The 131,815-nt window shown below is 31.3% G+C and overlaps 1 protein-coding gene across 2 annotated transcripts; it reads right to left on the bottom strand.

The window, feature by feature from the left end:
• Positions 1-18,563: 18,563 nt before the first annotated feature.
• Positions 18,564-130,216, bottom strand: LOC136976600 (syntaxin-1A-like). 2 transcript variants are annotated; one of them, XM_067271931.1, is made up of 10 exons: positions 130,025-130,216; positions 94,208-94,282; positions 55,019-55,118; positions 52,447-52,521; positions 47,953-48,026; positions 31,861-31,969; positions 25,416-25,489; positions 24,749-24,886; positions 22,049-22,159; positions 18,564-18,799 (listed from the first exon to the last, which is right to left on the bottom strand). In XM_067271931.1, exons 1-10 carry the CDS (start codon positions 130,055-130,057, stop codon positions 18,737-18,739), a joined length of 852 nt encoding a protein of 283 aa, XP_067128032.1. In that variant the 5' UTR covers positions 130,058-130,216; the 3' UTR covers positions 18,564-18,736. The 2 variants fall into 2 exon arrangements, with proteins under 2 accessions (XP_067128032.1, XP_067128031.1); XM_067271930.1 differs by lacking the exon at positions 18,564-18,799 and adding an exon at positions 21,497-21,970.
• Between the last annotated feature and the right edge of the window lie 1,599 nt (positions 130,217-131,815).

Below are 131,815 nucleotides of genomic sequence, written 5' to 3'. Positions count from 1 at the left end.
GTCGGAGTTCTCGCGTTGTTTATTCGTCGCGAATATCACTATGGTGGATTGTTGTGTAATCGGGTGTAACGCTAGTTCACTCGAGAACGAAAGAACGTCATTTTTTTCTTTCTTAAATTCTCGGCATTGGCACCGAGAACCCCAAACTAAGGAGCTTGGCCACCGAGGCAATTTGCGCGGCTCTCGAGAATCAACCAGAAAAATTTCAATACGGATAAAGCGAATATCGATGCGAGAGTTTGTCGGAAACATTTCATTTCGGGTAACGAGTAATCGAATGTCATCGCTTATCGAGGTAGAAGTTTACTTAGGTAGTCCTTATGGCGGCACTTTCGAAATTTCCGCAACGCGCGTGCTTTGAAATGTAATCTAGGATCTAGTATTTACCAGATTTCTAACGTCATTTCAGTTCTAGAATAATTTGTACTTTTTAATTAAACATAAAATTGGGAACTATTTTCTCGTTTATTTGGCATCTAATTTACATAGAATGTACTGTACGTCGAGCGTCACCCGTTTGGCTGTGGGCGTGAGTAGTCGAACGGCTGTTGACGGCGCGAATTTCTTACGGCACATTATGGTCGTTTCGTGGTGTCATTTCACCGGAATGAAAACTGGATGGAACTGGGAAGGTTGTCGAAATCGACGAGATTGTTGCGAGCAAACTGGAAAAAACTAGGAGAAAGGTTCCACTTGTTTGTTGGGAATACGAGTAAGTTTTATCCAGGAAGTGACGTGATTTAGTTTGGAAATAGCCAGATATTGCGCAATACCTTCGGTCCCGAAAGTGAATACCAATAAATCCAAAAATCGTAAGAGGAAGAATGTGGACATTTGTGTATTTATATTCACTACTAGGTGTATTAAGAGAGACGAGGCTTTTTTACATCTTTATTTCTGGTTCTTCCATATGCCGATACGCGTTTCGAGCTTAGGCCCCTCTTCTGTCGGCATGACACGCGAGATTTCTTCCAGGTAGTATTGATACACGGACACTTCGTTTAAAACTGCGTAAAACCTTGTGTCTCTTAATACACCTAGTAGTGAATATAAATACAAATAAAAAGAAGACACGGTCTCGGAATACGTATTTATAGTGGACATTTGTGTTAAGAATGCGAAAAAAGTTTCTGCCGTGGGAAAGATGAAGTTACGAAAGAATCGTCGGAACCACGTTTTTTTTACCGAATCGGAAGAAAGGAATTGGAAATATGTCACGGTAAGTGAAAGTTTTTTCTTTAAATGCCGGTCGCCATCTTGTTTGTGGACGTCGCGTTCGGTGACGTAGCTACGGTTCTCCGGGCCCGGTGCGGAACCAGATTTGTGGGCCTCCGAAAAAATTTTTCGGGTCTTCGTTCTTGCTATTTTGGGGCCCCCGTGGGCCTATCGCTTTCCCGGGGCCCGGTGCGGACCGCACCGACCGCGCCTCCTAGCTACGCCACTGGTCGCGTTCACAAACAAGACGGCGACCGGAAGTGCCGCCATAGGGACTATCTAGGTCAGGAATATCCAACCCGCGGACCGCATGCGGCCCAATAAACGTGTAAACAAAACCGACAAATTATTTATTTATTTATTTCAACGGCGTAAACTCAAAAAAGAAGTTTCACAAAGCGGTAAACCTTTATACATTCTTTATTTTTGAGTGGAAAGGGAATATTTTCAAATACTTGGAAATGCGTGCTTGAGGAAGGAATAGTAAAAAAAGCTGGAGTTGGGACTAAAAGGATTATAGACCCAAATTCGAGGAAAGGAGAGAGGGGCCAAAAGACGAAAAGTAGTGAGAAAGGTTAAATAGACCTTCTGTTATACAGATATTGAGCCTTAATTTTCCAACTTTCCTGGCTTCTTTTATCTTTTGTCCCGTCTCTCCTTTCCCCGCATTTGGGTCCCAACTCCATCTTTATTTACTATTCCTTCCAGCATTGCAAGATTTGGCTACCCTTTTTTTTAGTTTGGCGTAAAAAATATCATTTGGTGCATTGACTACTTTTTGGGCTACCTATTATTTATAAATATATTAGTCCAATAAAAATGCACTTTAAAAAATGGTATTTCGTCGTTTTTTATTAATTAGAGACCAAAATAGATCAAACATTCGCGTTTGTCAAATAAATTTTTGTCTGTCTCCTTCATAATAAATGAATCAATTTTTACTTAGAAATGGGTAAAAAGTGTCCGTAGAAGTAATTTATCACGAAAAAGGATATTTGAAAAAGTTTTACTACTTATTACTATAATCTAGACACGTTAATCCTTAAATATACAAGTATATTTAATATGTAATTTGTTTTGGGCCACAAGTATATTGTGAAATTCTAAAGTTTGGGATTTTTAATCAGAAAATTAATTAAAGCCGTGGAAATTTATAAAATTTGCCTATAAAAATTACAGATTACGACGTAACCTCATAAAAATGTACTGTACACTCGGCATCCGAACTCGTCATTTTCTTCCGTCCTAGCACCGATCTCGCGACTCGGTTCCCACGGCGAATCTATAAAAACCGTGTCTTTTTCGATCGGACAGTCGAAATAATTTACCGAGTGCCTAGGACCTAGAGAGGAGTAACGAGTGCCTTAACCTACACCTCGAAAATCGGATATTGTAAAGGGGTACGAGACCGATTATGTAAACTCTCTCTCGAGCTCCCTCTCGCGAAAATTGAACATAGGAAAGAATTGTATCTTTTTCGTCGATTTGATTAAATTTTGTTTCGTTGTTAAATGGAGTCTTTACTCGACTGTCGGCCACACCTTATCGTCGACCCCATCACCTCCTCTCCACTCGCGTAACGCCATCCTCGACAAGCGAGAAGGTCGACGACCCGTTGCCGGAAGGGACAGTCGGACTTCCTCCGACGCTCCCCCGGGCTCACAATATTATATATATACTTGTGGCCCAAAACTCCACGACTTCTTCCAGTGTGGCCCAGGGAAACGAAAAGGTCGGACACTCCCGATCTAGATAAACTTTTACCGTTACGAATAGCGAGGTCGAGGCCGAAGTTTTCGACGCGAAAACGTGTACGTCGGACGTTGGGCGCCGCTTTCCCGCAAGCCCAGAAGTTTGACAATGGCGTTTGGAACGTCCGGCGTGATTCCACTGGCGTTCCAAACGCCATTGTCAAACTTCTGGACTTGCGGGAAAGCGGCGCCCAACGTCCGACGTACACGTTTTCGCGTCGAAAACTTCGGCCTCGACCTCGCTATTAAATGATTAAATAAACTTTTGCACGAATTTAATAAAGTGTAAACAAGCCGGTTGCATAAATCGCCGACAAAAAGAAAGTTAAACTAAAATCTGCTATTAAAATTATTTGAATAGATAACGATTGTGTTCTAACTTTATTTTCCACCTTTCAGTTTGTTTTCTTAGCGCTCGCTTATAATATATATACAGTAGAGTTAACATTAAGGTGTTAAGCAAAGATGATCGTTTAGCGGACGACGAATTAGAATTGCATTTCGAACCAGTCCTTCCGGTCTAATTTACACGAGTGTGTGTGTTTTTTTAAGATATAAACCAATAATTTCCATTGTTCATTTACAGATAGCTAAATTAGATTATTTTAGTAAACGGCATTAATAACATTTCTTTAGGATGTTACTTTTTACAATATTTGATTTCTTTAAAAATTAGTAACAATCATGGCGTAGTTCCCGAGAAATTCTTATTTATCATCATTACGGTACGTTATATATAAATAAACATTTTCGACGATATATCGTCGAAAAAGTTTATTTACCTCGAAGGAAAACCACCTTCGTTTTACGACGTCGTCGCCGGACCGGGTGCCAAAATTATACGCGGGGTACGAGAGTGGCTACGACTCGACCGCTATCGGGAGCATTAGGAAAGAGCGCGTAGTCGGGACAAACGCGGCCACTCGTAAGATAGTCACGCGCCTCTAAAGATTCGTAAGCTTTAATCCGCGGTCAAAACCAAATTCTACTTTAGGCCACGACGACGTTTCCGTTTTGGAAAAAAAATTTTAAACGGTTACGTGTAGTAAAGAAGAAAATCATTATTTATCGTCACACGATTCCTTTTTATGCGCATTTTTTTCGCGGTCGGGCGACATTCTCGGTCCATCCCACGGGCGTCACTCGGCGCCGGATTTCGTAGCGCGCGGTTTGGTGTTTCTCGTTTTTTTTCCAAGTTCGCCGCGATGAATTTTTATTACGCGTGTCGATACGTTTTGCGTCGTTTTTAACGGATAAAAGGTGGAAATTTTACTGCGAATTTCGAACGTGTTTCGGAATACGCTACTTTAAATTCTTTTTCGACAATTAGCGAGAACCGATCTTTGGATATAAGCGAATGTACAGTACTACAGGCCTACTAATTTATTCGCGCGCATAATTATCTAGTTCTAGTTTCGAAACATTTGTTTTTTAGTGTTTATAAGCCGTTATTTAGACGCGTCTACCGATTTAGCGCTATTACGTAAAACGAGTTCGATTAGCGAGTAGTCCCTTTATTAGCAAATTAATTCGTCGGTAGATTTTTTTTACACTTCGAGTGTAATTAGACGAAACCAAACGAATGCGAATATAGAAAGTAGAATACGACGAGACTAATATAAAAAAGTATTATTACGTATTGCTCGATCGGAAAACGTTAGAAAAATCTTTTCGGTTATATTTGCCATGGCAGTTACGAATTGTGCAAAATTCGGGCTCGATATAATATCGTTAGTAATGGCTCTTACGATGTTTACGGGATTTTGTCGGAGGAAACCGACCAAGGCCGGCCTGCGGGCGGTTGTATAATGAGAATTTAAGCAAATTAGTTGACTTTGCACGTTTCGATCTAGTTTTTTCGTAATAATACGATATACGAACTTTTGATTTTGTAAATTGTATTATACTAAAAAACAAAGTTTTACGTTATTCTCCTACTTAATGACGTATTTTCCATGTTTCCGAACTTAATAATACTTATTAAATTGAAATTGGAGCTTTACAAACTACTGGGAATATTAGAGAAGACCGTTTTACTATAAATTACCACCGATTTCGCAAAAAGTAGCTCGGACCGGGACTGTCGGGGCTCCGGCCGTAGCACCTACTTTTTTCCGACGCCGGCCAATTAGAATATTAATTTTTTTAATCAGATGGCTCTCTGAAATTTCGTATTTATTTCAATTTCTCGAGAATTAAAGGATATTCCGAAACAAACCGGTGAAAATGATCCAGCTATTTTATATGAATTTTTTGCGGATGTATCCGTCTCTCACCGCCGAGTGGTTAACTTTGTCTGCGATATAAAAATAGTGCGGTTCCATTAAGCTCGGCAGCGTTTTTTCTCACTTTAATCTGTCAAATAGACCGCAAACCCAGGTTTTATCGCGTGACACGCGACCTCGAAACTCGTCGGGCTACCCTTTTTATTATATTCGTCGCAATAAGCTAGACGAGATCGACGACGAGAGGCGCGGGACGGAATCCCGTATCCGGGTCGAACCGTTAAGAGATTCCGATACGGACTCGAAACCCAAAGCGGTAGGCCGACGACTAAAAAGTAATTAAATTATTCGAAATTCGTTCGTCAATTATAGTCTGAGATTTTCTACGGATAATTTCGTCTCTTCGCCGAAAATGAAATTGCAAACAATTTTTTTCCAGTCGTGCATTATAAAATCGATCGAATAAAGTATGGAATTAAGATACGGGCAGTTAACGGAAAATGGCAAACGTATGGAATTTTTTTAACCAATGATTTCCACCAACCGTATTAATATACGCAATTGTATCGATTTAATACTTCGAGTAATCGTATGACGTAGCTACTAAATTGAGAAAAACCTAAGTGACCGAACTTTCCTTACTATCCGGCGATTCGTTACGGGGTCCGATCGAACCTATAACGGGTACGACAAAATGTAATTAGTGCAATTTCACTGTTTAGTCCGTAATACGTACACCGAGTGAGTACCGTGTAGGAAGAAAGGCCGAGTAAAACTTTGGGCAATGCCTTTAGAGACCGACCTTCGGAATATCGATATTCGATGGGAAGACGAATACTCTGTTGCAAAAAGTCGCGCAACTTCCGCTGCCCAGTTGCGTGGATGGATCTAATTCCAAAAGTAATATCTTCGGACGCCATTTTCTTCGCCGAGTGAACTACTGTAATTCTTTCCTTGGCGAATTTCGTTCGAAACCTTAGCGACGGTACTCCGACGGTGTCGTTAGTAATTCGATTAACTCGCTCGACTTTACCGATGTACCCGAAGACGAGTGTTTACGATAGTCGGTTACATTTGTCAAAGTCGAAACAAAGTCGGTGGACTGTCGTCGGCACGCATCGACCTTTGCCTTTAATTCAAATTCCGCAATTGTTAATTAGCTAAATATTCAGATTTAAAATAAACGGGTCGTAACGTTTAGATAACAACTGATGTTAGTGCGACGTAACTACGATACACGATACACGACAAACCACAGTTCACACAATTAACTTTTTATTAACTCCGTATTATGTAAGATTGCATCTTAAGTTATCGAGTTTCTTAAATTGTGAGATATAAGCGTGTCGACATTTTCGAATATGGATTAAACGTGTAATATGGGCAGTGGCGATTTCGTCCACAGGCAAAACTGCTACTGCCCGTGTTATTGTCGATATTCTGTTGACCCAGAACTCTGTCCATAAATTACGTCCTCATTTTTCTTGAAATTTTTACTTCCCCCCTCCTTCCGACGTCCGGCAAAACTCGACCACTTTATGCGTAATAAAATGAATAAATTGTGTAAAATTCGACGAAATCAATGGATGTCTTAAGTTCGGTCCTTGCCCTCCCAGTGGGGACTTTATTTACCAACGGTCCTAACTAGGATTCTGCAGCTCGTACCGTGGTATAGGCCTTATACGTAATTTCGTGTAAGAGGCCTGGAATGCCCTGTCGACGTATTTTATTAATTTTGTTTTTAATCGGACAGAAAGAACTAGATGAAACGGATGAGACGTCAGATGACAAAACCATTTATTGAAAACTTTATTTACAATGAAATGAGCGGAGAATGCATAGCAATTTCAAACATAATCAAAATTGGAAAAAGTAGATGAAATGTGCTTAAATATTAATATTTATCACTCGTTCTTGAAACTCTCGCTAGTGAATGTCACTACCGTTTCAAGACAACTATCTGTACAGGGGCAAAATTCTTTTCTGGCCTAACGCCTATTAACGGAAAAAACCACTTATAATAAATAAACCGATGAGGGGATTAAAATGGTACAACTCATTTGAAATTTTTTACAAAATCATTTACATCGCTTATAAATATATACGTATGTATATATATTTTGTATTTACGTCGGTATAGATATATACATATATATTTATTTAATGTGTTTATCACAATATAAGAAATAAGGAAAGAAACCGATGGCACAACCAACCTAATAATCTATGCGTTATTGTGTTATGGGCAAACATTAATAACGGCCGGAAGAGACGTCCGGCATCTATCACAATCGATAATAGAGCAGCATTTGAATTTTTTTGTTGTTTTTCTAATCTTAATAATCTAAATAAACGACAACAATATGGTTAAAGCCGATCGAATAACCTCACCTGGTGTCACCGCGGGCGAAACACGTCGTCGTCCGTGACTAGCCAAAACCACAGCGATCGTAAAGTGGCTAAAATCGACCACGTAATTCCTGCTTTACTAATATTTACAGGATATTTACACACAGACTGTGGAATGATATGGTGGAACACTCGGCTACTCCAGAGACAGTTCCTTATGTAACCACCAGGCAACTATGAGAGGAACTTTAAAGCCTCCGATATAACAACGATAGACTTAAAAAAGGAAGAACATTCACAGAGAAATAGTTCGTTTGATTAGAGTAAGCTTGGGCCTCTCGTGCTACGCTAACCGAGTGGTCGTTCTCTAAATCTAACTGTGCACTCTGCAAAGTGATAAAAGCTTACGTCTTTCGTAATATTGTTTAAAAGAACAATCACAAAGACACGTTTCCGAAAGATCTCCAAATAGCCGACAAGGACTACCGACTTCGGTAGAATAACAGTAGATTATTGCGTTCTATTTATCTTTTTTATTTATTTAATTTATTTTTTCTTTCTTCCTACGAATTTCTTACCTTCCGCCACGTGTCTAGTAGGACGCGGCTTCGGATAAATACGAGACAGGCATCGATTACGTCGATCACGCACACGTAAGGTACGGCAGAGTTAAGGTAGTTACGAAGAGATCCGACGGACATTTACACGGATTATGTAGAATAATTTACAAAGTAAATTTGAGACAATTCTGAAAGAAGTTTGCTACAAAAATACATTCATATCGATGCAATGGGACAGATAACAAACTAAGTTACTGAAGAGCAGCTGTAATTTGAAGAGAAAAAATTGGAAGAAAGGCTCTCCGAGTTGTTACTGAATCAGCAGGCCAATGGCAAAAGTAGGGAGGCCATTTTGATGTGCACCACCTTTGACCTGAAGGAAGGTGGAGATGAGAACTGGGGCTTTCTACGATATCCCCAGGTATCCGCTTATCGATGAAATGAGGATCACCACCAGGATGATGACGCATATCATGATCAATTATTTTCTTCTGCAACGAGCACAAATAAACACAGTTAAATAGAAATGTTCGATAAATATTAATATATATATATATATTTTTATCTTTCTTCTGCATACTAAATCAAAATTTGCATTGAAAATAACTTTTTCGTACCATTACTTTTCCTATATTTTTTCTCTTAAATTATCGAGTTGTATCTAAAATCAATATTCCAGTAATGCAGTTGTCTGCAGACAATTATATCTTTAGATTTTTATTTATTTTCACAAGTAGATTATAGAACACACATTGCATTAAAGTGTTTCCTGGTTGAGAATCTACTTTTACAATTCTAATTTGTGGAATACTTTACTCGATTTTAGGGGAGGGCGAGTGCCCCGTTTATCTGGCTCTGAGGATACCCTATCCAGTACTGTATTCTAATCTTATGTATTTCTATGTAATGCAAAAATTAATTTTAATATTGAAAAATAACTAAACACTGGCTTTATTGGAATAGACCAAAGTTCCGTTACTAGACTTTATAGCTGCTTTTATTATTAATATTCAATTCTCAAAGATATTCCCCCATTAAGTGATTATATTGATAGTAATTTTTCTATAATTCTAGCACAATTAAAAAGTAGAACTAAAAAAGAAACCTCAATAATTTGTCACTGTCAATATTATTTAATTTTTGAGTTTTCAAGAAAATTATTTTGTGTAAAGGAATATGTTCAGACAGTTCAAACAAAGATTTTGGTGCTTTTTCCCTACGTTTTTCTGCTTACGAGCACCGATAGTTTATCATTTGAGAATTGAAGGATAAGTGGCAAGGGATGGAGTGCAGAAAATCAGGATCGACTCGTGAAAATTTCTGAACTGAACTTGGGTCCCATTGAATAGTGACCTAGTGCCTTAACTGCAGCTACTAAAATTGTTCAATGTACCTGAGGCAATTTTGTGTCTCAAAATAAGTGTAAACGAAGTTATTCCTTTTTGTCAGTGAATGCTGGAAAATGAGAAGAAAGTGTAAATTTTAATATTTAGAAGATAGTTCCAGCTTTAGAATTAACCAGTTGTACACTCACTGGCCAATGAATTAGAAATGCCCGTGCGTATTAAGTAAATGTAATTTTGCAGCTTATATGCAAAGCACCGGAGTCGTGCGAGTTACCACATGTTTATAAGCTTCTATTTAAGAATTCTGTTGGTCGGTATGGTCATTAAGTTTATGAAAATGGGGAAAGCGAAGGACTAGACAGAGTTTCAAAAAGAGCCGATTGTGGGTGCCCGACTCGTTAGAGCCACGATATCGAGAACTGTAGAGCCGACTGGTTTTTCCAAAGGTGAGACTCCCGAGTGTTCGATTGGTGGAAAAATAACCTGTGGCCGACGACTAAAAGAAGTAACTGTGGCTTCAAAACAGTTAATTGGGAACACAACTAATGTCATCCGAAAAAGCTAGTGTGGAAAAAAGGACTTCCTCTGTGCAGCGATTGATGGAAGAATTTAATGAATCCTGTCCCCAACCCATATCTACACAAACTGTGTTCAGGGAACTGAAAAGAATCGGTATGAATAGTCGCAGACCTATACAAAAACTACTGATTTCTGCAAAGAACTGGAAAGTTCATCTACAGTAGTGCCAAGAATGCCATGATTGGACATCTGAGGACTGGAAAAAAGTCATTTGGTCAGATGAACCCTCATTAAATGACTCAAGGTTCTGTTGAGGGTGTTATGATACGGGGCATGTTCTGTTGGGATGGAACTGATCCGCCGATATTCCTGGAAGGTTGGGTGACTTCCAACGAGTACCTGAACATTGTTGTCAATCAAGTTCATCCTGCAATGTTGCATTTTTTCCTGCATGTAGTGGCTCTTTCTTTGATGACAATGCTACTGTCCATTGTGCAAGAATTGTTCAGCAGTGGTTCAATGAGCATAAAGACAACTTTTGCCACCCACCTTGGTCACCACAGATCCCAGATCTTAACCCTAACGAAAACATATGGGACATGTTAGAATGACAGATCTGCCAGCAAAGCCCACTTCTGTCAAATCTAAGTGAATGCCTGGTGTGCATTGGACTTAGAAGCACTTCAGAACCTTGTAGAATCCATGCCAATTGAGTAAATGATGTAATTCAAGTTAAAGGTGATCCAATAAAATATTAGACTGTCATTTCTAATTCATTGGCCAGTGAGTGTATATCAATAATGAAATTAGGTTTCACCACATCCTCTTCTATACTCCCTTTCCCAAAGCTCTTATTAGTAGCACTGAATAGACATGTGGAAAGCAAATGAGTCTCTCTAAATTGTGCTACTTCCCTATAATCTTTAAAGTAGAAAAATTTGGTTGTATTGATGTTTTGTTGTCTCATTTTGATGATTTTTTTTGGTCAGATAACTAGTAACATTGTCATTGTCTTATGATTAAAATGTAGCAGCATGGTATGATTTTCAGCTTAAAAGCTTACATCATATAGTTTTTGCAAGAGAGTGAGAGAGATCAAACTACAGGAGGACAGCTTTTGCATAAAAGCATTGAACCTCCAAACTAAATATCTTGCTGAAAGTATTAAGGCAAATATTTTTTTCTTTTATAACTGTTTATCTGTGTAACTCAAAATTTAAAAAATGAAAATTAGAATAAAAACACATCCTTTTTTTTTATTATTCTTATTTTGTAATTTTAATAGATACTGTCTTATGTATGTGTAAGAACAAGAAAAATTATCGAACCTCATCTAATAGCTTAATTGGTGTCAAAATATTCTCTCTCTGTTAAGTAATGCTTAAGTGGTGCGGTATTTTTGGATCCTGCAGATGTATGTATTCATACATTTAGTGGAACAACTATTTAATTTCATTTCTGAAGAAAAATGCCAAGAGAAAACTAATGTTGATTTTAATTTTTGATAGAAAACAAGTTTAGATCTATTATTTATATATACGGGGCGCTAAAAGCCAAAATTTTAATTTCTCCCGAACAAATCAAGCTAAACAAGATCAAGTTTTTCATAAATTGAAGCTCTGTTTATTATGATTTAATTCTTACACTTACTTCATTTGGCAAGATCTGAAATAAATATATGGAAAAACACAAATTCTCTTAACCACATGCAGAAATTTCTGGTGAAATAATCTGCAAATTTAAATTATATGAACTCTGAAATTTTCAAGGTTTGTAATGTTGCATCTGAATACTTCATCTTTTAAGAAGGCCATTTGTTTTTCATTTATATTCATAAAACATTTCACGAATGTTATTCAATACTAATTCTTATAGGTGACGTCTTTTACGAGAACCTTTTAACTTTTCTAAGCAAATGACGAAACCAAAGAAACGGCACTTCGGCATAAGTGCAAAGATTTAAAGTTCGGGAGATATCGGGAATTAAAACGCCAACTTTTAGCTGGGACATTCTGTACAATTAAGTATTAAGTCAGTAATATATGACATATTGTAAATTACAATAATGATATATAAATTGAAACAGTATATAAATAAAACCCAATATTGTAAAATTTATATAAATATTATTTTTCACATAATGCAAAATTTCTCTCATCAAATTCAAAACATAAAACAAAACATTTTAAAGATTTTATTATTATGACTTTTTCATTAAATTTTGTTTAATTTTATCAAGATTTTTATGATTCTAGCAGAATGTAATGAAAATTAATTCTAAAAATTTAAACATTAATGTAAAAATAAAGTTTACATATTAATTGCCAACATATTAAAAGGTAGGTAATCCATCTGTATATAAATATTAAACTAAGAATAATAATTTCATTCTTAAGTAAGAGAGTAATAAAATTTCAGATTGTTCAGGAATGTCAAATAACAGCTTCATTAATAATAAAACTAGCTAAAATATTAAAAAAGTCATATTAAGTAAATTTAACTATTACAATTTATATATAATTCAGTGTCAATTAAAATTTGTTCAAAAATAATTATATTTATTTTCAAGTTTAATTTCAATAATTACAAATTCTAAGACTTCAAATAATTAGAATATTTATAAATTTAAATATTGGAACATGTAATATATTGTGTAACTTCAGATTCTTCTTCTTCCTCTTTGGCCTTAGCCCCGCTCGACGGCAGGGTCGGCACTTCAAATTGTTTATTTGAAATTAAACAAGTGATAAAAATTAACGTTCTAATCAATATTCTATAAAATAACAACTTGTGTAACATCTGAAGGATTAGGACATTTTTAAAATTTTACACAAATTGTATAAAGTTTCTAATAATTTGATATGATAATGAGAATGGTTTGTTAAGTAAGCTATTGTAATACAAAGCTGCCATCATGAATTAATTGAAAGATCTTTGGCCCATTCTTATTAATGACATTATTATATAATGCCTTTCTTGAGATAAATGGTTGAAACAATAGAAACAACATTTTCTTTAGACTTAGTTATTTGAGTATGTGGAATGTAATGAAAACAGTACAATGATTCCTAACTGAAGTCATTTTCTTAATTTCCTCCTTACTGTGCACATATTGCTTTCTTATGCTTTTGTAAACTGTTGCCTACATAGCATTATTTATTAATAAAAGTAGTCTACAATATTAAAAATTAATTCATAACACAAATGCTTTTAAATGGATTAAAGTTTAATTTAAAAAGATTTCGTTGTTGTAAACATAAATGTTTAACAATCTTCAAATCCTGTTAAAAATTAAATTAACCCCTACAATATTCTCTTTCTAATTATCAAATAATTCATTACTTTTTATGACCATGTGAATGAAATTAATTTTAAAATATACACAGCCGTGAAAAAAGGTATGAATACAATTATAGGAATTATTACATTTCTAGATTTAATTAAATCTATATTATATTTACAGTTGTTGAAACAATTGAATAGGAATGTTTTAAATTTTAAACCTTGAAAAATGATTAAAAAAAAAGATTCTAAATTTAAATTGTTGGCATTAAAAAATGTTTTTTGGATGTTTTTAATCTTTGTTGGCATCGCCATTCCTTCCAAGTGCTTGTACCCAGACTTTTTAAACATTAAATTTTGTAAAAGAGGGAGTTATGTATTAAAGATTAATTTATTTCTGAACTGTATTCTTATCTAGTGCACTTTTCCTTAATGATTTATATAAAGTATTCTTTGTAGAGAGTAGCTAAAAAGAATACAATATTTCAATTATACAAAATAACAAAAAATTAATATATAATATTTAATGATTGTTGTTAACATTTCTGTGTTTGTTTTTAGAAGTGGAAACAATGTTTAACTATCTTTAACGTCAGAAGTTGTGCAGTTCTAGAAAAACTACAAAAAACAATAGAGAAGTAGGAGAAGTGATAACAGACTAAAATAATTTTGAAAAATGTTGATATAGTGTAGAATGCCTCTCCCCGAGTAGGGAACTGGCCTGAACAAGGCAGGGGGCCTAGCAGCGAGACACTATGGGTGTTGGGTCCCGAAAGACTCGTCTTGATCTCGGCCGTTGATGGAGTCTTTTGACTCAGGCCTAAGGTTCCAGAGGTGTCTGAGTATCATGGGCTTTGGGTCTGTGTACCAGGCCTTAATGAAGCTTGTTGTCTGTGTGCCGTGTCACTATCCGTGGCCCCTGTCAGGGTTTCTAACATCTCCCTAAACTGGAACCTATCTCTGTTCGAGCAGACAGCAAACAGAGCTGCAATTTGACATAGTGGCTTGCAGACTCACATCAAAATAGAAAGGAGAATGGCCCTGTGCCTTGACCTCACCATTCTTAATAGTATTGGCAACCAAAGGGCCAAAATGAGTCCTCGGTAAGTCCAGAGCTGGAGGATGGTTGCTGTAGCCGTAACAAACAGGATTCCCAGGGAGGTCTTGTCTTTGGACAAGATAAGCGGAGTGTAGTTGTTTTGACTTGTCTGATGCAAGTTGGTAGTCCTGCCGATGGAAATGTAGGCACTCGATGGCCTGCAGTGTGGTGGCACCCAACAGGGATGCTGCTGAAACGTAGGGCGTAGGGTGAACTTCCTTCAGATTGCAGTGAGGTGTACAACACCACCTCCTCCAGTGACGAGAGAGACTGGAAAGCTGCTCCAGAAAGATGGAGAAAGAAGTGGCACGAGGTGGCTAAAGCCAAAGCGGGGAAATCTGGCAGCGAGCAGCCAAAGGAGGAACCTGCAAAAGCTTCAGTGGCCATGGCAGAGGGGAAACCCTCAGCTAAAAGCAAGAGTGGGTCTAAATGTAAAAAAAAGGGTCCTGCCACAGTGGCAGCCAAGAAAAAAAAGTTTGGCAGTCACTGAAACATTGTCGTTAGCACCCCTCAACAGAAGGGGGAAGGACTGGAGATGATTCATAGCTGTAGAATTGCTCTGGACGAGATCCACCAAGAGTTGTCAGTCCTCCCCAAGAGCTTGGCCATGTGTTGCCAGAAGTCCACATGCGGAGTAATCTACGAATTATTTAGCAAAATGGCAGGAATCTTGAATGCTCAAAAGGTAGAGATAGCCTCCCTCCGAGCAGAGAACAAGACCCTGCAAGAGTTAGTAGGTGGCCAACAACCACCGAAAGCTCCAATTGAGAAAGGTAAGGTGCCATGCACAGATCTTGTATCCTATGTGACTGGCCCAGCATGTCCAAGAAGGGCCACGGGCGACTGCCAAGCCGAATAGGGTATTAACCATGGAGCAGATGCTCTTGGTCTACTTTACGGATCAGAAGATGAGCAGTGACCACACATGGGAGCTGCTCAAGTTGAACATCAACCCAGTGAAGTTGGGTATTGGGATCAAAAATGTCCGACGTATCTGAAACAACAGCATCTTGGGGGAGGTAATGAAGGGCCAGGACATCACCAAACTGTTGAAAGCTATGATAGAGGGCCCACCAGCATTAAGAGAGGTGGTCACCTGTCAAATGCCCCAAAAGCACTGGCCAAAAATCATATTGTTTGATGTCAGCCCAGACATCACACGTGAATGTCTTACGAAGACCATATTTACTTAAAACAGCATAGAGGCACAGAGTGGTGACCTGTCGCCTTGCTTCCCTATGAAAGGAAAAGGTCTCGTGAATTGGGTAATCAAGACTTCCCCAATGGTCTATTGCACTCTCCTGAGTATGGGGAGAATCCATTGTGGTTGGACACTCAACCAGGTTTGGGAATATGTAGCTTGTACTGTACTTGGTACTACAAGTGCTGATTGTTGTTAACATTTCTGTGTTTGTTTTTAGGAATGTTGTAAATTTAAAAACAATAGAAACAACATTTTCTTTAGACTTAGTTATTTGAGTATGTGGAATGTAATGAAAACAGTACAATGACTCCTAACTGGACATATGAACAGCTCCTTGCTAGATACCTTTGGACATCTAGCAAGGAGCTGTTTGGCAGCAGCTCAAGTATGTAGCAAGGGTGCCAAGGGCCATTCCTACAAGGAGTGTAAGGCCACCTCGCCTAAGCAGAGTTGCCTGTTCTTGAGACTGAGATGCCTGTGCTGGTGACTCTGAGGTAGCCCACACCATCGGCAACCTAAGGAAAGGAAAAGCACCTGGCTTTGATGGGATCATGGCTGAAATGGTACAAGTTCTGCAGCATGAACACCCAGACCTGCTCCGTGTCTTGTATCAGAAGTGTCTACTCCTGGTTCACTTCCCAGTGCAGTGGAAGTGGGAGCGTCTTGTGTTTATTCATAAGAGTAGATGCCTGAAGAACAAACCAGTCCTACAGACCGATCAGCCTGTTGCCAGTCTTGGGGAAGGTTCTGGATAGAATCCTCAGTGACAGAATACTGTACCATTTAAAGCGGAGAGGGCTGTTACACCCACACCAATATGGGTTCCGGCTGGACACGTCAGCCTGCAGAGCATTACATCGGGCAGTTGATCTGGTTTACCAGAACCACCAGCAGGGCCTCCACACGTCACTTGTTTCGATAGATGTTGTGGGGGCTTTCGATAATGTTTGGTGGCCATCCATAGTTGGTGAACTGTGGAAGGCAAACCTGCTGACCACCCTCTCATCACTTACCAGGAGTTTCCTAAGTGACTGCATAGTAGTTTATCAAATGCCAAGCACCAGGTATGAGAGGATACTAGAAAGGGCTGTCCACAGAGGTCCTGTATAGGGCCCCTACTCTGGAATATTCTAGTGGACACAACACTGTGACTAGTCCTTTTGGACAACATCCAGCTGCAGGCCTATGCAGACGATCTGTTGCTAGTAGTTGCAGGCTGCAGTTGACGCGATATGGAGAATTGTGGCAATGAAGCAATAGAATGGCTTGTTCACTGGGGAGAGGTGCATAAGCTGTCCTTCAGCTCTGAGAAATCAGAGGCCCTAATGGCGGCCTGGACTGGAGTGTTGGCTCGCCGACCAATATACCGGATCCGGGGCAACCCCATCCGAAGGGTGAATGAATTAAAGTACCTTGGTGTTATCATCGACCAGACACTATGCTGGACACCCCATCTGAGGAGTGTTTGTGAAGGGACAAACTTCACAACAGCAGCACTATCGAGACTAGTGAGACAGGACTACGGTCTTAGCGGAGAGGTTATTTGAGTCATCTATAAGATGAGCATAGAATGCGTTATCTGCTATGCCTGTGGTGTTTGGTGGAAAAGACTCCGCCAATGTCAAACAGAGCAAGACGCTGCTTATAATCCAGAGACCTGCTGCCTTGTGGATCATAAAAGCATACAGAACTGTGTCTACGGAGGCAGCCCTGGTCTTGACTGGGCTGCTCCCATTGCCTCTGGTAGTCAGCCAAGAGGCAGCCTTCTACAGGACAACAGTGGAAGGTATAGAGGCTAAGCATTGTGATCAAATGTACCCAGTCAGACTTAGACATTGGACAGATGTACTAAAGGTCCATCCAGCCTATGGGATAGGACTTGACTGGGATGTCGATGGACTGACAGGAATTAGTGTTGATATATACACTGATAGCTCAAAAGACGGTAGCTTAGTAGGTGCCGCATACTGCATCTACTCCTGGTTCCAACAATAACATTATGACATAGACCATGGTCGGTACCCAATGGGTACCGACCATGGCCTATGATTAAAGCAGTGTCTCTTTAACCCTGTGATGCCATTAGGTGGGGCAGGGCAGAGTTAGCTTTATGAGGCTAGTGTAGAATGAATAAAAATAATCATCGTCAAATTAAATAAAATTCATTTTCTGCACATAACCTACAAAGTTTATATCTACTTTAATTTAAAATGCAGATAACATGCTGAAAATTATAGTATCAGAAACCTATAAAAGCAATTTACATACTATTATTGTGTTCTAATTTTTCAAATGCAATGTATGACTTTATAAATTACTGCTATATTAACTGTAATTTTGATTTTTATCACTTGTTTGTCTCTCATAAAATATAGATTCAAACAATTACACTTCAATGTCCAATTTCTTAAATTTTCTAATTATCTGAACTCTAAATGACATAAAAGGTCCACATCCACAAGAGCCGAATTATCGGGCTAGAGTTGGCTATATATCGGGCTGGAGGAGGTGATCGGACCGAAGGTCTGGGTAGCGTAACTGGTAACGTGTCTGCACGGATAGCAGAAGTTGCAGGTTAGAGTCCCGCTTCGGGCCGATTTCTTTTCCTCCAGTTCCAAATTATTAAAATTATTTATTTAAATTAATTATAATTATTAAGTTTAGTAAGAGATGGTGCCTAACGCCGAGCTCTAGTGCCAAATTGTCTTATTAATTATTTATTTATTATAGCCAACTCTAGCCCGATAATTCGGCTCTTGTGGATGTGTAGCTTTGTAACGGGTTAGTCGTTATTTATTTATATAAAAGGTCCAGTCAAAACAAACCCTAAAGTGAATTTAAAAAAATTTTGTCTGAGGAAAACATTCATCTTTACAGAACAGTTTCAAACACTGGTAAGTTTTATTTTCATTGCTTTTTTTTTTTTAAATATTTAACAGACTCAATGCTAACAAATTGCAATAATTTTTTTTAATAATTGTTAAAAATAAAAAAATATTTAAACACAAACTGAAAAGAATAAAATAAAAGAATTAAATTATAACAAAATATTAAAATTAACATATAAATTAAATTGGCAATTGTAGGTAAATTAATTAAATCTACCTGCCAAGAATATTATGTGAATGCATCCTTCATTTTGTCTTTAACATATGAAATAATCTCCAAAAAAAAGAAAGCTTCATATTATTGAAAATGAGGTAATTTTATATTTTCATTATGTATCTGGACAATAATAACGATTTTCTGCTGTAGAAGAAGAAAAATAAACATTTATAACAAAATAAAACTTTGTATAACAATAAAATAAAAATAATTTTAATATTTTATGGTGTTTGGTTATTAATTAATATTTTATTTTATAATAATAATGATGATAATAAATAAAGGATTAGACCTCACACACACTACAAATACCCAAACTACATAATTCAAACAACTAGGAAAAACCTTACATTATCTAAGTAAACACACATTATCAAATACTTTCAACAAGCAGAATCAACACTTTCAGACACATTAAAAGGTATGTAACTACAGTGACTGCACCAGAATAAATTAAAGTACAGTACAATCACAATCATAACACAGGCAAATCATAAACCTTGAGTGGCAAAGATGATAAGAAAAACAAATAATATTAAACATCAATTAGGTAGGCTGAATAATATAGTAAAAACAACGTAACACCAAATTTCATGAAAGAGATTATGACAATATTCAGGAAAATTAAAAACACACAGAATACACACATACAGAAATATAATGGCACTCAAACAAAAACATGCATCCAAGTCACAAAGATTGAAAAAATATAAAACTATGAATAATTTCTTTTTTACGCATACAAACAATGAGACTTTTCTACAGACTAATACATACCAAACCCACCATAAAAAGACATTTGACAACATCCCACATTAATGATTATTGTGTACATTATATTTACATATTTTTAGAAAACAATGCAGCACTGAAAAACAACACTGTACTTCAAATACATATATCATAAAATTTGGTTTGTTTTGATATATACACGATGAGGCACTTTCCAGGGGATTTATTAAATCCACTCTGGTTTTGTCTGAACTTGAACCCATTGTCTAATAGATTAAACATACGCTTCAATTCCAATTTCTAACACTGGTAAGTTTTATTTTCATTGCTTTTTTTTAAATATTTAACAGACTCAATGCTAACAAATTGCAATAATTTTTGATACACATACTGTACATATCGTCTCATGTACAGTATGTGAGACCGTGGATTTTAGTGGGAAAATTTTGTAAATGAAAGGAAACTTTTGTTTTGTTTATGTACGGAAATTATTGTAAACATCCTCCTTCAACTATCAACAGTTAGGTAGGAAAGTTGACATTTAGCTGTAAAGAACTGCAAGTCACCATCAACAACAGACTGCTTTCCCACACTAACACTATAAAAGCCCGTGCGCCTAGAAGCTTAGGGTGCATCAGCACACAGAAGTTATTCCTATACTTGTGCCAGTCAACCTCCATGCTTCAGACTTGAATCCTGTCGGAGAAGACATTCAACAGCAGCTTTTATACCGGTGACTGCCATCTCCTGTTATCCCATCTCACATCCAGAGGTATTTTGTTAGAATTCTGTGAACTCGCTCTCCCTAGCAATGGCATTAGGCTTAGATCATAACCGTCCTGTTTTGAACTTGTAAAGCATTGCATTTTATCCTATGTTAACTGCATCTAATCTAGTCGAATAGACTTGTAACCAATTTTGGTAGTTAATCTAGTTAATCAATAAATGATTTATTTGTTAAGACCTGTCATCTCTCAATTTAAACAACCCGTTCACTTACCGACACACTCCCCACTCATTTTTGCCCTCCTAGAGATCGGGTTTCGCCAACCTGTGCAGTGTAAGTGGTCGGAAAGATTTAGCCCCCGACCCTCTGTTTATCTCACAAGTACATTGGCAACATAAAACTATGCATTTACACAAGCACATTAAATCACCTATTAGAAATTATACACTCTTATTCAACTAATATAAAAATGTAGTTTGGCCTAGATAAATGCAAAACACTTCACTTAAAAAAAGAATCAGTAAGATAATGATTTCCTACAGAAATACATTCCTACAAATACAGAAGATGTCATTAAATAAAGAAAATGTTTATAAATACTTAGGATTCTAGCAGGCCAAATTCACATAACACATACAAATAAAACAGACTAACAGAAGAATACAACAGATTAAACTCAATGTTAAAAACACAGTTGATTGCTTTAAATATGTTTTGCGTTCAACACATCACCTTAGCACTGACATTCATTTGACGTTATTCACTGGAAACGAACAGAACTAGAACAATTCCAAATAACAACAAAAACAGCATTAACAGAACAAACACCACTCTAAGTTCTCTTTAGAAAGGCTGACTCTTTCTTATAAAGAGGGCGGACAAAATATTTTAAATATGCACTACAAGCAAATAGACACAACAAGAGTTCTGTAGAAAACAAGAGACATCACAATTACACATAGCTGTAGCTCTTGCAGACCAAAAAATACACATTACCATTAAACATACCATTAAACACCTCCACAACACTGACCTGGATCTAATGCAGCATACAAAAATGCACAGATATCACTAGGCAGTCTTGGACTCAGAAAGAGCTCCATGGTAGGTACTAGCAATTTCAACCAGGATAATGTTGGCAGAATTGTGTCAAACCGTTGGCTGACTCAATGATCTCTCTTTGGAGAGACAGAAGAGTTCATGATTGCCATACAAGACTAGGTCATAAATACAAAAAACTATAGAAAGCACATTTTAAAAGACAACATTCACAGATGATACTTGTAGTAAATGACATATTATAATGTAACTATACACATTGGTAAGTTATGTTAATGTAAGTAGTCAGTTTTTTAACAAACAAAATTCCAAGTGTAATGCTTCAAAAGCTTACAAACACACAGCAACCATACTATAAATATACACCTCAAATGGCCATAAAAAATAATACACACACAAATTATACTATATTGAGCATAATCACAAACAAAAGAATTAATCACATTCATTGACAAACAAAATCATACATGTTGTAGACATAACTATTCCAAATACCCACAACAATGCAACACACAAAAAAGTTAGCAAATACTCTGAACTCACCTGAAATAAAAAGTGTAGAGAATGGTACTTATGCTCAAAGTCTTTTCTTGCACTGTGATCAAGCTACATATACTAGACAAAACTCTAGAAACATTAGGACTTCACAATAGCACATACATCACATTTGAGGAAGTAGCCAGACTTAACATATGCAACATAATTAGGAATTCTTAGACACAGATATGAATACACAAACAGCACAACCACAACAAGAGGTTTCCTGTAGGTATGCCTTTATTGTGGTCCAGACAGCACTGAACAATGGTATTAACTGAGTAGTCTGTAATCCACACACACCATAATATAATATTTGTTATCAAATTTATACTTACTCTTCGAGCCTTGCTCTGGTATGCTAATGCTTTCTTTGTATCTTGCTTGGCAGTTTCAATATAATCTCTAGCATGTTCACAATGATATTCAATCCTATCAATCATTTCTCCCTATATTAAATGAAACATTAATTGAGATTATTACAGAAAATATATCCTTATATGTAGAATTCATTTCATATATATATATGAAATGAATTCTACATATAAGGATACATTAGAAGCAAAATGAATTTGTCAGAATTAATTTGTATAATTGATTATTTTAATTTTGAATGAATGCAATGCCATAAACCTTTCTCACAAAGTGGTTAAAGTACTTCCCAAAATAACTTAAAATCTGAAACATATACAGTACATATGAAATAGTATTGAAAGTGATTACAGTCTGACCTACAGAGAGCGAGGGGAAAAAACAAACACTTGAGATCATATATCTATAGTATGTTTTTATCTGACATTCTTGACATCAGATATTAGGGGTTGTTAGTTTTTAAAACCCAGTTTTTGAGCCTACACTTTGTTTTAAGATGTTTTTAATCAAATAATTAATTAACATTTTGACACAAAATCGTCTCTGGCATAAAACAGGAATATTGTTAAATACTAAGTTTCATAAAACTAACTACAAAACAAAGAAATCTCTCTACACCTAAAAAGGCATCCAATTCAGCTCAATTCAAGCTCTGAATGAGATGGTTGGGACCTTATCAGAGCTGTAGAGCATATCCATAGGAGCAAAAAAGTCAAAGGAACCATACCTCTACTAGCCACCCTTTGCGAGTTATAGCCCCCCCAAAATCAGGTCGTGTGAGGTCAATTACATAAATATCTTCAAGAACTTGAAAAAGTGACATCGTTCAGCCCTAAGACACTAAAGAAAGAGGTTTTAGTATTAGAGGGTACAAACAGAAGAATGAAAAATTTAGATTTATTATTTAATGCTTTAAAGACTATTAAACCCAGCTCAGTAGCAAGTGTGAGAGTTTTTTTTCTATTTATGACAATTTTATGTGCAAAATAAGGACACTGTTGAGCAACAGATCTATAGACGTTCTTTCCTTTCTAAAATCATATTTTCTTAGGAAAAATAAAAAATAAAATAATATTTTGTAGGAATTCATTGTTGTTCCTTTTTCTTTAAACTATGAGATTTACTCCATCGAAAACCATAATGTGATATTCTAGCATTTTTTAAATTTTATTTTGTTAATATTTATAACATTTCAAATATATAAGTAAATTCAAAAGTTTTAAAATAAACTGTAAATATCCCTTATCTCCATTTTTTGGGTAAAAATTTGAAAACTGGTTAAAATTGGTTTTGCAGAAAAATTGAGATTCAAAAACCGGTTTTTTAAAAAGTCGTTTTTGTATAAACCTTATCAGACATATTTTAGAGTTTGGAATTTTTCAGATTTCAGAATGGATCTCAGGTGCTTAATGAATTTCATAGCTAGTCAATACTAGTTGGGACATATTCATTGCACTGTTATTTTAAGTTAGATAAAGATAAACCACAAAATTACTAGCACACTTTATATTGTAAATAAAATATCAACAGGTTCAAATTAAGCTAAGTATCTGTACTTACAGATATAGCAAAGATATTGACTAATGTTTTTTTTTTTCCTGCTTCTCAATGTTGCCCATAAGGGAATATGCAGGTCTCTCACATCTTCAGTCCTCAAAGTTATATTGTTTATAGTTTTTTTGTGATTTTATATCAGTAAGCAGTAGAGAACTATTGATGCAACATACACATTTGGTTGCAATTTTCAAATTGCAGAGCTATACATTTGTCTTTCTGTCCTTCATTACTCTTATTTGTCTATCTGTCCTTCATTATTCTTATTTTTATTTTTGATAAAAACAAAAAGCTTGAGGGCTGGACACTCCAAATAACTGTATACAAACTTCTGGTCTGAACAAAAACTCATGTGATTTCAGTTCAAGATTTTTTCAATAATGGAGTTAGATGACTAGCATGACTTGATTGTTATCAAGAGAAGTATGATGTACGGGGGCAAAATATCACTAAAATGCAGAACAAATATGGAAAGCTTAGGAGCCAAAGACCCTGATTAATTATATATAAACTTCTAGTCCAAACCAGAAGTCGTGTGATTTTTTTTAAATTAAAAGATTAATAAAAATTGCAGTCAGGCATTGTGACAATGTAATAATTACTTGGATTAGAAATGGAGTGACTAAAACATTGAGGTTTATTTGACATCAAATGTGAGTTTTCTTTTGTGAATGCTTTCTTGAAAAAGTTTCCAGTTTTCAGAATTTCAATAAGAGATTGTGTGCCTGTATTATCAGCTTGATTGTGTGCATTAAGATATATGAATAATTACTGTTTATAAAGGTTTCTTCTTACTAGTGACATCATTGCTAAGAAACTTCCTTAGCAATGATGTCACTAGTAAGAAGAAACCTTTGTAAACAGTGACGTCATTTAAATATCTGCTAACCGACATTCCAATTGGCCTTATTGTACCTAAAGGCGGCCATTCAAAATGGCCGAAAACGTTTGTTTCTAGCAGTTTAATCACTAAGTACAAAGTGTGAAAGGTTTCTGTCTTACTTATTTTAAGTAGTTCTAGCTTTGAGTGCAGAGAAGAAAGAACTAATGGTTTATGTTTGCATTAATTTTACATAAAACATTTCCATGTATAACAAATAATAATAATTTACCTGGCTCTCCACTAACATTGCCATATCCATAAACATGTCGTGCAGTTCACGAATACTACTTTCCAATTTTATGATATCTTCATGACGAGCTTCAATGTCTGCCAGTGTCTGCTTGGCCTGTTGTGTCTCCATGATGATCTGTTTTATAAATAGAGTTATTGTAATTTTTTACAATAGTTATAATTTTTAATCCTGTTATGTGGCATTTACTAAAAATAATTAGTTTTTATCTTGAAAAACAATTGATAATTATTTACTGAAGCACTTGTAATAAATTGATTTTTATATCATTAATAAGAAATTTAGTAAGTTAATCTGTAAATAGCAAACTTATTAAAATATTGAATAAAAATTAATGACAAATATTAATTCAAATCATAAGTTCCAAAATAAATCAAATGATTTTTCAAATACTAATAAAACTTCAAATTTAAGAGAGACACATTTAGAACTTATAGAAAAACAAAATTAAATTCCACAGAAACTACGAATTATTTTTAGGTTTTTCCTTTTTAATCTATAATATAATGTAAAGACCCTTAAAACTTTAGTGTTATTTAAGTTAAAAAATTAATGATATAACAATAAGTATAGAAAGTTTCAAATATAATAAATAACTTTAGATTTCTATCATTTATTAAAAATGTCTTTGAATTAAATAACTTACACCCTGTGTGAAGATAGCTGGATTTCCACTTTCCAACATGTCTTCTAGTTCATCATCAGTAGTTACCTTTCCAGCTAAATAAGTAAAATGTACCTATTAGTTTAAATTATCTCTGAAAGTAAAAACACATTTATTACTATTTAGTTTTTTCAATTAATGTAGTATTAGATATGTGTGACAATTACATTTAATTATATATAATAAAAGAGAGTGAACAGAATTTCTTAGGCTCTATTTCTATTATTTTTAATTAAAAGTAAAAATAATCGAAATGACATCCCAAGAAATCCAACAGAATTTGGTTTGTTAAATTATATTTGGACCATAATAAACAATACATATTTTATCTGCATTTAATACATAAATGAACTTCATCCCTGATATTTTATTCTTTAACTCTCTCATCTTTTTTTTAAATGTTTTAGAAACTAACTTCAATTTATTGTCTTTATATAATTCATATTGTATTTGTCTGTTTAATTTTTTTCCTTCTAATTTTGATAACATTTTTATTTTAAATATATATATGTTGGATTGTATTTTTGTTTTCTCCACTGTGGACAGACACTTCTCTATAATGGAATTTGTTAATATTAGAGTTCTAACAAATGAACTGAACTGAGCCACAGCTCAGAATTTTGACAATCAGCTCAGTCATAATAATGTAATTACACACAATTCTGCTTTAATGTAATAATAGATGTGTTTCCAAAAAAATCATTTAAAAACATACTGCCAAATGAAAGGTATATTGATTCCAGACCTTAAGCAACTTGTTGGATTTTTTACTGGTTTTTAACTTTCCTGGCAACAATTAAAACAGTGTGGAACCATCTGTTATGATATTTTATTTAAAAACTTTTTACAATTTTAAGCTTTTTGCCATTTTATAATAATTAATTTTTAGGGTAGAGATGAGTTTTATAAAAAAATTTAAATGCTAATAATGAGTAAGATCATTATTAACTTTAATACTACTTGAGAAAAAAAACAAGATCCTCTTTATCTCCCCACCCCCTTGACCTTTAACCACCAAAATTTAATAGCATCAATCACTCAATACACAAACCTCCCTGGGAAGAAAGTTAGGAATATACTTATAGGTCAATTCCAACAATATCAAATAATTGATTGTATGTGTGTAATTTTTTTTTTTATAATAAAAATACATAAAATTGAAAAGTGCACTATTTTGAACAATAAAACAAACATTGTAAAAAATTAAATTGTGTGTCAATCGTCTAACTGACACTTCAATCATTGTAAGGAGCAATTCATTTTTGAATAATGCAGGAATTTTGGTCATGTTATTCAAATTCATTTCATCTAATTAAATTTTATTCTTGCAAATATAAAACTTTAGACTAATAGTAAAAAAAGTTTAAACTTGTCTTTAATCACCAAACAAAATTTTCAAATCATCAATACAGACCTGACAAGCAGAAATTCTGAGCCTGGATATAGAAATATTAAATATAGATTTACTATCACTAATCTGCTTTATTTCATGCAAAAGAGAAAGATAAACATATCTTTCTGATGCACTTTCAAGGCTGATTCTCTCATCTGAGAATATATCTAATTTCTTATATATTCTGCAAAATGTTTTCAGAAACTGGAGAAATTTATCCTTTGTACTCTTGACTTTTGCTCTAAGTCCCATTAAACATACAGGCATTTTGGTAAATATACAAATAACTGAACAAAGGGATGATTCACTGAACAAAGGAACAAACAAATGTAGAAATGGACAATTTGATTCTTTTCGTAAATAGATTCCCAAGATTCTTTTCAGCTGAATGAATTGGTTCCTTGGTAATTCAAATAAATAATTTTCTGAATTCCAAATTTTTGGTTCCCTTACAAACTACATTCACAAATCATTACTTATTTATTTTTGCTCATGAGAGAAATAGATGTATTTTTTTTATAAGTTCCTTACCTTAAAGTATTTTTAAAAATAAATTAAGTATATTATTCATATGGTGACCAAGGGAGGATGATTGGTCACCATATGAATAATATACTTAGTCCTTCTTTTGTATTAAAAATAAATTGCCCTTTAGGGAGGACAGTCCTTCTTTTCTAAGTTCTGTCCTCCCTCGAAAAGTATCCTCCTACATGTCCTCCTTTTCGGTATTTGAAGACTAATCTGTAAATCTCCATATTCAATTGATGCTAAGCTGATCCATTGCGTGTGATGAGATGTAGCGTGTTTGTATTGGACCGGTGTGCTTCTCTCTTCTTTCTCTGTAAAACGCAAACGTTTTCGAACCTCATTGGTTCTTCGTCAGGCGTAACGGAATTCTGTTCGACAAAATTTTAGAAAAAATTTGCATTCTGGAACGCTGTCGCGTGTAGCCGATGTCGTCATATTAGACTTGCGCGATGTGAGTATAGCGCTACGAAGAACCGTTACGCCTGACGAAGAACCAACGAGGTTCGAAAACGTTTGCGTTTTACAGAGAAAGAAGAGAGAAGTACACCGGTCAAAGGCACTAAACTTGTTGATTTTCATTTATTTTCACTCCGGTGTTGTTCCTTTATATATTTTGTATTGGACACGACTATTCATCAAGGCTCTGTACAGTGTGGCAAGATGTGATTACGGGAAGCATGCGCTCTCTGCAAGGGAGACCTCGAGAGAGAGCGCCACGCACAAGTGGCTTTGTTTACTTCTTACCAAAACACAACATGGTGCACATGCATGCAACAGAGATTATTGTTGTAATGAATAAAATGTTTTTTCCTTCAATTTATTTCTGTCCTGCTTTTCATTGTAAAAAAGTTTGTCACCTTATTATTCATTAACAATGATTTCTTTTCCAGTAATAAAACTTCTTCTTTAAAGTGTTCTTAAAATATAAGTAATTTGAATATGAATAACACATCCTAATAAAAAATAATTGTATATAATTTCCTTAAAAAACCTAGAATTTCTTTTCTGGCATTTTTGAATAACAAACTTTGTGTAATTGCATAGTTTAACTGGAAAATTGATAAATATGTATATAGGGTCTTGAAAAAAATTTTTTAATAAGATGAACGTAATTTTTGTTTTATAAAAATAAATTTTGCCACTAAATATATTAAAAATTAAAATCAAACAAAACATTCACGATTGAAATATTTCTACACGTAACTCATATCATCAATGAATTGTTTACAATAGGAATGAATTCTGGCCATTTTATTGGATTTATTCAAATGAATGACTAGTAAATCACTCTAGCTCTAAACCACTGAAGTCATGATTATAAGCTATTCTATTATCAGGTTTTTGATTAGTCAGAAGAGAGTGATTTTCATAAAGAAATATTTTTTTCATGATTATTTTTGAGTTGGTAATAGAAAATTAAGCACTTTTAAGGAATTTTTGCCAATTTTTGGGAAGAATAAGTATTTTTATGCATCGCAAAAACATTAAGCACCTTTTAAGGATTTGTAAGGATCATGGGAACCTTGTTCTAGCTTTATCACCAAATGGCATACAAACCATTCTGTATTGAAAGAAATTGGAATAAATGCAATCATAGAAACAAATTATTAAATTTTGAATAAATTTTTTCTGACTGCTTCAATCATGGGATAAAACACTGATTGTCACTACTCGTGTTCAAATAAGTTGTAGAAAACAGCCAAATCTTAAAGTTTACTCGAGTACGTGTAATAGCCTTAAATGAAAATTCTAGGAATTGATTTTAAAAAAAGCGATTTTATAGAAAGGAAGTATGAATACTTTCTCTTAGAATTAAAATCAATTGGAGATTTTTAAGCAGACAAATTTATTGAAACATGCTGGATAAAAATAAATCATGTATAAAGAGAATTAAACTTTTTCTTCAAAGATTGCATTAAATCAAAGCTCACATTTTAAAAAATCCACATTAAAATAGAACTGGGTGTATACTTTTCTGCAGTAAAAAAGAGGAATTTTTATTTACCAAAGACCATCTGATCTTTTAATGAAACTAAAAAAATTTCACGTAGGAAATATGACAACAACTGTAGAACAAAGGATCAGAAAACAAAGAGTAGATTTATTAGGAATTTAAATAGGAAAAAACAAAAATAATATATGAAGAAAACTTATATTCTGGTTTTGTTACATCATTTATATTCTAAGAGGAGGAGGAAGTAGACAGTTAAGAAAGAAAATGAAAAGTATATATATATATTCTATTATATAACATGAGCATAAAATCCTTATTATGGGTAATAAAACAAATATCACTTTGAAGACAATGTATGTAAATAAATTAATTTAATTAACTTTTTTTAAAATTAAATAAATGTTTGTTTTTACTAAGTATAATACTTTTAGAATATATAAACATGTTTATATATTTGTGATAAAAACTTATTTCTTTCACATTCAGAATCTATACTTATGTATTAATTCCATGTGTTATCAAAGAATAAAGAAAATTTAAATAACAAAAACTTGTTTTATTTAAAAAAAAAGAGAACAATTTTGAATAAATATGAAGTTATTTGGAGACATAATAATTTTAATAAAATAATTTGATTTCTAAATTTTGTGCAACTGAAAATTAATACTATAATACTGTACAAAACATTTTGAAATAGTTCATAAATAGAAAAATGATCGTCATTAAAAAGAAATGCAAACAAGTGTATATATTAATATCAAAACATTTATTACTAACGAATGAAATTACCAAATAACACACATTTATTTAAATACATAAATTATATCATTATCTAGTAACAAAAACAATTTCTTTCTACCATAAATGCTAAATAAAAAAAAAGTCCAATATCACTTTTCAATCATAACATTATCAAAGCAATATTAATAGCAATATTATTGTATTCCCCAGAAAGAAGACTAAAAATAATATTGAACTCTTTAACTTTAATCATTTATCCTACACTATTAGAATTAATTTTTGTAATTTTGCTATATAGATCATTAAAGTTGGGAAAAAACAGTTGTAACATTAAAAAGAAATTCATCTTACATTATCATTACTTTATATCTATCTACAAAAAAGAATTTCTTCTAACAAACAATTCCCCAAAAGGAGTTTATTTCTATTATTTAGAATTTATAATATATACTTTTTATCAAGTAGATTCACATATTGAAATTTTTATAAAGAGTTGATTGGATTGGTATCATTATTTCAACTGTTACTTGAATAAATGCAGTAATGGAATTTATATTAAATAAAAGTTTCATTCTGCACTTAAATGGGATTGAGATTTTTCATTTGTGCTAAATCAACTGACTTTTCATCTATCTTTTATTAACAACAAGTTTTCGATTTCACAACTTGCTCTTTATGGCTCCAATTGCGGCTCTTACATAAAATACCTTCTATCCTGCAAGACTAATTATGTAATATTGGAATCTCAAAATGAAATATTGAATTTAACCTCTTAACTTTTTATTAAGCTAGTTTCCATATTTTGTGATTAAATTCGAAATGTAAATTACCATTTCCCTTTGTGATAATTATTTTATTAATTTACTCCACCCTACAATCCAAATAACTGCCAACTTTTAATTTGGTTTTCTTTTTTTGGTGATTTTGATAAAATATAAAAACTGAACTTTGTCAAATTCCTAAATATTTATTCCTTATATTAAAATATGTGGAAAGTAAATAACTGTTTTTGTTTCAGAAATGCATCTAAAATAAAATATTAGATACTGTAGCAAATTGACATTACTTTTAAATGTCCACTTTACATCATAAATCTTAATCACAAAAACTATTAATAAAAAACCAATCTTTTACATTAAAACTTGGTACAAGAGTAACTACTACTATAAAGATGGATTAAATTATTAAAAAATAAAGTTTTACAGTACATAAAGATTAACCTACTTTATTATTGTTACTTTAATCTTTAGATAGTAATTTTAATGTCTAATAATATAGTAAGAATGCCTATTTAAAATTACAAACTTCTGTAAATTTATAATAATAAAGGCTAAAATAAATTCAAGCAAACTCATTAGTAGCAGTACAAGGAATTTGGCAAGGCTGGGGGTGGATACTTTAGAGACTACAGGGGCATAAGTCCTTCTCCTTAATGACAAAAAAATTTATTTGTTCAAACTTCTAAAACATTGTTTTTAGAAACATTTATGATGGTAAATATGATTTATCAGACCATCACACGTTAATAAAAAGGTACTTATAAATTATCAAATATTTAAAATTTTTGAATTATCCCCTTTTAGGTTTGTCTTCTGTAAGGCCGAGAGTCGGACTTTACGACGACGTGAACCGGTTTGCTTTTGCGCCGACGGCTCGTGGCATCACAAAATATGACTATTAGATTCAATAAACTTTCTCATATTTCTCACAAGATTTTTACAAATTAGTATTGTATATTTAAAAGTTATTCACAGTAATTATAACACTATAAATAATCAAAATTTATCATCAGAAACATAAAATGTACATACTGATTTCCAACTGTCTTTGAATACGAGCTTTGCATCTCTCTCTGTAATCTGTTTGTGTTTTATTGTAATCAGTCATTACTTCCACAAATTTTTGAGATAACATTGAGTGCTGTTAAAAATTGTAAACATTGTAAATAAGTCAATCAATGTAAAAAATTTAATATTTTAATCTATAGAATGGTATCTAATATAATAATTCTGTTTTACATGTATATATACTTTATATACATGTAAAACAACTATTTTTAGTAATAAAATTTTAATCTTTGATGAAACTTTTAAAGGAAATATAATAATTGATTGTAAAGTCCAAATTTTTAATGAAATTTTCAAATCATTATTATAAATCAGACTGTTTTTAAAAATTTCAAATAAACAATTTTGTTTTTTATCACAACAGAATTATGTGCAAGTAACAGTTTAGTTATATGTCATATAAGAAAAACAGCTGAATCTGTTATACTACAGAGCAGTGGTCTCCAAAGTGGGGTATACAAAATGATACTCGGGAATATGCCAAATTTCCCTTCAAGATACTGTGTCCCCCCGTGCGCAGTCTGTCTAATCTTAGTCATCCTCCCGAAGAAGTAGGCTCGTGATCGGTTGCGATCAAACACGGAATAAATTCAAATTGTGAATAGCAGGAAATTTAGCAGGAATTATGTATTTATAGTGGAAATTTAGCAAATTTTGTTATATTATAGGGGATACAACTTATAATTATTTTTGTATTAGGTGTACGTGATCAAAAAAGTTTGGAGGTCACTGCTATAGAGTATATTATTATTAAAACAAAGATTATAATATGAAACAAACTTATGTAATATTTTAAATGTATTTAATATTAAAAATAAACAAAATATTAAACTATTAACTATATACAAACCTTTAGTTTAGCATGTGTATGGTATTTTTAGATTTAAAAAAGTAAATAGTTTTTTAAAACTGAAAAATTTTTTCTGTTACCATTAAAATATAACCTGTCATAAATTGTGTTTACTACTAAATTTTGGCTGTCATTATAAATTATCAATTCATAAATCATTACGTTATATAAGTCATTATTTTATGTATACCGTAAGTCATATATCGAATCATAACTTTCAAGTTTTTAGCAAGTAGACAAGTGATCAATGAGGTTAAAATAGATACATCTTGGGCAATTTGGTTTTAGTGATTAGGTTTAAACAAATCTGAATAGGATTAAATTAATTGGAATTAGCATTTTTGAAGTATGACAAATGCTTTTTTGCTATTTCCAAGATGCTCCTATTAATTTATATAGTAGAAAAAATGATTTGATGTAGCTTCTTTATTATAAAGTAATAAGAATAACTCTTTGGTTTATTATTCAGATGAACGTGTGGCTGCAGTGGAAAATAACAGTGCATACTTATTTTATTCTAAATCTCTTTGGGCCAAAGAATATTTTCTTGTGCAATTTTAGAAAACCAACAATAATCTTATTACAAAAGCAAAAAATAAAATTATTAAGTATTGATTTTTTTGTATAACAGCATGTTTTAATTCTCTTGCTAAATACTTTCCTGTTCAGTACTTCGATAGAACTGTCGGCTACATCTGCTGTGTTTTTAACCTTTTTAAATCATGCCAAGGTTATTATTTAAATGGAAGTTTATAAGAAATATTAACTCAATAAAATAAACCTTGAGAAAAGAAACTATATTCATGGCAGAATTCTCAGAATTCTAATTTTCCTTATTTGAAAATCTCTAATTCTAAATTTGGTTGCTTGATTCTGTTAATAGTCTCCAAAATAGAAACCAAATAACATTTGATTTATTTATTGGAGACTATCCAAAATCTGCTTGACATTTATTTTTCAACTTTGAACTTACTCGGTGCAATAACTTGTTTCTTGAAGTATGTTTTGATTTGGTTAATGTGATACTGTCTCTAAATTAAAATGAGATGCATACAATTTTGATTCTTACAAATCAGACAGATTTGATGGATCATAGTTTATTGTCACTTTTAATCACATGTAGCCATAAATAACAAACTAAACTATCTTATTTATGGCTATATATATTTGGTTTGATGATCTATTATTGAAATTTTTTACACATTTCCACTCATGCAAGAAGCTATTGTTGAGGAATTACTATCACAGAAGCAGGACAATAGAAAAATTTACTTTTATGAATAGTATTTGAAAATGTACTCAAGCATTCATTACCTTATTGCTTTTGCAATAGCCTCCACGTTTTGATCAATCAGTAGCATTTACAAATTTCCTTTAACATAAAATATACTTGCAATATAACCAACATGAACTTATTTTGGTAAAATAACTTACTTAGTAATTTTTAGTTTACATGAAATTATTATATTTTCAAAACAAAAACAGAAGAAAAATCAGAAATTGAAAACAACACACAAAACTCCCTTTGCTTGTATTAATCAAAATATTCAAGGAACATTAAAATAGCAGAGTCCTGTATTTGCAGTGTTAAAAAATCCTGTATACAAATATACTTTTTTATAAAATTATATTCTCTGATTTATTTTAAAAACCTATTTCATGTAGAATTATTAAACTGTTTTTACAGTTCTTATTCATTATAGGAATTTAAAAAAAAAAAAAAACCTGCTGACATTGGTTTGTGATAACAATGAAAGTAAATAGAAAGCTCTATGCTTTTTAATTTCTTTTTTTTTATATCTAAATTTGAAATGGGTAATGTAAACAAATTCTATTTTTGTGATATTAAAAATTGAATTTGCAAAATGAAGACAATTGTATTGATAAAGGCCATATTGTTTATTTGAAGTTTTATAATTCAGTTCAGCACACTGAAAAAACTGTGATAACATCAAAAGATACAAGATCATTCTTAACCAGATTCTAGCTCACTTATTAAATTGTTATTTTACTGTTTATTATTTCTCAATATTTATTTAAGGGTCTGTCACACATTGAGACTTTCTTACACCTCATTTATTATTCTATTAATTAGACATTATGTTACAAATGTTACATTTTTTGGCCATCCTAAAATCGGCTTATATTGGCCATACAAAACACCGTTAGCATAAAAATTACAAATTTGGCCAATGGTATTTAATTTACATTAAAATATAAAATATCACAAACATTTAATTACTTGATAAGCTGTCAACAGTATACCTACCAATATTTAACTTTTATTACTTATTTTCACATGTACTCTCACTATACATTACATTACTGATTTGTGTGTATAAACCTAATTACAGTATTTCCACTCTTAAGCTACACCATTACTGTAATGTACTACAAATGTCTACATTTATGTAACTAAATATTAGTGTAATGCCATTACACTGATATTTAGTTAAAAAAGACTATTTATAAAAAAATTTATGTAAGACTATTTATAAAACTAATTGGAAATTTGCAACAATATTAACATTTTTCTTTTATTCTATTTGTGTTAATTTTAAAAACTTCTCTTAATTTTAATTTATCAGCATAAAATAAGCCAAGCATTATTATTTTGGTGACTTCTTATGCATTTATAAAACTGCATTTTCAATTTGCTCCATACAAGCTCTTGATAGCCCTGTTCACAGTTCTTGAACACAATTGAAGCAAAGTAGAGATAACTGCAATAAAAGATCGAATCCACTATGTTTTAATTTTTGTGTTCTTGTAGTTGTGAAGGACTTAAGTACAAAATAAATGTATTCTTCATGTCTTTTTTGTAAAAAATATGTAAATTGATTTATAAAAGTTCTAGTTAATTTTTATGTTTTATTTTTATGTGATAGTATATTGAAAAAAAGGTAATAATTCAAACAGATATGAGCAAAACCTGGAGCAGGGATGGGAAACATGTGACATGCTGGAGAAATTTGCTTGGCATACAAGTCATAAAATTTCATTTATTTAATTGTATAATTATTAAAAAAAAAAAAAAAAATTAAATTGTATAATATTTAGAATAATGATTATTAATTATAAATAATAGAATGGTGCAATTATTATTATAACTCTTCAATTTGAAATCCTTCAAAATCAATTCAAGAAAGTCATTGTCATCTAAATGAATTAAAAAAGATGAAGTGAATATACTTTGATTAGTTTCATTTCTTCAAAAACAGTTTTTTTTGAACTTGAAACTTCAGAATACAAAAATGTTTTTAAAAAGGTAAACATTCTAATTTTGGCACACAGTCAAAAACATCCTGGCCTAGGATATGTGCTTTTGTTCAAATATTCAAAAATAAAAAATTAAAAATAATATGAATTTTTCAAATATTTGTTTATAATTCTTATTCCAGTTTTATTAGTCTGATACAATTAATCTTTAAAGGATTGAGTTATTAATATAATTTTGATTTAAAAAAAATATTTAGATATGTTGCAAATCTTAAAAAAATCTCATTACGGTATTTTTAATGTATTTTGACCGTCATCTTTTACATTGCCTTCATCTTACCAATTATCAGATTTTCACTCTTATATTGAAGATACATGATTTATTTTTATTTCTGTTAAACTTAACATTTTCTTCATATTTTCTGCAGTAAATTTTGCAAGTTTTTGTCATGATTTTTTCTTGCTTCCTTTTATAATGCTCTTTTTCTATAACAAAAATGTGCACTGTAATTATTTTTCCTTAATATGAACTTAATACTCCAAAACTCATTCTTTATGAATACTATCATTAAAGGCTAGATTTGCATGCACTTAAAATCATAATATATGTGCATATTTATGCACATATATGCATTGAGTATGTTAAAATCGGTGGTGTAGCGTGGGTGTCGACCGCCCGAAGTGAAGGAAAATTTTGCCGCCCCCTTAAATAAAATATGGGGAATCCCTACAAGTTGGTACAGACAGTGTTGTTGGTCGCTACAATGAGCAAGACGTCATTATTATACATTCATTTAAAGAAAGGGGATTCCCCGGTTTCGTCACAGACTAAGTAATGAAAAATTCCGTGCTCATTTCAATCGGTCCGAATCGTAGGTGCGACAAAAATATGAAACGAAATGGTTCAAATTTTTACAAGATACTATTATTATTTATTGTGAAAAAATGCCACCCCCTAAAAGTGCCGCCCGGGGCGGGCCGTCCCTGCCGCCCCCACTACGCTACGCCTCTGGTTAAAATGCCAGTAATATACACTAAATTTGTAGATTGAAATGCATATGTACTTTACTTCTATCTGAGAGCAAATCTTACTTATTTATATTATTACACTTTTTAGGTGGTAGGGGACACAAGGGGATACTACAATAGGTGACACAAAGAATATGAAAATTATGATTCCACAAAAAACATGTTGGAATAAATAATAAAGTTTCATGTAGAGGTACACAATCAACTCAATTAACATAAAAAGTTATAAAAATTTATTTGTATCTAATCAAGTGTTACAGAATTTATTTCTACATACACAAAAGCAGAAATGGATTATACATCACTTAAAAAAAAGTAGCACTTGCAATCATATAAAACAAGCTATAAAGTTGCATTAATCAGGTAAAAATAACTGCAGGTATCTCTACTTAACATGGGATTTGATTAACATGCAAAATTAATTGCAGCAACTCCTTTATATATGTGGCAGAAGTTTTAATTTATGTGGTTTTACCAGCTGTCTATACTTCTTTACTTAACATAGAGACTGTATTTTGATTAATGCAATTTTGATATATGTGGTAGGATAGAGGGATTAATTAACTGCATTAATGAAGTGATACCCATATTGAACAAATCTCAACCAAATTTGGTATACATACTGTCCTGAATAGGCAGTTTCAATTTTTAGGAAAAATCTTACTTCAAAATTCAGTTGCTAAGGCGAAATTTAGCAATGTTATGTTCTTAATGTGGATATTATACATATTTTCTAATGAATTTGCTACAGCAATAAGAATATTCTTTATTTGGTGGTTCAGTATTGCAGTAGAAACATCTGTTTTCAGATATCCAATTAGTTTGTGATCCTGTTCTGGTTTCACTGTGAAAGTTCCAATCTTTTCAAAACTCAAAAACCATTTTCATAAGATTTCCAATAGTCAGAAGACCTTTTCATAAGGAATTTTGACACTTAAAAGGCTTAAGTGCCAAGCTGGCATTGCTGTTTTGTTGATTGAAGAGTTAACATGTGGTCAGACAAAGTGAACATCATGACTATTCAACTAACAAAGATTTGTGAAGAACATTTTGCAGCTCCTATATGAAATTCATTAGTACTAAATTTCACTCCAGCAGCTAAATTTTGAAGTAAAATTTTCTCCTGAAAAATCAAAATCAAATATTCAGAATGGTATATATACCAAACTTGGTTGAGATTTGCCCAATAGTTCTTTCTACAGAAAGCTATGAACGCCTATTCTTTAATTATGATCGCCCTGTACAAACAGAAGCCATATCACATGACTACATCATTGTTTCATATTTCATGGCACAAAGATGAAGGAAATGAACTTTTTGCATTTTATTGTGCTGAAGACAAAACATGGTGGAACCATTACAATCCAGAAACAAAATGATATCAATGAAATGGCAGCACTCAATTTTACTGTGATTGATGAAGTTCAGGTTACAAGTGTATATCAAAATTCTCACTATATTCTTCAATTACAAAAGGTTCCTGCTGTTGGTTTTCAAGCTTCCAATGTGAACAAAACTGCTGCTTATTACCATGAAACATTGAAATATTTAATTTGATGACATAAATGCTGTGACACAAGAGGCATCACATTATTCTCCTATAGTCATCTCCTATATATTTTTAGTTATATTTTTATATTATATATTATATATACTTATTATTATTATTATAAGTATATTTTAGTTATAATTTATACTTTGTAGAACTTTCTAGAATGTACTGATTTCTTTGTCTTTCATATTGCTGGTTTATTGTCTAGCAGGGTAATAAAAAACAACAGGAGTGAATATATATAAAGTCTGATCAAAAAGTATCTAATCTTATTTTTTTCTTTGCAAGTGGGAAGGTATCATAGACTCTACTGCATCTGTGTACATTTTGGCCAGTCTAGTCACTATCAAACTGCTATGATAGTTGCAAATTTATGCTGTTATCATTGTATTAGTGATTAAGTGAAAATTATGGAACATATTGAACAAAGAATTTGCATTCAATTTTGTCAGAATCTTGGTGACATGCAATCAGAAACAATTGAAAAAATAAAGGGAGCTAGTGGTAAGGAAGCTACAAGTGCTATGCAGATTAAAGAGTGCTATCATTATTTCAGAGAAGGCCAAACATCGGTTCAAAGCAACAAATGTCCTGGTAGACCTTCATCCAGCAAAAATCCAGAAACAATTGAGAAAGTGTAGCAGTTGGCAATGGAAGATCATAGAACAACAATAAGAGCTTGTGAATGAAGTGAGTATTTCATATGGTTCAGTGAAAGCAATCGTGACTGATGACCTTGGCATGTTTCAGGTTGAAGCAAAATTCATTCCAAAGTTCCTCAGTCATGACCGGAAGAAAAACCGTCTGCACATTACTTATAACATGCTGGAATATACCAATGCTGATCCTGATTTAATGAAGATCAACATAACTGGAAATGAGACCTGGATCTACGGGTATGACCCTTAGACAAACACACAACCATTCTAGTAGGAAATGCCAGGGTCTTCACAAGAAGGCATGACAATCATGCAGCAATATGAAGGTCGTGTTGACTGTTTTTTCCAACCACCAGGGCATAGTTCATCATGAGTTCACCCTTCATGGACAATTGTGACAAAAGAGTACTGCTTGACTGTTATACATCACCTATGAAATGCTGTTAGGCACAAGAGACCAGAGCTCTGGTAGACTAGTAACTGTTTCATTGTTTATAACAATGCTCTGGCCCATAGACTCTATCTCATCTATAAATTCCTTGCAAAACAGTATTGCACAGGTTCATAAGCCCCCTTACTCCCCAGACATGACTCAAGCCACTTTTGGCTCTTTCCTAAATTCACAATGCCTCTCAAAGGAAAGAGATTTTAGAATTCAGAGGTGACCAAGACTAATGCAATGAAGTGCCTGATGGAGATTCAATAAATGACTTTGAAAAGTGCTTTCAACAGCAAAAACACCACTGGGAGAAGCATGAGAACTCAGGAAGGGTCTAGTGTTTAAATCTATTAGATATATAGGTTGTTTTTTCTGACCACAGGTTGGATACTTTTTAATCAGACCTCATATTAGTTATAAGTGAAAGGGCTAGTGTGAGTATGGAAAGAATGCTGGATAAGGTTACCTTTTTCATCATAGGTGTGTATGATCAAATATCAAGAACATAACACAAACGTTTTCAACCCACTTTTAGGGTCTTCTTCAGGTGTTTTATAACTTTTCCTGGTGCGACTCTGATTTTTAACCATTCAGATCTCCAATGCTTCAATCTTCGGAATTTTTTTAAAATTTTAAAATTTGAATCTCCATATGATGTGAGCCTGTGTTAGTTGTTATAGTGTTGCATCATAAATAGCCTGCCATGCTCTTGATAGTTGTTTTTCTTCTTTAAAATTGGTTGACAGGCCTTTGCTGCCAGCTTTAAAAATTTCTAATGCCTCCAGATTTCGTAGTTGGTTTATATGTTGGGTTTGTCGAATCATTGTTGCTTGTTGTAAGTTAGGGATAATGTCGTTTTTGTTGAAATATATCGCTAAGGCGGTATTGCCTTTATTTTTTTTAATGTCTGTTTTGTGTTCAGAGAGGTCTGTTTTAATGTCTGTTTTGTTTCAGTGATATTTTTGTAGATCAGACATATACGAGGACCTTATCAAATCTTTTAGCTTTTAACGGAATTTTATATACTCCTGGCGTTTTTTCGATTTCGGCCCGATCTTTCTTGTTTCTCAACATGGCAAATGTATCTGGCTTATGTCTGTAGGCTACTTTTGCATTAGTATAAGCTCCAATTTCTTGATGTAGGGACTGCATAGGCACTCATATGTTACAGCTACACAGTAGGGAGATGCATCTTGTCATGGATCCTTTCCCGGGATCCCATTCAATTGGTCTTTGAGCTGGTTTCGTTGGTTATCGGCCACTCTATATATTAGGCCTTTATTGTAGCTGTGACTCTCAGCAATTTCTGCTATTTTCCTATTGCCCTCCATTGGTCTTGTTCTTTGCTACAGTGTGTGTAGGCTCTTCCAATAAGCGCTCTAAAAGCTGTCATTTTGTAGTTGTATGGGTCATTCGAGTCAGCTGGGATTTATCGGGATGGCACTTGGTTTTCGGTATATCTTTGTGTCATATCTGCTGCCATTGAATGTTATACTAAAGTCCAAAAAATCGGAGTCGCACCAGAAAAACTTATAAAACACCTGAAGAAGACCCTAGAAGTGGGTCAAAAACATTTGTGTTATGTTGTTAAGTAGTAACTGCAAAGCCATACAAGGTTAGTAAGATGTATCTGTAATTATCGCTTTGTTTGCTAGATGGATTGGATAAATACCAAGAAGATAACAAGGACTTGGTGATATTGAGAATTGAGGAACAACAAGAGAATGAAATTAAGTGTTTAAAAATTTGCCAATAGAAGAAAAAAAAAAAAAAAACTTGACAAAAACATATTGTTTCAACTTTATGCAAACAGAAGTCCTGATAGTATCCAGACCATTTAGGGCCAGAGATACTTCTCTCCTGCTTGACTTTCCTCATCTCTCCCTCCCTCATACTTTTGTTACTTCTAATTAGTTTTTAGATATAATTATTTGCTTTTCATCCTATATTTTAATAAATCATCTTAATAGCTAGTTTTAATTTGCTATAAATTTTAAGGACTTATCAGACCACAGCTTTTAATTGGAAAGTTCATTGAGATTTTATTAAACCAATATGTACATTTCAGGCTGATTATTATCCTTCCTCAGTTGGTTATATTTCAAGTATTATTTGACATTAAATTTTAATTCACAATCAGTATCCTCTTCCTAGTTTCTCTGGAAGAAGAGAGGAAACTAGGAAGAGGATACTGATTGTATTAATTGAACAATGTATTAATTCTGCTTTCACTTCTGAAAATTCTTGTTTATGGCATGTTTCTATACTCAATAGTGGACTATCCCTTGAACTATTAATTGAACTTATGTGAGGTCCTGAAAAAGGATTGAAATTAAATATTTTTATTAGAAATTTATTAAAACAAAACTAGGAAAACAATCTCCATTGTTAAAATCGATCAAAAATCAGATCAGTTGTGCTAGTCATATGAAACCGAGATGAGAAAAAATATATATATATTATTGATGTAAAACACGATGCAATAAATGTAAACGAGCATCCTCCAGTAGAGATGGGCCTTTGGCAAGGAGCTCATATACAAGCAATTAGAACAGAAAAATTTTGGAAAAGGAGAAAGGTCAATTATAAAAGGGAATATATTGTGTCGAGTTGTTAAAATTTTAATTTGTCATAGACTAGATAACAATGAAATAACATGAGTGCAAGTTCAAAGTCCCATCAACACCTTCTGTCCAGAGTTAGTGGATGGTGTCAGGTAAATTCCTCAAAGCAAACCTTCTCAGGACCTGAACGGGTCTTGTCTTTCACTTAGGAAAAATCCTGGAACCAATCAGAATGGACAAAACGGGAAAACAGAGATTGATAATGCCAATCTTAAAGGACACGACAGAGGACTCTCCGAGAAGTTTTGAAAGCAAGAACACGTGTGTATCAATGCACGGAGTCTTCCGTACTTCTGCCCATCCAGAGAGCCATGTCACCGATTCCAACCAATGATTCTCTTCACCTGCCACTGCCTGGGGGGGGCAACCATCGAGCAACTATAGAGAAAACCATCTTTGATGCTCTGAACGCTTGAATATTTATTTGTTGAAAGAAACTTTGTGCATAGTGTAAGTTATTTCATGTTAAAATAAACTGTTTTTTGTAAGTTACTTGTCATCTGTGTCTCCTCCGCCACACCCACACGCAAATGACCCTAGATCATCCTGACGCAGGATTAATGATCCTCCCCAAAAGTTGAAGAACTTACACTGGTGTCCGAGAGGTGGGGTTTTAAGTCCCCAATCTCTACCAGGTCAACAAACTTACACTTATATTATTTATCTTTGTAAATATAACTATGAGGACTAAGTTATTATCTGCATTTGCTGATTAAAAGGTGAATCCTTTACAGGATATCTGCAATTTAAGAAGTTAATGTGAATTTTATAGATCATACTAGATTTCTTTCTATATGACACTTATTGTATTTCTTTCAGTCTTAATCTGTTATAAAAAGGATGATCAATTTGTCATCAGTGGAGACACAATTATGATAGAGATTGAATTGACAACACTAACTTTCAGTGAAGGCGGAATGGAGGAAAGAAGCAGAAGTGGAAAATTGGAAACTTTCTCCATATTATGATCTCCAGTTCTGATCTTTCCATCTGAATCCCTATTTCATGGATATCAAGCCATAAGAAACAGAGGAAACAGTCTCCCAATGCTTTTTGTACCATAAAATTATATAACTTGGGAGGAGAGACATGTATTTTTATTGGGCTGTAATTTTAAAATTGCAGACATTCTCATTGTTGTCCACCTGTCTATCTGTGGCTATCCTTCATTAATCTTGAGGACTGAGCTAGATAGATCAGTCAGGAACTGATATGGATAGCTTAGGGGTTGGAGGTCTCAATTAGTTATATACAAACTTCTGGTCTAGACCAGAACTGCTGTGATTTCAATTCAAAATTTTCTTGAGAATAGAGTTATACAGATGACCTGCATGACTTGATTGTTATCAGGAGAAGTATGATGTACAGGGGCATACACTACTAAAATCAAGATCAGATATGGAAAGCGGTGTTGTGGAGTCAGTAAAATTCTTTCAACCCTGGCAACTTCAACCTCAAGTTTAGTATTAGTAAAATGTGAAGTAAGGAAAATACTTGTTAATTAATTAGTATCTGAAGAAATTCCTTAGAAAATGGACACTGATAAATTTATATATTAAAATGGTTTTAACCTGTAAAGGCCATTTCATAGCAAAATGTTGTATTTCATATGACATGCTCTATACTTTCAGAAAATAGCTTTTATTAATTTAAGCCCACCAGCGACTGAGTGGATAAAACCACTGAATACTTCTAGCTAGTGTTGGATTCACACCTGAAAAGCAAATGCTTATAGTATTGCTTTGAAGCACCAAAGTCAAATTTTTACCTAACACAGTATTTTTTTTACATTTCAGATGTTTTACTTTGGATATCAATTGTTTACTTGACTAATTTGACTAATAATTTTTTCTCACTGTCCTTCTATTGGTTTCAAGTCATTTATGACTTACGTTATTGAAGCTATAATAAATATTTGCTGTTTCTGTTTTCTTAATTCTTATTGTAGTATTTATGAAACCGTGCCGGTACTTATTCTGCAACTTGAACACTAACTATATAGTGTATTTACTCGGACACATGGCAAATTTCATCACTAATTTTTATTCAGTTGATACGTGTATTAAGTGCTTGTACACGTTTCGGGCTGTTGACGCCCCTCTTCAGCCAACTAAAATACAAGTATACGGTTACAAATTGAAATATATAAAAAATAAAAGGTTATGCTGTATAAAACATACCTTCAAATCACAGATCTTTGTAATGTTTTATACAGCTTAACCTTTTATTTTTTATATATTTCAATTTGTAACCGTATACTTGTATTTTAGTTGGCTGAAGAGGGGCGTCAACAGCCCGAAACGTGTACAAGCACTTAATACACGTATCAACTGAATAAAAATTAGTGATGAAATTTGCCATGTGTCTGAGTAAATTACACTATATAGTTAGTGTTCAAGTTGCAGAATAAGTACTGGCACGGTTTCATAAATACTACAATAAGAATTAAGAGAACATAATTTGCTATTAATCAATAGAAAAACAATAAAAAGTAAAATCAAGATCAGAATCTAACTGCAACAAACTAAAAGAAGAAGAGAAAACTGCAAAATGTACTTAATTGTTTCAGCTTATTTTTCACTGGTTTAAATTCTTGGAGCACAATTGCACCTATCAATTCAAGATTTTTTTTCCAAATTTCACATTTTAAAATTCTACTGTATACTTCAGTTTAGTCAACTGTCGGTAGGAAATTAACTATTCCTGTTGTAGCCAGAGTAGAAGAGACTATTTTACAGACCAATTTATTGTGAAATTCATCAAACTGTTATTTTTTGTGTTTTATTGTATTTAATGTTTTTTCTTGAAAATAATTAAATTTAAATCAATTTTTCATAATTAACTAATAAAAGTGGAATTCTTTTGGCTATTAAGGATGTACTTTGTTTCTTTATGTACTTCAAAATTTTTCCCAGGTAAATTCATTACATTCAGTCTTTGATTCTGACCATCAATTTTACTATGACTTTTTATACAGGAATTTTAGATAAAAATATTCGGGGCTACCCAGTGATATCTTTCTTATAAAAGGAATCGTAGTGTGACATTTTAGAAAAAGGTAAAGTCAGAGTCACACATTGCAAATTTGCTTGAGTTGGACTTTTTGTTTACCAATTCCACCACACTGTAGGAAAGCTTAGAGGCTAGAGACCCCGATTAACTATACATGAACTTTTGATCTGAACCAGAAGTTATGTGACTTTTTTTTTATAATTAAAAGATGATTAAGAATTGCAGTCTGGCATTGTGACAACATTACAATAAATAATTCCTCATTCTACATTAAACTATACAAATTAGGAGTACAAATATATACAGTAAATCTGCATACAGCAGATACATCTCATTTTTATATCTATTCAAAGCCTGACAAATATAAAATTAGCAAAAAAATTTCTAAGAAAAAACAGTTTAAATCAACAAATATTAAAGTATAAAAATATATGTTATACATTATATCTGACATTTCAAATAGCAAAAATGTAGTCTGTCCAATTATGATTGCTATAGATTCTTATTAAATTCTGGAGATTAATTTGTTAAGTGTGAATGAACATTTAATTTATTTTATTCAATCATCATCTGTTGGAGAGATTGTAAACTGCTTCAAAACATAATAGCAAAGCTCAGTTCTTTTAATAGTTCAGCAAAATTATTTATTAAATTGAACATTTTCAGCTGTCTAAGTAGCCATATTCAAAATTTTGCTAGTAAAGTTTTAAGAGTGATTTGATGAAATATTGAATAGCTATTTGTGAAGTCTATTAACAAATTAATTGCAATTTTAGAAAAAAAAATAACTCCATAGCTTAACACATTAATGCTCAATTCATAAATCTTCAAGAAGTCATATAACATTTGAAATGCTTTCACAACATCCTAACATCAGCAACATTCTAAAATTATTCTGAATTTCAAATAAGAATAGTTATGTTACCATAACAACTAACATTTAAAACCTAATGAATTCATATTCCATTATAAATAGAACTTATTTAAATTTAATTTATGTTTAACTTGTGTGCAATTTGTTACATTTTAATGTTAGTTATTATGATAACTAGCATTTAGAAGACTTTTCGGACTGACATATTAAAAAGACTGCAAAATTTCAACACTAACAGAAGTGAAGAAGAAATCTGGAATGATTTGAAACAAAAAATTAAAGACACTGTGGTTGACATCCTTGGCAAGAAAGGGAAACAAACGGACAAGCCTTGGGTCACAAAGGAGATAGCAAAAAAAGATGAATGAAAGATGATATAAAAATGCTAACAACATGGTAGAAAGAGAAAAATATAGAATCATTAATAAACAAATAAGAATAATGTGCAAACAGGCAAAGGAAAAGGAATAAGACAGGGATATTATTTGTCCCCACACTTTTTAACATCTACAGTGAATGGATGATGAAAGAAGCATTCAGAAATCTAGACAAAGTGTAAAAATTAATCTTATCAATAACACTAGATATGCTGATGATATTGCTAGTGTTATGTAACACCGAAGAAGGGCCACAGAAAATTCTAAATAGATTGAAAGAAGTGGGAAAAGCAAGATACCAAATGAAAATAAACGTGAACAAAACAAAAGTTATGATAATCTGAAAACAAAGATCTACAGATTACGCTGAATAGAATGAAAATAGAAAACGTAAAAATGTTCGAGTACCTAGGAAGTTGGATAACTGAGGATAATAGATGTAATTATGAAATTAAAAAAAGAATAAAAAAGGCTAAAGCTGCTTTTGCCTTGGTATTAAGAGATAGAAATGTATGCGAAAAATTGAAACTAAAAATACTTAAAACAATGATTTGGAGTGTGGCTACATACGGATGCAAGTCATGGACAATAAACCAAGAGGCAGTTAATAAGATAAATTCCTTTGTGATGTAGTGTCTTAGAAAAAGAATGAAAAGAATTAGTTGGATAGTTAAAATAACCAATGAGGAGGTTATGAGTAGATTTGGAATGGAAAGAAACCTGATGGTCAGCATCCAGAGAAGAAAAAAGCATATGCTGGGCTTATAATAAGAGGATCCTCAGAAAATTGCAGTTCAAGGAATGGTGGGGAGCAGACAGAGAAAGGGAAGACCTAGGCTAATGTGACAGGACAACATCAAAAAATGGACTTGCTCAAGCTTGGGAAAAGCCTACAACCATGAAGAGTGGAGAAGAACTGTCCACCAACTGCAACCCTCCGTAAAGAGGATGCCATATGAATGAATGAATGAACTATGATAACAGCTGGTTATCATAGTTCATTCATTCATTTTGAAATTTAGAATAATTTTAAATGAATGTTCTGATGGTGGAACATTGGTCCCAAAGCACTTCAAATAAATGTTATATGAAAAAAAATTATGAAATGCTTTTAAATTAAATTTTGAATTTTTACATATAATTTTATTAACCTAAATTTATATGAATAATATAAATTTTATTTTTAATTCATGCATAGTAAATAGAGAAAAATAAAAATAAATATTAAGTTCAAATTTACATTTTCATAAATTAATATTAATAACTATATTATAATATTTTTATTCATCTATCTTTTCAAACAAGTAAAATATGTAGCTATATTTAAGATAAAATAAAAAGTTCATTATAATTTTAATGTAACTATTTAAATTTCATGCAATTACATTACTTTTAAACTTTTATACATGAAATTAATTTACCTGAGTTTTGCGTATCCGGAAATCGGCAGACATCATGCTGGTTTGTTCCAGTTGCTCAATATTCTGCTCCATCACTAAAAGTTAGAATAAAATGAATTATTAATGAATTCATTTTTAAGAATTATTTTAAGCAAATTTTTTTGAAAAGCAATTTTAATAATTTAATAAAATGTTTTACACTTTTTGTTAAATATAACATAACAAACAAATACAATTGTTTGTTGCCAAAATATTTTAAGTTGAAAGATGACTTTTTAAACCAATTATAAAAAGTAAACTATAACCTGTGTCAAGTACCATAAAAAAATAGTACATTGTTGTAAATAAATAGTGATTATTGTTTGTATTCTCATATAATTTACGTTTATATTGTTTACTTTTAACATTTTTTTTCCACTTACAAGTATTTATAACTAAAAACCATTTCTTAATTGATTATTGTTAAAATTTCAAATAAATTCCAAAATTCTGACATGTTTTTATTTAATCTATTGAAATAATTCATGGAAAAATTATTTTCACAACCCTTATAAATGATTTTACTGTGATTACCACAAACGTACTTATTTCATTCATTTCACTGGCTATTTGTCTTGCCGTCTTTATTTCTGAGACAAAAGTTGATCTTTTGATCTCATTTTCTGGCTACCTGCTGAACTTGACTATTTTTTAAAATTCTGTAATAAGGTATTATTGAGCAATGCATATCTGACAATGCTTGATAATTTATGAATCCATTCATCAAGTGAAACGATCATACAATAGTAAAAATAAGTCATATGAGAACAAAAACAATTAGTCCACAGTTAGTATTGCAAGAATTAATGAGTCTTACAAGAAATTAACACTCACTTCTAGTTTTATTCTAAAAAACAACAAAAAAATCCACTTTAAATGCTATGTATGTCCCAAGGTTCTATATGACCTCAAACATAAAACTAAAAATAACCCTAAATCAAAAAAGCAATGTAAGTCTTTTCTATTAGTATATACAGTACATCATCAAAGTGGGGAAAAAAATACATAAAGTGATGAACCTGAAAAATTAACCATTAAAAAGTGTCTATGCTCAAAATGATTCCATGATACTTAACACAAGTTAATCTATCTGAAAATATTTAGAGTTATTTATAATTAATAAATTGATATGTATACAAATGAATTCAGTCTTGCCTACAGATTTAATGAATAAAAAAAAACTCAATGAATAGAAAAAACAACCAGGAATGCATTGTGGGTTTATGGAAACAGCTGCAACAAGAAATTTATTTTTTGGCTGCTTATAAAGTATCATGATGAATTCTGGCATTTTAAAAAATGCACAGGTGTGAAATTCGTATCACGACTTAAAAAAAGACTAAAAATGCATCGCGGCATTATCGGCTTACCACAATGCATTGTAGTCATTCATTTACTATTTATTCTGTAGTAGTAAATAAAGAGATAAAGTTCTGGATATATGACTAAATATATATCAATATAATAATCAAGAACAATGACCAAACTCAGTTATATTTGCAGGAACTGTTAGAATGACATTTAAAATTACAGTTGATATCTTTCAAATGTCATTTACACTTTTAATTTATGCAATATACCTCACAATATAGTTTACAAAGTCTTGATTACTACTAGACATTATATTTGAAACTGGCTGAAGAAATAATGAATCTTGAGGGGACATCATGTACATCAATGTTGTTCTTATCAGCAGTTATAAACTCTTTGTGAGCATAGAACAGCTCAAGTATGCCTTCTTTGGTACCTTACAGTTCTTTTATACATATTCAGAACAGAAGGAATGTAAATTCCTTCTGTCCTTCATGTTTACACTTTATAAAAATCTGCTGCTAAGAGACAAGAAGAGTTGTTTTGTCTGTGTAGGCTTAGATCAATAACTGGAGAACATGATTGTTCTAGTTCAATGGCATATGGATTCTTGTGGTTTGTATGCTTGAATTATTAAACAAGATTATCCAATAGCATTAAATACAAATCAAGGGCTCAGAATTGGAGATTACAAAATTAAATTTGTGTAATTACTTGTTCAAACTAATATTTGTGAGTTTTTTGTTATTCCTTATTCTTAAAAATTTGTCAAGTCCCAAATTTAATATCAATATTGTCCTTGTCATTAACTGTATCATCCTTAGATTGTGTTTTATATAATTAGCTATAATTAAGTTGTTTATAGTGTAAATTAATTATGTCGTTTATTCCCTCGACATGATCAAACAAATCAAATTATCATCCTAAATGATGTAATATGGGTTGGCTGATAAATCAAGCATTTTACGCATTAAATACACACAAAGTTGAGGGCATAAAAAAAAAAAAGAATAGTTAAAATTTTATAAATTTCATACTTTTATGCTAACAATTAATTTTTAATAATTTCATATTATTCTTGTATATTTCTTTCATTTTATCCTTAAAGGTCATCTCTGAGATGGTAATGGTTTTGTGGAGAAATCCACTTGACCATTATTCAGGGAACTAGATATGAAATCTGGCCAAGAAGTGTCTACTTTTTTATCATAAACCAAACAGAAAAGACATTTCCTAAGAGCAGTACATATAGTATAAGAGTAGATATAAAAATCCATACTAAAAGCTATAAAAATAAATTAGAAACAAATAAGTGAGAAACTCAATCAAGATTAAAAAAATCTATTTTTAAATAAATATTGATATAATATACTTTTTTTGAATAAAATAATTTAAATATGAAAAAAGTTTTGACTCAAAACACTTTTTATGATTTCTAAGAAGTTTCTTGGTGACTTTAGATCAAATCACTTAACTACTTCATAATAAATCATAAGTTGCAAAATTGGCTGGCAGACAAGCCATGCCATTGTGTAAACCACAAATAATTTAAAATTGTTTTTGTTTTCTTTCTTTTTACAGACAGCCAACAGCCATAGACTACCCTTATCAAAATATGATAATTTTTCTTATATATTATCTACTAGTCCTAGTATTTTTTAATTTAATGTGATGATGATGCTTTAGAACTGCATTATACCAAGAAAATGATATTTAATACACAGTTAATTAATTATAAACAATTTATTTGTGTTAAAATAAAAACTAACTGAAAGCAAGTTAATCAGGGATTATCTATACTTGCTGGAACACATTTTTCAGTGCAGTCATTTAACTTCTCACCACACAAAGAAATCAGCTCCAAATTATTCATTGAATGTAGTGACTGAATACTTCCTAAATGATTTTAGCTAAAACAAACATTGAGGAACGTGTTGAGTCTGTTCATGTTAATAATTTAATAACAATGAAAAAATATTAATGATCTGTAATGAAATTTTCAAACATTAACTATATAGATTTCTATATCCAATCATGTATTATCCAAATATAGAAATAACTTATTAATTTATTAAAAAACTAGATAGGTATGACAATTTTATTCCATGTTTGAAAATTTTGCTAAAGCTATTCATTATCATTTTCTCTCATTTCTATTACAATATCCATTATTTAAATAAATATATATTCTACTTTCCTAATGCACTAGTGCTTAAGCTAAATTGCATCTGTTTAACCTGATTAGAATATCAGGATATAAAAAAAAATCAATTTTCTAAATGTACTAGCACAATATTCCACCTTAAAATAATAAAGTATCTAATTTATAATGTATTACTTCAGCACAGTTACTCATCAAGATGAACTTGCACAAAAATAATTTAATATAAAGTTTATTAAAATAATAAGTTTTTGTAGAAATTTATAGAAATTGTGCTGATGGGTTGATTCTATTTGTAAAATAGGATAGACAAAGCGTATACCACACATTTTAATAAAAAAGAAAAATAATTCAGATTTTTACATAATATATTTAATACAACAAAGCTTTTCAAAATATCATCTCGGGAAAATTAACCATTTCAGTCCATCCGTGGAGTTTTTTGTAGTCTTCTACAAACTATATTCTTTATATATGTGAGATTAAAACATCAGCTTATAATTTCTTTCTTTTCAATTTTATAGTTTTAAAATTTTCTTTTATTTTTGCTATTTCTTATTGTTTATAAGAGTTGATCTTGAATTAAATGTGAGATTAGAAACTCAGTGAGAGACACTCTCTTACATAATCATTAAAGCATCCTATCAAATTTAAATGTTGTCATGAAAAATGTTATTAAAAGCCAAAAATTATTTTAGAACTTTATGAAGCAGAGATAATTATTAGGTAAATTTTAATTACTGTTAATGTTTATGTAATTCTTACAAATGTATTTATGAATAATTTGAGACTACATTATATCAAACAACTGAAGTCATTTCCATATTTAAGAAGCTTTTCTTCAATTTATTGTTAGTTCTCTTAAGAAAATTATTGCTCGGATCTATGCTAGATATATCGGAAGAAGGAAACTTATCTACATAGAAAAATAAGTAATATTTTAAAAAAATTATTCAAATTTAAGAAATTTCAATGCAAAATGAAGTAATTATAACATTAATTACCTTTTAATTTAGTGCGAACCCTATTGGCAGTTTTTTTGATATCGGCCATCAAATCTTCTAATTCTTGTTTCACCTCTAAAATTTTAAATATGAATGGTTAAAATTTTATGATTAAATGAATTTAAGTTTAAATCAATGATTTTCTCAAATATATTTAATAAGAACTGAATATTACCAGTATAAAGATATGAAGCATAAAAAAATTATAAAATTCTTACAGTATAATTATTCTAATTTATATACTATTACATTATTTATAACTGGCAAAAATGTAATTTTACATTTAAAAAATTATAAAAAATATAATTGTAAAATTTAGTAATTATTTTTAAAAAATATTAACGTTTGTTAGAATTCTTCAAAATTGCTATAACAACAAGATGACAATGAAGAGTTCATGAACCTTCATACTACATTTATTGTATACATATTGTTCATATACTACATTCCAACAGGAATATTTACCATTATACACTTCTTTATATGTAAAGATATATTAGGTATGAAGAATACCTTTCAGATGTATATTAACTAAATTAAAGAGAGATCAACTATATGAAATGATCATGAAATGATCAAGAAATGGAAATAGAAAATATAAAAAGAATGTCTAGTTTAAATAATTATCCTAGAATCTTATTGCTAAAATGGTTAGAAACAAGATAAAAAATGTAATATTAAATAAACAACTGGGAGAAGTTAAAATATTGTATCTTAAAATGGAATATGTATTTGGTGTTTTTGAAAAATTAAAAAACAATTAAAAAATTTAGATATTACTTTAGAAATTCATTCATAATAGAAATTCATACAAGAACCATAGCAAAAACATTTAACAGTAAATATAAAAATAATGAACATAATGGTTTAGACAAAGATAATGTAGTTTATTCATTGGATTGCAGTTGTTTACGTGAAAAAAGATATATTGGAGAAACCGGAAGAAAATTAAAGACAAGAATTAAAGAACATGTATATGCCATTAAAAATAATTTAACCTCGTCGTCGGTGGCACGACATTGTAATAATGAAAGGCGTGAAATTATTAAAGATGGTGTTAAATTTATACTGACAGAAAATAATCAAATAAAAAGAAAATTACAAGAACACAGAAATTTTGAAAGTGCATGAAGATGACAGAATGAATAACAATGTGCAACTGAGGCAATGAATAACAATCTGAAACTGAAGGGTGGAGTGACATCATATTACAAAACTTGACGAGGCAAAACAGATGTTGGAGTGAAAGTTGCATCGTAATGTAAAGGAAATTGTAATAAAGCTGTTATAAGAGTTGGCTTTGTATTATTTTTATGAATTTGTTTGAAGGTCTTATATTATTATTTTAATAACAAAGATGTGAAAAGATTGGATTGATACCTTGTCCTAATGTAATGATATTTAAAGAAAAACTATTAATAATGTAAGTTTATAGATTCAATTCATCCTTTTCAGTTCATAATATAATTGACAATAATTTATTATTAATAGTCGAATTATCTCTCGGAATTTGGAAAAAGAAAGAAAAAAAGAGAAATTTACCAGTCCCGGGATAAAATATAACTCATTGTTAAAATTTATATGCTCAGTAGTTTTTGGTTTTAGTATATTGTAAGGTATTAGTTATATTACTGTATGTAAACAGTGCACCTTATATATACGAGAAATGTTTTAGTCTTGATTTACTATTTATGTTATGATGGTCTTGATGGATACTGGTGTTTATAATGTGTGAGTGTATGTAAGCTGATGAGGGGTCTTTGTACCCAAAATGCATTCCTACTAAAATTTGATTGCGGTTAATTAAAGGCTATTTTTAGTAAAATCTAGACTATTTATTCCAGTCAGCCGCTGATGTGATAAGCCCTTCAATTTATTACAACCCCATTTATTAGGCTAACTAATTCTATCTAAAAGAATATTTACATTAAATTGTTTAATAACAAAATTGGTAATGGGTTAAACAATTCTCAATGACTAACACTAATTTAATTAATAACCAATTAAGAAATCAATTAGAATTTACTGTATTTCAATGGCATACATCAGCTCCTACTCAACTAATTTGGAACAAGGCCTGAATATAGAACTGGCAGAAATACTGCTGGTCTAGATCTTGTACTCTGAACTATTAAACAAGTAGAGAGGAGAGAGAGTCGTCGATCATGTTACTGGCTCTACATCGATATGCAAAGAATCAAATGCCATGCTATTTATTAAGTCAAACAATTATTTACAATTAATGAGAGAAATTGCACTTCCATTCTCTAACTATTGTTGTGAAATTGGGCTTATATGATAGCATCGTAATTTCGATACATTGTTCCAAACGAGATCGAGTTAGGCAGCTCCTGTACTTGTTTATGTTATAATTCATGTAAGGAAAATGGGATGGTTTGGAAACCTGCAATTGGCTGGTAGTCCACCAGCTGAGTAGAGTTGGCATACATTATTGAGAATGAAATCTAAGTTTAATAATAAAATGAAATTTTATTCTATATAAATTACAAAAGATTATTATTATTAAATTTTATGTCTAATATTAGACTTATAGTAATTATAAAATGCATACTCTCATCAGTTTGAGGGGCTGAAAGGATGGCACTATGCTTCTTTTTAACTTCTTCCACATTAGTTTGAATTTTATCAATATTTTCACGAACTTCTTCAACCTAATTGTCAAATAAATAAATAATTAACAATCTGATCATTGAAAAATCATATATATACATATAGTATATCTTGCAAAAAATGGTTTCATAATAAATCTCAAAATTAAAAGTCAAGTAATTTATTATTTGGAATAATAGGACACTTTCTGTAATAGAGAAGTTTAAAAATTATTATTATTAAATAAAATAAGCTATTATTTACTGCTTTAAAAGGAATATATTTTGAGTAAATAATATTTATATTAAGCAATACAATACTTAATAATGTATTATATATAAATGTAACAGCTATTTTTAAATAAAAAAATTTTGTAAGTAATAGGTACATTAACAGATTATTTTATATAATTTGCAGTACTTTGGCTAACTTTTATCAAGTATTATATATGAAAGAATTATCAAAGGAGTATTATAGCAAAAATTATAATAAACATCATGTATTTAACGAGTCTTTTAAATTATGATATTTTAATTTCATAAAGTTCGAAATAACTTTTTTTAAATGTCATTATTTGACATTGAAATATTTTAATTCCCAGCAAAATTTCAAATATTGAATAGTAAGTTCTAAAAGTCAGTATAATCGTTATTTTAACATTTTCATTTTCAAGCAAATGTTTGTATACGTGTGTGCATGTTTATTATTAATTAATATGTCTCAAATATAATTTAAAAATCAAACCAAAAGATAATGTTTTAAAAAATTAATTAAAAAAATACCATCTTTAAATTTTGTAATATATTTAAACCAGAATAGAAACTATTTCTTTGTATCTGTTCTTTTTTGAAAATAAAAACTGTTATTCATTCTCAAGAGAATAAATTCAGACAGTACAAGTATTTGGAGGATTTGCTTATAATGGTTTAAAGTATCATTAATTTCAAATGAGATTTATTTAAAAAATAAAAATTCCTTATTTAATTTAGAGAAAATAGAGAAAGTTTAAATACATTTCTAAATAAAACTTCTGAATGTGTAAATTTATTTACTTAGAGATTTTTTTTTATATCTCCTCAAATATACAATTCATAATTTTTTTAACAGAACATTTCTATATTTTTCATTGTGATGCAAAATGCTTGACTTATTATCTAATAAAATTAAGAAATCGTTTTTAAAAGACCAATATTTTTAATTATCTAATATTTTTGTAGCAAAATAAATACTATTTTTCATATACAGGTATACCTCACCTTACGTCGGTAATTGGTTCCAGGAGAGGCGATGTAAGTCGAAACTACTTGTGTAGAAACTATGGTGGAAAACGCCAATAATGAGCACTTAAAGACCGCTAAATAAGACGACAACACAGAAACACGGATGTTTTTGTGTTTCGTTCTCTAGGATTTATGATGATCATATTAACATTTACTGTAAATATACATATTTTAATATGATTTTATGTGCTTTTAACGCTTTTCTAGTGATATTACGACTTCAATATTTGTGGCGGACGGATGTAAAGTCGAATAAAATGACTTAAACTCGATTTTTATTTTTCCGTATACTTTTTTGACAAACGACGTATAATCAAAAACGACATAACTCCGGGTATACCTGTATATCAATTTAAAAACTGTAGAATAAAATTAATGATTTTAATTTATTTTAAAATGTTTGTACTAATTTCAACAGATTAAAATTACTGTAACAAAATTCTTAAATAAAATTTAAAAATATCATCATATAGTAAAACCAAGTCTGAATTACAGAAATAACCAAATCATAGTCAAATTAATTAATTATCACACTGGAATATGGCTAATGAGCTACATAAATAGTTCATTAGCCAAGTTCTAGTCTAATAGTTAATCCAGTCTCATTGTTTATTTATAAAAAATCATGAAATAATTTAAACAGTTTGTGCATATAAACAAGGATTGGATGAGCAAGTGCCCCAGGTCTAGCACAAGGAAAAATAATAAATAAATAAATTTATTTATTTAATTAAAAATATGAGAAGAAAAAAAAGGAACAATTCAGGAAATAAAATACAGCAGGACATACTTGTAAATATGTAAATTTAATGTAAAAAACACTACAGTAGAATATTTTTACAGATTTTTATATTTATATAATTTTATTTTCAATTTATAGCATTAGTTTATATTTGAATGGACATTTGTTGCTACAGGGCCTTTACATAAATAAATATATTCCTGATATGAATACCACAGATATGCTGTTGACATCATAAAAATTTAAGTCTGGCTGTCCATAAATGACATCCACAGTGGATGGGAAAGAAGGGTTAATGACAAGTTAGACAAGGGAGAGGGAAGGGGTTGAGTGTTAGTGGGTATCCATTTATTTCATTAAATTTTATAGTGCTCATGAATTTTATTATATTTATTTCAAAATTTCTTCTGGTGTCTATCATTCATAAAGGGATTAAGTTTTTAAGGGGAGCGAAGTTTTATTGAACATCCAAAGAGGGGAAGGATTATGGAAATTTGGACAAACTGGGACAAGAGGGTGAGAGGGAGTAAAACTTTCAAGAAAAATGAAAACGTAATTTATAGACAACCCCTTATTTTAAAACTTTCAATTTTTAGTATCCAGAAGAACCAAAAAGGGCTAACTTAAAAATTAAAAGTATTGAAATAATTATAAGTATCTTTTATTAACATGTGCATGACTTATACTGTGGATGGTCCAATAAACCATATTTGCCATCATAAATGTTTTTTAAAACAACATTTTGAAGTTTGAACAAATACACTTTAATACTTTCTTTTGTCAATGGCAGGGCTTAAAAACCTGTGGATCTGGCCTTTGATTTTAAGAAATTATAGCAAAAAAAAAAAAAAAAAACAGAATCCTCAACAATTTTGGATAAAATCTAAATCTTTGTGGTCAAAGCATCGTCGTTAATTCTTGTATTAATTGATAAATTTTCCTAAATTTCATCATTATTAAACCTTGTATTTGAGTAAATAAATTTATGTATAGTATATTCTAGATTATTATTATTTTTCTAAATAAATGACTAAATAATTAATTTTGAAAAATTATTATTCTTGAATCTACTTACCTTTTTAAATCATTATGAATTATATATTTTTATTTTAATGAGTGATCTTATAAAAATTGTCAAATCTACATCAAAATTATACTCATTACAATATGTTTAAATTTACGAATTAACCCTATATGGCCACATTAATGGATACATTAAAAAATAAAAATATAATAATGGTTTTTGCACTTGATTAACAGATTTCGAAGAATATAGCCCAGCAAAAATCTTAAACATTGAAACGTTGCATTTCAGTTTTTAAACTGGAAAAATATCAAAAATGCAAATGACTTTATGCAATGTTTATATATGGTTTACGTCAAGTATTATTGCCACTGGATATTACAATTCAATATTAAAATTTTGTAAAATTACATATTGTAAAATATAAGTTTGGTTTTTTTTATTAATTAATTTGAATAAATAGTATTGTCCTAATTTATAACTTGGGACAAATGGTTTATATAAGAATATCTCAAGTTATATTTCAATTCTCTATTGAAAAATTTGGGACAAACTAAAATTCAAGAAAAAGCTAAAGGGGCTGTTGACAATTGTTAGATTTGGCAATTTGTATCAACAAAACAGTCAATTCATATAAATTAGGATTATTATATATGTAACTTGCTGTCCAGACATGTCCTCCTTTTGAATGTAAAATTTTCATCTGGATGAATTTTTGTAAATTTATTAAAAAGATAAAAACAAAAAGCACAATTGGAAATATGTGTATTTTTGAATTTTCTTTTCATTATAAAATAAAAAAACTTATAAAATATTTAGTCTTTATATTACTTTTTTTAAATCAAAAAGTTTCTTAGGTTGTCTTCTTTTTTATGAATAAATTATGGTAACTCTATATAAATGAGAAATAAATGAAATTGGAAACAATAGTAATACTTGTAGACTCAACATTAGATTTATGGAAAAATATATTAATTCGTTTATAAGATTAATACTAAACCGACGATAGAGACTAAATACTATTATGAAGATCAAAGACATTACTTTATCATTTACATTCAACAAATATCAGATTTGTATTAATTCCATTTTCTAGTAATACTCAAGAATGTAAAAATTAGGACAAACAAAAATAAAAACGAAAAAATATATGTATAGAATAATAAGAATGGAGGTTAAAGTCCTTTTGGTTTTGTTATTTTTTTAGAAGTAATAGTGTAAAAAACACTATTACTTTATTTAATAAAAAGATAGAATAAGATGTCAACTTGCCATGTTTTCTGATTATGCTCATTTATAATTTATTTCATATTTTTCACGGATAAAAAACAAAGTTATACATATAAAGTTTTAAGAATTGATATAAAAATTAAGAATTGTTGTCTATTTGTCTGATGTAAAGTCAAAGTAATTATTGACACAGATAAACACAGTTTTCTAAAAGTATTCATGTAAAAGTATATTTTTAGATAAAACTTCTAAATTTATATTTGAAAAGTATCTCATTAATTGCACAAAATTTTGTTAATGAGAAATACCGTAAGTTTTGGATATAAGGGAATGCCGGAAAGACAGTAAACCATCGTAAAGATTAAATTACTGCCTTATTTCAATATTTTACTACTTACAAACTTTACAAAAATTGTTGAAAATAAAATCTCTTTCAGCATAAATTACAATCCTCTGACACAATTTCACAAATTGCTTGTCATAAATCTATCACTATCCAATAATTTAGAAACAGTCCACCGACCTTTGGACCGTCCTTATTTGCTCTCAGATGATTTTTTCTCCCATTAACTAAAAACAATTTAATAAGATCTAACAAATCTGAAAAATCATCACTGAATATTATTTATAATTCATTTAATTTTGTTTTTAGATGCATTTTTCAAAGTTTTAATTTCAGTTTGAAGTTGATTCAATTTTAGAATTTTTCTCTGCTCTGTTTAGTAGTTTTGGATTAACATTTTCTTGTTTCACTAATAATAACTCAGTTTGATCTTTATATCAATAAAAAACAAATAAAATATCTCTCAGTAAGAATATCTTTATTTGCATAATAGGTAATATCAAATCAAAGAAAAATGACCTGCAAACATTTTGATACATTTTAACACAAAGTGTATATAAAATGTTATATGATAAGGCTGATTAATTTAGTATTGTTAGGAAACAATTATTAATTTTGTTAGTTGTCAAAAATGAAGATTAAAAACGTCAAATACAAGCAATTAACTTAAATTATTAATATTACTATAGCCATTTGCTAGCCCGATAATTCGGCAGTTGTTGGTTTTTATTTTGAAGATATAACCTAATAAGAGAATATTACATCAGTGTTTTTCCAAATACTTGTTATGTAAAATACATATGTATTTTGCTTGAAAAAAAATTCAGGATTTGAATCTATAAAATAGAAAATTAAACACAATACTAAATTATCATCAGCAATTTTTTAGTTTGTTTTATTTCAAATGCAGAATTCTTTACAGAAGTATTTTCAAAAAAGTAAAAGAATCCTCGAATTCAATTTATTCTCCACTTTTAAACCTTTTGACATCTTCAAAAGTAGAGAGACTAACATTGAACAGAATATTTCAAATAGAACAAAATGGTTCTATTTGAAAATAAATCTCATACAGAATTTGTTTTCAAATAAAATAAAAAAAATATTAAGGGAAAAAATTAAGTTTTCAATGCCTGTAACAAAATTTTCTCAATATTGCTTTGAATCCTAAAATATATAAGACTGAAAATTTGAAATCTCTCTCTAAAACATATTTATTAAGTAAAATAAGAGAATTTAAATTATAATATTTTATTATGAATAATTCCATATCTATTACATGTTAACTGAGAGTAGCAACAGAAATTGATAGTAGATAGCATCAAAATATCAATGTTTTCCAAGTGACATTATTAATAAAATAGCTAAAATGTGCAAACATTTAATAATATAAATTACTTATTTTATAAATATATACATTAAAAACATCGTTATATCATTATCTGATTTGTGTAACAATAATCAGTCCCCAAACGAGCATGAACTTTCAGTTATATAAATTTATATAATGCAAAGCCCGTATCACACTATACTGTATTTGATATTAAAACGTCAAGGATCCGGCTGAGATTTCGAATACTGGATGAAGATCTAGTATTCATAAGCATATATTTGTGTATGGCTCGGGCCCTCAAAAGCCTAGAAACTGCTACTGTCAATAACTAAAAATACACGTGAAGTTATAACTTAAGTGCCATCATAATTATTACAGATATTATCAATAGAATGCTTGCAGTTTTAAATTCATTCGTGGCTTGTTTTTAACTGTATTGAAAAAGAAATGTATACATCACGTTCTCTAGAAATCGATTCTAAAGTAATAACTGTTTAACAAACCAAAATAATTAAATACCAATGTTTTCAAACTAAAAAAAAAATTCTTATTTTTAACTTTGAAAAAAATGAATTATTATAATGTGAACAAATATCAACAATCATATACTTTTTGTTCTGGGATTCAACAGGAAAACCGGAAGTCATTTTATTTCAATTCAAAAATTTTCTCTGAAAGGTGTTTGATAGATGACCGGCACCACTCTGTCAAAGGGAAAGTATGATGTACAGGGACGAGCCACCACTAATCTGAAGTGGAGAGCATGTATTTTAAGTTAAATAAATTAAAATTATGATTATAAATTGCAGCCCGCATCGTGACGATGTCAGTAAATAATCGCTCGTTTTTATTGTTAACTTCCTAACACAGTGTATGTAGGGAAGTATTAATGCATGGGCATATCCCGGCCATGGCTGGGGCCTCACTTTTTAGGATCACCATCTCGTTGCTCATTAGTATTTGTCTTCTATACCCGTGTCTATTTAATACGTGTAAAGAAATTGGGTCGGAGCCCCAAAAGCGCTCAAAGAGACTCTGAGTGTATTACTTTTTAAATATTAATCTGCAAAGAGCATCCCCTCGTTTCCGAGATCACTTTTATTTAGCCGACTTTCTAAAATTGTACGTTTAAATTACACGTTTATAAATTATACATTTTAATAAATGACACGATATATAAATCTTTAGAAGGGTTCTTAGGAGAATTGATGGACATGGCAATTTAGTTAGTTGGAATCACCAGTTCCTGTCATTGGGCGTTTTTACGCGGGTTAGCGTATTTTCTAACTTAATGCAATTCGACAATTATCATCGATAAGAACAGTATACGAGGGAATTAACACGTAATTTTGACGTATTTTTATATTTAAATTCTTAATGCCGATTGCAAGTAACAGTAAGGTAAAGGAAATTAATTTTCAAAAGAGGACACGTTCAACACAATGGAGTAAATTGCTCTACAATTATTTCCACCGTATAAAAACTCTTAATCTAAATAAAATAAACTTATCAATAAATCGAGGGACAGCTTTGGTGACGTCGGCCGAAACAGTTTTTGGCAGTGTTCCAAGTCATTCAATTCTCTTTTTAGTTATTTCTAACAAAACTCGGAGTCCATTTCATCACAACGGTTTTAGATAATTAAACAATTCTTCTTCGCATTTTTTCCCCAAGATTAAACGAATTTTCGCGTCGAACGAAAACGTATTACGTATTATAAATTGAATTTCGTTTCTGCAAACGATTACCGTAAATGTTTAATAGTCGTTTGCGTCGCTTTACTCTCTCGCTGGATGAAAATTAAAATAATAATTACACGTGATATATTTTAATAGTAGAGAGCGCTAATTGGTCGATTATACGCAGTATCGCATACAATTTTTCTTCATTTCGGAGAGTAAATTGCGAGAGTGTTAAAGTCTCGTACCGTACGAATGCCGGTTTGAAGTGGAAATCAGTACAATTTTATTTTTTAGGAAATTTAATTAGTGATGATAATCTTTTATTTTCGTACAAAAGCTGGCTTTCTATTCGTTTAATTCTTCCGAAAAGGAAGAGGGAGAACGATAATGGGCCATTCCTACGGTCGAGTAACAATCTTAGGAGAATGGAGGCGCGCAACCACTAATCAATGGCCTCACGTAAGAGCCAGTTCCGATCGATCAGAATTTATTGCGGTAAACGTACAGGTGGAAAGGTTTCTGCTTTTCTCTTCGTATAAAATTCCCCGTTTGTACTTAAGCGGAAGGTACAAATAGTAATAGGTACAGTACACCGGGAACGAAACGCGAAACATCGATACTTGGCGGGTTATCTGAACGATACAATCGCAGCTCCGGATTAAATATCGATCCAATGTCATTCCCGTGAAAATCTTCACTCGCCACTGTCAAAGTTCCAAACGACGTACAAAGAAAAATTCCATACTAAATTTATTACGCTGGGCAAATTCCCGATATCGCGTATAAACATACGCACAAACAATATATATTATCGTTTGATATTCGGAAAGTAGCGCGCTAACGACGCGAACAATGGACCGGAATGGAGTTAAAAAGGAAGAAGAAAAACGAAGGAGATAAATGACGGGATCAACGCTCGAAACTGGATCCATTCCAGAATTATTGGGACGACGACTTCCATTCTTATTTCTCGGTCTGGTTCCATCGCCCGGCGACCATTCCGAGCACTTTTGTCCGAAAACCGCAAAATACGCGGTAGAAATGCAATTACATATGGAAAAATAGCGGAGAGAAATCCGCCGTCTCTCTGCCGTAGTTATCGCAATGACGTCAAACGGGGGAGAAACTAAATCGATGACGATTTCGCCCGGCGCGCTCTTCGCCCTTCGACGCACCTCCGCACCTACAAACGCGCTTCGCCCCACGGACTATTAGGTTTTTATCCATTAAATTCACGCCAAATCTTCGTCTTTTTTTCTCGGAAACTGCGATAGATATAAGGAAACATTACAAAAGAAAACACCAGAAGACGTAAGCGGAATATCTAGTCCGGATACGGCCCGCAAAAAGAAGGAAAATACGCATTGTAGCCGTATCGATCGCCGAGTCGACCCGCCTCGTACGTGTCCTCTTTACTAATTACGGGATAACAACGATCCCTTTCCTCACCGTCGGAAACTATACGATTTCGGATAAATCGTGGATCGTGTGCCGACTCCGTTCCGATTTATACTTTCGAAGCGATTTGAAAAAGATCCAAGAAATGATTAATGCCTGATATAAATAATTCCTTTATTCTAACAGAGCGGCGTACATCGCTAGGAAAAATATAAAATTCTTCCTGCATATTTAATACGAATTTGTAGACAGGCCATTGATTTCGTTACAGTACTTATTAAAAAATATAGGTTTCGGATTTCTATATAATTTTGTTCTTTGGGAAAAATGGGAGAGCAGTCTCTCGTTTCGATTTTCCAATTAAACTCTAAAACACACACACGTACCGTATATATAACCAAGGCATTAAAGGCGTCAACCTGTAGCTCTAAGAGTCCGAGTTCGAGTGCCGGCTTACAAGTTTTTACCAGTCATTTGGTCTCTGTTATGTTGGGTGCATTTTTAATTATCCGGAAGCCTCCATTGCGTATTTGGACGAATCCATAATGGACATAAAACCTTTTACCGCTCGCAGGATGGCGAAGATTTTATACGTATTTGTGGATTTAAAAAAAACGCAATTTCGTAAATAAAAATTTAAATTATCGATACGTTTAAATATAATAAATCGTTAAAATTAATATATGCGCAACGTTTTTGATATCCCGTTTTAATATTCTAATAATAGACGAAATCAATTTACATTAACGTACGTATCATTAGGGAAATGAATGATTTTCGAATTTAAAACGTTAAAAAAAGAGAAGTGGACTCGATTTAAAATAGTTATTGGAAGAGAAACGGATCCGAAGATTGTTATTTAAGTTCCAAAAAATGGTTATAAAGATAATTCGCTTCATAAAAATGTTAACGACTTGTTTCCAACAAAACTATTCCTTTACAGAATTTAACATTATTCTGCAATGTATTCATTTCCTCAAAAAATATCTCGGAAAAATTAAAAAAAACTCGTAGAAAATTTTTATCGCTAAATTAGATCTTCCGATCGGAATTGGCGATTAGAAAAGGTTAATCAGAAATCAATAATTCCGATCGGAAAATACGGCACGAAGCCGCTAAACGTACGAGAGATACTGTCGGAATGATTATAGTATTAAGCTACCCGATGCACATATTTTTATATCGAAAATACCTGTTTCTAAGTAGGATATTGATGTATTTGAGAAGTAAAGACCGCAATTGCAGTAGAAATAGTAGACCTATTATTTGTAAAATTAAATTAAGTAATCCAGAAACGAATACGAATGCCAGTATCGTTCCAACAATTATTTTTCTGTAAATTTTTCACAAATTTCAACTAACGTAGAAAAATAAATACTCAATATCACTGTACGATCATAGAAGTAAAAGGTATCAGTTTGTCACTCTAGAGAAGTGGTTCTCGGCCCGTGTTCGGCAAACTTGCCTTTTTTCCCCCTCCGTGAAACATCCGAGCTTACTTCGACCCCAAAATCTATCCCAAAATACTGGCCCAAGTTTCGTTACACGCTGTGTAAATAAATATTAAATTATTATTATTATGTAAACTAAAATGTTTTAAAAATTTGTACGATACTTTTTTAAAAATGAAAGTACCACTAAAATTATATTTGTACAGAATAAAAAATAAATAAACGAATTGCGTAAGAAAATTATATGGTGCATTTACATTTTAAATAAAAATTTCGAAAAACTTTACAAATTGAGACAAAAATCTAACGACCCGGCAAATCGACAGATATTCAAAATACACACTGTTGGGATAAAGAAATATTTACCTAAAAACCCTATTATGAGGAACAATCTCAATAATTACAGATTCGTGTTTGCAAATGAATAGAACAAATATTAACGACTGCACATTAAATGTACAATTTTTAAAAATGTAATCTTTTAATAATATACATAGTATAAAATTCCAGGGGTAAAATAGAACTGCAAAAATTATTCGAGGTAAAGGATACGCCACACGATCAATAAATGCCTGTGTATATATTCTTCTATTATTATTTATCTCAAGCACTAAATAAAAACTGCAAAATGAAATATAGAGAGACGAGTCGACGCTAAGCTCGATATTTATACCGATCATAATATATTAAAGTATTAAAAAGTAATTGCAATTCATACCGTACATGTTAGCCAGACTATCTAGCTTTAAATGCTAGCCAAGTATTTTCGCATATCCTATTCATTACGATCGGATATTATTTATGTAGTTTGGCACTCGTTTGATATCGGCTATTTTTTTTTATTCTAGTTCCTACTTTATTCGTCCGTCTTTTTACAGGATTTAATCTTCTGGAACTATACCGTATAATACACAACAAAGATAGCTGATTAAATAACTGATTGAGGAACTAATTGATAATTATTTTTACGGTCATCACTTGATTACGATCTTTCTGAATAACGCAGTAACTTCAAAATCACCAAATTCTGAAAGGTGACAGTTTAGTTATATAGTCTCTATGATTTTTGTATTTTCCTCTAGACCAGGCTACTCACGGGGTCGAGGAGGAAGTAAGACATTGTACAGTACAGGGATATATAATAATAATTTAATATTGCTTAATCATTAAAAATTCTTGAATATATTTCCATCGTTTTCAAAACGTTTCAAATATAAAAAAGTATTAAAAATAATATACATACATATATAGGGTCGATGAAAAAGGTCGGACATCCCTTTTCTAAAGAAATCTACATTGCAAACAAATGATCTAGTTTATGTAACTAAATAAAATTTCAGCACGAGAAATTGAAACTGCTGAATTCTGGATGGTCCGATGGCCGAGGCGGTAAAGGCATCAGCCTAGGCTCTGGAGAATCCGGGTTCCAGTCACCTCAAATTTTCGTAGTTGGGTTGACAGATCTGTCGGAATCTGTCCCTCGCCACACGGCCCTATTACAGACTAAAGATAATTTAGACGCAAGTACGAACGCAGCCACAGCTGCCATAAGGTCGAGTCTTAATTTTCTTTGAGTGACCAATAGTAATGTAACGTAAGAGCTTGTCCGAACGCAGCCTGGGCCTGTCACGTGTTCGACAAAGTCCTGTTGTGGACCCAGTTGAACTCAAAGTATCCTTAGTGTTAAACAAAATTAAAATTATATAAAATTTCAATTATTATAGTTAATTTTTACACTTGCGATAAAGGTCGAATTATATTCATAACACGCGTATAAATTACGATAATTACGATCGCCACTTTTCGAAACAATTTTTTAATGACAGTTCAACATTTAATCAAATCTGATTCGAGAGGAGTTATCACCATAATGTGTAATGTGAAGTATTTGGAAATATCTCGAAGATTTTCAAATACATTCTGCAACTTTTTTTTGGATTGATTAAAAACAAAAATAAAGTTATTTAATTGAAGATCTGAAAACTTTCCATTCCATCGTGTAAGACAATTAAGTTTAGACTTCGACGAATCAGTTACAGAAACTGCTCAATATTCTTCAATACTTCACTCTGCAATAAAATCAGTATCTTCACGTTTCTCGGTTATAGAGCATAAAAATTCATTCAGAGTAAATTTGAAGTTTTGTTCTCTTAATTTTTTATTCTTTATACGACTACGTTATTGGTTAGATGACAAACTTCGATTTCGTTAGTTATAAATGGGTCTTAACTCCCAAGAATTTGAATCAGATTCGAATCCGGTTCCTTATGGACCGGACTGATGGAATAAGGCAACGCGACACTTGGGTGATTGCCAAGAGGATGTCTCCCAGAAGAATGTTCTATAGGAAACTGCTCTCTATTTAGACTTATACAGGCGAAGAAAACCCGGAAAACTCCGCGTGGCCAGCCCGTTGGCGAGGTACAAACACGAGTTCAACTACCAGTATTTAGTGGTTTTATCCGCTCACCCGTTGAGGGAGCATTGGACCCTCTTAAAAGTATGGAAATTTCAACATGCAGATCGATAACCGGTCTGAAATTTAAATTTATCAAACCTGATGAAACATTATCTTTTTGCAATGACAAATTTCAGATAACAAGCGAAAGAGCAGAAACGAAAAGAATCAGTATATACAATTCTATATTTTACAGATTTAGCGTGAAATTCATCCCATGTATATATATATATATATTAAATTATTTATATTTGAAAATTGAAAATGGTTGATTAATAAATTTTATCTTAAATATTTTTGGAATTTAACAAAAAATACCAACTATCAAATGAAAGTTTTTACTAACAAAATTCAATATACGTTTATTTTAGTTTTACCTTATAAATTCATAAATTAATTATATTCTCGAAGCATAAATAAATAGTATTTTAATGCTTTCAAATGTCAATCGACCCGAATATAAACACTTTAACCAAGGGGGAAGAGAGAAATTGAATATAGTATAATTAGAAAGGACATGTTTTCGTGAAAATTTTTAAATGGTGGAAACATCGTATTAACACTTCTTTTTCAATTTTTATGTAAATTTTTAAAATTCCTTTTCAATGTTTTGATTTTGAAATTTTTCTATTACTTTTCACGTCATCGGCTAGAGAAATGTACAGAGATATAGTAAGAATTGTATTCAGAACTGAATGATGCCAAATGCCAGCATCGACATCAACCTACAGTTCTGAACAATAATTAGGTAATTCGTGTCTTATCTATGCAATTTTCAATCTAGTATTATCGTTAAGCTTATAAGCTAGTCTAATTATGTCCAACTTGTAGTATACATTGCTACGTACATTGTCTACGAGAAATCAATGTTAGAATTATTTGGTATCTTTGGATATGGTCTATTTATATTGAAGATAGAATCGATTTCCTCTTTTTCGGTAACTTGCAATCTATATAGTATGATATAAATATTTTATACGGTTTTCGTTTATTAAGCTAAAACAAATCTATTGCTACTTATACCTACTGCACACTACTATATCAATCCTTTCTCAATTCCTTATTTTTAGTTATTTTATGGTACGTTTTTATCGTTTGATTTTATCTTCAACTCTCTTCGTAAATATAAGGCTTGCACTTTTAAATGAGTTATAAATAATGCTGTCAATTTTCATTATCCCAAGCAGTTATTGAACTAAACTTCCAGATAAGCAAACGTATTTGTTTATAACTTAGAAGAATGGGTTAAATGGGTTTCTATCTATCTAATTTACAAGCGATACAACAAAAAACACTCGGGAAAACCTCCTCAAAGTACCAATTAAATGAGAGAAATGTTGAAGTGTTCGACTCTCGACTCTGACAAAAACTATGCTAAGCTAGGTTTAAGTGGCAAAACCATTTTGAGGCGCACATGGTTATCCAACCAAAACTATGTATCTGCCGATGAAACAAAATGATGTTTGTAGAACAATGAAAAGATGCAAGTTATTGCTTGTATCGATTACGATATCATTAGTTGATGATGATATTTTCTTTATATTCTTCTATAAAATATTCTTTAAACAATATAGTCAGTCAATCCAATAAGAAACATTCATTTTTGTGCCACTTCTCATGTAATTCGCTTATAGCAGTCTTGTAGTAATTTCACTTTTCCATTATTTCTTCAATCGGCGTATCATTGAATTACTAAGGAATAATGGTTAATGTTACCTTAGGTAGCCAAGATGGCGGCTCGTCTCTAATTTCAGCAAGGAAACAGTGGGACGCCCGTTCTAACCTAACCTATTCTAATAATTCGGTTGCTAATAATTATGGTACTTTATTAGAATAGGTTAGGTTAGAACGTGCGTCCCACTGTTTCCTTGCTGAAATTAGAGACGAGCCGCCATCTTGGCTACCTAAGGTAACATTAACCGGAATATTTTTTTTTTGTTTTTTTAGATATAGGCTAAATTTATTTTCATATACTTTTTAAAAATAGAAAACGGTTTATAGTAATTACATTTAAACAGTACATTAGATAGATCAGTTAATGAGGGATACAATTTTTTTCAATATTCTTTATCTTGTATGAAGAATATTGAATAGACATTCACTCCCACTGTATATAAAACTCAATAAATCAACCTGAAGTCGAGTAAATTGTGCATAATTGGTTTAAGTTTTCTTCATATTCTTTCCCCTCTACGAGCATTAAGAGGGTTTTCCCATGTTCATCATAAATTCGACCAGTAAAAATGCCTCCTCAGCAATCGGATGTGTAGGGCCTCGTCCCTCACCAACTAACTAAACGGCCAGTTGGGGAGGGACGAGGTCCTACATACCCGGGTCGAACCATTCGTGAAAATTTGGGTCAGACCGGAACTCAAACCCTGATTTCTCAGAACTGCATCTCAATTGACATTCACAAATAGTTTCTATACTGTAATGCTCGTATTTGTTGTTTTTCTATTAACCTTTATCCGTCTTCAGGCAAATCTTCGTCTCTCCTTTACATGTATACGAAAAGGAATAAAGATGTTTATTTGCTTTATGAAATTGCATTAAATGCAATTTTATAAATTAGTCCATAAATAGTTGTTCGATGCATTTCTTATCGTTGGATAAACTTACTTTACATTGAATCCATCATTTCGGTATTACTCTTGTTATTCACATTATATTTTTCACTCTTTTTTCCAGCCTGTTGCACCCTCCTTTACACTAATTTCACTCTTGTATATTACAAAAATTAAACAAATTTAATTTTTATATATTTTTAACAGAATATTTAAGAGTTTAATTGATTTAACTAATCGATATCTTCTACTCCTACTTTATTAATGTCATTATTTATTTCGTCCTCTCGATTTGTTTCTGCATTAAAGATAATCTTTAAATATATATAAATGGTGTAATTTGTTTCATTTATTTTCCAAGAAGTACTGTATATAACTTTAAATTATATAAATACGCACAGATTAAAAAGGATCTAAACTGTCTCAATGTAAATATTTGGTTTTCACAACTTATCAAAATCCTATCCATTTCCCTGTATTTTCTATCAAAGTTCTTTATCCTTATTTACAATAGTCCAGCATAAATCCTACAGACGCTTAAAAAGGATATTCTATAAAATTATCAAGCCAAATAAACAAAATTTCGTTGGATTCATAACCACTAGACAAAGCAAACGGCAATCTCTAATTGCAAAAATTTAATCACCAACTCATACTTCTAGATTTTAAAGGATTTCGTAATTATTTTATTACGCTTTGATTTTTAAACGAGATTGTTTTTAAAGAACCCACAATTTATATCAATTTTAAATCATAATTTACTTCATAAATTACGTAAAATCTTATAAATAATAGTATAAATATCTATCATACTCAATTATTTATAGATTTTGTGATTAGATATATTGCATGCAGTATTTTTTCTATTAATGTCAGTCGAATGAGATCCGATAGTGCGTAGTCTTTAGTAGTATTGGTGAGAATTGATGAGAGCGATTGTGGCCAAAAAAAAAAAAAATTAAGTAGACAACTATAATTTAGTGGAAAAACTTAGCATCACAACTGCAAAGAATGATATATCTTCAATGAACTGCCGAACGAAGAGTGTCAATCTCAAGTCAACTGCATTCTTATCTTTGGGCAACAACAGATTTTAGAACAGTGTAATATGTTTAGTTAACTCTCCGACACAATAAACCTTATTTTATATACACTGGTTACTCAAGGAATCTTCAAAAGAGTCAGAAGTTAATACATTAAAAATTATAAGACTAAAGTTCAGAATGCTGTAAGATCTTTTCTATGAAAACTGTGTGGAATAATAATAATAATACAATTACTGGTTAACCAAATTTGTTATCAGGAAGGAAGGAAGGAAGAAGAGTCGATAAAAAATTGAAGTCTTGAGGGGTTCGACAGTCAAAAAAGTTTGGGAATTCCTGGATCAGTCAAACATTGTAAGTCTAACGAGTCCAGATTTATTTTTTAAAGCGACCATATTAGATTCTGCGAGATGTTAACAAACACAGTCGCATGTTTAGCTTCAGTTTCGACCATTGTAAACAACTTATCAGTAATGAGCTCGGCCAGAGTGGACGATATTGGATACAAAGCCTCGACCGAATAATCCATAGAAAATTATGAAAGTTTAAATCGAATTAGTAATCGACTCGTAATTATATGACGATAATTTATACACCCGTTCGGTGCATTCAAAGCGATTTTAAGAGTCAATATATTTACAGCGAACAAGTAGCCTCCAGAAGTACTGTACATACACTATTAGTGATAACGCTGTTTAGATAAGCATTTCTTCAAAAGGCAATACAATCTTCTATCCTAAAATCTTCCAGAGAGCTGACTGACGTAAGCTTATCTTCCAACCTTTTTCCCAGAAATTTATATAAGTGTTTTGATGAAAGCTACATAATTGCCAAGAGAGCTTTAGACATCTCGTAAGTAACAAAATATCGTTTCCTAGCTGCCCTAGCATGCATTACTGTCAATATTTTCATACCACGTAGCATTTCTGTTCAGTCAGTGGGAGTTAGACTATTATTAACAGTAAACACACATCAATATTTTCGCGCTATAATTTTAAATGTGAATTATTATATTTGTAAATTCTCATTTTACTATAAAAACAATGGAAATCGTTTGTCTTATTCAGACTTTTCCAATTGTAATTAAGTTAAATAAATAAATAAAAACATTTATTTGTTTAAACGTTCATAGATATTCTTAATAGTATATATCTATGGAGGTACTCTAGCATTTTCAAAGTGATATTCCCCCCCCTCTTCATTCATGAAAATTATTAATATTTACTAGGCCTAATAGGCCTAAATATATCTAGGCCTATTAGGATACGTTCGATATTAAGTACACCAATTTGATTATATAGTAAACCCTCGATTTAACGAACGAATTGGAGTGTGTTCACTACTGTAGAAAGTCAGTTAAATCGAATTTAAAAAAAAACACAGTAATAACAAACTTAAAATATGCAAGATGTATTAAAATGTTATAATGTATAAGGCCTAATGTGTATTGAGTAATTTATACTCATTGACTCATTGTTCCAACCTTTCTTTTTTAAATTTATGAATAAAGAATGCTAAAAGTTAAAAATTTTCCTGTAGGACAGACATTTTTGTCCGTTAAATAGAGGATTTATTGAAATTAAAAAGAAATATTTGAAAAAATAATGTAAAAAAATCAAAATATGATTACAGTTCGAAGAAAGTAAGCCAAATTAAGAATGAAATCAAAATAATAATTATTAAAACACTGTATTTACATCTCGGTCCATCTTACCCTTTTAATATATAATTCTTTATTTGATTACATCGTAAAGCACATTTTGAATAAATTAACCAATGTTCCATATACAAGATTTGGCAATTAAGTTCCAGAATTAAATCTAATTAAGAAAAGCACAAATTAGATTTTATAAATATCTTAATATCGCACAAGATAATTTCCTTAAAGGCACTTATACACTTCTGGCTCGCTCACAGAATCATCGAAAGCATTTAATTTACCACAACTAAGTCGTTGGCTACTCTATTTTTAATTTCTTCTGTACTTTCAAATTACTTCTGATTTCTTACTAGAGTCAGGCATTTTGCTTTAAAATTCCGTATTTTGCATAAATCTTCATCTTTACTACAGAATAAGAAAACACCATCGAGAAAGATTGCTGCATGACATTACGTCGTCTTACTTTGCAGCAGCAATAATTTACAGTATGAACCATCAATACAAATTGAGACCCGAAACTCATTGGACCAATTGTTTTAAAAACTTGTACATCTTAATTCTTCAGCGGATAAAATTCCTTTTAAATGATTTCCTTTACTATCAAAGATCATCATCATCATCATCATCAATAATACAATCATTTCAATTTTTAAAATTGAATTTTTTCATGTTTTTAATCTTAGAGAACACGTCGATCATCATTCTACGCTTTGTTTTCGTAGATTATATTGAAAATAGACATCATCCATTACGGTCGATTCGAACTAGGAAAAATGATCATCGAGGGAATGAATGCACTCTTGATCCATCACTGCAAACAAATGATTTGCACGATACGGATGTAATGCCATTGTGCGCAAATGAACATCATCTTAAATTCCCGTGATGCTTTCATTAAAATAGTTAAATGCGTGAAAGTTTTTGAAAATTTCTCCTTAACAATAATAGTTAAAAGTATATTTGATTTTTAATCATAAATGTTAATTTATGTTCTTAAGAGATTGAAGTCTTCAGAGAGCTATGGGATTAAATGAATGATAGAATATATGAAATAGATCCTAAAACTTAACCGACAAACACTATACATGATATCTTGCACTGTAACCATAAATGATTCCTTTATTGGTCTTGCATTCGAATTTACTCACAGATGGTTGGTTGGTCAAACAAAATTAAGGCAAGCTACAAAATTCATCCCGAGTTTAAATAAGTAACAGTCTTACATTAAGATTTTTGCCTAAGCTGTGTCGAATTATAATAATAATTATTTTCTGAAAAATCAACTTCTTCATCTATTAGACTCTTTGAAGTAGAGTAATGGGATAAGGCAACGCAACGCGTGGGAGATCTCCCTGGAAGTCCTGTATGGAAAAATCAGTTCCTATTTAGGTGTTAGACACGAGAAGAAAACCCGGAAAACTCCACGTGGCCAGCCTATCGGTCAGGCGCAAATCCGCGACCAACTACAATAGTGTTCAGTGTTTTTAGCCACTCGGCCATTGGTTCGACTCTAGACAGAATATAATTTTCACGCCAGAAGTATAGTTTCATAATTTTTAACCACCGGTCCTTAAAAATAATCCGAATTTATTGTCGATTTTTCCAAATCTTAGCTAACTTTTAAGTCGAAACCGGCAAATTAATGATCATGATACAAAAATATAAATTTTATTAAATATGTATTTTTTAAACACCACAATAATATTGTCATTAATTTTGACAGACGTAAGCTTAAAAAGAATTAGTTTTCTAAATTTCAAAACACTCAATTCTCTCAGAATTTGCAACAACTTATTTTTATGAAATGATCACCAAAATTAAAATTTAAACAATAAAAAAATCATATTATTTTAACGCGATAAAATTAATAATAAGCAATTGAATTAAAAACAAGAGGCAATCAAGTACAGATGATAAAATTACTAAACTTGCGAAAAAAAGGCTCAATCCGAAATGCTCTCGTTCTTCTGGAAGAAAAAAAAAATTAAGAAGAAATCCTTGTTTATAATTGTCGATATGAAATACTCATCGCTTCTGCAGTTTTACTTTAATACAAATGTCTCACTTTCGTATTTAAATCAACCCAGAAGCAAATTCGAGTTCTCCCCTTCTAAGACGACGTTAGAACTTTACAAGACAACATTATAAACATCGTGCGGATATTTTCTGGATCCGCCTTTGGCAAGTTCCTTAAAAGTGGAAATCGATTTTCTCAGTTTTTTCGTATAAGAATACGTCGTAACAATGTTAAAATATTCAACTAGTTTTAAAAATTTCAGTTCGAACTCTTCCTTTTATTCCAAAGTAACGCAATTACGCATTTCAAACAAGAGAAAGAACGTGCAATACTACGCAACTTCCGTATACAATCCCAGATTAGGATAATCGATCGAAATTATAGCGTATCTTCCTAAGATCTAAAGGAATTATAATAGTGTTTCGTTTTGAAGTTTATGAAAACTGCGATAAAGGCAAAATGTTTAGAAATACATAGCGATCGAATAACATCCGCTAAAAAGGAATTCGTGGTCGGTATCGATATAAAAATGATTTCTCGAAGACGAAGGCGATAACGAATCTAAAGTAAAAATAGTCTCATTACTGGCAATTTTCGCAGAATTTTACAGTTGTTGTTATTTGTTATAATGACTACTTTTATATTTCTCGCTCGAAGAAAGTTTTCTACACAATTTCATCGATTCTGTTCGCCGAACAAGTAAAAAACAACGTTTTTTTCGATAAGTTTGTTAAAATCGTAACGAAAAATAAATAAAACCGCCAATTTAAAACAGTAGCACGAGTGAAGAACGACTACATACGAGCACATATTTATTGTGACGTCGCCACAATGCCGGGCCGCAATTTTTAATCATATTTTAAATTTATTTGAATTAAAATAACGTAACTTCCGGTGCAAATCGGAAGTTCGTATAAGCTTTCCATATACGGTCTCGACTTTCATCTATCTAATTTTGTTCTCGAGATTAAGGACGGATAGACAGACAGACGATAGTGGGAATTTATAGGCTACAATTTTTTTCAAATTTACGTAAAACTTTGGAAAATTTATCCGACTCCATCGTTTTAAGTAATCGATTTTTTTAAAATTTTTTTTTCAAATTGCAGCTGCCTCAATTATTTTGTACCGATTTTTATTGTTACGCCAATTAATTACAAAGATCCATTCATTTTCCGATCTGACGTTTACTTAACGAGATTAGAGTTCCAGAGAAATACACGGAAGATCGAAGTTATTCATATGCGAATAAGGATTCTAAAATTTGAATATACGAAAATTTCTATCCTAAGAGATTCCCTCATTGAACGACCTACCTACTTGCAAAATGGGACAAGACGGAAGAAAATGAAAACACGACTTTACCAGTAAATCAATAATGAATTTTTGACATTGCTGTCAAATCGAGGTATTCGACAGTATGTTAACAAAGATCGTATACGCCGAAGGATAACTTTTTTCCTTCTTTCTTTCTTCGCACTGCAAAATAAAATGCAATAAATAAATAAAATCTCTGAACGATTTACTAGTAATTACGCCACCGACACCCGTTTGTACGTTGAGAATTCTTATAATTAATGTCGGGGATTTACTCACTTAACGTGAATAGATTCTCCTAAATAACAGATACGAAGAGAACTGAATTGACGGATAAGGCAACGCGACGCACGAGCGATCTGCCAAAGGAAGATGCCTTCCGAGACGACTTCCTACGGGAAATCTCTCTCTATTTAGATGTTACACACGTGAAGAAAATCCAGAAAATTGTACGTGGCAAACCGCTGGTCGGGCTCAAACCCCGGACCTACCAACGTTCAGTGGTTTTATCCACTTGGCCACTAGTGCGCATACGAGGAAGAAATGGAGTGCTACATTCTGATAATCATACGAGAATTCGGATTCCTCACGTTAGTGTATACGTATATATTAATTACAACACGCAGCGTAATCATCCGGTCGATTCTGATCGGATGAAGTATAATATTCAATTCCTACAATCTTATAAGCCTCTAGCAAATCATCATATAACTATACTGTATTTTATAATGAAACAGGAATTAGTTTTAACAAAAATTTAGAAACAGTTTCAAGAATTGAGATCAAAATTTCAAAAATTATATTTTTATTATAAAATTCGTTGCAAAAAGTACATAAACCTATAGATTTTAAAGTTTGGAATATATACATTATATTGTAGTATTACAGCGGCTGGATGGCCGAGTGACTAAGGCAGCAAATTACAGCCCCGAGATCCGGGATCGAACCCCAACGAATGGAAAAACGAATTTTTTCACCAGCGGTCAGTCCTGGATATGTAGGGCCCCATCCCTCACTACGTGGCACCCCACTGCGGGCCTGTCCGAACCCATAACGGTCTTGACAGAAAGGCTCTCGGTGCCCACTGTCGGAAAATGTTTCAAAATAAATAAGGCGTAAATACTTCAAAGTCTCAGAAAAGTTTTGGATGATTTATTTTCGTGCTGAAAAATTGTTTCAAAACTCAATTTAGCGAGTTCTTGTTTCTTCTAAGGTTATCAAAATTGAAATCCTACATATTATTTTCAAATTATGAATATTTTACTTTTGAAAAAACCATTTGAGAACTATAAATGTAGAGTATACGATAAAAATACACCAAATGATTATTATAATCAGCATTTTTTAAATTTCCATGCTTAAAATTATCCTTCGTCATCTCTAGAGTGCAAAAAACAAAACACTTTTATTTAAGAAATCGCAAGGTAACCAAATTAAAAAACCAGAAACATAATTGCCGCTCGGCACTTACCATCCAGACTGTGAAATTACATTACAAGTTAAAGCACTTTCGTTTTGCAGATTTTGCAGTTACCGGTCATTCGCTTCTAGACATCGCCAGAGAAAGTCGTAGTAATCGTTACCAAACGAAACATCACAGTAATATCGTCGTCATAAACAGCGCAAGCAAACGGTAAATTAACGGAAAGATAAGAGAACTTATTAGCCCGAAGGCACCTTCTTAAGTGAACGTTACCAAAGCTCTATTTATCTCGCAGACGTTGAATATGTTACGTTTACGGATATAATTCCGTTACGGCGTAACTTCTAACGATTCTAAAGAATAACTTCCTAATTGAAGACTCGTCTCGATCAACTTTTTCGAGCTAAAAATAAATCCAGGTAAAGGTTACGCCGACAAAAAATTAAACGTATTTTAATATAGACTTCTAGGGTAGTCTAGTATTCTCTTTGAACATTTGTAAATGTAAAACTTTTATTAGAAAAATGGCAAGGGAAATGCCATATTTAAAATTCATATTTTCAAACGGTTATAAACATAATGTAGCATTACGGTTTTTCAAATTTAAATTTAAAAAATCAATTTATCGATCGTAAACCGATTTTCGAATCAAGTTTTATTAAGGCATTATATTAAATATAAACTGTAACCGTTCCAATTATGTATTTAAAGCAACGAAGCATATTTTGTGCCCGATTAGATAGGATTATCTTCTCGTTGTTGCGATCCTTCTCCTAAAACTCGTGTTGTATGCAATCCGTTGCTATGTCAGATAAAAGTTTTGGAGGTTTACAACAAATGCTACGGTGGTATTTTTCAAAAGAAAACACAGTGTATTGTTAGCGCTATTTTTGGATTTTTGCTTACGTCAGAAATCGCGTGCTTTTCGTGTTTGTACGTGATCGAAGAGAGCCCGTTTCTATAGCAACTCAGTTTTCTCGAATAGCAACACCGGTACTAATGCCTAGTCCGTGAAATTACCAATGCCGCTAAATTACTCCGTCATCCGGCTATTTAGAAATAAACTGTCTCGGTAATCCTGTAAAAGTTTATCTAAGTTTATGGGAAGACTAAGTAGGCGCGCGTTATATTCGTCCTTCCTAAAGAAAACGGTAAACGATGTTTGTGTCGTAAGAAATTTTAGTAATTACCCGAACTTTGTCTCATTCGTGTCCATTTACCATCGATTTAAGTTGCCGATATTCAAATATTAAGATAAAAGAGAATTAAAAACCCCCAAAATTACATCTCGAAACACTATCCCTTTAGAAACACAGGAAAGCTCGTAACACATGTCAGAGGATGACTGATTGCTCTCCTGTAAATTCCTATAAATCTTCTGTTTGCTTTTTTAGTAATTTCATTAGTAAAAAATAGAATCGATACGGTTTAATTTTCACTCGAAACGTGGCGAATTTGTTCTTTCCTACGTTCAGACACGAACACTGTTCGACAAATTAAGCGCGGCCTGGCCGAAATTTCACGCGATTATATTACTTGTTCGATTTCATACAGTTTACGCCGTGGATTTTTCACGCAATTCTTGTCGTTCGATATACTAACGCGGCTCACTAATCCAACTTTTTTGTCATTTATTTTACGGAAAATATCGAGAACGTAATAAAAACCATCTGCACTTTCGTGGATGAATCACCGGGATGTGTCCCTTCCCATCCGCCCCTCCGCATTGTGGGCCTGATCGAATCTATAAAAGGCACGAGAGAGAGAACTTTCAGTGCCAGCAAGGCGGAAATAATCAAGAACGAAAATAAAAAAAAAAAGACATCTCTTTCCGTTCTCGGTACAATCAATGCTAGAGAATGGATTACATTCGAATATAACAAATAAATAACTTAGAGTATTAAGATGGCATTTTCATGCCTATCATAGGCGCTAAAAGGACTATCGGATGACGAGGAGGCCCACCAGTGCCAAGCGGTTCCGTTCTCCGAACACTGGGAGTTCGGTCGTGGGTTCGCGACTGGCCCGGACGAGCTGGCCACGTGGAGTTTTCCGAATTTTCTCTACGTCTGTAACGCCCGAATAGGGACCAGTTACCCTTAAAAAGATCTCCCGGAAGGCATCCCCCTAGGCAGATCGCCAAAGTGTTGCGTTGCCATAAGTTAAAACAAACAAACGGGCCCCGACCTGTGGGATGAAACCACACACAAAAACTGATGACGATCCTATGGGGACTGGAACCAGGATCTACCAGCGTAGCGGACAGCTCCGGTTCGCCATTTATCCATCACAAATAATAATAGAATTATGGAAAGAGAAAGGGTAGTGTTAAATCCGAAAATTATCATAAAATGGAGAACAATTTATAAAATGAGTAATTCAAATAGAAAACTAAACGCGAAACATCCGTCAATTTCAGGTCCATAAGAATAGAAATCAGCTTAAAACTTGTTACGCGCCGCGGATTTTAGATGCATACATTTCTTTAGAGATGGTAGGCTACAACATTTCTGGTCAAAGAAGAACGCATTAATTATGTCCGAAGTATTAAATTTCGTACGAATTAATTTAAATCAGTGCAAAAATAAACGGAACGGAAAATTAAAGCCGAGTGAATTAGCTTAAAAATGATAAATTCGATGGAGATACGAGTAAAATGCATCTACAAAATTTTATTTCTGTAGCACGCCTACTAAGTTCGTCCGAATCTATAAAATAAATTAAAAATTCTACAGGCTATTTCCAAACGTCACGATATTTGCCTAGCGAATGTGTACCGAAAAATTCAAGTTTGGAAGCGATCACGAAGACAAAAACGTAAAACTAATTTTAAAATTTCTCCCTTTTTAACTTGCAAAAATTACTGAATTAAATTAAAGGAACACTTTTTAGCCGTTCGGTTCCTTCTTAGTCTACTAGATTATGCTACTATATACTATATTGTAAAAACCGGTAAACTACACGACGAAAATATATGGTGCTTTTTTAAACCCCACCTTTTTAAAAATTCTGCCCACGGGCCTGCTCCGGGGATAATTACTCGATCAGTTTTCCGACGCTGCAGAGTTTTCTTCACTTCGCCCGTTGTGTCACACAGAAATTAAGAACCGGCAATTATTTATTGTGACGTCGTCACAATACCGGGCTGCAATTTTAAATTTAATATATATGCTCTCCACCTGAAATTGGTAGTGGCTGGCCCCTGTACATCACACTTTTCTTTTGACGATAGAGTCGTGCCGGTCATCTATCAAACACCTTTCGGGGGAAAACTTTTGAATTGAAGTAACGTGACTTCCGGTTTGCATCGGAGGTTCGTATACAGTTAATGGGGACTTCCTACCCCTACGGTTTCCATATCTGGTCTCATCTAACTCCGTTCTGGAGATTAAAGAAGGACAGATGGATGACAGTGGGAATTTATAGGTCTACAATTTTTTCGAATTGCAGCCCAACCAGCTTTCTGCTACTTGCATCCCGCATTGTTCCAATCCAGCCTTGCAGTTTGCGTCACCTAATTTGTTTCAAATAAACCGCGTACCCAGATTCGTCGAGTAAATAGGGCACATCAATCGATGAGAAGACGACAGAGAAATCAACCTAACATTGACAGATCCGGGTTCGAGTCAAAATACCAGATTTTCACGAGTAATTCGACCAAGATACGCCAGGTTCACTAATCCTGTTGCCTCTATTGCAATTTGGCCGAACTTATAATTAATAGGAGGGAAAGAAAGGAACCGCAAAATGGAAAGAATTAAAAAAACAGCAGCAATCAATGAGAAATAGTTTATGTATGCATTTTAAATGGAAAAAGTCATTATAAAAGTTTAATCGCACCCAAAAACTGTGATAGAATTGTAAATTCTTTCACTAGACAGAATTTATTACGAAGCGCGTTATTACAACATTGGTCAAATGCCAAAAATTTAAAGGCCAAACAACCCTACTGAATGCATTTATTTTTAAAAACCCTCTTCGTCTTCTAAAATATTTTCAAATTGAATAAAAAGATACGCAAACGCCAGTTCTTTACAAATTATTCGAGAGTATCGGTTTTATTTCATATACATGCGAATATACCGTCATAAATCTTTGATAAAGGTTAAGCGGCATACGCTAGTACATCCCAATAAGGCAGAGAAAATATGACTATAGCAAACTAATTCTTCAAATATCATTTGAAAATGGGTATTTTGAAATTCAGATTATTTATATTTTTAGAAAATTGTTTTGAATCATTTTATTTCTCGCCGAATATGATATAATTTATGTATTTAAAAATTTATTGATCTTTTTGGGGGTTTCTTCGCAAATAGATTGTCGTGAATCCCCGAACAGACCCGAAATTCCACCTAAATACTTTGCCATAAGCGCAATGCGTATAAATTATATACTGTGTGTGTGTCTTGACAATCCAAGAAACACAGATTTTCACTTTAGGGCGCAAGCGGCGTGGGCACAGTTGTGCAAATTCATCATGTTGAAAGAAGCGATATGCTCCGAATATCTTCGTCACGAGTTACGAGTCACGTGACTTTTGGAGCTTCTACTCCACTAATACGAGCAACTTTACATTTTCCACCCTAAATTTTCCTCATTCTGCCGATCTCTCCCTAAATTTAGAGTGAAAACGTCAAAGTAGGCATCGCTGGAACACTATCAGAATCTTATTGGTCAAGAGTGTAAGGTTATATACCTCAATCATTACGATTATAATTTGTAGAATTGTTTACTCGATTCCAGGGAGGGCGAGTGCCCCGTTTCCCCCTCTGCGAACGCCCGTGACAATCGGTTATCTTTTGTCACCAGTAAATTAGGTTAAACCGGATCCGATGGAATGGTAAATATAAAGACAAAGCATGGAAATTAAGCGAGCAAATAAATAAAAAATAACACGCCAAACTTCAATTTAAAAAAAATGCTTTAATCAAGCATTTTTCATTACAACAAGTTAATCTTCGAGATACAAACACACCGTGCAAGTCTACATAACCGATCTACTGAAGGAACTAGTAATTACAAATTGATATAGTTTTAACTGTCACTCCTATAGAAAACTATTAGATAATAATCTTTCAATAAATAAATAAATCCTCCTCCATTCAGAGTTACGTACGCATCCATTTGATGCGAGCGGGTTTTTCTATTTGTAGGTGTTAAATTCGTGATTTCTTAACGGCGAAAGTGTATTTTTTTCCGCTAGTCGACGCCGATTTTAAACCCGATAAAGCGATTCAAATGTAAAAACTAGAATAAAATAGGTAGAACTAATCGTAAAATCGTCCGATCGAACAATTTTCAGCGATATCTACTATACTGAAATCGATAACTTATAAATTCTAAAAATATACAAATTGACAAAGTTTTGCCCCTCTTTTTTATATATCTAAATAGCGCTTTAAGGCCGTAACAAAGATATTTGGAGCGTTAAATTCAACAATTCGAGAATTTGAAGCTAGCAACTTTTGTATTTAAACTTTCCAAGCTCGTTAAAGTAAATTTCCAAGTTAAATATTCTTACGCAATAATAACGAACACGAAAATTTACGGATTGGCATCTTATCGTATTTATTCTTTCGACCGTAAAGATTTACGTATCGGACCAAATAAATTTCAAAATGTCAAATCTTCATACCACTTCTATCTTCAAAAATTCCTCGTAATTAATAACTCCACAATATTTAATTTGTAATTAAATTTTTTATACGGTAAACTAACAATTCTTTAAGTAACTATTCCAACTTCGTTATAAACCAATCTATATAAGTCGCAAACAGTCCAAAATTCGAGTTGTGACACTTCACTCGTAAGACTAGAATCAATACGGTCTCTCCGAGAAAATTTGAAAATATTTCATCGACCTCGGTCGTGGCGAATTATAAAATCACGTAAAACTAGTCTTAACGCTTTCGTTTTTAATTTAACAATTAATGAATATCTATAAACAGAAAAACAAATAATGGGGGAGCAATTTTGTTTCCGATGAGTTAAGAATTATTATTCTTTATTTATACAATGATTATTGCCAAAATACGATTCACTATCTGGAGAATGTACTTAAATAATGTAGAACCAACCAACCCCTTTAAGAGGTCGTGGCGTCTGATGAAGTTTGTTTTCGATCGATTATGCTTTACAAGGTTAAAAAAAAGGCTCGAATGCAACTTGTTCGAAAAATATTTGCCACGTGTTCGGAAATAATGCGGTAACAAAACACGCCAACTTTGGTTTAAGAAGTTTTATTCTGTCAATTTTGATTCGTGATAAATATCGTTCTGACAGACCGTAGCCGTTGAGGACAAGCAAAATAGCGAAAGAAAATCCACGGGTAACACGAGCGGACGTGGATCATTCGACGATGAAATTTTGAAACAGTTGGAATTTAAAAACAAAATTACTTTTCCATCAACACAAGCTTCCGCCATATTTCGCGCACAACCCAATCTTTTCCGTCTTTTTTAAAAACTTTTTTCGCCCGTGAGCACCGAGGATCCTGTACACGCTAAAAACCCAGTCTCTAAAAGGTCACAATAAGGCGGCACGAGGAACGAATTTTCACGAGTAATGTGATATATATCACTCGAAAATTCAACACAGTTTTCCTTTCTCGGCTACATCCTCGTCTTCAAATTGTTAAAATACCCACACCAAAGTAAAAAGTTTCACCGTCGTAAGCTTTTTTTTACTCCATTTTGCATTAATGTGTGACCATAGGGCCGGTATCTCTTTGATACCACGTCAGGATGACACCACTGTATCCTTAGATTGATACAGAAAATCAATTGCGCGAGCGGTTACGTATGGGTTAGACCCGGAATGAAGCGAGTGGAGAGGATGACGGAAAGAACGCACCCAGAGATTTATATATAAAAATATACCCGTTTATTTTCTCCATAGGACTAATTAGATACAAGCGATTACTTTACAGAGAAACACGTGATAAGGTACATGGCTCACGATCCGCGAACATAAATTCTACGCGGATTAGAGAGAGAGAGAGAGCTTACAAATATTCGCGTGTAGGATAAATACCTCAAGATATGTAGTCGGATGTCGATGTAATAATCGATGATATCCTTATAGACCGTTGTAGGTGTTCGGGCTAAGAATAAATGATCTTATAGTAGATCGTCGGTAATGACTCTGTCCACTAACAGGTAATAGTTGTTCAGGTAGGAAGTGTAACGATGACAGTTCGGCTTGAATATAGATGATGAGGGAGGATCGGCGGCGACAGGTAACTATCCTTTTGAGCGCACAAACACACGGTCAGTAACAACTTCTTCGTCTTACTCATCGTACTCCCTTTTTATATGGGGAGGGAGTTTGCAGGCCCTTCTTTGATTTCGTCAGAAGAGATGATCTTCTTGGACCAATAAAATTATTGGTGACGTAGTCGTGTCACCGAAATTTGACTCATCTTAACAAGGAACTCAACTCGTGGGAATCGAGTTTAAACTGTTCTTATCAACAGAATTTATCAGTTGATTTCCCGTTTAACTAACCCTTTTTGGTCTATTTCGTTTCGTTTTTGTATAAAACATAGTTAAAAGATTATAAAGGTACATATAAATGATAAAGTTCACAATATCCCGATCGTCACAAATGCAATGTTGCGATTTTCAATGATTTTTTTAAAAATCTATTATGTTTTAATTTCGAACACCTTAAATATATCAAATTGGTAGTATATATGCATTACGGTCATCCACGGCAACTCTGTTTATAAAAAGTACTATTCACTAACGATTTCGAAAATTTTGGCATTAATGAAATTTCTTAATTATAAAGTAAATTCTTTCGGAGAAATAAAAACGTATAATTAATCGCCAATCGCGCTTAATCGTTAAGTAGCAATTAAATTAGAAATTTGTCGATTATGCTTCGTTTCCCTTTTCGAGCGTAAAAGACTTCCCCCGCATTAAACTATGAAAATTAACAAATTTGTAAAAGCCAGAATTATTTACTATTGACGGAATCCGTAATTAGAACTTAAGAACGTGGATCATCAGAAATCGAATCTCGATTTATATCTCAATCTTTATAATTAAACATTTACGCCAGTTTTTTAAACAATTCCGGGCCGGCTTTATATTGATACCATTTAAACAAACCGTAAGTTACGAGGCCTTCGAGCTACGAGGCTACAGCTTAGGTCCCGGAGCTGTAAATTCGTAGTGTGAGGATAAACTGTAATTGTTTAATAAATTTATAAAGCGTTAAGGATAAAGTCAATTCGTACCTTATGAGAATCGAAGAGAAAATGACAATAAATTGGTTTAATGTGTGTATTACTCGACATACTTTCGCGCATTACTACATACTTCTCTTTCGGTTAATGGGAAAAGTAGAAGCATTTTCTCTGCTTTACATCACGTAATTCTTTAAGTCGTTAATTCGGAAGACCGATAATAAATGAATCGTGTATTCCGAGAGAGTCCAAAGTCCTACATTGTAGCATTTTGACTTTTCACAACAAAAACATTTTCTAAGCAAGCATCTGTGGAAGAAAAATAGTGGACCGGATCCACACCTTTACTCTATACGTGAAATAAAGGTTCAAATATTCCACGGAATGGGAGACTGGAGTTGGGCCATTATTGGAGTACAACGGGAAATTTTACAAAACTAGCAGTGTGTGGCAGTACAACGGATGCGTGTAAATATAATGGCTATTCTTTTAAAAAAAAGCCGTAAAAAATGGTGAAAATTTTTAAGTCTAATGCATTTACACAGCTCAGACCACGAAAATGAACTTGCGGTTTCACGACTCGTGTCAGGTGTAGCAACTTCGTTTTAGACTATTAAATTAAATTAAAGTCTGTTCGGAAATGCTTACCGGTTCCACCACTAACCGGGCGTCATCCAAAAACGTTACATGTAAAGTTTCCGGCGATATACCGGTTATTACCAGAGTCGCCGATCTTCGAGGGTGGGTTAGAGAATAACGACGTCATTCACCGCTACCAACCAACCGATCGGTAAGTATTTCTGAACGGACTAAGTTACAATACCAGATTTTCCATACGAACCTTTGTACACACCCACAGTTTCTGTAAATCCAGCAAAATTGCAAGATTTAAGTAAAATAAAAATGCACTTGCAACCAAAAGTGGCTGAATACATAGAACCACTACGGTCTGATGAAAATGTAGAATCTGAGAATAAACTTAACATATGTTTGAAAGAAGGAAAAAAAAGGCTATTCGAAATATTTTAAAGTTTTCCTCGTTCATTTACCACTAGACTGTATTAAAATCACGCAAAAGTTCTATCATCATTATTTATTTGCGTTTGCTAAAATATTGATTACAAAACGGCCCCAAAATTTCAATCTTCATTAATTTTCTTTTTGTATTTAAAAACATTTGAGTGTATTTTTTGCATGTATACGTGGATCACAGATATGAAAGTGTATACTTAAAAAACATAGGAATGTTTAAATAATTCTTAGAATATAGAACGTTTTATTATTTGCGTACTTCGGATCGTTGAATTTATGTAGGTTAAATGTAGTAAAAATCTGCATTAAATTAGTTTACACAAACGTAAACTACTTTAATGCAGATTTAAAATTTAAGCTAAAGAAATATTTAAAAATTACATAAAATATAAATAATCCGTAATTAAGATTCTTTTCGCTAATTTTTAATTGATTTGCCTTCATTTTGTTTCTCGAATTTGCGAAAAGCAATTCAAAAATAAGACTGAGCTTCGATAAGCACATTGAAGCCGACATATTTTAAACCGAGAGGACTGCGAATTTATGCGCATTTATCCTTTCGATATGTGTGCGCTTGTGAAAACACATCGCTTCTGTTTTCCTTACTCGTGAAATATGATTTTAATGCTTTCAGAGCTGTTATTTAGTGAGAGGAAAGGTATCTTTCGTGCTAAAGTTTAGGGCCACAAGTCTTACATACGGTGCCAATTAATTCTTATAGTATATACGGGCACTGCTTTCACTCTTAGGCCGCGACTCCACTAGCCGTAAAAGGGCCGTAAAACCCCTCACCGTAAAAGCTTTTAATCACGTGACCATGATATTTTACGCCTGAGCAGGTCGTAAAATATCATGGTCACGTGATTAAAAGCTTTTACGGTGAGGGGTTTTACGGCCCTTTTACGGCCAGTGGAGTCGCGGCCTTACAGAATTTTGTAGCAACACGAGCATGCATTAATATATTCATTGTTACCAACTTCACTAAGTTATAGAGTAGGCTATCTTTTTATCAAAAAGTCTTGGAAATAGGTATGCTGTGTTTATAAAAACACAGGAAAACGCTAATAAATTATAATAAGTTTCGCACAATATAATTAATAAACAACTAAAATCCGATCTTTTAAACTACGGATATTTATAAAAACGAATTTGATGTTTTCCAGCAACAATTAAAAATAGGCTATCTGTTATTATTCGATTAATAATAATATAGAAATTAAAAACTCTTAAAAATATAATTTTTAAGTATATTTCTATAATTGTACTGTTAATATCTGATTTATATTATGTGTATTTATCAATTGAAGTAGTGTGTATGAAATTTGATAAAGTATTCATTGAAAAATATATAAAATACTAATGTAACTGAATAACGAGATATGATGGAAGCAAGTAAGGGAGATGTTTATCGTCTCTTACATAACGGAGAAAATATATCCTCGCAAGAAGATTTATACTCGTAAATACCGTTAATATCCATCTGTCTGTGATGAAATATTTTCGATACAAAACATAAATTGATATTGAAGACAGAAAAATGCCTACTCAGATTCAGGCAAGGGAAGGAAAGGGAAGAGAGAAGGGGGAAACAGATTAAAGCAAGAAGGAAGCACCAGGGTAACTTAGACATTAAGAAGGGGCAGGAACACTTAAGGCATATCAGCTCTTCAGTTAACAATATGACAGGAAAACACAAAATTACATACGTTTCCCATGAAAGGGAATGGAAGGGAAGGCAAACGTTTCCGGCAGAAGAAGAAACAGTACATTGGTTCTATATCAAAACAGATCATCTGACAATTGGAAACACCAAATATAAGCATTAACAAAAGTTGATAGGATAAGAATAACACGGGGGAATCAAAGCTAGAGTAAAGGATCAACTTGATCCCAAAACAATATGCAAAATATAGAAATTATATAAAAGAAAAACTAAAAAATCCACAAACTTGTCGTGACATCGTCACAATGTCGGGCTGCAATTTTTAATCATTAATTTAAACTAAGCTTTCTATAACTGGTCTCAATTTTAACAGTGTCTTGCCCCTGTATATCGTACTTATCCTAATATCAACCAAGTCATGATGGTTATCTAACTCCGTTCTCGAGATTAACGAAGAGCAGATATACAAACAGATAGACGATAGTGGGAGTGTATAGATCTGCAATTCGAAAAATGCAGCCCATAAACAAAATATACACACGTCGACGAACAATTACTTTAGGAAACCTGTTGAAAGTTTGTCTCCATCAGCAACAAATTCTCTTAAATCTTCTAAGGTTTTCTTGTTTTAATAAATTCTTTTTAGTTAGTGCATTCCAAGTTTCACGAGTTTATGTATGAACAAATTCCTTTGCATTTTATGACTTTTTTCTGTTATAATTGACGGATACAGTCATAGTGCTCAGAAGATTGATCACCAATGCCATTGCTGTCAATAGCGTTGTTTATCTTCTTGTGTCCAAATCTATGCAGATAGGTTTTGAAATTTCCATAAAGAATGCAATTAGAGGAGGGCAAGGAAACAAGTACTTCCCTAAAAAGAATTTTAAAAAACTGAAAAGAAAACAGCACATGCTTGCTTACTATTTTATAATGCTTGATTACAGTTATAAAAGATAATTATTGTAAATTCTAATAAAAACATGGCAAAACATTTTGTGGCATTTGAAGTTTTTGGTTGTGCTACTGACCAGTAACAATTTGACTGAGATAGAAGTCAGAGTAAAGGAGTTGTAAACTGTCTTTAGGTTAAGGATAGCTTTAAAAATGAATCTGTCAGTGATTTCTGTTTCCTATTTTCTTTCCATTGATTTATTGTGTTGGTGATATAAACTTTTAATAAAATTTATTGGAATTTTGACAAAATTCAAAGGTAAGTTAATGTTTCCTGAAAATTTGGCAAGATTTGTCCTTTCGTTGTCCATGACCCCTCTGTGACTACATATCCAAGTGAGTAATTTCATTATTATAGGACAGTAAACAAATAAGCTTTCTAATTCTAACAATAGTAGCATCACCATGTCTTTTGTTTTGATAGTCTGAATAGCTGCTTGGCAGTCCAAGTAAAAATACAATGGCATGTTTTTGAATTCAGTGTGACTGTGTGTGACTAATGCTCTGTAAATGGCAAGCAGTTCAGGCTGTTAGATATTGTAATATGGGCTAAGCTTGATCCTTTTGTGATATATGACTGTATTATTTTTGTAAACACAAATGCACCTATTTTGTATCCATTTTTTTTTTTGAACCATCAGTAAAAATTCCAAAACACTTCTTGTGAACCTCACAAATATTAGAAATCTTGATTTAATATATAATATATATATAATATGAATAGTGAGTGAGACAGGGTGATACTATCTCCCCAAAACTTTTTACAAATGTGTTAGAAAGTGTTTTCCAATCAATGAACTGGGAGAACAAGGGTGTACTGATAAATGGAGACCACCTGACACATCTTCGATTTGCCGAAGACATAGCCATCATTACAGATAGCCCTTCAGAGCTCCAGGACATGATGCAAGAACTTGCAAACAAAGGTAAAGAAGTTGGTTTAAAGATGAACTTGAACAAGACGAAAATTATGTACAACAGTTTTGTACGTGAAGAAACACTACTAAAAATAAATAACATGGAATTGGAAAAGGTAGATGCTTACATTTACCTGGGACAAAGAATATCAATGGATGGCAACATCAAGGAGGAAATAAACAGACGTGTAAAACTTGGCTGGAGTGCTTTTGGTAGGAATAGCATAGTCTTGAAAAATCAACAGATGCCCCTGTGCCTGAAACGCAAGGTTTTTGATCAGTGTGTCTTGCCAGTTCTCACTTATGGGGCAGAAACTTGGACTCTTAAGAAATCAGAAATCCAAAGACTACAGACTACCCAAAGAAGCATGGAAAGGTGTATGCTTGAGCATATCAAGGAGAGATCAGAAACGTATAACATGGATCAGGAAAATGACAGGAGTTACCGATATCATCGCAAGAGTAAAATCCCTCAAGTGGCTGTGGGCTGGACATATTGCAAGAAGAACTGACCATCGCTGGACATCTGAAGTTCTTGATTGGATACCAAGAGATCGAAAACGACCAAGAAAACGTCCTCACATTCGGTGGGTTGATGAGATCAAGAGGCATCTTGGCACAACATGGAAGCGAAATGCCCAAAACAAATTACTGTGGAAGAGGCTTGGGGAGACCTTCATCCTGCAGTGGATTGATAATGGTTGATGATGATGATGATGATGATGATATATATATATATATATAGTACTGTACATAGTTAAGGCAATCGTTTGGCTATGTATAGTACTCATTATTACAAACTTAAGTATATATAGTTGGGCCACCAAATTTCCTGCAACTGATGGACTGGACTCCTTTAATCCAGACAAAATTATGAGAGGAAACTTGAAATTTTGGAACTTGTGGCCACCAGACTATTGGGCAGCCACAGATCACATTATGTGTAGGGTGAGCTTATTTACACTGCACTTGATGGTGATACAGTTTGTTTTGCTTAAATTTAACCTTAGCTATGACTTCTAAGAGTGTGTGCCAGTGGTGGTGTCAAATGTAAATACCAGTAACTATATTTCATTTGCTTATTTATTTAAAGTTTGTAGTAATCCACGTTATACTTTAAACACATGTGACAAATACAGCTAATAGGTTACAGGTGTAATGATAAATTATTATGACCACAGTCTGGCAAAATGGTTAATCCAGCAAGGCTTTGGAACCAAGGGTACTAAAAATGATGCTGTACTTATATTTAATACAAAAATGTAACAAATAAATATTAATTAAAATTGAAGATATTTTTCATGTTAAGAGAACTTTTAAATTTTGGCTACCAAGTAGCTTAATTAAAAGAAAAGGTCAGGTTGAAAATGAAAGTAAATAAAAAGGTGATTGTTTTGACAATTGGGCCTTCAATTTTAATTAATTAAAAATAGAATAGCTTGCTTTAGAAAAACAAATATAATTTCAAAATATTTCTAGCTTTATTTTTTGGCTAGTTCAGCATGCAAGTAAAATCAAATATTAAATTAATTTTTCTTTCGTTCCACATTGAATTTACTATGATAAGAATGGCTCAAAGTATGGACACAACTGAAAACATTTCAAAATATATTAGTTTTGATTTCCCTTTTCTTTATTTATTTATTTATTTATTACTACTATAGATCGAAATTAAAAATACTATTCTTCAGAAGTTTTGAAAAAAACCTTAAAAGTTAAAACCTTTGGTTGCATATTCATCATAGTTGAAATTGATCTTTATACAATCACAGTTTATATTTGGGTTTAATGTAATATTAATTACACTTAATTTTCTATTTGTACGAAATGTTATTTATAGATAATTTTTGTTTTGTAATTTTCAATTAAAATATTTAATTATTAGACGTGTTACACAGAACTACAGTAAGCTCTCACCTAATGTCATTTCATTATAATGCCATCAAGTAAGATACAAGTACATTTGTAATTAAATATATTTATAATCATTTTTGAAATTTTCTTTATAAACAGTAAACACTGATTCTGTGAGATGGAAAATAAATGCTGGAGGTTGCAAACATGTTCCAATTGGAATAATGTTAACTAAATTACATCTTGTTTATATCAATTAGCCTGTGGTAAAATTGGTTTCTTTATACATCATTTCACATAATGTCACAATTTCTGAGGACATTTTGACATTATGCGAGAACTTGCTGTATTCTAGACAATGAGAAACTTTAAAAATGGTAAAATTTTTCTCCCAGTATTTCATTCTCTTGAAATAAAGACAAATTTATCTCTTTCCTAAATGTTAGTTTTCTCTTTACAATTCAATTTCACTTTTTATTTAACTTTACATTTTTATAGTTATTTTTAATGATATAAGCAAGATAAATAGAAATGTGCTGTTTATTAAATATTAAAATTAAGAAAAAGGAAATACATATATATAATTTAGATATATATTCATTGTTATTTTAAAAATACTTACCTAATAAAATAAAATATAGTAACAATACGTCCGAAGCCGAAATATAAAGTAGTTACAATCTAGAAATTCGAGACTAATAGGACGTTAAACATATTACATCTCCACAGATGCAATATTAAACTAAATATCCTTGCAATTTCAAAAAACTAAGTATATTTTATTTTATTACGTATGTTTAAAATTTTAACAGAACATTAAATCATTTATAGAATGTTTTTAATATAAGAGTATATACTCCAATTCACAACCAAGGAAAAAAATTTCTATTATTTATCAAATCAACAGGAAAAAATTCTAAATTCGAGTGTTTTTTCTTCTTTCTTTCTTATTAATGTACAGTACTTATAAATTGAAGTAGACTTTTATATTTTATTAGATGACCTAATTCTGCAGTTTTTGTTGTTGCTCAGAAGTAACAACAAAAATTGAAATAAAAAATTGTTTTTGTTCTTAAACCATAATCATTTTGTATGAATTTTACCACTTATCTGTTACCAGAGTTTGCTCATTTAATTTGAATAATTAATTTAAAATAACAAACTGTTGTTTATATAAACAAATAATATTTATAAGGCACTAAGTGACAGTTAATGAAGCCCACAAAATAAAACATAGTATTTTAGATATTAATTTGTAAGATGAAGACAATTTACCATTTGAAACTATAAAAATAATTCAAAATGTAATTGAATTCTAAAAATTGAATGATATTGCAAAATTCTGATACTGAGATCATGAATTTGTTAAAACTAAACTGCAAATGATTATTTACTATTTTAAATTAAAATTTAAGTTTTTATTTTGTCAATTTTCTAAGTTATTACAGTTACAGTTTTTTTTATTTTATATTTTATAGTATCAAAATTAGTAATGACAATTTAAGCTATTTGCTGTACAGTATTTTAAATTTATTTCATTTACTATTGGTTTATAAATGCTTTCTTTAGACTTACCTCAGCAAAGAATTCTTCCATATAGCCTCCATGGGCATCATCCACACTGACAGAAACATCATCATCTCCTTGTGCCTGTAAATATAAATAAAGTTTTTTAAAATATATTCATAAGTATTCAATTGTAAGTATTTTGTTACCTATAAGAAAACAGTGTGCACATTCATGCATACATACAATACACATAGTATAAGTTATAATAAAAATTTATCAATTTTTGAGTCTCGAGTCATACATTTCTGTGATTGTTGCTGGAATCCAGGTAACTAGTAAGAAACTTTCTAACTGGCAATGTCTGGATCCCAGTAACAATCATAATAAAGTATATGTAAGAAAGCTTCTTATATATATACTTTATTGTTCTCCTTGAAGGGGTTGGGTTTATTTTTTTTTCTCTGGTCTCCAGATCTTCTAAATTTGAGTGGCAATTACTTAAGCATGTGTAAAGCTTTCGTTCCATCAGAAGTTCTGCAGGACTTGCCCCTGAACTGGCCAAAGGCCAAACGTGTTATACTGTTAAAAACTGTGTGAGGCTTTTGTCCATGTCATGCCAGGCTGTCTTCTTTAGTGTGTTCTTGGTTGATTGGACCATTCTTTCTACTTGCCTGTTTAATGCTAGATAAAATGGTGCAGTTCTGATGTGTTTGACCCCATTACTATCAAGGTAATTTTTAAATTCTGATGACATGAATGCTGTGGCATTTTCTAATACTATTAATGCTGGAATTCTATAGATAAGAAACAATAATCATAATGAAGTGATTGCTGTCTTTGATAACACTGACTGTACAATAGATACATCAAGCCATTTTGAATGAGTATTAAATAATAAGGACATAAAACACCAAGTGTAAACATGCACAAAGATACATTTTTGTTGTTGCTTGATATAAAGTCTCACTTCCTTGAACTGTTACAGGATTTGAAATCTTGTTGATAACTGCAGGTTTGAGGTAGCAATGACAAAAATATCATTGAAGTATGGAATCACACTGTCTAAACCATTTAGGAAACACTGAATGATTGCAAGATGTCTTGAAAGATTGAAAAATATCCTAATTTCAAACTACAAATAATTAACCTTGAAGGTCATTTTGTATTTGGCAATCATCTGCACTCTTGCTGTCTTGTCATCTATTCTCAACTGTTGGTATGCCTGTGCCAGATTTAACTTGGCAAAGCACTCAGCTTGACCTATCAAGCCTATCAGATGACTTATCACTGGGATTAGCTGAGTCAAAGAATGTACTACTTTATTTAAGATTAATTTTTAATCAGCACAAATGCTGATAGAGCCATCAGGTTTCACTACAGGTGCAATGAGTGTTGTCCATTCTGGTTTGTCAGTCAGTTCCAGAATATCCTGTTGTATCCATTTGTCTAGTTTAGGGTATATTCTTAGTAGCACATGCTGTATGAATTGCAGCTGAATTGCAATTGGGTCTTGTATGTTACATATCTAACTCATCCCTAAAAATGCTCTTAAATTCAACCACTGAACGAATGGTCTCAATGACATGGTTAGTGGACAGATATGCAATAATGGGAATTCACCATGACATGGTGAATTCCCATTATTGCAATATTTGTCCACAAACCAGTTATGCCCTAAGAGACCTTATTTTCCCCCTTTAGCAATTGCTGTGGGATGATGTGCATTCTTTTTCCAATAGCATGCATTTTCATAATAGCATCCCGCCACATAAAGCAGCATCCTCCTAATGCTTCAATAGAGTTAGTGGCAGAATCTTACTCTCCCAGATTTTGAGGGATGTTGATTCTGAAAAGATAGTATAAAGGCTGCCTGAATCTACTTGGAACTTTGTCTTATATCCATTCACTTTTATGAAGACCATTACTTCTGGTTTTGATTTTAACACTGCAAAACTGAAACACAGTCCTTTGTAATATCTGGTTCAGTTGAGTCAATGATCAAAAAAGTGACTGACTTTCTGACTTGTTCTTGAATGATACAACAGTGAATGTGTCCCTTCTTACTGTATTCAAAACATTTATAGTTTTGAAATGGGCAATTGTGGCTCTCATGTTACCTCTTACAGTCTTTACAAATGTCTTGTCTTCTTACTTCATATACATAAACAGGAACACATCTTACACTTTTCCAGCAACTAAATTTAATCAAAACAAACATTTTCAACTTGACTGATAAGGCTTCATAAGCTTACAAAATAAAATTTAAATAGACTTTTTTGTCTAATCATTTTTGTTTATAGACAAGGGAGTTCTTAAAATAAAATGATCTGTCTTCTTCATAAACAAATGTGTCTTCTTAGTAGGTTGTTTTATAATTCTGATATCATCACTACTTATCATGCCTGTTTGTAGGTAAATTTCTTTTGTAAACTTTGCAGCTGTTTCTACAGCAAATGATTCCTCTTGCATTTCTTTAAGGGTTACTTTTCTCATTGCAAAAAAAACACTGGTGTTGATGAGACTCAACTCTAAGTCCACAAACAAAGTGATCACACAATATGTCATCTAGTTAACTATTGAACTTACAATATTCAACTTGTTTCCCTAATTTGGCTACAAACATTGAAATGGATTCTCCTACCTGTTGATTTTTGAAGTAGAACTTACTCCACTTTGTGATCTGGAACAATTGGGGGTATAAAATGTGCCCTTCAACTCCTCTTATCGCTTTGATTCCAGCAACTTTGGTGAGACTAGCAATCTTAAATTGTATGTCTTTGCCACAAATGCAGATTAAAACAGCCTGTTTCTGGTTTTTTATCCTGCATGTCAGCAGTGAGCTATGCCTCAACTCTTACACAGGCTATTATGACAGGTAATTGATGCCCAACAGTTTTTATGTGGCCAATATTTGTCATGTCACTCCGTCTTTGGACATGTGGTTGTTGAGTTAGATAATTTCTTATTGTGTTTGTATCTTGTCTGAATTCCATCTTCATTGCCAAATTTAGTATATTGACCGAGCTAACATGATACAGATTTGATTAATTCAAGGTTTATTCTGTGAAAGCTTACATGTCTTACTCAGACCATTATTGTGAGTCAACTGCCTGCATGGTTTACAAGTACAGTACATATGAATTCTCTGCTAGCGATGTCCTGTTCAGCCCTCAATATATATTACAATAACTAAAATTAAGAAATAAATGCAAAATATCTATTTTAATTCTAGTGAAAATCAATGGAGTAAATATATAACCAAGCGAGTATCAAAGTGGAATCAATTTTGAATTAGTTACAAAATTGTCAATTATAATTTGTATCAATTGTTACTAAATCTTGACAATAGACAATTGAGACAAATGTTACCAAAATCATAGTTTTTAGTTGTTATATTAGTATTACTACAGTCATCTTGCAGAATTGTGTTTGGATCCTTTCCTTTTCACATTTCAACACGAATGACCACTAGAAACCCAGATAAAAGTAAACCTCATTTATCACTTTCTAATTATATCTAGCACACGGAGAGAAGAAATAGAAAGATCTAATCATTGAAAAATTTAAAGTTATTATAATCTTACTAGTGTATCTTTAATTTTAAAAGAAATATAGTAAATACATAATTTCCAGTGAGAGAAGAAAATTTGTAGGACTGTCAAAATTTATTAAATATGATCTCTCTAAATTTTAGTTTTGACAAGTCAGACAGTGGAAAAATTATTCATTTATTCCTTTATAAATGTATATTTAACATTTTAGAAAACTGCTATAAATTTTGTGAAAAATATAAATTATTGTGTATATAAAAATGTGTATATAATATTGTGTAAAATATAAAATATAAATATAAATTATGAAATTTAATTTACCTTGCTAGTTAAGTTTTTGAATGAACTACATAAAATTCATATTTTCATTATAATTATGATTTCTTTATTGTCCTGATGCATCTTAAAAATTGATCTTTTTTTAATTTAATATAATTTGTATATATTATAAATTAAATATTTATTGACATAATATTAATAATCATCATCATCATTGCAAAACAAAATTAAATAAAACAATTTAGATAAATTCGTTCTTTTATTTATAACAAACTTGCTTATACAGTATATAATTTAAACAAGTTTACATACTTAATAGAATAAGCCACGTTTTGGTAAACTTCGTAATTCTAATTCGTTTTGTAACTTATACAAATGTTTATCACTAATTTCTCAGAGAATAGAATTCTATTATCTGATTAATTGTTAATTTAAAGAAATTCTCTCATTTACAGTAGATTAGCTTTTATATACTTTCTATTTAATATAATTTTTCAAAAGTAATCTGCTTTTTTTAGAAGAAATTTTCACAATAATGATGGATAATTGTAATTATTAATAAAATAAATCTTTTTAAAATTATACTGTTGCCAAAAGCTTCAGATAATATTACATTTTGAGGTAGGGAAGAACCTGAAAATAAAATTCAACTTCTCAGTATCACTTTGTTCTTTCTAAAGTGTGAAAATGGATGAATAAGATGCTAGAATATTGTTATATGTCTGTTCTATTTGTGAATTTCAAATCATTTTAACTGTACGAATTGTTAAAACTGACTAATTGTAGTAATTAATGGATAAATTACCAATACTACCAAATATCTAGTAAAAAAAACAGTGGAAAAGACACAGAACTGCAAAAATTTAACTTCGTCGTACGTATAGCTATGAAAGCTATAAAAATAACTCTTTAATATTCATAAATAACTAACAACTAATGTAGAATTAATACTTCATATTTCTAAGAAATTGATACTTTTTGTAAGAAATAAAATCATTCTACGAAATTATACCTATAAGAAAACTCAAAATATCAGCCTATTTCATAAACTTCGTATCTACAAAATAAAGAAGACAAATGTGTTCCAGAAGTTTGAATAAGATATTTGGCACACTACCAAAAGATTAAGTTCAGACTTCATCTGAATCCAAATATGTTTTTTTCTTTTTTCCCGAGTGTCTTTAAATAGATATATGATTTTTTTTTTAAATCAGATTTATTAATTTATTAACAATACTAACTATCAATTATGCACGAATGTCATGTGTATCTTTATATTTCATATAAAATTTAGTTACATTTACATTAATAAATTTAAGAATTTTTAGGATATATTGCCAAAAGATTTAGTAGTTATAATTTGATTTATCTTTCATAATATTTTCAATTTATTTAAGCCATATCTTTTCAAAAAACTTACCAAACTCTGATAATTTTTTTTAATATACTATTTAAACTGTTCAGAAAATAATATATTTTATTTATCTGAAGATGCACTTTTTACCAATTTTGGCACTGTAAAAATGCCATGCATCTTACATTTGAGGACTTTTATCAAAACTTCTTTCAGAGATGGGGTTACCATTCATAGGCACTTCTGCCCTGTGTCGATTTGAATATTCTATTGTCAGTTTCCAGGGAAGAATTTAAGTTATACCACTTAATTCCAAATTTAACAGAGTATGCTGTCAAATAATTTTTGATTGGCATTACGAAGTGCATTAAGAGCCATAAATTATTAGTTAAGATCAGTTTTGCTATGAGTCAAGTATTGAAGTCATACCTAGGATGTACAACCCTGGTCACTTGCACTGGATCAAATCTTTGATCAATTTTAGTTCAGACTTTGGCATTGACAATAAGACATGGAATCATGGAAAGTGCTAGAAGTTCATTCTACGCGAGCAAATCAAATTTTGTCCAGTGTTTGGATTTTGAGTAAATTTCATTTTATTCAAATTAGCTTCAAAATAAGGAAATAACAACCCCCTAATTTAATTTAATCACAGCTTCTAAACCTAAGAAAACTCAAACATTTTTCTTGTAAGTGTTTTAAGATCAATGTTCTATCATCTCAAAAACTTTCTCCATAATTATTTTTATATAGATATAAAAGATAATTTCACTCACGGTAAATATTTATTCCTTAAAACATTAAAATTTGTTAATTATGGAAGCCGTCGATTTAAAATAATAAAAGCTTTATTCCGGAATTGTTTACTTATTACATATTTTTTAGAATGATTTTTAAATTGTTTTATTTAAATTATTCTTTATTTCTAAAATTTTTAATTGATAAATATGCCTCCATATGTATTATTAATCAATAAGTTGACAGTTCAGATGTGTATTCAAGTTATTTTACAAACGAAATGTATAAAGATTGTTTAATCTACAGCTCATATTTGATGGATTTGCACCCGTAGATATCGTGTAATTTAGAATATTGTTAATTATTCAGAATTACCATCAAATTTTTTATTTATACTTTCCAATTTATATTTCTCTGTCTCTCAATGACTATTAACAATAACTTCTCTGCTATGAATTTATATGTATCTAAAAATTCAAAAATTTCTAAAGTAAAAGAAAACTTTTAATTTACCTTTTCACAAATAAAAAAAAAAAACTTTTCTAAACCAAGTGCTGCCATCTGCTCTCGAAATCCAAAAGTAATTGCAGATTATTATTTTTAAACATTTAATTTTTAAGCAAAAACAATTCTGTACATTCTAAAATGATCAAAAAATAAAGTGATACGACGAAAATTCTAACGATAATGAAATTACCAGTATTTGTTTGTTTACAAAGTTTAATTTGTTTTATAATTTAGATTCTTTTACGAAAGTTATTCAATAAATTGTTTTTTAAACTGATACAGTATATTTGTTAAAAAATTTTCATGTATTAATCTTTTTTTAATGAACACATTAAAATTAACAATATATAATGTAAACTATCTAATATTGCAACAGAAAGAACAAATGAGATAGCAAAGTTAATCTATTAAACCATCTAATACATTCAATCCATATTTACAGGACTGTTTGGAGAATAGTTGTACAGGAACAGATTTAATTAAATTGAATATTAAATTAATGTAGCATCTTAATTAAAATATTAAATCCACTAAATTAATGTTGTTAAATAAATCAATATAAAAAATTAAAAACTTGACTGTTGAATTAAATTTATTCAAGTTTGAGAGTAATTTGGGAAAACCAATTATATTTGGAAACAGTTTAAATATAAGTGTATCTATTTATAATTTGAAACAAATTTCAAAGTTGATCCAAATTTGCAAATGCAAAGATATTTTAACATTAAATTTTATTCTTCTAGAGAGTATAGGATTATACTCTATATATATTATATATCAGCAGCACCTGCAAACTATAAAAAAAGGAGGGGGCACAAGGGAAAAAAGGCACTGTACATACATTATATAAAATGTACAGTACACACACACACAGGTATCTCTTGATTAACACAGTTAATAAATTCCCCAATGCTACTGTATATATCAAAATTGCATTAATCAATATAATAGTGGTACTTCGGTACTCGACTCGACCGAACGATCGCCACCACCCGCTAGAACAAATTTTTGGTTACTAACAAATATTTTTATTTTTTCATCAGTAAAACAGTTGTTATAAAAATTAGCAATTAATTTTAAAATAAAATGAAACCTTAGAGCTCCTTTTAGGATTAAAAAAGGGCAACCCGAAGGCAAAGTGAAGTCAAATCTATAATAAATTGGATGGTAAATCCAAATTAAGATAAACGTTTTAATGTCCAGCAAAGGAACGTAAGAGCAGATTTTCATATTTTTCTTTACAGCTATCATCAGGTTATAGTTTCAAATTGTACAGTATTTGAATTGTTAGTATGATGTCCTTTATCTTCATCAACTCCATATAATTACAAAAATTGCTAATCTATTCAAGGAATCACAGTAAGTTCCATCAAGACAAAATATTTTCAGATTTTTAACATCTCATCTTCAGATCTAATTCAGTTTTTAAATTCAAGCAAATGTTCTAACCAGTATTCTAAAGCTGTTTTATCTTTAAGTATGAGTTCAAATCAAACTTTTCATAAGAATTTAAACAGTGTTACAAAAATTTTTAAACAGCATGTGGCCTTCAAAAAGGAACTTTACACAAATCACTTTTAGAGTTTAAACAAGCATTTCAATAATTTTTAAATGGTACTTCCAAAAGAATATAGAAAAGAGTAGAAACAAATAGAACTTAAAGCACTAAGACACAATGTTCTATTCACCATCAATAGTTCCAGACAATTGTAGCTAAATTGTATCCCTCGACACGCTAAAACGTCTAGTTGTTAAGATATTGGACAAACTTAGAAACAGAGTTAGATATGAAGATGAGATGTTAAAAATCTCAAAAAATGTTGTCATAATGATACTTAAAGTGTGAACTCCTAGAACAGATTAGCAATTTTTGTGTTGTTTGTCAACATAATGCACAGGATCTTTTATTTTTATGCAATCATAGTGCATATTATAAATGTTGATGAAAGTATAGTAACTGGTTGTGATTATTTTTAATTTTTATTGTGATAAATAATAAAACATTTAATAACTTTCATTATTATTTCTGGATATTCTAAGTCATATTACTATGTCTGAGAAGGAAGTTTTGCCAGTCCATTATAACAATCATTTGTTTCTAAATCTGAATTCTACCATTGATAGACAATTTAACAAGATTTAACAAGATAATTTGACAGCATGTATCTATATACATGCTGTCAAATTGGGAAAAAAAAACATTCACATTACAATTCATTGATTAACAATTATACTTATTGCCATTATTTTTCTAAATTTTTCAGATTTATGTTCTATCTGCTTACCATATATTTAATTATAGTAAATAAAACTTTGGACAAAAAAGTCAGTTTATTTAAATGATGATCTTTAATGGATAGTTACATCAAATTCTATTAAATGCTAACATTAAACATACAAATTTGAATTTGATATTAATTAGTTTATACAGTAATTCAAAACCTAACATTACATTAAAGAAAAGATTCTGCTCCTCTCATTACTGACATTTTCATGTCATTGTAAAACTTGTTTCTGATATTTATCATTTATTTATTTTATTTAATTTTAATTTACAGCTGATGTTGCTAAGACAATAATTGCCACCCCCAGTACAATGAACAATTAAAAGAAATTCCATTAAAAAAGTTGATACACTTTATAACAACAAGTAGGTGCAAATAAATACATTTGATTAAAAAAACAGTAAAATGTATAAAATTAAATTTTTTTTACAGAAAGATTGCTTTAAAAAGCTGAAGAATATATTTAAAAACTCATTATACAACCAATTTATAAGTCTGTCTAAGGCAGACTTACAAAACTGAGTTGAAAATGCTCATCAGATAACCAATCCTTGGCTGGACTAGTTTGCTGGTTATATAATTGAGTTTTTAAGTAGAGTTTTATGTAACAAGTTGTAAAGGTAAAATTTAGACATTTCGAAAAAACTTTATTGACAATTAACTCAACAATGATTACAGTTTAGCCTCATAGGCAATCAGCAATGAATTTCAATCACATCTTGCTAACTTTACTGCAAACTTTCAATCTCTTGAGCATAAAATGACTGGGGTTTTTCTGTGAACATCATTCTCACATAGGTATTGTCATTGAACTGTATATTGGCAATATGGTTCTGTAGAGTGCAAAACAGTGGGTAGTCAGTTGACACCCTGGGATATCAGGTGGATGAGCCAGAACCTCCTAGTCCAGACTGGTCAACTTTTCTACAGTCATCTTTTGCTCTGTGTGCTCTGCATTATGGTGGTATGCAACTTTTCAATTTTTGGAGTGTATGAGAATGCTCAACTTGTGCTAATTCTCTGGTGATAATCTATGGATCATCATTGGTGGAACTGCTACCTGGATGAAGTTCATATAGAAGCAAGAAATCTCCATCCTTGAATTTCTTGAACCAATTGCAGTAGGTTGGCCTGTTGACTGTCTCTTTGTCAAATACCTTGCAGGTGAGATGGTGAGCCTTCATTGGCCTTAATCACTTTTGAAGTGAGAGTAGCAGCATGTAAATACGTTCTTTTGAAAGTTTCATATTATCAGAAATATGATAATTATCATATTATCATTGCTGATGTGTCTATTTCTAATGAAATGTGATGAAAGGTCCCCTAGTTACTGTACTCATATACCGTATTTTACAGACTATAAGACGCTACAGACTATAAGACGCACCTTAATTTTTAAGCAATTTAAAAAAAAAAAAAACCTATAAGACGCTATGAACTATAAGACGCACCTGAATTTTGGAGGCAATTTTTCGCAGAAAAAAGTGCGTCTTATAGTCCGTAAAATACGGTATTCATATTGAACATTTTAGAACATTTTTTGTTCCCTAGTCCTTTTCTAGAAAATATCAAAATGTCTAATTTCACATTTAAACCTGATATATGGTATTCTAGGAGTACAGCATGCTCTCAATATTGTTGACAAATTTATAAAAATAGTACAAAAAGAATTTCATCATGGTAATAAAATGGTAAAAAGGAACATAAAGGCATGAAGACTTTCTAGTCTTTACAAACAGAATTCTTAAGTTAGTATAATGTGAAGAGAGCAATTCATTAAAATACTTATATGTATACAATTGATCAAAATAGGCAGCACCGGATCCAAAGGTGCGAGGCCCAATTGAATTTTTTTTTGCGGGGCCCCTCAAACTTTAAATAACAAAATTAATTAACTGTTAATTTACATATTGAAATATGTTGTTTTATTTTTAATAATAATATACCTAGATATTTATTTTTGTAACATGTACTATTTTTAAATATATAAATTTTGACACGATGCGAGGCCCCTTCAAGCGCGGGGCCCGGTTGACACCAATCGCTCCAATCGCCTCAAATCCGGCCCCAAAAACAGGTTATAGATTTAAAAAAGGTCAGAGAGATCAAAGCAGATATACACGACATTGAGGAATTACTAACGGCAAATTGGACGATTTGTTAAGTAAGAAGTATATTCTAGATTCAAAGTATACAATGATGAGACATAAAACATAATATTGATAGAAAAATTTCAGTAGCGAGGTTTTTTCAAAAAAGACAGAGAAGCAAAAGCCCACACAGGTAAAGCATAATTGATTAGAGGCTGAATGTCAGTGAAGAATGTTATTTTTAACAATTGTTTTAAAATTGCATCATATCATTCCACAGTGATTAAAAATTTTTTAAATTAAATTACCAATATGCAAACTAAAGGTGAGTTTACAGTCAAATATTATTCCTAACTACTGAATGTTAGGAACAAGTTGTGTGATTGTTTAGTTGAATATTAATATTGGTAGGTAATCTGGTAAGAGTGAATATCATAACAGTTTTCTTAATATTTATTAAAAGAATTAACATTTTAAGTGATTTGTTTAGTTTATTTACATCATCTTATAATATTGTTTTGCAAGAATTAGCTATCTTAATGTCACTAGCATAGACATTGAAGAAATCACAAGAGGAAGTAGTTTATTAATACAAGCAATATAAAATAAATTGCTAATAGAACCTTGAGGTATACTTAATAATGGGGAAAATTTTTGAAACTGGAGATCAGACTTTTATTTTGTACACACACAATATATAGAAATTATTCATAATTATAATAAATTAATTTTTATAATTTCATCTAAAGATAGAGGCTTAACTGTCTTCCTCTAGACAAATTATGTAGAAATTATAAGGCCAAGATGATAATATGCTGTTTATTTCAAATTCAGATGGTGATTTTTTAGTATAATATTCAGAACAATAGTATGAAAGGCCTTGGCTATGTCAATGTAAATGTAAACTATCGACGTGAATAATTTCTACACAGTAATTGACTCATAAATTTAATTTTTAATAGTAATTATTATTCAATATTCATGATAGTAAAATTTTATGTAGTTTTTACAGCATAATTAGTTTTGTCAAACATGCTATAAAATCTTACATGAAACCAAAAATTAATATTACAAGAATTACAAGAAATACAAAAATTCTTAACAGAGGTTCCACTGACAAAATTTATATAATTTATTGGTTGATAATTATACTAGGTATGGTTAAAATAATATACTGGTCATAGATATATCATTTTAAATGGTTTGGTATTTTAATATTATATTAAATAATAAATATATGTACACTATATATGTTGTGTTTTTTATTTGCAAACATTAATTTTTGGTTACAGTTGTATATTGTGGTGTTCTATAAGAGTGTGGCAGTACGGCACGCGAATGAAACGTACAGAGAAGGACACTGCAACGACTACAATAATAAACAATGTTCCTTTATTCCACTTAGAACAAATAAGGTTCTTGTTGTTAAGGAATCCCAACTGATTTACAATTCGAGGTGTGTTAATTTTTAAGCGCGTAACAATCGGTCCCTCGTAAACGCGTGACTAACCTAACTTAAATCTAGCTTAAATCTAACTTAATATTAAGGAAAGATAAGAAAGATAGGACAGCAGAAAGGTAGAAGAAATGAAGGGATGATTCACCCGGGGTTTTCTCTTTTTCGGCGGATACGTATTGATACTTTGCGTAGAACCTGGATGCGACGATAGTGGCTTTCTTCACTATCCTTTCTTCTCTCAATTATCGGGGTTCTCCAATATGCCGGTCTCTACATTTCAGCTCTTCACTCGACTATCGCACTTCTTTCCTCTCTCGGAAATCACGATCGAGCCTCGCTCTTGCCGTCCGTCTCTCTTCGTATCTAGTCGAAAAGTGACCCCTCTCTTAGCCACTTTTTCCCCAGGCCACACTACCTGCTATTGTCCCTACCGATTCTCAGAACTGCTAATCCAGCCCCACGACGATAACGGTCATGGAAAGTTTAATAAAGAATAGACAAAGGAAGGAGGAAATGGCAAAAATAAGATAGGATTACAATTACATACAATAAAATATATATATACAATATGGCCGACGGTCACAATATAGTGTTACCACCTGTCTGGTTTTCACCTGGACAGTCCAGGAATTGACTCACTGTCCAGGTGAACTATTAATTTTGTCTGGGAATTTCGTAGAAATTGTGAAATTACGATGAAACAAAGTTCTTGCAAATATTTTTATAAATTTACACCATTTGAACAGCGAAAGACCTCACACTCAGTGAAACTCGTCTGCCATTCCGCCATGCTACTCTGTTTACGCCAACGTATGATGCGCAACCTGCCTCTCGGCTTTTTTTTTTGCTTGTACTGTATGGAGCTAAATTATCTGTTCTTTCTTTCTTTCTTAATTTAGGTTACATACATTACTCCTATGCAAGTCCCTAGTCCCTAACTGTAACTGATTTAGAATGGCATGCACGTTATTCTTTGCATGGTAAAACGAAATTGCGCATGCGTCAGGAATTTCCGTTCAAACAAACCTGACCTGCCGTCAGGGTTGGCAATTTTGTAAAGGTGGCAACACTAGTATACTTTAGTAAATTGATCATCATCTTAAACACTTTTTCCAGCAACACTGTACTTTATTCAAACATTTTCATAGGCCTGTGTCAGGTTTTAACATATAAAATTATTAGTTTTGAAATGACAGTTCTGGGTCTAAGGATTTGAAGGGAATTGAAAACATTTATTTGAATAAAGTACAGTGTTGCTGGAAAAAGTATTTAAGGTGTTGTTTAATCTAAATTAGTTTCAGTTTGATTGTCTTTAATAAGTATTAAAAAAAAAAAAAACAGAGAAAGAAATTCATGCACACACTATTCTCTCTCTCAAAACCAGAGGTCAACTGACTATTTGTCTTTGTTCCAGTCTAAGCAAGTACTTGCATCTTTAATGTGAAAGTTTTTGATCCAAAAGAATATATAGTAATGGGAAGATAAAACATAGAATTCTCTCATCACATAATTTTTAAAGAAAAGTTTAATTTTTATTTCTTACAATTAGGCTATTTCTTATTTTTAGAAAAATATATGCAATTACCAAATGCATGAAAAAAAAACACCAGATCTGTTGTTTTTTTCATGCATTTGGTAATTGCATATATTTTTCTAAAAATAAGAAATAGCCTAATTGTAAGAAATAAAAATTAAACTTTTCAACTATACTTCTTACTGTAAACTGAATGAATTATAAATTCTTTCTTCCAAGTAAAACCTTCACAATCCAGTATTAGGTGTTTATATTGACATTTGAAATTATACTGGCATTTGAAACTATTTTTGTGCTGTGCCTGAAAAGACCCCGACGGGGTTGAAAACGTTAGCAGTTATATAAACACCTAATACTGGATTGTGAAGGTTTTAAGTGGAAGAAAGAATTAAACTTTTCTTTAAAAATTATGTGAAGAGAGTACAGTTTAAAGTTTTGGCGAGGAATCAAATAGAGAGGACGTGGATTACTAAAAGAATATATCTGGTCACCGTGAATATTGGTTAGCATTAAGTTAATTACAGCCAAATGCACAGAACAAAATAAAAAAAAAACAACACAATACAAGGTGCACGTGCATCTGAAAAGTTCGGTGAATGGTCCCATAGTCGAATAACCATGCTGGTTAGGATGTTGTGCTCACGCAGACGTAGTGAGAGACTTGCCAACTAATCTCCCTAGTATCAAAATCACGACAGTTAAACAGAAGTGCACGCAACAAACAATGCAACGCAGCCAGTGTGAGAAGGAGTGTCACTGCGAAATGGAGCAACACGTGAACATCAAGTTTTGCTTCAAATTAGGCAAAATGATAACAGAGACACATGAAATGTTAGTGAAAGTGTATGGTGTGGAAGCAGTGAGTAAAAAGTGTGTTTTTGAATGGTTTAAACGCTTCAGAGACGGAAAAGATGTTGATTGCCTTTTTCAACAGTAAGGGCTTGATCCATTATGAATTTTTACCCAACGATACAACCATCAACACAAAATTCTACGCGGGAGTTTTGAAACGGCTACTGAAATGCATCTGGGGACTTTGGCCACATTTGTACCAGAGTGGACAGTGGACTCTGCTCCAAGACAACGCCCGTTTGCACACTGCAAGCCACATACGGCACTTCCTCGCTATATGCCAGGTGACAGTTCTTCAACACTCTCCATATTCTCCAGATCTGGCACCTGCATTCTTCTTGTTTCCCCACTTCAAAGGAGTCCTGAAGGGCCTATGCTTTTCAGACATTGCGCAAATCCAATGTGTGAGAACAGTGCTTCGTGCGATACCGAAAGAAGCGTTTGCTCACAGCTTCCAGCAGGTGTACAACCGATATCAAATGTGTGTTGTCACTAATGGCGATTACTTTGAATGCCGGTAAAGGTATTTTGTTTGTATCTCGTTTCCTTTATTTTATGAGACCATTCACCAAACTTTTCAGACACACCTAGTATAAAACAAATATATGTTGTTGTGTGTGTATGTTGCAGTCAAAACCAGTTTTTAGTTAGGACGCGTTTTAACTAGTTGAAACTAGTTTATACTGGATGTCTTTGTTACATCTAGAATTTCTTAGTTATAACTAGAATTTACTGCTGTACATGCTTGGATTTTAGATAAAACTAGTTTTAACTTTGAACATTAGTTAAAAATAATTTTAGCTACATAAATATGTTTGGGAAAATAAATAAAGTGATGGTTGGGATTAAAACATTTGTATTATTTAATACAATATATATTGAAAATATTGGTCACACATCTGTGTTATTAACATTAATTAAAGTATTACAAAAATAATCAAACACTATAGGAACATTTTTAAGGAAAATCACAGTGCCATGTCAGCAATATTAACACTAAAGCAACATCAGTAATATTAATTAAAGTCATACAAAAATAATCCTTCAATAAAGGAACATAAATTGCAATCAGTCAAAAAATTACCCCTCCCCAAGATTTTTACATTTTTGGACTTGGGACCCTGAAACATCAAGAAATGCAAAGAAATTTCAGAGGTTTTTACTTTCCTGGCTGTTATGTATATGTTGCAGTCAAAACCAGTTTTTAGTTAGGATGCGTTTTAACTAGTTGAAACTAGTTTATACTGGATGTCTTTGTTAAAACTAGAATTTACTGTTAGTCAAAAATGAATTTGAGTTAAAACTAGTTTTGACAAAGACATTCAGTATAAACTAGTTTCAACTAGTTAAAACGCATCCTAACTAAAAACTGGTTTTGACTGCACACAGTTATATATATAGATAAACCTAATAAAATAAAAAGTAGCTAAATATTAATTGGTCTTATTATTTTTAAAATATACATATATTTATTATAAGTACCATACATATGTTGAGGTTCATTTTGTTTTATTATAAACATAAAAAATTATATGAATATTGACTAATGACTTCAATTTAAATTTTAATATAATTTTTGGCTTAAAAATTTACCAAGGTTGAAATGTACATTGCGTTATAAGAAAGATATATTCACTTAAATTATAACATTAATAAAAATCAAGAAATGCTTTTATATTATTTTTGTTAAATACATCTTTTTCAAAAACAATAGTTTGTAAAAAATCGATATATTTAGACACCATTATTTATCAAATAATCATTTGATATAGAACAAAAAATATATTCGTTCAAGAACAAGCACGAACTAAAGCAAAAGGAAAATTACTAAAATTTTTTTATTTTTCAGTTTTTTTCTCTCTCGGGTGTGTTACTATTTTCACTCTTTTTAACAAACTTCACGATACACTTTAATTTTATGCCCGACCTATCGAAACACCTGTTAAATTCCTTAAATAACCTAAGAATAGTTATATCACTTTGAAATAATGCAAGTTTTTTTGTAAATTTTCATGTTGCACAAAAAGGTTGAATTACAGTTTACAGTTGGATTACATGTTAAAAGTATTTGCTTTCGAATAAATTTCAATAAAGTTTAATCTATGTAAATGTTAAAAAAAAAAAAAATGTTTCTTCACTTGTCAATTTGTTTCTTTATTAAAACATTTCTTTAAACTGATATTTTATATATAATTTTATGTTTTTAATACAACAAAGAACTTTTTTAAAAATTTCTTTTTACTATTGACCTATTTTATACTTCATCTCTATAAATAGAGCAAAATTAATAAAATAGTTTAATTTTAATTTAGCATTTTTTATTTTTAACCTTCAGAATTACACACACTAATCTTTCGTAAAGGAATGCTCTTTAACATTTGCGATGCCTCAGTCAAAAGTAATTTCCAATTAATTCTAAACTTTAAACTGAATCATCGTAATGACAGACAAATATACCTTAGTTTTATAGCAAGAAATGTTAACCTTCACTGAAAAATGTTTTCAACCTAACTGATAGGTCATCAGGCACAAATAGAAAAACTACGAGATTAAAAAAAACATATTTTGAAATAAGCAAATTTAAAATTCAAAATATAGAATGTTGTCGTGGAATAAACTTGCTTTAAAATATTTATGTAAAAACAGTCAATTTAAAATCAGATATAGGTTATGCAATGGGAAAACTTATCTGCTGATTTTGCAATTTATACTTTATCGCCAAGTACAGTACTCGAATGTACTTAAAAAGATTTTCCTTCGACTGAAATCAGAAATTCCACTTCGAAAGGAACGGGATTTACACTATTATAAGTTATGCAAGAGGTTTTAGTTGAGCTCCAGCAATTTTTTTAACATGTGGGTGAAAAATAAAATTCAGACCATTTGGAAATTATTTTCCCAAATTAATCCAAATCATTTTATTCTCAAGACATGTTGAAATTCAATTTTAGATTTAAATTAGGATTTTAAATGAAAACTATACTATCATACTTATTATTTGGAGATAAAATGATTGAGCTCGATCATTTCATCCGTTCTATTTATATTACTATATTATATATATTGGATACGGTCAAACCCCCTTTTATACATTTTTCAAGGAAACTGTGAAAAATACATGAGAAAAACATACAAATAAATAGCTTTTGAGTTTCTTTCAAAGTGAATATCACAACACAAATTAACATTGTACAACTGAATTTGTACATGCAATTCTTAATCTTAAAGTATCAATTTATTATTTGTATAATACATTTGAAGAACACGCATAAGGAAAAGTAAATTCGGGGAGAAAGTAAGTCATGTACTTTTAAAATATTGACCAAATTCTGTTTGTTTCTTGTTTTTTTGACGGACTTGCTACATACTGATATAATATGTGACATCAGTTGTCTACTTCTGTCAAAACTTCATTTAGTGAAATAATAAAATTATTCTAAAGGTTAACTCATACTGACAGCAAATAGTGGAAACAAATGAAAAACCAGAAAGTGATTTTTATTTGCCAAGCAAAATCGATTCACGTTATAAAATACGAAAAACAAAAATTTTCAATATGTTGGACCTTCGGAGCAATTCGTTAAATGGGAAAATTTGTCAGAAACATCGTCATATGTTACATATTATTTATTCACTCTGCTTTATGCGTTTTTTGATGATTTGACTGTCAGTTTGGACTAACCTAAAGTGAATACATAATTTTCTTTATCACCTTTTTTAATAATCGGTTTAAGTTTTTCCCGTTCAAATTAATGCAAAGGAAGAAAGTGCAATGGGGTATCAAAAATTATGAAAAATAAGTGAGAAATTGTATCAGGTCAGTCCATAAGTTCGTGCGCATTTTTATGACCTTGAGAAAAATCTTGTTTTGCTGTTAAAAATGTCAGTCTAATGTGATAATTTTTACATCGAAGTGTTAAATTGGATCTCATTCATATAATACTGTTCAGAATTGTGAACATTTCAGTTGTTTACTTTCGTTAAAATGGAAGTAACCGACGAATATAAAAGACACGTTTTATACTTTTTATTTTTAAGTGGTGAGAATGCTACAAATGCAGCCAAAAAAATAAATACTGTACATAATCAAATCGTAATTAGTTCAAGGACTGCACAGAAGTGGTTTGAAAGATTTAGAAACAATGATTTTAGTGTGGAGGATAAGGCTCGTACCGGAAGATCCGTCGACTTCGACGACGGATCTTCCGGTACGAGCCTTATCCTCCACACTAAAATCATTGTTTCTAAATCTTTCAAACCACTTCTGCGCAGTCCTTGAACTAATTACGATTTGATTATGTACAGTATTTATTTTTTTGGCTGCATTTGTAGCATTCTCACCACTTAAAAATAAAAAGTATAAAACGTGTCTTTTATATTCGTCGGTTACTTCCATTTTAACGAAAGTAAACAACTGAAATGTTCACAATTCTGAACAGTATTATATGAATGAGATCCAATTTAACACTTCGATGTAAAAATTATCACATTAGACTGACATTTTTAACAGCAAAACAAGATTTTTCTCAAGGTCATAAAAATGCGCACGAACTTATGGACTGACCTGATATAAATGAAAAACATATAACTGAAGTGTTTTATAATGGAGAAAGTACAATGAAAAATATATTTAATATATAATTGCAATACATGTACAACTAAGAAACACAAACAGGGTTCAACCACAGTAGTGATACAAACGATTTTTCTGAAATCAAGAACAAGACTAATGTTACGACCTTTACAGCCATTTGAATAGTTTGAATGTATTTAAAATCACAATGTTCTACATATTTTTGCTTTTATTCTGAAATATTACTTCACACATTTTTTTAATAAAGGTAAGTTAATAAAGTATAAACATATTGCTTTGTACGTTCACTCAACAGCATTCCATTTAAAATTTTTATTCTATTTTATTGCAGTTTACAGGATATTTTTACTATCTATTGAAATAAAATTATTCAATCTTTATAGATTAATTTTACAATTTTATAGATACAATTTTGTACATATATTCTTATTTACAAAAGGTTCATTTCTATATTATTTCAATGCAATAATAAATGATTTTTCTTTTAATACTCCAGAAACGAAATTAATAAAATTTGACTTTGCAACATATATATATAAAAGCAGAAATTCAGTTTCATTACGTCACTACTTGGCAATTTCTAAAACAATGATAAATAATTTAATTTTGTGTTTTAAATAGCTAATTACTTAAATGGATAACATTTTTCAATTTTTCCATTTCTGAAAAACAATGATAAAAAAAATTAAATTTAAAAAGTATTTAATTTAATAAAAAATTAACAAATGTAAAACTTCATTTAAGAAAAAAGATTGATATAAAAATTTAATCATTTTACTGAATTTGTTATAAAGGCTTATTAAATATTTTTTTTTTAAATTTGCATTTTGTTAATTTAACAAAATGAAATTTGTCAGAGAATTTTACAAAATATTGCTACACTATATGGTACATTCCATGCTACATACAATAAACAAATTCAAAATTGTTATGAGATTCAAGAATTTCAAAATATTTCATACAATTTTTTTGGTTAATGTAACCCTTGGTGCCAAGATGGCGGCTCGTCTCCGATTCCAGCAAGGAAACAGTGGGGCGCACATTCTAACCTAACCTAACCTAACCTGTTCTAATAATTTGGTTGCTAATAATTATGGTAATTTATTAGAATAGGTTAGGTTAGGTTAGGTTAGAATGTGCGTCCCACTGTTTCCTTGTTGGAATCGGAGACGAGCCGCCATCGTGGCACCAAGGGTTACATTAACCAAATTTTTAAATGCTACCATAAATCTATATTACTACAGACTTAGTGTAGCCAATCTTCTTTCATTATTAGATAGATACAGTGACTAATATAGTGACCTAGAAAAGTTGGGCTACAATTAAAATAATTATTGCCTACATACACACCCATCTTGTTGTCTGACTAACAGAATATTGGGCTTTGGTTGTTTATATCAGTTTTTGTTTTGAAATGCATTTTAAATTTTTATATTACTATAAAGAGCAGAAATTTTAACCGGTGAGATATACTAATGACTTCACCGATTTATAGTCCAAATGCTCTTTGAAATAACCTTGCTTAACATACTATGCAATATATAAGATATTCAAAACTTGTATATCTGTCATTAAATGTAATCAAGCCAATGATATTAATGATTCTGATATATTCTTACAATGAATATAGTATTCATGTTAACAGTTTAGTGCAAAGAAACTATACAACAAGATTAACCAGTAAGAAGAAGAGTACAGAGTAAGTGTAATGAAGCTGCAATAGAATTTCAAGAAGGTATAAATTAATATATAATGACTATTCTGAAGAAAATAATCTATATTATACAGGTCATTCAATATATCAGTTTCCCTGGTCTGTAAATGTAGAAAACATTAATAGTAATAATGATATTTATAGTTATGTAGCCTCATCTTTCCCACACAATACACATACTGAAGTTCTGGCACAAACCCATATGCGTGCACAAATGCAAAATAAACAGAAGGCAACTGGAAAAACCGGGCTTGCAGTATTATGTGTTGTCAGCATAGTGGCTACATATATGTTAGAGATGTGTAAGGAAGAGGTGCAAGCTAATGATTTGGTATGAGCAAGTGTGTAGCTGTTCAGCCAGTAAAATCCACAGAAAACTTGTTTCAATAGACAGTAAATCCAATGTCTATTCAAATGATGAAAAAATGGTGAAGGATATTTTCTGAAGGATGAGTGATATTTTTTACAAACCTCAACCCAACTGTTCCACTAGTGCCAGTAATAATGAAACAGTCATAAAAGTAAACAAAATAATACAAACAAACAGAAGAATTAAAGTTTAAACAAGGGTTAGAAAAATTGGTACAATGTTGGGACAGATGCCTGAATAGTGACTCAACTATCTCCAGTTGGAATCAAATTAAATGTCGATTTTGACTCATCCCTCAATCCAAGTTGAGATCTTGTTACACTTAGTAATGAGTGACAACCACTTAGAAAAAGGGGATGGGGAAAGATGACTAATTGGAATGGGAGATCAGGAACAGATAATAATAAAAACTCTGAATTTTAAGGACAAGGGAGCTTCTCTCTCCAATTTCTCAGAGTTCAAAATCATACTTAGTTGCATTCTTATCTCATCTTTGACTATCTGGACTGACCTCACTTCCACTACAGACATTCTCACAATATTGCCCAGGACAGCCAAGGCAAAAGAAGACACACTTAAAAAAAAAAAAGAGAGAGAGAGAGAAAATTTAGTGTTTCTCCTGTACAGATGCTAAAGAAAACATTATTTCTGTAAGCTTTTTTTTTGTGTTTAAAATAAACCTAGACAATTTTCTTTTGTAACTGTTGAGTCTGACTCGAAGTCTATCACACCCCTATACGAATTGGCACCTTCTTCTTTCTGACTTCATAAATGTTACTAAATGTTTCAGCTGGTGAAAGTGGTATATTGTAAGAATGTTATGAAAAAACAGTCTGAGTGGCATAAGTGATTCAAGGGCAAGATAATGTGAATGCTGGTGCCAAAAACATCAAGGGTAGGCACAAATGTGGAAAGAGAGATGGCATTGATGCAGTCAGACAAATGATTAAATATGTGATTAATGACAAAGAAATTACAAATGGACAGAAAAACAGTAAGACAGATTTTAATAGAGAACTTTGGAATGCAAAAAAAATGCTGTACAAAGTTTGTACTTCAAATCTTGACAGATGAACAGAAGTAGCAACAGTGGTTGAAATTGCAACTGAACTTCCTGCAAATGGACAATGTTTAACAGGGTTATTACAAATGACAAAAAATAGTGTTTCCAGTAAAACCCTGAAATGAAATGACAAAAGCATACAGTAGAAAACTATGCCTGAAAAAACATGTCAAGTTTATATAGACAGTTTATGATAATGATTATGTATTTCTTTGATTGCAAATGAACAGTTCATCAAAAATTCATTGAATAATGGTTACTTAGAAGTGCTAAAAAGTTACAATATTCTGTTCAGAGTTTCAGAGTTCTCAGAACAAGAGCCGCAGAAACTGTGGCTTTCCAGTCTCTTTTGGTTCCATAAAAAAAAGTCTTATCAAGGATTGAGGTTGACCATTCCCTCATTGACTGATGGTCCAGAGGACTAGCATTGTCCAGCGGGAACTGCTTGTCAGACAGGAGAAGTTTCAAACCAAGATCAGCTTAACTTGGAGTTAGCTGAAGAGAGTTCTATAGTCAATAATGTTTGATCACATAAAAGTTAAGCAGAGTAGACATGGTGAATGTTTGGCAGACAGCAACTCTATTGAAAAGTCCAAAGAGTGTCATACAGGCAGAGCCTTTGCAAGAAATTTAGGTAACAGGTTCTAGGATCTTTTTCAAATAGTTGCAAACAGAATTTAAAGAAAAAAACAAAACTTTTGTTGGTAAAAAACAGACCTTTTCAAAAAAAGTGTACAAAAGGGATCTCATGTGGTGTTACATCATGTTTTATGTAACTATTTGTTTTTTCTCCCCTTCCCGTGTAACATATATATATGTTTTTTTATTCATTTCCTGGTTTGTTTTATACACTTCTCCTTTCCATACCACCAGTCAGTGCACCTTGAGTGTGCAGATGATCACTATAACAATGGCATGGCAGGACAAGGTCCGGGTTGATCAGGTGACATTTCTGGGGAACAAAAGAATAACGTAGAGAGAAATCTTATCTTTTCTGTGGAGTTTGTCCCGGTGTGGGGGTGAGGTGTATGTGTATGTTTGTGGGAGAAGAAAACAGATGACAAGCCTATGCAGTTGTGGAGATCGGGAACGAGTTAGGAGCTGGACTGTACTGTACATGCAATCCACTTGCATTGGAAGTTGTGTCACATACGAATGACAAATATTTTTTGGAACTTTGAACTCGGTAATAAAACTGAAGATTTGGAAGATTTGTTTACTGATCAAAAGCAATTATTTTGATTGAGGATGATCAATGTGTATAAATGTTATTGTATTTTGTGCTACACATGTAAGACTTCTATTAAGTTTATACATCTATGTGCAGTCATATGTTTGTATATTTGTAATAGAAGTTTTGTTATATATCTAGCTATATTTAATAATAATAGAATTGTATATCAACTGATTATTTGTGTCTCACCCATCCCGTTCATGTAGAGAACTACACAATTTGAGACATTGGTTTTTATTTTTATCTATTTAGCCCTTCAATTGCTCATCCTGATTGGTCTCAGTTTCCCTTCCAAGCTTTCTGATTAGTCTCTTACCTGTTTCAAGGGGCTAATTCAAGACCAAATCAACTGCAGGAGAGGTCAACATTGACATTTAATTTGACCAAATTCTGATCCCAACCAGAGATAGTTGATCTTAGGACTTGAACAATTCCCCTGTCATGTGAGCTTAAATGAAAATATTTTCCCTCTCTGTTGGTTTTTGTTCTATCTATTCAATTCCAAAAAGAAGTTTTGAAATTAAATAGATATTAACGGGGGGGGGGTTTGACTCTGTCTAGAGCATCACAAAACTGAAGATCAAAAGATTTTTAAGAATAAGCAAAATAGTGATCTCTCCTCTTTCCAGAAAATGACATATTTTGTTGAATAAATCCATATAGTTCTAACCAACCTTTTTTCCTTCCTTCAACTAGATGAAATTTGTAATGACATATTTCCAAGATTATATAATCTCCTGGAAAGAAACATGACAAAACCATTAGAGCTGTGTTTCAAAAATAATACCAATCTACTATCAACTCATTAGCAACAGAACATGAAACTTGAAAAATTCAATCCATCTTTCATGGAAGAAAAGTGATAATGATGATGATGATATACTTTAAAGGTTGTTTAAAGTGTGTTTGTGATTCATTCCAGTATTAAGAAGACGGTAATTTTAATTGATACAATACTATTTGGTAACATATAATATATAAAAGTCAGCCAGAGCAAAAAAAACCAACATTTTGGACATTCCTTTATTATTAGAAGTTTATATATGCATTTTCTTTTTACAAATCACTTTCAATAGCAAGTCATTTTTCATACCGAGGTATAAGTGTTTTTTTATTCTTCTGTCAAAAGTCTGCTGCCAGATTTTTAACCCAATTTTGCACAACTGACATCTATTTATTCATGCTGTTGAATCAGTGTCTTGTCAAAAATGCCTTGAAGTGCAGAAACAGGAAAAAGTCAGACTGCAAGATCAGAGACATATCTCAAATGATAAAAAATTTCTCATATGAATTGTTCCAGCAGTTTCTTTGAATGACAATGTGCAGTCCTAAATCATCATAGAGCAACAAAATGCCTAAGTTCTGTATGCTCCGTCATGATTTTTTCAAAGTCTTACTTTGCTAGTATGATTCGGGAATTCTTAAAAAAAATAGTGGAATTTTCAATCTCACTTGTTTCCTGACAAATACGTAATAAATGCAGGAAACGCAGACATGTCTGATGTTTCTATCTTGCCTTCTAATATAACAATGTATTAACAAAACTCATAACATCTTCGGAGACTCTATGCACAATTGGAACAACTATTGGTTGGTTTAAGAAACTTATGGAAGACTTTCTTTGATAAGAAGATTAAAAAATAAGCTTATTCTCCAATATGAAATGTGGCTCAATTTCTATGATGATTATTTTGAAAAATAGATAAGTAAACACGTAAACTTTTGAGAATGTAGGAATACAACCAGTCAAGTGTCATGGTTTCAGCATGAGATTCACAGTACTGGAGTAAACATTGCTGTCTCATGTTCTTGTCCTTGAATCTCATATTATTTTATCAAACTCAGATACAAATAAATAATAATATAAATAAAACATGAGTGAGTAATCATAAAACACGAAATGTTTAAAAAAATACATAGTTTACATTTTTTAATATCAAAAATACAGGCATTCCTTACCAGATGACCAAGTTCCATTCCTATGATTAGGTCATTAAGCAAATTCAATAAATGAGGAACTTAATTTCTCTATTTGTTCTCGATAAAGAAATAGCGTAAAAGAAACTGCTAACTTGATAACTTTGTTTTAATTTGCATCTCTCTTATGTTACAGAACATAAAAATACAGTCAGCAAAAATTATTGAAGTGTTGCACTATACTAAAAAAAATTGAAGTTCATTCATTTAAAAAAGTCATTCATAATATTTTAGTGATCAAATCCTCAAATGGTTGAAGCCAAAATGGTTCCAGGTCATTAGTACCATTGGAGATTTCAGCAGGGTAATCAGGAGCTGCAGAGGGCCTGAGTAAGGAAGATGACTGGAAAAAATGGAATTACTCGTAGAAGTAGAAATCCTAAGTTTAGTTTTTGAGAACAATCTTGTTAGTGTGATCTGCTTTGTAAGTTTTCTTTCATTCTTCATAAATTTTATGACAGCATCATAAAAGTTCATTCATTGCCATTCCACATTTGAATCCATACCTTTTAGTTCTAATATAGATGCATTCAATTTCAAGAACACACTAGCTAAGCTCTTCACACTGAACTTCTATATTTCTATTTTTTCCATTTCCAAGTGCTGCTATGCTTCCAGCTCTGTTGCTTTCATTTAATTCTTGGAGGAGTCATTCTCTTTCTTTTCACCAACATCTTGTACTATGAAATGCACAATAAAGTACAAATTTATAAACAAAATATGTAGTCTTGGCAAATGCTTCATAAAGTAAATACTGACCAACTGCAGAATGAGACAGACCAGGGAAGGGAATTCCCAATACTCAAACTGAGAACAAGGATTCCCCACACTGAAGAGCTGGTTGTAAGTCTGAGCAGTTAAGTGAGGAGTGGCTGTAATTAATTTGCAAGGTGATAGAAAAAAGTGTAGTAAAACCTGTTGTTAAATGAATTCAATTTGTAAAAAATCCATCAAGTTGTATTTTGACCAATTTGCAATCTATACAGATATGTAATGCAAACTATATTTGTATAAAATAGTGATTTCTTTCTAATTGGGGGGGTCTCACTCTTGCACGAAGAGAACTTTAGCAGCTCTGGAAATACCCTCATATTTTTGTTTTGTGATCAATTAAAACTTATCATACTTTTAGAATGTTCCTGTATAAATAAAATTCAACAAGATAAAGTTTTAAGTTTATATAAATATATAATGTATTATTGTTTATATATATATATTATATAACACAATATTAAAAGATTAATATATATTTGATAGTCTATCATTAGTAATTCAATTAACATTAAAAATTGACAAATGATTTGTCAAAGCTGCCGAGTTATTCTAATCATTTAATAAACTTTAAAACAAATTAATTGATATAGGCTAAATTTAGCAAATTATAAATATATATATATATAGATCAAGACATTAGATCCAGAAAGTTTTGACTCCTTAATTACTTGAATTAAGTAAAGGAGAATCAATCACATATTTTTGATATTGAAAGACTAAAATCTATAATAGCAAAATTCAGATTTATGATGTATAAAAGTTAATAAAAACTACAAAAGTTTAGCAAAAAATTATATATATCAAGAGTTTCAAGTAATCTGGCACAACTCCAATTCAGATTTTACAGTCATTGATATCAAACACTTTGAAAACTTTAAGCAGTTTTGTTTATTTTTATAAAAACTTTCAATTTCATAAAATAAATCAGGAGTAACTTCAGATTTCACATTCGGCAATGCATTTTTCTTTAAAAAAATCAAAATAAATAGCACTTTATTGTTTTAAATTTTTCAATTTTCAAGTTTAATTCATGGTACTAATATTCCAACAATAAGAAAATCTCAATTATTCTAGTTTTACAATAAAAGAATGAAAATTTAATGAATTTTTAATAATCGCATTTTTGAATTATTAGTCTTCTATAACTTTGTTTAAAAAGTTTCTATCAATTTTATTTAGTTTATTTCATTTTTAAAAAAATTACCCAAAATAATTTTATTTTATCCTAATTGATTACACAACTTTTTGAAAATTTATTGCATATATAAAACAAAAACATTTACGTATCAAATATCTCACACGGACACTCAGAATATTCAAATAGATACCGCTTTCGTAGAATTCTTGCTTTATCCGTTTCTCGTTGCAACAAGACTATTCTTGTTTATACCAATTCTAAAGTCAAGGATTCTAGGTCTTTACGGCATTTATGAACTATATATATTTATTGCTTTACACCAAAATAACTAGTCATAATCTACTGATTTTATCAATTATTTTATATTAGTTGCAATATTCTCACCTTGTAGAAAGAATATGGTATGGTACGTATGTAAACTACACTTCAAACAAAAGCAATAATTTTAATAAAAAGGATATACTGTATATTGAAATATTTTACGTAACATCTTTTACCTAGCCAGATATACAGCCAAAGCAATAAAGACGTAAGACTGCTTCACTAAGAAACTTGGAAATGAATTTGGGAGAATTCTAGAAATTTTTCATGGTCAGTCTATCCTAGATATATTGGACACTGTCCATAACTAACCCAGCTGCCCTTCTTGTAGTCCTGGCATGATGGGCATGAAAAAAGGGGAACCTTTAGTACCCACAAGACAAAAAGAGTAAGAAACAATCTTTTTCTTTTTTTGATAACGAGTTATGTTACAAATTTATAATTTTACTTGGATAATTTGACTCGAAAGCTACGGGATAAATAGATTCTGGAATGTGATAATCTAAATTTATTAAAAACCCTTAAATTTTGACATTCTACACAAAAACATTGTAAAACACACAACAGCTAGATGATAGTCTGCTTTTATTTGTAGAATGCATAAAAGAACATTTTTTAAAATGTTCTAGTTAGTTGAGATCTTTTATAATACTTAACTTTATTATTTCTTTGATTCTGGAATAATTTATGCCCCTAAAGATAAGCTGTCAAAGCTCAAAAGTGCTTGGGTTGTAAATATTTAAAGATCAATCCATTGAAGCATATTTTTTTAAATTTGAATTCAAATGTTCAGTTATAATACAATTATAACTAACAATCAATTTTTATAGCCCTGCATATACATGGATAACTGCAACATTTTAAGCAGATAGAAAATAAGTGAGAACTATAGAAATCCACATCTTTAAAAATGGTAGAAATTATCTGGTAAGTATGTTTATTCTTTCATGTAGATCAAAAATGAAATCTCTCTTAAATCTTAGTACTTTCAGGCTGTAGCCCATCAGAGGTATCTCTAAAGGTTGTTTGGAGGATCAAAAGTACTACAGCTTAAAACTAGTGATGTAACGAATATTCGGTTACTACCCAGTATTCGGCCTATTCGGCCTATTTTTCGCTATTCGGCCGAATACCGAATATTTAAATCACTATTCGGCCAAATACCGAATATTTAATCACTATTTGGCCGAATACCGAATACCTAAAAACAGGAGTAAGAAATAACAAAAACACAGTAAATTAATCATTTTGGAAACTTTTATTAATGTTAAACATTAAATTATAATTATTAAAGTTAATAAGAAATAGCGTCTAACTCTAGTAAATTATTTCGTAATTAAATAATAATATAGCCTTTATCTAGCCCGATATCTTATGGCATCGATGACATGTAGGTTAGAATGTATCGGGCATCAGTGTTATTGTTTAGTTAATTATGTTATATTCGCATTCTTGTATATTTTAATATTTTTTACGATATTTTCAAATGATTTACGAAACGTTTTATTGAAACTTATCGTATTTAATGAAATAATTATTTATTTCTAGAAGATGAGTAACTACTATATAATTTATTTTATATATAAAGCAAAGAATGAGCATTTCTTATTATATGCAAAAGATAACATTTGAAATCATGTTAATTTTAAAAATATTGACAAAAACAATAGCAACAAAATATCACAAAACTTCACAAATAGAAACCCCCCAATAATATACTTGAACTGTTTCACATCTGGGGAGAAACTAGACCATATGTCCCCACTAAAGTATATATCCTTAGGGTACTATTCAGTCTACAAATACGTAGTAAAAATAAAATTTTACTGCTTAATTAAAGAGTTAAAATGATCGATTGCAAATAAAATAACTTATAAGTTATAACTTACATCTAAATACCAACAACTGCCTAATCGTATCGGGCTATTTACGGCTATTACATAAATTATAAACCAATTTGGCACTAGAGGTAGACGTTAGGCTCCATCTCATATTAACTTTAATAATTATAATTTAATTAATTAATTTAAATAATTTAGACCTACTGGAAGAAAAAATCGTAGTGACAGCGGACCAATAGAGAGCAGGGTGCGCGATCCTTGCATAATGAGGTTTGCGCGCTAATTTTTATATGTGCGTTAATCAAGCCGAATAGTTTGGCCTAATATTCGGCTATTCGGTCACGCTCCTGGCCGAATATTCGGTATTCGGCTCCTGGCCGAATATACTATTCGTTACATCACTACTTAAAACCTTTTCATTATTTACAAAATATTTCACTTTGGATCTCAAAAAAGCAGAGAGAACTGTACATGTTAAAGTCATTAGAGAACTAAATCAGTAGAAATCTTTGATATTTTTAACAGCTCATGTATTTTAACAATTATCTTTTTGTTCCTGAAATAGTTCACAATGCTGCAAGTGAAAGTACTTTAATTATAGTAAATCAGTTTTTTCACTTGTTCTGTGTGTTTTAACATCCAATTCAAATTTTTGCATTCCATATCTCTTCCATCATTTTAAATCTCAACAACTTATTACGGAAAACTAATAATAATTTTTAAAACAATAAATAATGAACATTAAAAAATAAACATTGATTATGTTCTAATTTTTAAAATAAGCCGGGACGATTAAATACAAATAAAGAAAAAATATATTTCTCTTGCAGACAATACATATAAAATGTATCTTTTATCCAGACGTCCTTTCTTGCACAGAAAGGACATCTGGATAAGACACACATTTTATATGTATTGTCTGTAAGAAAAATATATTTTTTCTTTATTTGTATTTAATCATCCTGACTTATTTTAAAAATTGTAAATTATTTTTTAATTGTGCTGCCACCGGTAGAGGGAAATATTGGACTATTTTACATTATGAGGCAGACAAAAAGCCTCAAATAAAAGGTCGACTCCGCCGTGGAATTGTCTCATCCCTCGACTGCGTGAGAAAGAACGTCTGGATAAAAGACACACTTTATACGTATTGTCTGTAAGAGAAATATATTTTTTCTTTATTTTTTATCAATTATGTTCTTTCTTTGATATTTGTCTTAATAAATAAAATTTTTTAAATGATTAATAAAGATATTCTTTTAAAAACTTACAAATGAATCCATTCATTATAAAATAATTTATTTAAAATGACAATCTAATCAAAGTACAAAATTGTTTCGAATTAAGAGCAATATATTTGATTCTACCAATATTAAATAGCCATATAATATAGATTAACAATGTCAAAAAATGATCTTTATTCTAGACTAAATAATACTATAACTGAACAAAGTATGTCAAAAAAGTAAGTGGATTTGTTTATTGTGCAATCATTTTCAAATTTATACAGACTTTAAATGAGACATGATATTGTATTTAAAGAAACAAGATGTTTATGTCATCCTGCTCATTCTCAAATACCTTGACATAATGTGTTTCACTTAGATGCAATAGTCGGAATGTCAGCACTCGGAACAACTAATATAGATGCAATTTTAGAGGAAAAAGTCAAAGAAATTTATTGTGAATTAATCTAATGTATGCTTATTGATTTATGTTTCAAACCTCTAAATTAGTATTTCTTCCAGTAGTATTTTTACTTTATCACTAATCACCAATTCTTTAATTCATCTAGAAAATTATCGACGTATAATGTTCACGACTACATTGTTATAAATTAAGAAATGTCACAAAAATACTTTTGTAAATCGTAAATGTTAATATATTTTTATACTGTATATTTATATTACTTTTATTGTGTTTTAATGTTATTCTGTTTGAAAAATAAAATGTTTTAAAATATACCGAAATGCTCTTTTATATTCTGAAAATAACCAGAATAAAAATAGGAAAGTGCATTTGACAAATACATATGTTTTTGCTCATATCATCAATTCTGAAGAATTTATCTTAGAAATTTTAAAAACTAAAGAATTTTATTTTATGGTATATTTCATCTAAATATGACAAATCATTTAAAATTATCTATTCTTGTGAATATGCTTAATTAAATCAGTAATAAGTTTTAAAAACAAAGAATTCTTTTTACCTAATTTGATTTTAAACTCATGGTGTAAGATTTTATTTTAGGAAGATCAAATTTGAATAATCAATTTGAATAAATTTTGTTAAGCAACAAGTTAGAAAAACAATACAAATTCCATGAAATAGGCAATGTTCAGCAGCTCTATTTCTGCTCTTTCTTATTTTAACATTATAACAAAGTCATTTTGAAGGTATTTTAAACAGTAAGAGGAATTTAAGTTAAATGTTTATTACTAACAAGGGCTCATTTGAACTGATATGAACATTGGGAAGTATAGCCAAAAACTTCCATCATAATACACCAATGACTACCAATTGTTGTTTTGGACTGTAAATGTAAGACATCAGTAATTGTAATACACATCTATTTCAGACAAGATGAAATAGGCAAAAATGTATCTTAGAATCAAAGAATACAATACAGGATGAGTTGCTAACTTTTTCACTTCTGATAATGTTTTAAGTGTTGCTGCTACATAAACTTAAATATACAAATAATAAAAACATTAGATGTTTCCATCAATATCCTTTATGTTGATATATAATAACCTATTTTATGTTGTCCATAATAACCTATTTTATGTTGCAAAACAATATATTAGAAGCGAAAGATTTAGGTAATTCATTCTGTATATGTTACATTAACGTAACAAAATTAAAATTTGCAAATTGTTTCATTGTTTACTCCGTTAATTTATTTTTACTGCTATACATTTACAAATATCAATAAATTAAATTTTTTTTCTTATATTTTCAATTTTGCAATTAAAATGAAAATTGAAATGTATACGTGCACACCCCTACAAAGAGTGTCCAAGTCCATTCTTATAGGGAATAGTGTCTTAAAGTAAATTACTACTACATATTTTTTATTTATAGGTATTGAGAAATGAATGAAATACACCACAAAAAAGCTAGAACTGTTGCTATTGTAGTGGACAAGAGTCAAACACTTGTAAAGATGTTTCAGCAAAGATAGCATGATAAAAATAAACCCTAGTGGAGCACTTAAAGGCTATTGATAATGTTTCAGACAAGCTACACAGTAGTAATTCTCAAACTTCCACTAATTAAAAAAAAATGACTTCTATAGATATCATGAAATTCCACAAAATATACACAGTATATATATATATTGCACGGACCCTATATAATGCCTTACATATTCAGGTCTTTCTAGAAAAAGTAATAAATAAAAATAAACCATTTACCCATAAAGATTCCTTTCCTTTTACTAAGATACTTATCTCAATAAACCATCTAAGATATATTTACCAACAAAACCGAAAGTCAAAGCCTCTACAAGGAAATTACTCAGAATGAAAATTTTAGCCTAAATCAATTATTTCTCATACTTAAATTAATATAAATAATTCAATATTTATATTACCTTTTAATCTTAAAAAGATACTAAAGCTACTGAAATGCAAAATGCAAAATCAGATTTGTAAAAGTGCTTTTGTTTTATTTTTCAACTAGATAAGCAGACAATAGTAAAGCTTTTTAAAAATTAAAAAAAAAATCAATACTGTAGATTAGTTTATACTGATTACATTTCAATACAAATAATAAGTTTAAAAACAAATTAATTTAACAAGAATTTTATTCAGTTTTGATTTAAACACACAAAATTCAATGTAGATTATTATTTTTATAATTAAAAATGTATTGGTTTCAAAGATGTTTGGTGAAGTTTAAGAAAACAGAATAAATGCATTTCAACAGAACAATGATGAAGAATTTAGTTCTGTTGAACAGTTATATTAAATTTTAAAAAGAAATTCATAAACATATATGTGTGTATATATTATATAAATTATTAATTCTAATTTTTCTAATTTTAGAACAACAGTGGAAGTATTGATATTGAATACAAAAGCAACATAATGCAGAAGCAAGTCAAAATCATATATATTAGAGTTTCGGGAATTTAAAAGAAATTAATTCTACGGAAATAGTAGATCCTTCTTGATTAATGAGAGTACACTCTTAACATAATTGCCGATTTGAAAATTTTGGATATTGAATATCCCTACTGCTTATGTCATCAACTTGAAATTTTGGCAACTTTGTATCATTCTACATCAATATAAAAAGGCAAAAATGCTGTTAAAACAACTTCATTTTCATAATATATATTGTGCCTACTTAAATACATTATCCGGTACGATTACCGAAATCGTTTGATTGCGGCTTAAAATTTCGTAATTATCTCGGATAATCATTTACCCGGAACAGATTTTAAACATGTTTTATGATCAATAACATAAATAATGATTCTAAGATTAAAGACTACCTTTCGATAAGCTTAGTTATAGTTGTCACGGGTTCGACGCACTAAGTACTTTTGGGAAGCGATCCTCCCATCTTCGGAGCTACTAAGTACTAATATTCGGTAGCTCTGAAGATGGGAGGATTGCTTCCCAGAAGTACACGGCGTGTTAAATCCTTGGTTGTTACAACTAAGCTTATCTTAACAAAAAGTAATAAATACAAATTCTACAGAAATAGGTCTACTTTGAAAACGTCTATATCTTAAATTTTAATATTTTCAATAACTAATATCTTTATTCACATTATTAATGATAAAAAAACAAATATTTATTTTGTTATTTTTGCGAACAACGAAAATCATTCGACATTATTTCCACAACTAGAAAAATCTTCTCCGTTGGCATTTTTTAAAATAAATGCACAATACGTTGAACAATAAATAAAAAAAGTGTGTCAAATATCTATTTTATTTTTTAATAATGTTCCACGAGTCTAGAATTTTTACTTAATTAATTAATAATTTTATTAGATTACTTCATATTTTATAACATTCTTATCAATATAATAAAAATAAAATAGTCAAATAGCTAAGCTCGGTAACTCGCCAAATTTCTTGTTTAGTATCCAAATCAATAGAGTGGATACTTTGTTCCGTACATTTAAACTGTAACGAAGCCACAGAAAAAAATATTTAAGTGAATTCATTTCATTTTGTACAAAAAATATATAAACTCATCACTTTATCCTATAACTCTTTTCGGAATTACAGCTTTGGTTAATGGAATTAAGGTCGACAGAATTATATTCTTCCTATATAATGATTAAAACTTTGATTTGTCAATTATTAAGAGCACATTAATCTCATTTTCATTTAAGAAAAATGTTTTAAAATGCTTTTACTAATAGATTTTCTCGAAACTTTTTCCAATTCGAACGATAGATTCGCAACAAACTTATTACTCTTTCGGTACGAATAAAAGCCGCTATTAAATTAACTAATTCTCAAAGAATAATTTCGAAATCCACGAATCCGACGGGAAATTTCTATTCGAGAAACGTCGACTCTATTATCACAGGTACGTTTCCATCGAGAAAAAAGCTTAAAGTTTAGTAACTAAATTAAAACGACATTAAAATTACAAAACTTAATATCTATCCGCTCGACCGACATTCCTACCGAAATAATTATATTAAAATATCTTAAAGTCTTGCAAGATTAATCGACGGCAGATAACGAAGAATTTACCGGACGACGGTGACTCTTTTTTTCCGAGGAATTTTAATTTTGCAGGAATTAAAAAAAAGAAACAAATTAGGTATTTTAATTCACTTGCATCGAGAATTCGGCATAAATAAACAGTTTTATATATTTACATAAATCGTAGATAACGAGGAAAGATTTAAGAGTAGAAGGGTACGACTTACATAGTATTTATCAGTAGATATTAATAATTAAAAGAGAAAATAAATAAACTGAGCCGCTTCCATTCATCCTGGAGTTTTCTAATTGATCTCTTCCTCCCACTCCCAAACGCAATCCACACGTTAAACGGCCCCATTCAATTAGTTATTTTCTAATTTCTTTTTCTCGCTCCTTCCGTTGTATTTAACGCGAATTTTAACGCTAAACGATTACCGTATTTAATAAATGAATATATATAAAACGATTGCGACGAGAGAGAGATGCGAGCGATGCGACAGCGACGAGAGATGAAGGAAGAAAACTTACGGCTTTGAGAGCTGCTAAGCGATCCTTGGTCATCTTCACGAAACTTAATGATATTCCGAGTAATCAGTTCTTATATTCTGCGATTTCTATAATAATAAATTACTCTCCGAATAGATTCGACATTTTCACCATATACATCACCAGACGTTCGCGACCGCTCCCTCCCTTATCCTCCGATCGATTAACTGTCAGAGATCGACCGTCGCCAGCGACCTCTGCCGCCTGTACGTCGGGTGACGTCACGGAAATTTTGAGAAATGCCGCACTCGAGAAAATGCCGCAAGTCGTTTTCACTTCTCTCGAGTTTTTAATTAAAATCTTCGGACGGAATTATTTTATCTGGAAATATTGGAGAGGAAGTGTCCAATAATATTTTATTTTATTTATTTTACCTTACAAAAAAGGGGGGAAATGAGGTTAAGGTGTGAAAGACGAGCGCCTCTTCCCCGAAAACGTCGAGTGATAATGATATGAACAACTATTTGAAATGATCCCTAGTTTTTGGGATTACATAAAGATCGATAAGTTTTTTCCTAACGAATGCAAATGTGTATAAAGAGAAGTTTTTGTACTTGAGCGATAGTAGTCAGTCTGTCTCTCCGAGGAATCCGGTTTCGATTCGTGTCGAAACCTAAAAAATTTTATGTTACGTCTGGCTACTCCATTATGGGTCTAGCTGTAAACAGGGAAGAACACGACAAGTGACCTTCTTGCTGTTCGCAGGATAGAAAAGATTTTTAAAAATTTCTGCACTTTCGGATATATTCTTTCCTTGCATGAGAGGAAATCTCAAACTTTCGTGAGTCTATCCCAAACGCTTTTACCCACGGACGAGAACTGAACAAAGTCGAATACGAAGTTCGATTCCTAAGCTATATAAAATTTATTCGAATCGCCACACACAGAATAAGTATGATCATAAAACTGCGTAATCTAACTCTAGAACCATAATGGCCGGATAGCCGAGCGGTTAAGATAGTAGCCATAATGCTCCGACTGGATCCAGGTTCGAATCCGGACGGGTAGGAAAATTCGAAAATTTTTTTCGGGGAGAAGGTCCATTCAGCAACATTGCTATTTATCCCCGGTTGGCCGAACCCATAATGGCTTCCTTAAATAGCCCTATTAGGGTCCCAAGAAAAAAAATAGTTAAAAATAACCGTAGAACCATTTAGAATTTTGAAATAATCCGGAAAATCCGTACCTATCTTACGTTATTCCTCTATACAGTTCGTGCTTGAAATCGAAAGTCCCTGTAAATGTGTCGTCTCCGCAATACAGAGAAGTGTAAATGGAAAGCTGCAAATTACTTTCCGAGGTGTTTTTTTATTTAAGCATTTTTTCTTTCGAAAAGATAATTTAAAAATCAAATATAAAATTTATATACAATACTTAATAGCAGTAAAAAGTATATATTTGTCTTTCAGTGATGAAGCCGTATGTATACTGCAAAAACTATTGAAAATAAAGCTAACGTACTAGCATCGTTAAAAGTATATAAATAACAAATGCTTCGTTATAAATAAAAAATTAATTTTAAAAATTTGCATTTTCAGTTTTATTTAAATTAACTTAATACATTTTATTCGAAAATTCGTTTTCGACTGTATAAAATTAACTATAAGAGAGGAATGATGGATCTTAGAAAATATTAAAGCCGAAGCCAAAGTCGAAACTCTAGAGATAAATTCACAACGATCCGGTCAGAATTGAATTTATACACAATATAAACAAGTTGTAGATTAGAACTTCGCGCTGTGAGGATACTACAACTTTAAGGCTTCATACTTT

The sequence above is a fragment of the Centruroides vittatus genome, unplaced genomic scaffold (genome assembly GCF_030686945.1).
Source record: "Centruroides vittatus isolate TY-2023 unplaced genomic scaffold, ASM3068694v2 contig_409, whole genome shotgun sequence".
Classification (NCBI taxonomy): Eukaryota; Metazoa; Arthropoda; class Arachnida; order Scorpiones; family Buthidae; genus Centruroides; species Centruroides vittatus.
This window is presented reverse-complemented; position numbering and strand designations above follow the sequence as displayed.

Bases quoted from the DNA above. Each gene is read 5' to 3' on its own strand.
- LOC136976600 (XM_067271930.1), bottom strand. From the start codon at position 130,057: ATGACCAAGGATCGCTTAGCAGCTCTCAAAGCC. The intron at 31,970-47,952 runs GTAAATTAATTT...AATTTTTAACAG, and splicing joins TCCGGATACGCAAAACTCAG to CACTCAATGTTATCTCAAAA. The intron at 22,160-24,748 runs GTAAATTATTAT...CATTTAATATAG, and splicing joins CAATGTTAGTGGAGAGCCAG to GGAGAAATGATTGATAGGAT.